This window comes from Ricinus communis, chromosome 5 (assembly GCF_019578655.1).
Source record: "Ricinus communis isolate WT05 ecotype wild-type chromosome 5, ASM1957865v1, whole genome shotgun sequence".
In the NCBI taxonomy this organism is placed as follows: Eukaryota; Viridiplantae; Streptophyta; class Magnoliopsida; order Malpighiales; family Euphorbiaceae; genus Ricinus; species Ricinus communis.
Window position 1 is genome coordinate 6,803,460 of NC_063260.1, and position 122,462 is coordinate 6,925,921.

The window sequence follows — 122,462 nt, forward strand, 5'->3', positions numbered from 1 at the left end:
CTTTTGATAGTAGTCTTATCATGATTAGAAGGTCCAGTCCAGTCCAGTTGCAATGGAAAGAAGACACTCAAAAGAAAAAAAAACAAAAAAAGATAAACCCGGGGCAGTAAAGGATAAATTGAGAAAACATGCAATTGCAGAAATGATTAATGAAACCTGAGCTGAAATGAGTGGCCATGACAAGTAATAAAGGTGTCAAGATGCGGGCAATTAATTAACAGTAAGAAAAATTTATCTTTTGGGCACAATTGGTTTGCGGACACGGTCACTCTCTGTACTGTAAATAGTAAATGGTAAATTTTTTATCATTGATTTGCGCGCCCCTTCTCCTCACACTTTTCTTTTCGGGACCACACGTTTCGACCTGTGAAAAAAGTCCATAACCGAGCTGGTCTTGAGTGGTAGATTAAGGTTGATTATATCATTAAAAAGTTGGCAATAGTTATAATCTGTCTGGTATCAATAATAAAATCCCATAATCCTAAAGCAAATTCTTAATTAGTAAGTAATTTATTATAATTAAATTTTTATTTTTTTCTTATTATTTGATTGATATTTAAAATTTTATATAAATCAATGAAATTTCTTTTTGTAAAATTATATGTCGATTATATTTTTTATGAATAAGTAAATTTATTTTCAATTTATATAATCTCAATAATAAAAAATTAAAATTAAGTTTCATTTTATTCGTGCTTAATATTTTGTGTATAAGATATATAATTCTAATAAATTATAACTTATTTCATTGGAAATAAAAATAATTTAGAAAACGCCTTATAGTTATACATGAAGAAGTTATTTAATATGAACCCAAGTCTTAGTTTTCTAGATAATGATAAATGGAAGTCTTATTAGAGTAGAATGATAATAAAGCTAAGTCTTACTTGGACAGAATAATGATAAGTCCTGACATATAAGTAAAATTGGTTGGTTTATTTTTATTTTGCAAATAAGGATTCTAAAGTCAGAAAACAGTAATGGAAAAGCTTGAATAAAATGTAAAAAGGGGGACTGCAGTGTAAATTGGTAAAGGAGGGCCCTGTATATAAAAAGAATGGGTAATTGATATTATATTTACCCCTTTAAAAGGAAAATTAAAATTAAGAGAGAGACAATACAGTATTACCACTGTGGAGGGTGCGACAGAAACCCAGAAGTATATAGAGAGAGAGGGAGGGAGGGAGAGAGAGAGATGGGTACAGGATACAGAATTAAAGTCCATATAATAAATAAAAAAACTGTAAGAAAAGAAAACAATTGTATAGTAGAGAGAAGAGATAGATAGGAACTAAAAAGAGAGAGACAGAGAGAGAGAGAGAGAGGGAACACTTTATTGCCTTTTTCATGATGCACGCATCCATGGCAGAACAGAGAAGGGTACAGAGTACTGCAGCTGCTGCAACGACACAAGGGTAGAAGAAAAGAGAGCCAAGAACATCAAAAATCAACAGCAACAACAAGAAGAAAAAGAAAAGAGAGAAAAAAAGACTAATTCTTGAAAAGAAAAGAGAGATGGAGCTGCAATGGAGTTGGAGAGAGGAGATGTAGATAACATGGAACTCAAAAAGAAGAGGAAGAATAAGGTGAAGAGCAATTTAAATAGGTGTTTTTTTGAAATGGGTTTCTTTTTCTTCTTTTTTCTTTAAGAAGAAGAAGAAGAAGAAGAAGAGGACGAGGACGAGGAGCGAGATTTATGGCATGCAAGGAGCGATGGTGGGTTTAAAATTAATCTCTCAGATAAAAGAACAAGAAAGTTCCTTTAAGTTCTTTTCTTTTTCTAAATCTAAGCAAAAAAATAACCCACTTGAGCTAACCTAACCCATTCCTTCACTTCACTTCACTTCACTTCACTTGCACAAATCTTGGCCTTTTTGTTCTCCTCTCCTTTTGATCTCTAAACAAGAAAAAAAGAAAGAAAGAGTACTTAGCTTCTTGGCATACATGAGTGGGATGCCCTTTCATTTGCAGGGGAAGGGGGGCTTAGATATTGTTGATATTGCTACTTTTGCTTCCATTTGTGCTCAGCAAGAAACTTGGAAACAGAAGCAACAGCTACAACAACAAGAAGTTAATAGCTTTGCAAGCACAGAACCCACTTCAGTTCTTCATATGAGAAGAAGTCCTAGTCCACCTACATCAGCTTCAACTCTCTCCTCATCCTTCAACAACGGCGGTGGGGGCGGTAACTCCACCGACAACACCACCACTACGGCCACAGAAAAAGTGGTGAATCCCTTAAATAATGAAAGAAAGGATGAATGGGCTACAGAGTTGCAACCAATCCCAAGTGGGCTAGAGATTTCCGCAGGTGAAAGATGTGGGGTTGGCTTGGAGGATTGGGAGAATATGTTCTCTGAGCCAAACCAAGAACAGTCTTTGTTGAGGTGGATCGCTGGGGATGTGGATGAATCTTTTGGGTTAAGGCAGCTGTTGCAGGGCGGAAACAATCCGGGTGAGTTTGATGGCAATGGTACTGCTGGGTTAGGGATTGTAGATCATGCACCTGGGTTTGAGGCAATGACTGCAATAGCAAGTGGAGTTTCAAGCATTGCTACAAATTTGTCTAGTTTTCCTACTTCTGGGTATAGTTCAATAACCAGTGGTAGCAACAATGGGAATGGAAAGCTTGGGTCTTGTTTAGTCTCTCCACCTTCTTCTTCTTTTACTTCTGGGTCGGTTAATTTTATAAGTGTTGGATTGGGAAGCAACAGTAGCAGTAACTGTAGCATACAAAATCCAATTTTTGGTTCTTCACCTAGCAGTGTTTCTCTTCCGGGTGCTTTACCTCCTGGTATGGTTTATCATCATAATCTGCAACATCAAATTGAAGCACCTGAAGAAAAGCCACAGATTTTAAATCCACAGGTGCTGATGAATCAGCAGCAATCTCAAAATTCAAACTTTTTCTTGCCATTGCCTTTTCCTCAGCAAGAAAATCATCTCCTTCAACCCCAAACCAAGAGGCATAACTCTGGTGGGATGGACCCAATGCCTCAGATGATATCAAAGCTCCCATTTTCTGATCCTGGTTATGAGTTATTGCTAAGAAAACAACAGCATATGGGTTTTCAACAAGGGGTTCATTTTCTTCATCCACATCTTCAACAGAAGCCATTGGTGGTAAAGAAGGAAGTAGGAGGAGGACACCAACAGCAACAGCAGGCACAGCACCAGCATGCGTTGTTAGACCAGCTCTACAAGGCTGCTGAACTGGTAGGGACTGGGAATTTCTCACACGCGCAAGGGATATTGGCGCGGCTCAATCAACAGCTCTCCCCAATTGGAAAGCCTCTCCACAGGGCAGCTTTCTACTTCAAGGAGGCTCTCCAATTGCTCCTTCTCATGAATAATAACCCAGTCACTTCCCTGCCGCCTAGGAGCCCGACTCCGTTTGATGTCATCTTCAAACTGGGTGCTTACAAAGTCTTCTCTGAAGTCTCTCCATTAATCCAATTTGTTAACTTCACTTGCAATCAGGCCCTCCTTGAAGCCCTTAGTGAAGCTGATAGAATCCATATAATTGACTTTGATATTGGTTTTGGTGCGCAGTGGGCTTCTTTTATGCAGGAACTTCCGCGAAATAGAGGTGCCCCATCATTGAAAATTACAGCCTTTGCCTCTCCGTCAACTCACCACCCTGTTGAGGTTCTCCTTATGCGCGAAAACTTAACCCAGTTTGCTAATGAGATTGGCATAAGTTTTGAACTTGATGTTATTAACTTTGATTCTTTGGAACAAAGCTGTTATTCTCTTCCCATTTTTCGATCAAAAGAAAATGAGGCTATTGCAGTGCATTTTCCTGTTTGGTCTGCCTCGAATCAACCGGCTGCATTACCCTCTCTACTACGCTTTGTGAAGCAGCTTTCGCCAAAGATTGTCGTGTCCTTGGATCGAGGGGACAGAACTGACCTTCCATTCCCACAACATATCCTCCATGCTCTCCAATCTCATATACTCCTATTGGAATCACTGGATGCTGTTAATGTGGCTTCTGATGCTGTGAACAAGATTGAGAAGTTCCTACTCCAGCCAAGGATTGAGAGTACTGTGTTGGGGCGGCTCCGAGCTCCAGACAAAATGCCTACTTGGAAGACGATATTTGCTTCTGCTGGGTTCTCTCCTGTGACTTTCAGTAACTTCACTGAAACTCAAGCAGAGTGTGTGGTAAAGAGGACTCCAGTTAGGGGATTTCATGTAGAGAAGCGCCAAGCTTCGCTTGTTCTTTGTTGGCAGCGTCGAGACCTTATCTCAGCTTCAGCTTGGAGGTGCTGAGGAGTGGCAATTTGACTAGCAGGGGTGGTTGGTTCTCAGTCAACTCACAGTTTATCAAAGGTTCCAACTTAATCTAATGTGGTATTATATCAATAAAAAAACTTTGAATTGTCGTTGATGATGCCTCCTTTGGGACTTAATATTAATTGTCTAGCTTGTGAGTCGCCTCTGCTTGTTGTCTATCTAGTCCAAGTAGAACAAAACATCTAACTGCAAAGTCTATTAGGGAATTTATTTGTTTTGAAATGGTTATTGCTGGTATTGTATTTGATGTTGTTTCTGGTAAGAAGGGTGCTTTTTGTGTTGGTTAAGGAAATCTTATTTTGTTGTATACTTAACAACGAATGGAAACTAGTGGAAACCAGAGTTTCATTCTCTTTTTATGTGCACTCTGTATAAACTTTTACCATTAATGCCAGTTTGATATGTAAAGTGTTGACTCTTCTCATTTTCCTTCATTTTTGTTGGTATTTTTTGCTCTCATTTAATAGATTTTATGACAGAGTTTCGATTGGAGGTGAATGGAATTGAAGAGGTGATAACCTGAGCCAGGATAGGATTAAGGCAATACTCATCCAAGAAGGATAGTGGTTGCCTTTTAATTTTGATAAGAATATACTAGCTTAGTATTACATGTGTGCAAAACAAGCGCACATTTGGTGGAAAATAGTATGTTTCCTCAAAAGCCCTCTTTGTGTAGATCCCTCTTTTTGCTTCACTCAGTGTATGCAACTTAATTAGTCATATTAGGTGTGGGACTAAGATTCTTGCAGACTCATTATTTGTCATGGTAAGCTCCACTGCACTGATTTGTTCAATTCAACATGAATGGATGACATAAAATTTCTCTTTTGGTCGGAGGACCGAGTGATGCAAACTCAACTTGCCTAATCTGGAGTTCTTCCGGCTGATTGTTACAACATTTAGGTGCACATGTTTTAATTACAACTTGAATCTTTTGCTCCTTGAACTTCTTACTCTTGCTGTGGTGTCCATAATCTGAGTCAGAATTTGCGATTAACTACTGTTTGATAGATGAAGTGTAGAGAACTTGCATTAGTTTAGATGAAGCGTAGAGAGCTGGCAAATGGAACATCAGGTTGTTGCTTTTTGAGTTAGAGTGTGAACTCATGGGCTACATCTGGTGCAAGGATTTGACATTTAGGGCGTTAAAACTTTTTACAGTCGAATATGGCTGCACATTACAGTGTACCAACATGGAACTTGTTTCTTTTTCTTGAATTAGTTATTGGTTGCAGCTAAAACTCCATACTTGTTAACATGGCAGAGTTGAAATACAAGGGCCATCGTAGCCTGCAACTCTGGTGCCAAGGTATGATACTGATTACTTCTCTTGAAACCCCGCCCTTACAAGACAGTGGATGGAAAAATCTGATTCTATGACGGTAGTTTCAGATGTTTGAATCTCTTGAGGTGATTGCATATTTTTTTCTTGATTCTTGCTGCTTTGAGTTAGTATCATCATAAATTGGAAACTGGTTACCAGTTATGCACCTTATCTTAATCTTTTCAGTTGGTAGGAGAATGGACCCCTCTTTGTAGATATTAGACTATGAAAGATGGATGGATTTTAAGTTTGAACAAACCTGTGGAAAATAAATAAAATATTATTTCTTGGTTTACATTTTTGTTCTTCAGTTCAGTTGAAGTCAAAACTGTTTAGAATGTATTGTCATCTTAGTGCTTGAGAAAAGTAAGAGCCTGGAGAGGGAAAAGCTTGTTTGGATTGGATTATAGTAGAAAGAGAGGGAAACAAAAAGAAATAAAGAAAGAAAGAGTAGCTGACTTTGTGGAAAAACAAAAGGCAGGTGACTTAGGAAGGACAATAACTACAAAAAGACACCTAAGATTAGCATTTTCTTTGCAATTATCATAACAATCATACCAGCTATAATAACATGCTTGTGTTGAATTTTGTCATGCTATGTCTTCAATTCCTGTGTTTTATTATGCATGTACTGCACCAAACACGTAACGCGGCATTCTCAAAGTTCTCCTCTAATAATCAAATGCTGTATTTTGTATTTGTATAATAATAATAATAATAGTTTTGAGTTTAGGCAAACAAATGCCTGGTCTAATAGTACAATGAATTTGCCTTTTTTTAAGATTAGTTATTGGACATCTACTAATCAACTCACATGCTCATGTTTGTCCGATTGAAGCTCTACTTGCTCACTCTTCCTTCCATTTCTTTGTTATATGTAATAAGAGAAGCTGGTTCGTCGAAATAAATGACATTTTTTTTTTTTTACATAAATACCCAATTTATGTATAAATATTGGGTCCTACACACTTTTTAGAAAAAAGTAAATAAAATAATACAAAAAGAAAAGCTGTAAGAGGAGAACATGCGTGCCTATCAAAGAGAGGGACAAAGATTAAGATTAAGATTAATCACAGCGTTTCTCTATTTTTCATTCATTAAAAAAGTTTGGGACAATAAAATAAGAGGAGTAGAATACAAAACGTCGGTTTCGTTGAAAACGAACTCCTATAAAAATCCCTCCAAACAGCCTCGATAGCAATAAAGAAAAGGACCACTCATGGGTCTTGTAATCCAATATATATCAATGATTATTTTAATATACTAATTAAGTATCTTTTTTCCAAAAAGATTTATATAATAATTAAGAATTTAATTTAACTTATCTATCAATATCTGATACCTGGTAAATTGTTTACTAATTAAGTTTTGTAATTTCTTAAATTTTCAAATGTTAGGTTGAGATAAATTTGTTTCATCAAACAAAATATTATCATCACTTTGACCAAAATTTTCGAAATTCGAAAGAGCTTATCATAAAATAGTTTTTTTTAGTATTAATAAATTAGAATTTTAATTTTACTAAAAAGTTATAAATTTTAGTTTTAATTTTAAAATTTTTAGTATTAATAAATTTATACTTTAATTTTACTAAATAAGTTTTGATTAGCTATCGATTGTAATCGATATGAACTAATTGGAGTTTGATTTAGAAATATTATGTATCTAATAATTATTTTACAAAATAATTTAATTTATTAATTAATTTTTTATTCTATATTAACTGTTTTTTTAAAATAATTTTTTTTAATCATTTGTTGTTTTTATGTATCTAATGCAACATTGATTTCTTATTAGAATAGACGTAATAAATTTTATAACATTTACAAAAAATAAGCTAGTCTAATTTAATAAATTTTTTTCTATAATTAATTCAATTAAATATCTTTTAATCTGAATAAATGATTAAAAAGTAATAGTTAGCATGGAATAAAGAAAATAGTAATAATGAACTACTACTTAACAGTTATATACTAATAACCAAATAGACCCGTAACTGAACAATGGAGATTATTTTTTTAAAACTCTCAACTCAAAGACTTCTATCATAAACTTCACAATTAAGATAAAAAGACAACTTAATTAGTGCCAATTAATCCAATAAACAAATATATAAATAACAAATTCAGTAAAGAGGTCCTATGGACGGGTACTTAATAAATTATTTAATAATCAAACACAAAGGGGGGCTCAGTTTTCAAATTAAAAAAAGTTGCCTCAACGCGCTGTCCAATCACTTTCTTGATAAAGACGCTACATTTTTTTAGCAAATATCGGTATCCATAATAATAATAATTGAAATCTTAGCTAACCCTTAATAATACTAGTTTTTCTTTTTCTTTTTCTTTTTTCAGATTGTTAATAATATACGAATTTCAGCCATGTGTAATATGCATAATTTTAATAATTGACATTATTGTTTATATAGTGAAAATAGTTATAATTTATTAATTCATCAATATTTTCAATGTTCCAACATAATATTACCTTTAAATTAGAACTATTTTGTTTAATTTTTTTAATTAGATAAATGCGCTTATGGTTTTAATTTTAATTCTAATTAATTATTATATATATTATAAATTGAATATATACAACTCACAAATTGGTATGAAATATATAAAACTCTTAAAATAAAAATACTTAGATAATTTTTTTTGAGAATGGAAATGCTTATATCAAATTAGATAATTATTTAATAATTCACATAAATACTACTTCATTGCTAATAATTTTTAGTCAATTTTAGTTTCTCTAGCGTTTACTTGAAAACTATTGTTTAGTCAATTCTAATTATTGGTTAAAAATTAGGATAAAAGGTTCAATTTTCTTTTCTATTCGTGTGATATGATTTTATTAGATCATGTTAATTCATGCATAGGACAACTAAAGTTTTAAATTTTAAAGAAACATTTTGCTTATGGGCACTAAGGCCTTAACTCCATTCATGCTATTCATTTTTTTTCTTTTTTGCTTTATTGTTATTATTTTGATTTTAATTATTATTATGATAAAATAGTAGATATTTATTATCTACTCATAAAATACTCGCAGTATTCTATATACTGTTAACTATATTTTTTTGTTTGAAAACTATTGCTTAGTCTATTTTTAAATATTGGTTAAAAATTTAGACAAAAAAGTTCAATTTTTTTTTTCTGTTCATGTGATATGATCTTGTTAGATTATGTTAATTCTTGCATAGGACAACTAAAATTTTAGATTTTAGAGAAGTAAAATGTAAATCTTATTAATTTTCTTTAATTAGATCTTTAAAGAATGAAACTTGTAGCTTTTTAAAGCTCTTTTTACATTTTACTAATTTTACAAATGTACAATCTTTTTATGAGGAAAGACCTTATGTTTTTATAGTTTTTAAATAATAAACTTATAAATATCGAAAGAGGTTTGCGATTGTGTTGTTTTCTTATGCAAAATTCAAGGAATGATATTGTGTAAATCATATGGGAAAGTTAAGAAACTCGGTAAGCCAAAGAAGATTTGAAGAGAAAACTTAATGTAATTGTCATATGGTCTTTCTGTCAATGTATTATGATGATGAACAAGTAGTTTTATGATAATATTAATAGGTTTAGGAATTAGGATTGTTAATTTTAATATTAAGTCAATATATTTGAAGATTTAATTATTTTTTTTGTTTGGATTTATTATGAATAATTTTAATTTAATTTTTGTCATTGTATTCATTATGGTGAAAAAAAGAAGAAGATAATTTGGCCACATTCATATATCAAAAATATAAAAGATGATTTTAAAATTTGAAGGGAGAAAACTCAATTAGAATCACAGTATCATATATCTAAAATAAATTTGTTATATACTTACTATATATTTTTCATTGTATCTTTTAAAAATTATTTTATATATTTTAAAAGATAATTCTTCTATATAATGTATAATGTATAATTGATATATTTCTTTTATATATCTACAGTATATAATAGTCAATGTACAAAAAATCTACTAAATATATATCAAACACACACAATATAAACACAAATTTACTAAATTTAAAATATATACTTATAAAACACCTATATATATTTATTATGTACCCGTAATATATTCATGATATACTTTATACGATTATAATATATTTATCTATTTTCTTAATTTTTTGAATTTTATTTTTAAAATTAATTTAAAAATTTCTTCAAGCATTTAAATTCATTTACTATAATCTCATAACATTGATGCAACAATTTTATAAATTTTAATTAATTATGAAATTATTATAGATACTCGTTATATACTCATATTATACTCAAAATACAATGTATACTGTTAGATTTCCTTTATCTTCTGTTTTACATATTTTTAATATCTTTTATATAATTTTTAGTTTTTGCATGAATCATATTCTTATAACAATTAATTTTTTATTACTTAAACACTTTTTATTTACGTTTTATTATACTTAAGGAATAGTTATAGCATTTTTATTTTTAATTCAATTTTTAATAAATCATTTATATTTATATTTTATATTTTAGTTGAAACTTAATTAGAGATTTAGAGAGAATTTTAATATGTTACTTATGGGCACTAAAATCTGAACTTATCGTGCTCTCTGTATTTTTCTTTTACTTTATTATTGTTGTTTTGATTTAGTTATTATAACTATTAATGGTAATAGATACGCATTATGTACTCATAATATATTCAAGTATACTAAATACTGTTAATTGCACTTTTTGTGATTTTTGATCTTACTTTTGTGTTTGCTTGAAAACTATTGCTTAATCAATTCTAATTATTGATTAAAAACTTGCGTGAAAAGTCTAGTTTTTTCTATTCATGTGATATAATCTTGTTAGATCATGTTAATTCATGTATAAGACAACTATAATTTTAGATTTTAAAAAAGAAAAATATAAATTTTATTAGATTTTTTTTAATTAGATCTTCAAAAAATGAAACTTGTAATTTTCTTAATTCTTTTTACATTTTACTAGTTTTACAAATGTATGGTTTTTTCATGGAGAAAATCATGTGCAAATATGATTTTTAAACAAGCTGATGAACATCAGCAGAGGCTTATGATTGTGTTATTTTCTTTATATAGTCGAAATAAAATTAGTATAAAATATATACTCATATTAAACTGAGAGTATATTATATACTATTAGCCATGAGATTTTGAAAGTTGTTATCCTTCGATATGAGAATGTATGTTATATCAAAATTTATATATTTTATGTTTTCTTCAGAATATCTATTATGGTGAAGAAAAATAGATATTGTGTCCATATTTAAATAAAAAAATATAATATATGATTTTATAATCTGAATGGAGAAGCTTCAGTAAGAATGAGAGTATCATATACCTAAAATAAACTCTTTATATATTCAATATATACTATTTATTGTATTCATTTGGTTCACTTCATATAAACATTTTGTCAAACATCTAAATTACAATATTTGATTCAATAAAATTAATTTTTAAACTGCAATATCTGATTCAAAAAAATAATAATTACACTTCAATATAATTTTTCATCTAAAAGAAGAAACCATAATACAAAAACTAAAGCTAAAAAATAATAGAAAAGAAAACATAAATCATATTTTCTTGTTTACAAGAAAACATCTATAAATGCCTCAAGCAGTTCTCAACAACAATAAAAATAATAGTCCAATTTATATTTTTTTAAATAAATCCAAACTCAAGTTACTTTAGCTATTTTACTTTTCTTTTCTTTTTTTTTTCCTAAAAAAAAGATTTAACCATCAAAATTCATCTTCCATCACTATAAATCAAAACCAACTATTCGAATATAACAAACAAGAAAAAGTTTAGAAAGGCAAACAACAAGAAATAACAATTGCAATGACGCTTTGGAAACTCTCTTCTTCAATTGACATGCCTATTCGTCTTCTCTGCAATGCTATTTCTCTTTATTACATAGTTCATTTTCTTTTATGCCACTTCTCTTTATTGCCGATTGTTTATTGTAATTGTTACAAATTTTTTTTGAGATTTTGGTATGATGATTTTATTTGAATTATTTACTGTAAGTTTTTGGCTTTTGGATCTGTTATTTTTTTAGTAAGGCACGCATGTTTTTATATGAGTTGTATAGAAATATATTTTTGTAAAATTTTAAAAATAAAGGTATAAAAGATTAAACACCTCTTTTATTTAAGCATTTCTACCAATAAATTTCTCAAAGTATCTAATGAGCCCAAAACTATAAGCCCATACTTAAAATGTAAAATTATATTAACAAATGAAATACATATTTTGCTTCGGATGTGAGCCTTTGGGTGCGAGTGTGGTCCAGCCCAGCTAATGGAGACGATCATTGCTTATTTGGTATTTTAAATTTCTTTTTCCTTAAAAAGAAGAATAATAATTCTTACCTATTTCTGTTATATTAAGAAATAAATGGTTCGCATAAAATAATTATAAATTCTAAAATACTTAAAATATGTTAATAGTTGGATTTGAAACATTGGCAGTAGATAATCCTCGCATGCTTATTGCGGAAATTATTAATTCCTTTCCTCCAAAATAAAAATAAAAAATTAAGAAATAAAAACCCAAAAACATTGGTATCCTTCCAAATATGAAAAAAAAAATCTTAGTTTTCTAGTTTTTAATTTATTAACAAAATAAATCAATCTTCACGTTTGAATAAATTTAATTTATTACGTTATTTACAAATAAAGTTAACTATATAATATAATTTTATCTATTAGTTGTCACATTTATCTTAATTAGTGTTTATTATAAATAATTAATAGTAATAAATTAATTAATAAATTATAATATATTAAATATCTAGTTTAATTTATTTACAAATAGCATATGATAAAAATTTCTCAAATTAGGCTGATAAAATGAACATATGTTGAAATAGAGGATGGCCTTATATCACCAAAAATATTTTGCTTTCTGTGAAAATTATTACATTGTTAAATACAGAATAAGTTTATATTTCTCTTAACATTCAAAGAAAGTTAAAACAGTTGGGTCCACAAAATCAATGGCCAGGGATTTCTTGATTACATATTCTGCATTGGAAACTGTTTTTACAGTTGAATTGCTAAGTGGGTCCAAGCTCCCACTACCATTTGATTAAGTAGTTTGGTATTAGATTTTATTGATACGATTAACTAGTCACTGTCGGTCGACTTCATAGACTTCCAAGTGTGTAAAACGTGGTTAGGAACTAATCACAGTAAGATTAACCTAATCTAAAATGCTTCTTTTTTTTTTTAATTTTACCAAAATTTCCATGAATGCCCTTTAGAAATTTCTCTGATCAGGTGACGCTGATGGCTCCCATAAATCTGCTGTAGAGTACAGAGAGTTGATTGTGACTAGAGATCTCTTCGGCCCGTCAAGTGGGTCCAACGTGTAAATAAAAATTATTTAAAAGAAAAAGAAAGACAAGAAAAAGGGCACTGTACCCTGTTGTCAGATTGATGATGCAAAACACTTTACATGTATTTTAGGTTTAATCATTTAATTGGACTGTTGATTTCTTGGTTTTCTTTTGATTAGCTTAATCGACTTGTCTAATGAAAGATTAGATTGGATTTCTTCTTACTTGTATCCTAAGACAAGTAAACCAGAATTCTTATTTAATTGATAACTCTTAAGTATACATTTATATGGGGATATAAAGGGATAAGGGACACACCAAAGGCACAAAGAATTATTATAAAGGTTAATTGATTGAAGGGGGAAAAGCAAGGCATCTAAAATTCTTGAAACACAGGGTAAACTTATTATCCACAGATGTCCTTGTAGTATATGAATTGAGCATCCATCAATAATTTGAAGATAGATATGCACTTCAAAAGTTCAATTTGTTCCATACAATTTAGTCCTTTTGAGGTCAGTTAGGACATTATATTATTCCTTATGTGACAAGGGGAGTTGGGATGCCCCATCAATTTGATACATGAATATTATAACTCGTAGATTGGTACGTAATGTGCATAATAATTTTGTGTTAGATGGAAATAACAAGTTGACAATGGTTACTTGTAAGATTGAACAATAACTGGTCTCTAATCATCTCCCCTTAAAGAAGTTATAATATTAATACAATTAACATCCATTGCAACCTAAAAGTTTTGTTCTGCTTTAGCGTTTTTATTTTTTAGCCGTTTCTCAGTTAATGGTGATGTGATGTTTTGGCATTGGTAATATGACAGATATTACAATAGAGAGATTCAGAATATGTGTTTTCTCTTTTCCTGCCAACTTTGCATTCACAGAGCATATATTATTTATTTAAAATCAACTTTTGATTGACCAATTAATGAGTCGGAGTTTCGATTTGAATAATAATACTTGGAAAATCCTTTTAGTTTCAATTTTATACTAAATATATATTTATGTTTCTAAAATTTAATACATTATTTTAGATTAATATAAGATAACAAACATTTAGATTTCTTTTTTTATGATATATTAATATTTACTTAATATATATTTATATATATTGTATGAAAAATATTTAATATTAATAAAAAATATTGAAAATATATATTAGATTAAATTAAAAATTAAAAAAAATTAAATATAAAAAATTTAAATATCTATTAAATTAAACTAAAATATTAAATTAATTAATAAATATAAATTCAAACAAATAAATATTAAAGTCCCGGTACGAGCCCCATTTCAGAAAAGGCTTCCATGCATAACATGGAATTAAGGATTTTTTTCTTATCAAATTCCATAATATAGAAACACTATTAAAGAAAAAAACTTGAGATGTCTACCACTCGAGCAACCAAATATCAAGAATCAAAGCTTTTTTTTTTTTCCTTCTTCTTGTTCTGATTCTCTGACAAGCTCGACAGTGATGAGTGCATTAAAGTTTCCATGTTCAACAAATTATTGATAAAAGGGAATATAATTCCACTTCAGAAACTCTAAATTACAATTCTTGTCTTCTCATCCAGTGCTTATAACAAAAATGAATTATTTGCTTCTGACCCTATATTTTCTTTTAAGACATCTAATACATGAATTCTCATATGAATCTATTCCATCTGCAAAGTATGTTTCTCCATTTTCTGGCCTATTTGTATGGATAGATGCCGAGGAAGCTGCTTAAGAAAATTGAATTTCTTAACTCTCTTTTACATATAAGTTAGAGGAACAGCAAGAATTTCGAATCAAAGACACCATCTTGATAAGATAATACAGAATTAGCCAATCCCAATGGGTTCTTGTCCATGTTGTTCAGTTTTATGAACTGTCATTTCAATTATAAAATTTTAATTTGTTTATTATAATAATTCAATTTTTAATTTTTTTTATCATTTAACCAAATTGCCAATTAAAAATTGACTTACCGTAATTTTTTTATTTTAATTACTTTTTCGGTATTAACTATTTTACCATGTACGAATATTTTATTTGCAAAATAAATAAAATAAATTATTATCACAAATTATTGATGAAAGAAAATAAATTAAAATGAAATTAAATAAAAAATTTATTGATAATTTATAATATCGAATTTGAAATGACTAACTCCAGCTATTTTCTTCCAAACTGATGTAAAATGGAGAATATATGTTCAAATCCTAATGAAGGAACATGTATACATTCTTGGCACTCAGCTACAACCTAAAGGTTCTTAAATTAGACATCACATTTTCAACTCCTATGATACATCATTATCAGCTCATATCACCCACAGAGTCTAATTGAATATATGAATGGAGCTCATATACCATATGCATGATAAATCATCCCCTAATGGACAGGCCGCAATCCACATGTGATGCACTTGTTCAACATAAGATCAGTTTAGACCTAGAAGAACCTTCCCTGGATAGATAAACTTCTGGACATACAACAGAATAGCATTTAAAACCTCAAACTTTTCTTTCTCAAACTCTAAAAATAATGACAATTCAGAGAAAAATATATAATAACAGTAATAATCTTCCCACCCAATAGTAAAGTGTAATCATAAACCACTTTTCATATTTAAAGTGGAGAAAGTGCTTTACTGCTTTTGTCATCAAGAAGCCTCCTAGGAGTGAGGATTTGGTTCGGACAAAATAAATGCACTCAAATGAGTCATAGAGAGACATAGACCAGTAATTGGCTCTAGTATGATCATGTTGGGCAAGGCAATGGAAAGTGGGTCACCACTAATCATTCCCTGCTTGCCCCAACATCTACTCACTTTTCTTCAAAACAAAGCCATACAACTTATTATAATCTCTAAACCTGCCATCCCTCAACTTTTCTTTTTCAACTACATAAATCTTCATTAATTTCCATACCCCACTATACCTGTCGGATCTATAAAAGTTACTCTGCCTTTTTTTCCCCCTCCTTTTCATGGCCCCTTCAGTTGATTATATTAACCAGTATTTTTACTTCCATTTTCATGGGCCAGAGTATCAAATGATCTCTATGCAGACTTGCTGCATATTCACGACCCAATTGCATTCAAAAACCGAGATACAAATGCATGATAAAGTATGATCAGATGAGTGATACAGTAAAACTCGCAAGTTACATAACCATACTAAACAGATAAATATGAAATAGGATGATAAGTAAGCAATTTGAGTACGTGTGCAGCAAAAGTTGGGGTTGTCGTCACACAACATTTTGCTTCTGTCTTTTACAGATGCTTTGCCACAATATCTTCTCCTGTCCAATCTTCTCAAATTTTCCTCCATTGTTTTTTTTTTTCCCTGAACCTTTTCTTTTACTTTTGTCTTAGTATGCGTGGGAAAAACGCATGCATATCTTGATTTTTTCTTTTCCTTGAGAACCCAAAAGGAAGCACTAACGCGTCTCGAAAGAGAATTGAAAAGTAGCCCCCAATAAACACCCCTTATCTCCTGTCTCAGTTACATCATTTTCTCAGCCATACTGGTCCTGTTTTATCTTTTCCTTTAGACCATACAACCTTAATGGAGAGTTGGTTCCACAACACTCTTACTTGGACAACTTCAATGGCTTCCAAATCAGGGGTTTTCTTCTTTTTATCCCCAGTCCACTTCTTTTGTTTCCTCATCTTGTCTTTACAATTCTATATATGTGATCTTATTAAAGGTCAACCAAGCATTTAAAACAGAAGTCCCTATCGTTGTATCTTGTGTTTTTCCCTCCTCCAAAAGACACCAGGCTAGCACCAGTTTTGTCCCTCTAATATTACTCCTCTTGTCAACCCACCAATTGCATGCAAAACGCATAAAAAGAGAAGCTAATTCATATAATGTAATCCCTAAAGTATGACGTCATTGTACACTAAATTACGGCCACAATTATGCATCTAGATATCATTTTGTCAAGTTCAATCTTTCATATTTACTACTAATGTTGCAAGGCTAGAAAAAAGAAGTACATGAGACTCGAATTCATTAATCAAGATGCCAGCAAGCAAGTAAACTTAAATCATCAAAACTGCCAGATTCATAGAAGTTTTTCTTTTCTTGATAAGCAAACATAAAAGTTGAGGAAATCAAGTCCTAGCAGCTTATAAAGATTAATGGAGACAAGGTAAATAAATTGCATCTACTCCTAAGTTTTGTTTCAACTTCCTGGTCAAAGAATGTTACAGGGTCCTGAGTATGGTCCTAAATTCTATCAGAGAATATAGTCCATAAGTCTTACGTGTCTGAAAATGATGCAGTCCATATAAATATATATGGATGAATTTGGATGTGGAGATAAAGATAGGAGCCAAAAAGATAAATCCACTATGTATACGGGTGCCCATCCATGATTGTTAACTAATCTTCTGGTCCTGTTGCAGAAATGTAAGAGAGCTTCCATATCATTTCTCTTTCGGTTTTAGGGATAAGAACAGGCAACATTGGGTACTTTCGGTTGATGACTGGCCATTACAACTCTCTCTTTCTCACAGAGTGACACATCCTCACTGGATGGTTTTAACATGCTTCCAATAAACTTTTGCATATCCTTTTCACTAAAATAGACACTATTAGGTTATAAAGCTATTACCACAACAATAGAAAGGAACGATGAACTACCAAAAACACCAATGACACACAATGAGGTATCTCATAAATGATGGAGGACTAGGGCACCAATTGAACAAAATATAAAAAAATATTCAGATTAACACTATCAACTCCTTGGAAAAACCAAAGCAGATTAAAGATTAAAAAAGTGAAGAATTTTACTGGAATACTAGAATCAGCAGCAATCAAATAGGATACTGGGAAAGCATATGATCTCAGTAAATGCATTCAAAGTTCTGGTAATATGCAAGCAATTTACCCTTAGTTGAGAAAGAAAGCAGCACTGCAAATGGTGACAATCTCAAAGAAGCAATCATCAACAGCATTTGCAACTTATAATCTACCACCAACATCTAACTATTCCCTAATCATAGCCTTGCTAGAAAGAAATCTACTTGAGATGAAGTTTCCTTTATCATGCTAAAATATTATCAAAGCCAAAATTATTTAAATCTTAACCAATAACTTGATGTAGTATCTTAATTTTTGAGCATACACAGATAGGAGGAAAAATAAAATATTCTAGACTACTCAAATGAATCTCTCAACATCAAACATTTTTCCTATGTAGTCCAAGACAGTCCATTTCTGAGCCCAAGAAAACAGGCTTTGCAGCCCAGTTAACTGAACATTCTGCATATAATAGAAAACTTGTCTGAACCAGTTATGGGGTACATGATTACTAATGAAAAATGTGCTTAAATCTTGTAATTCTAGTTCACAACTCCCAATTTGTTACCAAACTCATCCCTGTTAAACACTGTAATTAAAGGTTTATTGTAAGGGTAGTATAGTCTTTTCTATGATTAGAGTATAAATAGTCATCTTTCCTTTATTTTTAGGTTAACCTTCTTTTGATGATGTACATTATGATTTTCTCTCAATCTTTTTATGGTATCAGAGCTTAATTGTTTTGCAATCAGAAACAGCCTCGACGTCTGCTCGTTCTTCCTCTTCTTTGCTATGTGCGTTGCTGCTGTGTGTCTTCTTGTGTGCGTTAACTTGCTGTGTGTTCTTCTTGTGTGCGTTCTTTGCGGTGCGCCACTGTGTTTTTTCTTTGTGTGCGTTCGTGTGCGCTCATCGCGTGTTTTCCATCCCTCGACATCCGCCGTTCTTCCTCTTCTTTCGCTGCTTCTATTTCTTGTCGTATGCGTTCTTTGTGCGTCGGCATTTCCACTTTGCACACCACCTGCTCGACAAAACTCCCCTGTTCAATCTGTTGTGCAGACTGCTGCTGTTCGTGGCGTATTGGTTTCGGACGAAATTCTTGTAAAGACGAGAATATTGTTAAAGATAGTTGCAACAAACAATGACGTTGGCATGCCACCTGCTCGACAAAATTCTTTAAGGTTGGATTTGTTGATAGGGGCTGCGGCTTAAATTTATTTGCTTGGTGGAAAATTATGCATTGTGGTTTCATATTGATAAATGGTTATGGCACATAAGCAATCTGTGAAAGTAGATTTATTGCCCCTTCTTTGGAGTAATTGATTGTTGTTGATTTCTGTTGAATTTTCCTTTCTTTTGTCTGTTCCATATGGCTGAAGCTAGAGATGATTCGCTTCAAGCAGTTAGTGTTCAGTTGGATGGTAAGAATTATGCATATTGGAGCTACGTGATAAAAAATTTCTTGAAAGGGAAACAAAAGTGGGGATATATTTCGGGTGCTTATATTAAGCCTCAAGATGATGTGGCATTATTGGATAAATGGGAAGTTGATAATTCAAAAATTATTACTTGGATCAATAATTCTGTTAAGCATTCGATAGGCACCCAATTAGCAAAATATGAGACGGCTAAGGAGGTTTGGGATCACCTAGCTAGACTGTATACACAGTCTAATTTTGTAAAGCAATACCAGTTGGAGTCTGACATTCGTGCTCTTCAGCAGAAAAGTATAAGTATTCAGGAATTCTACGATGCTATGACAGATTTGTGGGATCAGTTGGCTCTCACAGAACCTGCTGAATTACGAGCCTTTGGGCCCTATATTGTACGAAGAGAGGAGAAGAGATTGGTACAGTTTTTAATGGCCCTTCGTGATGAGTTTGAGGGACTTCGTGGGTCTATTCTGCATCGTCATCCACTGCCTTCTGTTGATTCTGTTGTTAGTGAACTTTTGGCTGAAGAAATTCGTTTGAAGTCCTCGATTGTAAAAGAGGTTTCTCCAGCTTCTACTCCATTTGTTTTTGCCATGCCTCCTCGATCAAACTCTAAATCTCAGTTCAGGCCATATGGATCTGTTGCTCGTGATGAATGCGGGTTTTGCAAGCAAAAAAGTCATTGGAAATCTCAGTGTCCGAAATTGGGCAGAGGAAAACAACAACAGTTTCATCAACAATAGCAGCAACAGTCTCATCAGTGGTCGTATCGATCACCGCCTCTCCACAATGGACCTCTTCTTCTACCTCGTCCTCACAATGCATTGTCAACCTCCTCCTTAGACCCATCATTGATTGAGCGGCCAGTTCCTTGCTTCGACCTCATGCCATGTCTGCTTCCTCTCAAGTAGGTCTGTCATCTAGTCCTTCAGGTATATCCTCTTCCTCCTGGATTTTAGATTCTGGTGCTTCAAACCATATGTCACCTAATTTATCATCATTTACTTCTCTAACCCCTGAAATTTCAGTTCCTGTTATGAGTGCTAGTGGTACACCTATGCCATTGCAAGGTGTTGGTTCGGTTATTACGCCTTCTCTATCTTTATCTAATGTCTATCACATTCCTAATCTTGCTTTGAATCTTGCTTCTGTTGGTCAGATTTGTGATACTGGATGCTCAGTATCATTTTCTTCTTCTGCTTGTTTTGTTCAGGATCCACAGTCTCAGAAAGTGATTGGGATCGGCCATAGAGAAGGAGGACTTTATGTATTGGATCAACTCAAAACCCCTCACACTGCGGCTGTTGTTCCTGGTGTGAATTTGTCATCCTTTCGTTTGAATCCCTTTTCATCTGTGTTTTATTTGTGGCACTCTCGCCTTGGTCATGTCTCTGTGTCTCGTTTAAAATTCTTAGTTTCTACAGAAGCTTTAGGAAATTTGAAAACTCATGATATTTCTGATTGTAGTGGTTGTAAACTAGCCAAGTTTAATGCATTGCCTTTTCCTAAAAGCACTACTATATATGTCTCTCCTTTTGATCTTATTCATTCTGATGTATGGGGACCCTCTCCTGTTTCTACAAAAGGGGGTTCTCACTATTATGTATCTTTTATTGATGATTGCACTCGTTATTGTTGGGTTTATCTTATGAAACGTCGTTCAGACTTTTTTGGCATTTATAATGAGTTCCGATCTCTTGTAAAAACCCAACATTCAGCTGTTATCAAATGTTTTAGATGTGATTTGGGGAGAGAGTATACTTCTCATGCTTTTAAGGATCTACTTACTTTAGATGGTACAATTTACTAAATTTCTTGCACTGATACTCCTGAACAAAATGGAGTTGCTGAGAGAAAATATAGGCACATTCTAGAGACTGCACGATCACTCTTATTGTCCGCTAGTGTTCCTAGTGAATTTTGGGGGGAAGGAGTTCTTACTTCTATTCATTTAATTAACAGAATTCCTATTTCTTATAATTCTGGCTTGTCTCTCTATGAAAGATTGTATGGTCGTCCGCCATATTATACTTCTCTTCGTGTTTTTGGTTCTACATGTTTTGTTCTTCTTCCTCATGTTGAACGCAGTAAGCTATCATCTCGATCTACTATATGTGTCTTTCTTGGTTATGGTGCAGGTCAAAAAGGGTATCGTTGTTTTGATCCAGTTAGTCATAAATTATATGTTTCTCGTCATGTTATTTTTCTTGAACATATTCCTTATTTTACAATTCCTGACCGTCCTCACCATATATCTATGTCTGATCTTATCCATATTGACCCTTTTGCTACTGATGTTGATGAGCTATCCTCTGCTGACATTCCTAACACCTCTATTGGCTCCTCTACTACACACTCCGCCCAATCATCTTCTGAGACTGCGGATACTATCGTACCTCGCTATCCTGTATGCAATCGTAAGTCAACTAAACAACCTGATTTTGATTATTCTTGTTATTCGAGTTCATTTGTTTTCTTTCTCGCTTCTATTCATCGTCTTTCTGAACCTTCATCTTTCAAAGAAGCCATTCTTGATCCTCTTTGGCGTGCCATGGTACGAGGAGTTAACTGCTCTTCACCAAACCCATACTTGGGATTTAGTTTTCCTTCCTGCAGGAACGTGCTATTGGTTCTCGTTGGGTCTACAAGATTAAAACTAAGTCTGATGGTTCTATTGAAAGGTATAAACCTCGTTTAGTGGCTAAAGGTTATTCTCAAGAATATGGTATGGATTATGAAGAGACTTTTTCTCCCGTTGCTAAAATGACTACAGTTCGAACTCTTATTCTTTGTTGCCGTTCGCTCGTCAGTTGGGATATAACTCAAATGGATGTCAAAAATGCCTTTTTGAATGGCGATCTTCATGAAGAAGTTTATATGGTCCCTCCTCCTGGTCTTGATCATCATCCTGGTGAAGTCTGCAGACTTAGAAAGGCTCTTTATGGTCTCAAACAGGCTCCTCACGCTTGGTTTGAGAAGTTCTCTGCTGTAATTACTTCACTTGGTTTTCATCCTAGCCACCATGACTGCTTATCAAATGTACTTACCGGTCGAATTTTGCTCTCTCATATGTTGATGATATGATTATTACAGTGATGATGTTGTCGGGATTAGTCTGTTAAAGTCCGAATCGACTCGTTGTTTTCATGAAGGACTTGGGTTCCCTTCGTTACTTCTTGGGTATTGAAGTTGCTTCTTCTCCAAAAGGGTATCTTCTTTCTCAATCTAAGTACATTTTTGATATTTTTGAGCGTGCTCGCCTTTTTGACAATAAGACTGCTACTCCAATTGAGCTCAACGCTCGTTATTCTACTCGATGGTTCTCATCACGGGATCCGAGTCTATCTACCGTTGTTGGAAGTTTGATTTATCTTACTATCACTCGCCCGATATTGCATATCTGCTCATATAGTCGGTCAGTTTGTTACTTCTCTACTACGATTCATTGGGAAATTCTTTGTTCGCATTTGAGATACCTCCGCGGGACTCGATTTGGACTCTTTATTTTCATCGCTTCATCTTTAGAGTTATGTGCTTACTCTGATGCTGATTGGGCTGGTGATCCCACTGACTGCAAATCAACTACTGGATTTTGTATCTTTTTAGGTGATTCCCTTATCTCTTGGAAAAGTAAGAAGCAAGATGTCATTTCTCAATCCTCAACGGAGGCTGAATATCGCGCTATGGCTTCTACTACTTGTGAAATAGTTTGGTTGCGATGGTTGCTTGCTGATATGGGTGTCTTTCTGCGGCAACCAACTCCTTTACATTGTGATAATAAGAGCGCTATTCAGATTGCACACAATTCAGTCTTTCACGAACGGACCAAGCATATCGAAATCGCCTGTCATATTACCCGTCATCATCTTCAGAATGGCACCTTGACTTTGCCTTTTGTTTCTTCTTCCTTACAGCTTGCGGACTTATTTACAAAATGTCTAACTGCTTCACGTTTTCATTTTTTATCTGACAAACTCTCGATGCTTGTTGCTATCGCATCGTGAGTTTGAGGGGAAATGTTAAACACTGTAATTAAAGGTTTATTGTAAGGGTAGTATAGTCTTTTCCATGATTAGAGTATAAATAGTCATCTTTCCTTTATTTTTAGGGTAGGCTTCTTTTGATGATGTACATTATGATTTTCTCTCAATCTTTTCAATCCCAACCCCTCCCAGTTTATTTTCGATTGCTCAACCATCTAGCTCTGTCTATTGTGGAAATACTTGACTAATTATGGCCTCCTGATACTCATCAAATAATAGATGTGTTATTGCAGTTGAGTGGTGGGAATTATCAATAAGGAGAACAAGGGCTTATTAAGCAAGAATAATCCGCATTAAATCTAAACACAATATTTCCACATTAAGTCTAACAACGTCTTATTATAATTACAGGAAAGCCATATCTTTTCCATCATTTTGTTAGTAAGAATCCTGCAGCATGTCCTTTTATTTTTTGACAGCTTCAGAAGCTAAAAACCATAAAGCAGTTTCGACATCAAATGCTTCTTTGTCAGAGACTTTAAAATCCTAGTATGCTAACTATTAATTACTAAAACCTAAACCTTTTAGCAGTTTATATTCATCTCACACAGCTAATAACACTTAAAAGAGGTTTTGAAATATTATACATGACTAATTTTCAAGATGTGATTGGTTGGACATAACAAATGTGACATGTTATAAGGATCCAAACTGGGCCTTCACCCTGAGAAAGGGAAAAAAAAGAGAGCCGTTTAGATTTATGTATCCATGATTCCTGCTCAAGGTTCTGGTGATGAGGCCCATAATAATGCCAGAAAGAATTTCTTCACGAAAGGAAATGCTAATACAGAAAGTGGAATTCTGAATTTCTAATTTCTGGTTTTATGTTAGTAATTTCAAATTCATCAGAAACTGGCGTACTCAGTTCCTAAGCCACAATTTTCATTTTCGTATTCTATTCATGTATAGATAGAAAAATAGAAAAACCATGACATGCTAAACAATGTTGATATAGACAATACATATTATCAAGACAAATAGAGTAATGAAGTTAGAATTCTATCAATATTGTTGAAATGTAATAGTATCACACAATACTATTGACTTTACAATTGTTGTTCTCACACCTACCTATATATAGTTGTTGCAGTGATGATCTACAACAAAAGTAGTTCACAGTTAGCAAAAGTAGTTCACAGTTCATACTATACAAAACCATCATTGACTTAGACAGCTAGATCACTAAACAATAAAATCACATAGGCACACAACTTAGAAGCTCTAGCTTGCCTTAACCACTGTAGAAATTGTCAAATAGCTCTTAGTAAGAAATTGGGCGTCAAGTCTCTGTGCCTTTTCATACTACCTTAAACTGAAAAGCACTAAGAAGGCTCTTAATTAACCATTAATTAACCTTTTAGCTTATTATTATCTTTTCCAACTTCCACCAAGGCCTGGCACTAAAAAGTTCATAGAGCAATATTAAGTGACTCTGACTGATAGTGGTAACAGCAGCAACCAGCAACGATAGTTTGTAATAACAAAAAGTCAAATTAAGCTTAACTCAAACGAATTGTTTTACAGATAGAGAGCTAAAGACTCCATTTCAATGAAATAATTAAACTTTCTTGCATTTGAAGCTGATTCAGTTTCTATTTCCCCAAAAGAATAAAAATTATCTTCTCAAAATCTTTTTAAGTGAAAGAAAGGATCATATAGATATGCAATAACGCATGCACACAGAAAATGCAGTGCAACAACTCAAATCAACTCAAATCCACCAATGTCTATCTTCAAAACTAGTCTTCCGAATTGAACTTCTTTGCTCTACTCTGATTCATTTATGACCAAAATCTATTCTAATTTTGGCAATCAAATTACCATCGTACACGATAATTATAACTCCAAACTCCATTGGCCATGCATAGCACAGATTTTATGATTTGTTTCCAGTTAATTACGTATTAACATGAACTTAACCAAAAATCCTTGCAGAAATCAGGTGTTTATTACCAATTCTTAAAACTGCAAGAAAATGATTCAGAATAATTCAAAACATACGATCGCAATTGTCTAGTGCCTATCTACTGAGACAAATAATAAAAATACGCGTAACAAAGTTATTAACTGAAACAAAATGAGATATTATAATGAAAAGAGAGGCAAAAGAGGAACCCGATAACTTTGAATGTCGCGTAAATGGAAGAATTGCAGAGGATATAGAAGAAGCAACAATGCAGTTTGTTTCTCTGATCCTGGAATGTTACCTGCCAGTAATCTACAAATGTTAGGAATGAAAGTAGTATGCATTAAAACTATAAGGATAAAAGTGTTAAAAGTGATAAAATATAGGGACTTAGTTATAATTCTTCTTATTTTTTTGGTCCGGCCACCTATCTAAATGATTTACATCTGTTTTTTTTCTCCACCTAACGACGTCGTTTAACTTTTTTCTTTTTTCTTTTTCTTTTTTAAATCTCGTGGTCTAGTCAGCACTCAGCAGCACAAAGAAGGGACCCCATGTGAGTTTGTGGAGCTTGGATGGAGGGTCACAGAAAGCGGGAGCAACAAGAACCGCCATTAATATATGCTTTAGTAAGTTGACTGGTACTCTAAAACCTTTCCCTCTTTATAATACTCAGATCTAATTAAAATTTAAAACCCTTCAATTGAGATTTGTGGATGGGGATATTTAGAAGTGGGTTCTCGTTCATTGTAGGTACAGTGTGTGGAATTTATGTTGCTCAAAACTACAACGTTCCCAACATTAGGAAGCTGACCAATACTGGTCTCGTAATCGCTAAACACATTGAAGAAACTTATAGGAAGCCAAAGAAACGAGATGAAGATGATTGATTTTGGGATTTAATGCTCTTTTTTATTCAAGATTGTTCTTTCATTGCTGTTTTTTAGGGTTTTGTGGGCTCTTTTATAGGATCAAATTTAGGGGATATAATTGTAATTTTTGTCTTTGGGCTTCAAATTGTTAATTGATAGTTGGAATTGAAGATAGTTAATAAAATATTTGCCTTTTTTTGTTTCATTGTTTATGTTTCTGCTGTTGGGTTTTGTTTCTTTTTTATTTACTGTCTTCTAATGAAATCCCTATTTAAAACTAAAAGAAAATAAACTGTGGTAGGAAGATGCAAAGTTTGAATGGAAAATGCATGCTGGCCAATCTGACTTTTTATTCTTTTCTTTTAATCATTAGAGTTTTTAGACGTTTTAGCACTCTTTTTCTCATAGTGACAGGTTGCAGCATCAAATGCAATGTTAACATAAGACGGGTAGCAATGATTTTTTTTCTTAAAAAGAATTGGCTTTATGTTTATCAAAAGATTCATTCAATAGAAAAAGTTTGCCAAGAAACTTAAAAGTTCACTGCAATTTGATGGCATGCGAGGCAATTTTAATAACTTCGTTTGAAACCAGAAGTTTTAGCTGTCTTACTGAGAAACAGCAAAATCAAAAAGTGAAGCATGCATTATCTCTGGTACAGGTAATATTTTATTTTCTTGTTATGCTTATTCTTCTTTGTGGGTTATTGATGATGGGCCACAAACTCTTATATGCAGTAACAATTTAGTTTCACTAATTTGGATATCTCTCTTGAATCTGTTGTCATACTTGCTGGTGGTAATTGAATTCTATGCTTAGTGTTAATGATGCTTAGTTTTTTTTCCATCTTTGTTCTTGTCTCTTGTGCATTATGTTCCTAATTGTACTTTCAGTAGATAAGTTGGCCAAGATTATGAATTTTAGAGTGGTTATAGTTTATTCTCTTACCCCAAAACAGATGATTAGTGGAGGACATGAGCAATACGGGTCATATATGGTTTTTCATGTTGGAGACTCTCCGATCAGTGGTGGTTTCTTTTGGGAGATCTACCAATACTTAGGCCGGTGTCTAGTCTTAGATGTAACACATCAGTTAGGCTAGCTGCATTGCATTATAAACTGACATTTTTATATTTACATACATCTCGTGGTATACTGAAAAAAAATCTGTATAATATGGGAAGTATAATGAATGTTTTGCATGTTTGTTGTATTTTTTGGGGAGATTTTATGTGTATAAAATTCTTAGGGGTATTCCCATTCTCTCTGCAATAAAACTATTGTGTTTTGCTGATGAATGATAGAGGAATATTATTTGTTTGGTTAAAAAAGGTTAGTAGCTCCGTGGATTCAAAATTCATTACCTCAACGTAGGGTAACCCCTATATATAGCATGTATTATCTATGGTCCATGGTGACCCTCATAGATGTGTGCATAATTGGTATGAAATTGCAAGCTTCTCATGACCCTAAATATATTACGTAAATGGGGGCTATCCTGAGTGCCAGGGGTAACAATGCTGCCAAACTGCCCATTTTAACAATCTACTTCATGGATTAGTTTCTATCTGAAACACCAATAAAGGAAATGCCTGATTTGGAGAAGTGTGAAAGGGCCCTTTGCTTTACTTGAGTTTCCTTTAAAGGCCACAGAAGGCATTAGTATCTTTCTTGCTTACAGCTTCCATTTCCCTTTTGCTTTTGTGCTGTAAGCATGTAGCGTACTCTATTCTTAGGTTGCATAGACTGATCTGTTGTTTTTGGCTTCACCAATAGGTTTCATCTGAGATCTTGTAAAAGATTCTTGATGGACATGCACACGATCCTATTTCTCAGTTGCATTGTGTGACATTCTGCTTTGCATGATAATCCTTTTAAGCAACAATAGCTTCTTCAGTGAGTTTGCTGGTTCTAATTTAACGTTATGGTTCACTAAATTCTCTCAAAGATTATATCTGTACTTGGCTTGGCTCGAGTCATATTTTGCATCTTTTATATAGATTTATTTATTGTTATAATCCAGACAAATATTTATTATCTTGCTTGTTATTATTATCCAACGATCCGATGTTTGGGGTGCTGAACTTACTATAGGTTGAGTGTATCAGCCCCATCACCTAGAATCTTAATTCATGCTTTGGAATGTTTTGCTGGACATTTGAATTTTTCAACTTTTAAGGATTGCCATGTCTCAAAATGTAGTTCCTACTTCTGATATACATAACTGTATTTTATATCGACGTTGATCACAAGTATTTACATTAAACATCATATACAAAAGAAAACAAGTTTTAGCACAATCATGAGCTGATCTTACTATAAACTCCAAGTTTGTACTTCTTAATCAATGGTTAGGTGCAAATCAGGTGAAATAGAAGCAATTGGATCACTTTCTGTTGGAGATGGAGCAAAGGGTAAATCACTTTTCAGCTTGTGGAATGCACGCCACTTGTCAATGGAAGCCATTTCATCAGGACCTAAAATGGGGATTGCTCTTTGGTTCAGAAGTTTCAGAATCGTTTCTGTTTCACCTAGAAGGAAAACTGCATGCCGGACACTTTCTTCCCGTACTTCAACTGAGCTGGTCAAACACTTGAGGGATATGATACGTTCTAAGTTGGTGAGACAAGCACCCATTATATCTGAGATCATGATAGTTACTGCTTCATATAACCTATCATTGTTCTTGCTGTTACTTCTTTCATAATACTGCAGAACAGTATGGCTTATTCTATACATGGAATTAGCAGCCAATACCTCTATAGGCCACTTTGAAGGGGTTTCCTTTTGGCATTCATTCATGTATCTCGTCTTAAATTCCAGATACATATTCTTTGCAGCATCAGCAAGTCCTTCAAGTATTTCCTTCGCGCTTGCTGCTTGGCAGGACAGTTTATTGAGATCCACATCTTGCCACTTGTGATATAGATCAACTCCTTGCCATACAATTAATGCTGTCTTCCTGATGTTAGTCATGTCTCTTTCTGCATCCAGGTTTTCCTCTATGTGTTTGACATAGATGAGGCCTTCATGCACACTACGTATGAACTGCTTACGTAAGCAATTGCTGATGTTTGGAATTGCAATTGCAATGGCTGTTAGAGTCACTACTGGAAGAGACCAACAATTTGGAGGCTCTTCACAATCTAAAGAGCTAACTAGGTCACTGTCAAATTCTCTCACTCCCTGAAGTCCTCTGGATGATTTTTCCAACAATTGTATGAAATGTTTGGGTTGTTTCTTTTTGCCCTTCTTTATCCAGTAATCTGTAGCGTCGCAATTATCCTTCATCATCAGCTCAACTAGTTCAGTCTCACCCTCAAGATGCAGAACAAAACGACTAAGATCTGGTTTTGTGCTGGGCTGTGAATCTGAACCTGAGTCAATTGTTTTGGATTTGAGCATTAACTTTTTGCAACATCTGAAGAATAAAATAATTCGGCTCACGAGGTATACAGAAATGAATCGAATAACTTTGCTTGCCAATACAACTCCTATTTGCATTCCAATGCACAAGTCTAGGACTTTTTCTTTTGTATCATGGCAAAGTTTCCTGCAGTGCCGGTTGTGGATTCGAATGGTAAATGGGCACTCTTTCATCTCTACTAGGAACTGGATCCAGTACCTCTCTACTTTAAATTCCCTCTCACTGTGTTTCTTCCCTATTGTTGGGCACCTGAAATTTATAGCAGAGAACCATCTAATTGCAGGGGCAATAGTACCGACTCCTATAGCCATTGTCTGTGTTATGAGAACTAAGAGGGCAGACCATTTATAGTCAGATTCTCCAGTGCAAAACTTGAATGACCAAGGCATCAAGTAAGATCTTAACATGGCCTCAGCTAAAGTCATGGCACTGAGGAAGCAGAGTGCACCTGCAGCAGTGCATGTAACTGAACGCCCCATCACAAACTGGGGGCTGCAGGTGTGAGCCATCATCCAGTATTTCATTAGATCTTGTCTAAGTTTGTTTTCCACTGGACTGGAAGTTTCAATTGAGGATTCTTCCACAGCCATGTCAAACTTTTTCTTGTACTTGAACTCTAAATATTTCTTAGTTGTCGGCACCGTTAAAGCTGAAAAGCTCAAGATTACAAGCAAAACTAGCATGAAGAACATGGTTAATGCATGCTCTTTCCAGTACAGATAAATCACACCAGTGCCTAATTGGATGCAAATATTAACTATAACAGTGATAACAAGTATTCCAAGAGCCATGATATTCATGCAGATTTCTCTGTTTTCCATAGCTCCAAGAGAAGGCATAGAATTACCCATCAATGTGCAAATCAGAACTCCACTGCTAAGTTTTGTAAGCTGATCGACACGCCGAGGCATAGGGGTGTTTAGATCAACAGACAGTTTGATCGCCACAGCTATGATGGTCAGTGAAGTGGCATTGATGCAGGCGAACTTACTAGGGAACCAGAATTTTAGATAGCGGCAGCCATGGATGACATCTGCAGCCATCGCAATGGCACAAGCGAGAGATGCTACTGCTATGTAGACGCCAATCCATGGAAGTGGCTCACTGAACTTTGCTTCATTCAGGTTCCCATCAACAGTGCACCCAAGCTTAACCATCTATATTGTCCCGAATTTATTTCACTACAATAGGGTTGGCTTTTGGCAGCTGGTACTGAATGATCAGCTGATCAACCGGCTTGCAGGTTGAAACGATCTTTATTTGACAAGATCTTGCTGGTATCCCTGTTGTCTGATTGGATTGGAGCTGCGAAGGGTATGATTGGCTCTTCATTCTTCAGCGAAGGTGAAAGTCAAATAGAACATTTCTGACTTGTGATGGTAATAACAGTGCTGGGGTCGTCGCAATAATAAGCATGTGGTGTTGATGACTTGATATTAGAAAATCCAGCAGAGTTGAGGATAATACTTACCACCAATTTCTGAGGGGCCTATAAATTGGACTTCTCTTTCAATTCTTAGCTTGCTTAAAAGTCAGTCCATTCAGTCCACGCCCATTTTGATTGTCACTTAGTATGATATAATTCTAATGGAGCAGTTATAATTGCCCGTAAGAGTCTTCTTCAAGACTTTTATCCGCATCACCTTTGTTCATTTTACTTGCTGAGTGCAATTAACCTAAAAGTGTCTTTTTCTTTTTAGTTAAAAAAAAAGGAATATTCCAAATCCATCAAAAAGAAAATTATAGTAATGAATTTAATTTTTAGGAGAAGGGAGAAAAATTACTAAGTAAATGCGGTCGAGTCTTCAAAAAGAAAAAAAAAATATTTGCTTAAAAAAATTTAATAAAAATTAATCATATATTCTTTTTTCTATATGGAATCTAGACCAATTGGACTTATGAAAAGACTATTTTTAAAATAAGATAAGTTTAGAAATATTAATTGTCAATTCCAACTCCATTCGTTACAAGTGAGAAATTTCTTTTTCTTTTATATGTTGAATTATACATTCCAACCATATGCATGCTCTTTTATATTCATTTTTTTCTTTTTCAAGTTTTTCTTTTTCCGACTGAAGGTCAGCGAGGCAGCTCTTGCATTTATGACATATGGGAGGATACTACACTTCAAACAATTGCCTCTCTAGCTGTTTGAAACCTTTTGAGGCACGTTCAAGCGCTTGTTGTATTCAAAAGCCTTATTTTATTTTCTCGTTTGGACGACCTCCACCCAAACATAAAAGGCCCTCGTGCATTGCCAATATTTCAGTATGATTAAAGGATGTGGCAGTTAAAATTTGCTTAGTAGAATGTCAAGATATAACAGTACCATTATATGTAAATAAGTAACCCGTTTGTGATCGAGCTTTATGTGGATCATATAAATATCTAGTATCTGCATATCCAATTAATTCTGACTTCGAGTCTTGTAGATAAAATAAGTCCATATCTGATGTACCACATAAATAATGGAAAACTTGTTTCACACCTTTTCAATATCTTCGAATTGGTGAGCAACTATATCTTGCTAGCAAATTCACAAAAAATGCTATATCAGGTCTTGTATAATTAGTAAGATGCATTAATGCTCCAATAGCACTAAGATATGATACTTCTAGACCAAATATTTCTTCACTATTCTTTCAATGATGAAAAGGATCCTTTTTCGCATCCAAGTATCTAACAATCATAGGAGTACTCATTGGATGAGATTTATACATATTAAAAAATTTTAATATCTTTTCAATATAAGTTAACTGTTGAATAAAAATCTCTCCAAATAAATGTTTGATTTGCAGGCCGAAAAAATTTTATTTATCCCAAATATTTCATCTCAAATTCATTTTTTTAAATAAGTTATTATTTCTGTCAACTCTTCAAGAGTCCCAATAATGTCTAAATCATTAATATAAACTATAATTATAGCAAAACCAAAATTTATTTTCTTAATGAAAAACATATGGAAAATTGAATTGTTAGTAAACAGAACTTCTTTTTTCAAATATCTTGATTATTCCTTCTTTCAAAAAATATTCACTTAGGCGGTTATACCACATTCGTCTAGATTTTTTTAATTTATATAAGGATTTTTGTAGCTTGATTGAATATATTTCTCGAGGTTTTGAGCTACATGCTTCATGCATTTTTAGTCCTTCAGTAACTTTCATATAAATGTCATTATCAAGTTATCCATATAAATAAGTTGTAACAACATCCATAAGATATATATGAAATCCTTCTAAACTTGTTAGACTAATTAAAAATATAAATGTAATTGCATCCACAACTGAGGAATAAGTTTCTCCATAATTAATGTTAGGTCTTGCAAGAACCTTTGTGCTACAAGTCGTGTTTTGTATTTCACAATCTCATCTTTCTCATTGCGTTTACGCACAAGAATCCATTTATAGCCTACTAGTTTAATATCAACAGGTGTCAAAATAATGGGCCCAAAGACTTTTCTAATAAGTTTAATTATGCTTGGATTGCATCTTTCTATTTAGGCAAATTATTTTTTTTCAATATTCAATGACGAACTTAGGTTCAATGTCTTCACTTTCTTTTGCAATGTCAATTGCTACTGTATATGCAGATACATTATCGACAACAGTTTCACTTTGGTTCCATCTCTTACTTGAAGTGACATAGTTGATTGACATCTTATTGTTTTCATTATCTTCATGCACTTGAACCTCTGTTGGGATTACTTATTCATCTATATCTTTTATTATAGACTCTTCAGGAACATTAATTTTGGGATGTCACTTGGTTTATTTTTTTTTCTTTTCTTTCTTGCATTTTTATCCTTGGAATGAAGTGGCCTAGCATACTTTTGACTTGTCATGGACTCATTTACTATAATATTAACATGTTGTCCTATTGACATCAATTCTAGCTAGAATATTTTCATCTCATATATGAGATTTAATAACTCTTTTTCAATCACAAAATACATCTTGCAAATGGTTTGCTATACTTTGCAAATGAATGATCCTTTGAACTTCTAGTTCATATTGTTTTGAATTAGGATCGTGATGATTTAATGATGGTCATTTCAAATAATTTATTTCCTTAATTACTTGTTCTTTCCCCCTAACTTAGGAAACAAAGCTTTATTAAAATGACAATAATTAAATCTCGCAGTAAAGACATCCCCCGTTAATTACTCAAGATATTTAATTATAGATGGAGGTTCATATCCAATATATATTCTCAATTTCCTCTGAGGTCCCATTTTTGTGCAATGTGGAGGATCAATTGGGACATAAACAACATATCCAAAAGTTCTTAAATAGGAAATATTTGGTTCCTCACCAGAAACTAACTGTAATGGTGAAAATTTATGATAACTAGTTGGCCTGATACGCATAATAGTTGTCGCATGTAAAGTTGCATGTCCCCAAGCAATTATTGGGAGATTTATTTTCATAATCAGTGGTCTAGATATTAATTGGAGACGTTTAATAAAATATTATGCTAGACCATTTTGAGTATGAACATAAGCTACTTGATGTTCAACAGTTATTCTAATTGACATGCAATAATCATTAAAGGCCTTAGATGTAAATTCACCAACATTATCAAGACGAATTGTCTTAATAACATATTCTGGAAACTGTGCTCTTAATCGAATTATTTGAGCAAGTAATTTGGCAAATACTAGATTTTGAGTTGATAATAAACATACATGTGGTCATTTTGTTGATGCATCTATTAATACCATAAAATATTTAAATGCTCAACATGGTGGATGAATTGGTCCACAAATATCACCTTGTATACATTCTAAAAATCTAGGTAATTCATTTTGAATTTTGCTTGGTGAAGGCCTAATAATCAGCTTTCCTTGAGAGCAAGCCGAACATGAGAATTCATTAGATTAACGAATCATTTGGTTTTTCAATTGAAGGCCATAAGAGCTTTCAATAATTTTTTGCATCATTGTTGATCCAGAATGACCTAATCGATTATGCAAATAAAAAAAATATTTTGGTCAGCAAACTTATAATTTACTACCATATTTGTTTAAATAGTATACATATATGTATAATATAAGCCAGAAGAGAAAGGTACTTTCTCTAATATACATTTCTTTCCCATTGGCAGAGTTGTATTATAGAGATATTTAATATTTTTCACGTTTGTAGTTTCAATATGATATCCATTTCAGTAAATATCTTTAAAGCTCAATAAATTTCTGCCAGATTTTGGGGCGAATTATGCATTTTTAATAAAGAATTATGTACCTCCAAGTAGTAATATATTTATTTTTCTTGAACTTTCAATTATTCTTTTACTACCGGATATTTTTTTAACATAAATTTTTCCCATTATTAAGTGAGAAACATATTTATTATCTCTTAATATGGTGTGCGTGGTTGCACTGTCTACAAAATATAAATCCGCATCATTTGTTCTTAATCATACTAATGACATAATATTTTACCTTTCTATATAAAAAAAATAATACATCAATTAGTATCAATCTTTTGAGGACTAATATATTTAGTTCTTTAGGAATATAAAATATTAATTCCTTAATAAATTGGGATACTAGATTTCAAGATATTTAATTCTTCAGAAATTTATGATCAAAATTCTTCAAGAATTTATACCTTTAGTTATTTATTTGATTAGTTCTTCAAGAACTAAAACTAATAGTAGTTCTTTAGAAATTAAAATTTATAATACAAGTTCTTCGTGAACTAAAATTTATAATATAAATTCTTCAGGAACTAAAATTTATAATATAAGTTCTTCAAAAACTATATATAACATTGGCTCTTCAGGAACTAAGATTTATAATACAACTTCTCCAGGAACTAAAATTTATAATAGAAGTTCTTTAGAAACTAAAAATTTATAATATAAGTTCTTCGAAAACTATATATAACATTAGTTATTCAGGAATTATAACTAATATCAAATAATATATTTATAATAATAAATAAAATAAGAAAGAAATAGATAAAACTTTTATCCTATAAATTATGCAGATAAAATTATAATTGCAATATAAACTAGTATTTAGTTAAAACAAAGGAATTTAATAGAAATTTAAAAATCATAAAAAAATACTATATACTCATTCGGACTACCAAAATAGGTCATTGTAAATTCAATAATGAATTCAATAAAGATAGAATATAGCCTCATGTAATTTATTTTTTTTAAATATGAAAAGAAAAAAAAAAACTCTACCTTAAATCATGTTCTAAGCAATTGTGTTGATACGTGTTATGAAATTAATAACAATAAGAAAAATAAAGAGTATTATAAACTAAAAAATAAGAATAAAGAAAATAAAAAAAGAAGGGAGAATAATTTTTCTATAAGTATATATATGTATATGTATGTATTTATGTATATCATTCCATTAATTGTAACACATATTTATAGGTTTAAAAGGTTATAAAGATAAAATTCTATTTATATAAAAAAATTATTTTTTAAATATAATTATAAACATCTAATATAATCCAGATACTGTATATTTTCATAACAAAAAATTATTTATCATATTTAGAGAAGGAAAGTGTACATCTAGACACCTGAGCAATCTGCATTAAATGTCTACGTACCAAAAACATATTTCTAATTGACAGATAAGACAAAAAAATGACATATTGCTTTACTATGAAGGATTATTATATCATGGATCGAGGAACATGAAAGTTCATATACTCAAGATCAATACACATGTATATTGTTAAATTATAAGATTAGATGTGCATTTTGATAAATTATGAAATTAGAGATTGGTTGGTTAGACATTAATTAATATTTTATATTAATAAATAGTTAATAGATAAACAAAATAAAAATAAATTAATATCACAAATTTAAATCTATCGCAAAATAAATGAATTAATATATTATAATTTTTTAATCATGTCTCTTCTCTTAATCTTATATTATATTATTATTATAAATTTATTATTATATTTTTATTTCAATTTTTATAATTCTTATATTTTATATTTTTTATTAAAACACTGAATTTATTTTTTATGAATTTTAATAAAAAATACTATATATATATATATATATAGTAAAATAATAGAAATTTTAATGAACATGATTAAGAGTAAACATAAGAAAAAACTAATTTTATATTTTCAAAAGAATAAAAATAATTTTAATCCTTTTTCCTTCAACCATCAACATTATGATTTTAATTTATAAAATGACTTGTAAGTTTATATGTTATAAATTGTAAATTCATCACACGTATATTTAAAATTTATAGATTATAGACTAGAAAATCATAAATTAAAAAATAAATTCATATATTAAGAATCAATTCCTCTTTAAGAATTAATGAACATGCACTTTATATTTAATGAACCTTACACTAATAATAGATAAATATATAATTTATAAATAATAAAGCTAAAATTTATATATTAATAGACCTAACACTAATAACATATGAATATATATTTTATAAGTAATGAATTCAGATTTTATGTTTAATGAACCTGAAGTTTATATTCAACGAATCTGACATTAATAATAAATAAATATACAATAAGTGCATAACATAAATTAGTATTCATAAGTTAAAAAATAATATATGTTATTATCTACAAGTTATAAGTTCATAAAACGTACACTTGAAGTTTATTTAATAAATACACACATTAACATCCATAAAAGAGTCATTTAGTCTCCATTAACTATTTGTTCCCTATGATTAAACTTATTAAATACTTTCTTAATTCAAATAAATTCTAAAATTCAATTAGTATGGAATAGAGAAAATAACTATTAATAAAATTATAAATAAGATAATCAATAATCAATAAAATATAAAATTATTTTTATAATTTAATACTTAATAAAATTATTAATTTATCAAATATCAAATATTAAAATCATATTTTAGATTTTATAAATTAATTTAGTTTGTAATATGATCATTTTGTCATCCAAAAGACATAAAAAAAGAAAAATAATTTTTTTTAAATACAATTAAAAAAAACTAAATGTACGTATAAGAAAACCTAAATTCACAATACTATATCAACCTGGATTCATATAGAATTTAGCTATCATGGACTCGAACCCATGATTCATTATGTATTAAGTGCCACGAGTGACTTTTTTTCTTTGAATATTAGAAGTTGTCTTACAGACACTACTTTTCTGTTTAACATGTCTCATCTCTTTATTTTCTTATTATATTATAAATATTAAATTATTATTATACTTTTTATTTTAATTTTATATTTACAATGTATTTTATATTTCTTTTATTACAACACTAAATTTATCTTTTAGTAATATGCTGATATTCTTATAATAAAATGTGATATATTTAAATGAAATTTGTCTATATATAAAATTTTATTATCGATTCTATTTTTCTATGAAAATATAAGATTTAATCATATTTTAGCATATATTTATATCAAAATAATATTATATTTTACTTTCTTAAGATTTAAATTTAAATTATTTTTTATCATTATATAGTAATATTTTAATTTTTAAGACTTAATAATAATAAAATATTAAAATTAATATTTTTATATTCATAATTATAAATTACAAAACACAATTATAGACACAAATTCATCTGTAAATACTATTAACATCAATCATGAATCTGTAAATACTATTAATATCAATCATAAAATAACATGGTCGTAGATTAATAGTAGGTTTCATAAATTATAAAGATAAGTTTAATAAACATATATTTGAGGTTCATAAATAGTCAATAAATTCATAAAAAATACAAATTCATAAGGCAAAAATAAAAAATTCATAATAAATTATAAATTTATCACACATACACTTGAAACTCATAAATTATAGTTTAAAAATTTATAATTTAAAAAACAGAAATTCATATATTAACCGATGAATTTACATTTCACAAATAATAAACCTACACATTACATATAATGAGTCTATAATTAATACTTAATAATCTTGTTGCTTATAATTATATGTTAATAGTAAATTTTTTCAATCAACTTACACCAATACTATTAATGAACTTATAATTTATATTTAATAGATTCATAAATCCACATCTTATCAAATATAAATATACGTGATAATAAAAATTCAATATCATATAAAAGATAAATATGTTGTCTTATAAAAATATAGTAATATCTTTAAAATTATTTTAAAAAATTACTTAAAATGTTAAAATTCATAAATAAAAATTACATTAAACAATTATATATAAGAAAATTTCTTTATTTTATATTAATATTTATAATACTAAAATTATTATTAAAATAATTAAATAAATATAAAAACTCAACCATCAATGTAATTTTTTCTTAGAGAAATTAATATAATCTTAGTTGAAAAATTAATCAAATAAAAAACTCAACCATTGATATAATTGTTATTAGAAGATCAATATATTTTTATTTACCTCTTGAATACTAAAAAAGAAAATATTTATATTTATATTTGTGATTTGATGGTGGACTGTGAAGCCAATATGATTCTGCGTTTAGGATATAATATGCCAGAAACGACGTGTCGCTTTAACATCTGATACAATATCTTAAAAAGCATCCTGTTCTTAATTTTCTGTTGCAGGCATAGCTTGGTCTAAACAACTTGTTTAGAATTGATCGATACAAAAAATAATGGGGACGAGAACGAATTTCTACAAGAATCCTTCAATCTCTTACAAAAAAGACTTTAGCATCTCTTCTGTTCTTCAAAACCTAAAAGGTATCCGGTATCCATTATTCTTTGCCACTTCATCTTCCATTTTTCCATTTCTCTTTCTGTTTGTTTAGCACAATTATATACTCCATTTTGCAGCTTATAATATCGCAACCGGAAATGCCCCTGTTACCGACGAAGAAGAGCAACAGAACCGTGAGATAGAGCATGATAGGCCCAAAAAGGTGGGCCAGAAACGCCGGTCTACGGGAGGTTCGCCACGGCGCACAGACATAGAGGAGCATGGTGGACCGATGTCGCACCAGGATTATGTAGACAAGAGAAGGCAGAGTTTATAACTCTATCTTAATTTCATTCTTTTTAATTTTTTAATTTTAAATTTTGACATGCATATATTCTCTCTCTTTGTGGCCTGTACAGGAAGGAAGTGAGCTCTTCTCAACCTTATGAAACATTGACTGCTAATGTTTTGGTAAATGAATGATCTTTTCACTTTTAAATTTTTTGTGAAACTTTTGATCTAATTATTATGGTTATTTTTGTAGCTGCAGGGAAGTTGTAGCTCGGTTTTAAATTTGGTAGATTATGGAAGTAAGCACCTCATTAAAATCAGTTTCTTATATGATTTATATTATTGAGGAATAAATTGCTTAGATAGAGCTAATTGAGGAGTGTTAAAATGATTGCCAGGTCGAATTGACTATAATTGTCAGTCGCTCATGTTGATTTCATGTGTTTATTTGTTTTATTTTTTTACTTCTTGAAACTCAGGTGATGAAAGTGGTTCAGAATCTCAAGAGCAAGATCCCGAAAATTCTGGTTTTGTTTCTTGGTCTCTGTTTATTGACTGTTGTTATTATTCTTGTATCTTGATAGATAATGTCTCTTTAACTGACTCAGGTAGAATTTACATGTCATTGCTTAGACTGTTTATGACTTCATCTGTTTTCTTTTTAGGTCTCACAAATGAAGTCGACCAGGACCAGGTAAAGTCTAGGAGCGAGCAACGGTTTCCTCTGCCAGGGGAACCTGTTTGTGTTGTGTGCGGGAATTATGGGGAATACATATGCAATGAGGTATGGGGAACCTTGTATTTTACTTTTGAAAAAATTCCTGTTTCTCTGTTTGGTCTTCTTACTGATCTTATTCATGTCTATCATTCTTTGTAGACTGATGACGATATATGCAGCATGGAATGCAAAGCTGAACTTCTGCAAAGTCTTAGACTTGCTGAGGTGTTTTTGCATTATCATTTTTATTCTGATATTGAACGTAGTCCCAATCTCTAAATTTTCACTTCTATGTTTTTCAGCCAATCAACCAAAATCCAAACGTTCCCTTCATTGGCGTCAAATGTGCCTTACCAATGCCTGACCTCAGGGACACTTGGGACTATAATCGCAACTGCTGGTCCAGAAAGAGATCTAATCTTTGTACTTATGAATGGTATCTTTCTTTGTCAATCCGATGGTTATTGATTCTTTTTTATAGATAAGGTATTTTAAGAATTACAAATGGCATTTTGTAAGAGTTGATTCTATGACGGAGTATGTGACCCAATGCCTTTTTTATTACGTCTTTTATATCATGGTATCTTGGACATGAACCACAGCTGCCACAGAGCAAAACCAAATGGGTTTTGCTATCATCCTGAAAGAGAGAGAAGAGGAAGAGAGGGTGGTGGGGTGGTGGGATACTATGTGTAATTATTTATGTGTCTACTTACTTGTTTGGATGATGAATGTGCCACTATAGTTGGAAATGTCAGAGGCCTGGGCACCTAGCTGAAGATTGTTTGGTGACAGTATGTAGCCAGGTTTGTTAATATAATCTACTTTAAACACTATTAAGAAATGCACACTATAGAGCTGTGATTTTCCTATGCTTGAATATGTCCAAGGTTAGCATATTAACGTTATCTCCATATGCAGGTGGCAGAAGGGCACAAGAAGAATTCCATACCCAAAGATCTTCTTGGGCTTTACAGAAGGTATGTAGGATACGTTAGTTAGCATCCGTCAATATATACAAAATGAGGGATGTCTTCACAAGGCATTTGCTGGTCATTTTCTGGCTACACTTATATTTCCATTTGATTATGTATCCATCGCTGCCAGATTGCTCTTGATTTCTGTTTCCAAGTAAACCATGTAGCTACTTTGAAGATGACTTTCTGAATAAATGACTACAAGGAAAAGTTAAATTGCATTGGCCTCAAGAATTTGAGCCTTTAAGGATAATTTTTAACTGGGCATCAATTTTATTTTTTTCTGTCTTTGCAGATGCCATCAGATGGGTAAAAACTTGGCAGCAGCAAATTGCAATTCATGCTGCAGTTCTTCAAGTTTGGCAACATGCCTTCATTGTAGTGCTGTTCTTTGTGACTAGTAAGCTCAATTTGTATCTTGGCAGCTGTTGGATATATTTAATCTTTAGACTCTTATGTAGTGCTTAATCATTTTTAATTTTGTGGCCCATTGTTTCCACTCATTTATCTCTCCATAGTTTCTTGACATTATTTGCATAATTTGTATATGAAGTAATTTATGCCCATACCTTTATTATTTTTTCTTTTGCGTGTTTGGTTAGTGTTCCGTAGCTAATGTACCAATTCTTACTTTGTTCAACAGTACCTCTATATCTCTCGCATGGATGTTCATGTAATGAATGAAATATGTATACCTTTACCACTCTTTGGGAAGGTGAAGGTTTTCTTGAGGCCAATTTAGTTGTGTGCCTTGGTGGTTACAGTCTCTGATGGGAAGTAAGATGAAGGTGGTTTATGGAAGGAAACATGTTAGAAATTATGATGGCATTAGCTGTAGTAATAACAGAAGCCAACAGTAATATGAATGTTATTCCATATGATGAGTGGTTGATCCTTTGCGTTTTGCCGAACAAAATTAATATTCCTTGGTTGTTTTTCTTGAACTTCACTTATAATAACTTCAATTTCAGTGCAGGTCATTTGGATGAGCATATAAGGAAGCATCAATCTCATCAGCAATATTACTCTCATAAACTTAAACGCTTGGTAAATTTATTTTAATTCCTATTAATTCTAGATGTTAGGTTAATCTGCTGCTGTATTCACACATTGCATGTATTGTAGTTTGGTTGCCACTAGGTTATTTTGCAGTTTCACAGTTACGCGTAGACCAGTTGAAAAGCCTGGATGCGCACCCGTCTTACCTAAAAATTACATGGGCTCAGATGCATGGTGTCCCTCACTAGCTAGGCCATACCCAATAAAGCCCCAATTTTTATTTGGACAGGCCTGGCCCAATTTTGAGAACTCACAAAATTATAGTAATTTTTCTGGGCCGAGCTTGGTGAAAGAATTAGATCCAGGGATGTCATGCAGATAATTTTGTTCTCTTTGTCATTAGAAAAGGAAAAAAATGCAAAAACTCATACATATTGCTTAATAATGTGATATTATAATTGATGCAGGTAAAATGCTGTAAAGCAACATGCAAGGTGACCAACATCAAGGATCTTATGGCTTGTCATTACTGTTTTGATAAAGCATTTGACAAGTTCTATGATATGTATACTGCAACTTGGTATGTGATGCATACTTTATAAATGCAATCTTTGGATATTTCATTTCTAATGACAAATCCAAGCAAAATCTGAAGGAATGATTCCCTTTTTATAATTTGTTTGTGCCCATTTGTGTTATTCTTAAACCTTTTGTGGTGTTAGCTGTTTTTAAGGTTTTCTTATAGGGCTTATCTAGGAGACAACTAATGTTGCTTCTAAATAAGTAATATATTGAAATTTAAATTTGTGTTTGCTGATTGCAGGAAAGGAGCTGGCTTGTCAATTATCCGGGGTTCTATTTCTTGCGAGGATCATTTTGAATGGTGAGCCTAGTGGCATTAACTGCTATATATTCTTGTTCCTGTTATGTGCTGCTTACCAGCAACTTTCTTTGTGGCTGCAGGCATAGAATTAATTGCATGAATGCAGATGTAGAGGATACCTCATTTATCATCAATAGAAAAGATGCGCAGAGCAAATTTGTTCAGCTCTGTGACTTTATTTTCTGATGCATTCTTCAAGGAAAATTATTAAGTTGAAGTAGTACCTGCGGTTGGCCTTTGCATGACTGGATGCATGCCTCCTACTACACTTACAGCAAGAACAACAAATAGAATTGCAGTCTTATAATTTTGAATTAAAACATAGGATCGTCTGGCTGTGTTGAAGTGGAGCTCACTTGTATTCTTGTATATAGGTGTCTGTATGCAAATGGGTTTGGTAGGAAAAGAATCCAAAATTCCTAAAGGCGTTTCTTCATCATTTTCTTTCCTAACAGGTTTTCTTCATTGTTCACTGGCTCGGTTTATGCCAGCATTGGCTTCATATGTTATGTAAATGTTGAAGTCATTGTCTTCGTTAGTGGAAAAACGTGTTTGGTGTTGAAATCATTGTTCTTGATGTGTTTATATAGATATTAGGGTTGTTAAAAGGTTTCTATTACAGGTGGTCTTAAAAATTTCCTAAAATTAAGAGGAAATTAGGGAGATTTTCACAATCCTACACAAATAAGGATTAGGTGGCTGTTTGGGAAGATTCAAAGCGACATTAAATTCCAATGACCTGAGCCCTATACATACCATTTTATTTGAATTAATTCAGCTCTAAATTCGTTTTTATCCTTCATTTATTCTTTTCTTTGTGTGTCTTTTGGGCAGATTTGACACATTTAAAGCATAAAGAGGTAACCTTCTTTCTTGATCAACCTTCCTTGTGATTTTTGCTTCCTAAATCTGTTCCTTACATGTCTTATACATCAAATTGAAGTTTTAATTCGTTCTTGAGCTTTAAAATCTTGTTTCCAATGCTGTTTGGTTAGAAATTTCCATTCGGGTTGAAACTTGATTGCTTGGTTCTTGAACTTAATTTCTTGTTTTTTTTCACCTTATTTTCGTTCCTTTTACATGCCCATTGCTTCTTTTTGAGTTTTTGATTGTTCTTGATTCATTAGACACTTGTTTTTGTTACTGTTCCTTCTTTTCCTATTTCAAGCTGAACTGCATCTTTCTTGTTTCTTACATCTAGATTGTTTTTTTATATGTCATTTGCATCCGTTTGAAGTTTTCGCTTGTTTGTAGTCCTAATTTTATTGAAAGCGTGACTATTTGTTTAATTTTCTTGACTTTTGCGTTTTGCCTCAACTAAGCTTTTTAGATCATAATTCTTGGTGCATTGCAAGCATAGTGAAATAACTTGATGTGTGGTTATTGATTCACATAAGAATCATTGAAAACAAGCTGAGTGGTGTGAGTTTTTAACTTTGTGTGATCATTCTTGATTGTGCGAAACACGAGTGACCATCCCCATTAATTGAGAGTAAACACGTGAGAGAGTGTTGGTGAGGTCCTTAATTTCCTTCGATTTTTTTTATTGCATACTAACTCTTATTGCAGCATGTCAAGTAGTTCTAGTGGAGGTAATAATGTGTCAACTACCGGCATTACCCGCAACACAAATGCATAAAAATGAGAGGGTGTAACAAAGCATAAGAAATATGAATGAGCAAATGGAGAGGTTTCAACTTGACATGGCAGCCCAACGAAGGGAAATGACAACCAATCAACAAGCCATTATGGACCAAATTAATGCATTTGCCCGAAGTCTGGGAAATAGGCTTAATGAAGGGGGGAATGTGCAAAGGTAATCATGGGCAGCCAATTGGGGCGAATGAGGATGACTTTGATGAGGGTTTTGAGGAATATGATAATGCAACCTATGGTGGGGTTGGTAGAGGCATGGGTAGAGGAGCTAGGAGATACCAAAATCTTGGTAGAGGTAGAGGACACTTTGGTGGTTATGGGAACTATAATGATGTTGATAGGAACTTGGGTAGTATCAAACTTAGGATTCCTACCTTCTTGGGGAAAACTGATCCGGAGGCATATTTGGAGTAGGAAAAGCGGGTTGACCTTATCTTTGATTGCCATAACTTTTCAGAGGAGAAAAAGGTGAAATTGGTGGTTACCCAATTTAGTAACTATGCTATAGTTTGGTGGGATCAGTTGGTGGTTAATAGGAGGAGGAATATGGAAGAGCCTATTAGTAGTTGGATTGCACTCAAAACTATCATGAGAATGCGTTTTGTACCTAGACATTACCATAGGGAGTTACATTAAAGACTCTAATCTTTGAGGCAAGGTACAAAGAGTGTTGATGATTATTATAAGGAGATGGAAATGCTCATGACTAGGGCTGATTTGGATGAGGATAGAGAAGCTACCATGACACGATTCATTGGTGGGCTTAATAAGGAGATTGTTGATAGGGTAGAGTTGCAACATTATGTGGAGCTTGAGGAGTTAGTTCACCTTGCAATTAAGGTGGAAAAACAACTAAAACCTAGAGGGACAACAAGGTTTGAATATAAGGGCACTTCGAGTGGGAGGCCACATTGGTCTAATTCTTGGAAAGGAGGTAAGAAAGGTGATGATAAGGTTATTCCCAATGACAACAAAGGGAAAAACATTTCAGGCAACAAAGACACATCTAAACCCGAAATTAACAAAGAAAAGAATAGAGACATCAAATGTTTCAAATGCTTGGGGCGTGGCCATATTGCTTCACAATGTCCAAACAAGCGGGCAATGGTGGCTAGAGACCATGGGGAGATTGAAACAGCAAGTGAAGAGAGTGATAATGATGATGAGATACCACAATTGGAAGACGGCAACGATGATTGCATTGAGGGTCCTATGGGAGGTGAGCTCTTGGTGGCTAGGCGCATACTAAGTGTTCAAATGAAGGAAGATGATACCTTGGAGCAGCAAAGAGACAACATTTTCCATACAAGATGCCATGTATAAGGTAAGACTTGTCTTGTTATTATTGATGGTGGTAATTATACAAATGTTGCTAGCACTTTAATGGTACAAATGTTGTTTTGTTATTATTGATGGTGATTTTGGTTCCAAAGAAGGATGGCATATGGAGAATGTGTGTGGACTGCCGTGCAATCAATAAAATAACGGTAAAGTACCGTCATCCCATTCCTAGGTTAGATGATATGCTTGATGAGTTGCATGGTGCATGTTTGTTTACTAAGATTGATATGCACGCATGCACCGTGCAACTCATCAAGCATATCATCTAACCTAGGAATGGGATGACGATACTTTACCGTTATTTTATTAATTCTCCATATGCCATCCTTCGGAACCAAAATCACTGGAACCGCACAAGGACTTAAGCTCTCACGCACATACCCCTTTGACATCAGTTCTTCCACTTGCCTTTAAAGCTCCTTTGTCTCCTCTGGATTACTTCTATAGGCTAGTCTATTTGGTATGGAAGCCCCGGGTATGAAGTCTATTTGATGTTCTATCCCTTTTTGAGGAGGTAATCCACTTGGCATTTCCTCGGGAAAGACATCAGCAAATTTCTGCAAAAGATTAGCAAACACACTCGGCAAGGAAAGATCAAGTTCAGTAGTGTTTAAATATACATCTTTATAAGTAACAACAAATAACATCCGACTTGAATGAAATGCATGCCTAACTTCATTTTCCCTAGCCAAAAAACTACCATTTGCCTTTGTTTTCTTTTTAGGCTGAACCTTACCCTTTGGGTTTTCATGCTCCTTTTTGTTATTTTCAGCCTCACGCCTCTCTCTTTCCAACTTACATTGGTCATCATACACTTTCTTAGGAGAAAGATGTGTCAAAGTAACTTTTCTCCCATCCTTCACAAATGAGTACCTATTTAGAAGGCTATCATGAAAAGCCCTTGTATCAAATTTCCATGGCCTACCTAACAAGATATGGCCAGAATGCATTGGCACTACATCACATAGCGTCTCATCTGAATATCTACCAATTGTGAAAGATACAACAACTTGCTTATTCAGTTTGATCTCACCACAATTATTTAACCATAACAATTTATAAGGTCTAGGATGTGGAATTAGATTTAAACCCAATTTTTCAACCATTAAAGTGCTAGCAACATTTGTACAACTACCACCATCAATAATAACAAGACAAGTCTTACCTTGTATATGGCATTGTGTGGAAAATGTTGTCTTTTTACTGCTTCAAGGTATCATCTTCCTTCATTTGAACACTTAGTGTGCGCCTAGCCACCAAGAGCTCACCTCCTATAGGACTCTCAATGCAATCATCGCTGCCGTCTTCCAATTGTGGTATCCCATCATCATTATCACTCTCTTCACTTGCTGTTTCAATCTCCCCATGGTCTCTAGCCACCATTGCCCGCTTGTTTGGACATTGTGAAGCAATATGGCCATGCCCCAAGCATTTGAAACACTTGATGTCTCTATTCTTTTCTTTGTTAATTTCAGGTTTAGATGTGTCTTTGTTGCCTGAAATGCTTTTCCCTTTGTTGTAATTGGGATTAACCTTATCATCACCTTTCTTACCTCCTTTCCAAGAATTAGACCAATGTGGCCTCCCACTCGAAGTGCCCTTATATTCAAACCTTGATGTCCCTCTAGGTTTTAGTTGCTTTTCCACCTTAATTGCAAGGTGAACTAACTCCTCAAGCTCCACATAATGTTGCAACTCTACCCTATCAACAATCTCCTTATTAAGCCCACTAATGAATCGTGCCATGGTAGCTTTTCTATCCTCATCCAAATCAGCCCTAGTCATGAGCATTTCCATCTCCTTATAATAATCATCAACACTCTTTGTACCTTGCCTCAAAGATTAGAGTCTTTAATGTAACTCCCTATGGTAATGTTTAGGTACAAAAAGCATTCTCATGATAGTTTTGAGTGCGATCCAACTACTAATAGGCTCTTCCATGTTCCTCCTCCTACTAACCACCAACTGATCCCACCAAACTATAGTATAGTCACTAAATTGGGTAACCACTAATTTCACCTTTTTCTCCTCTGAAAAGTTATGGCAATCAAAGATAAGGTCAACTCGCTTTTTCCACTCCAAATATGCCTCCGGATCAGTTTTCCCCAAGAAGGTAGGAATCCTAAGTTTGATACTACCCAAGTTCCTATCAACATTATTATAGTTCCCATAACCACCAAAGTGTCATCTACCTCTACCAAGATTTTGGTATCTCCTAGCTCCTCTACCCATGCCTCTACCAACCCCACCATAGGCTGCATTATCATATTCCTCAAAACCCTCATCAAAGTCATCCTCATTCACCCCAATTGGCTGCCCATGATTACTTTGCACATTCCCCCCTTCATTAAGCCTATTTCCTAGACCTCGGGCAAATGCATTAATTTGGTCCATAATGGCTTGTTGATTGGTTGCCATTTCCCTTCGTTGGGCTGCTATGTCAAGTTGAAACCTCTCCATTTGCTCATTCATATTTCTTATGCTTCGTTGCACCCTCTCATTTTCATGCATTTGTGCCGCGGGTATGCCGGTAGTTGACACATTATTACCTCCACTAGAACCACTTGACATGCTGCAATAAGAGTTAGTATGCAATAAAAGAAAATCGAAGGAAATTAAGGACCTCACCAACACTCTCTCACGTGTTTACTCTCAATTAATGGGGATGGTCACTCGTGTTTCGCACAATCAAGAATGATCACACAAGGCTGAGAACTCACACCACTCAGCTTGTTTTCAAGGATTCTTATGTGAATCAATAACCACACATCAAGTTATTTCACTATGCTTGCAATGCACCAAGAATTATGATCTAAAAAGCTTAGTTGAGGCAAAACGCAAAAGTCAAGAAAATTAAACAAATAGTCACGCTTTCAATAAAATTAGGACTACAAACAAGCGAAAATTTCAAACGGATGCAAATGACATATAAAGAAACAATCTAGATGTAAGAAACAAGAAAGATGCAGTTCAGCTTGAAATAGGAAAAGAAGGAACAGTAACAAAAACAAGTGTTTAATGAATCAAGAACAATCAAAAACTCAAAAAGAAGCAATGGGCATGTAAAAGGAACGAAAATAAGGTGAAAAAAACAAGAAATTAAGTTCAAGAACCAAGTTTCAACTCGAATGGAAATTTCTAACCAAACAGCATTGGAAACAAGATTTTAAAGCTCAAGAACGAATTAAAACTTCAATTTGATGTATAAGACATGTAAGGAACAGATTTAGGAAGCAAAAATCACAAGGAAGGTTGATCAAGAAAGAAGGTTACCTCTTTATGCTTTAAATGTGTCAAATCTGCCCAAAAGACACATAAAGAAAAGAATAAATGAAGGACAAAAACGAATTTAGAGCTGAATTAATTCAAATAAGATGGTATGTATAGGGCTCAGGTCATTGGAATTTAATGTTCTTTTGAATCTTCCCAAACAGCCACCTAATCCTTATTTGTGTAGGATTGTGAAAATCTCCCTAATTTCCTCTTAATTTTAGGAAACTTTTAAGACCAGCTGTAATATGAACCTTTTAACAATCCTAATATCTATATAAACACACCAAGAACAATGATTTCAACACCAAACACGTTTTTCCACTAACGAAGACAATCAAACCAATGAGACCTATTTTTTTTTTTTTTGAATCAGAATCAAAACTACAAGAATCAAGAACTAAACAATATAGATTTCAAGAATACCAAGAATACTTCAAGAACAATATCAAGAACTCAAGGAGAACAAACAATAACTTAAAGAAAATGGATAAATAACCTGATTTAAGAGCCAAAGCTCTGATACCAAATGTTAAGAACCTCAAAGGATTAGAACCACGAACCCTAATGATTATGAACCCGTGAATTACTATCTTAGAAACCCAAGAACAAATTGAGTTTCAAAACCCAAGAACCGCTTAAATCAGATTGCAAGGTATAGTTGATCAAGATCAGAACCTAAAGAAAACTAAGTTCTTTAAACATTAACACGCCACAAGGATAGATCAATTCATTGATAAGTGGTTTATGTATTCAATAAGAATTCAAGCAAATATGCAAAGGAAACAACTACTATAATTTAATCAAAATTCGAATCCCTAAAACACACCTTAAGGGGCATTTTTATAGCCACCTAACATAAGAAACTCTAGTAAAACTATTAAACCTAGCCGCCACATAAGAAAAATAGGAAATAACATTGTTCTGAACTTAAATAAGAGATTTCAGCCCAAATATTAGCCCACATTAGTCTTCATGTACTTGGACTTGCAAAATATTAAATAAAGCTCTAATTCAATTGTGCTTTCTTGGGCTATCCTAGCATGTAATTGAAACTAGCCCGTCTTGCATATAGCCAATTAAGGCTTCTTATAGCTTCTTGGACCTTGTAATTGGACCTTGTAGTATGCTCAATGGATCCTTAGCTTTATCTTTGGTTTTCTTGTTATCCTCTCCATCAAGTCCATCTTTAAGCTTGGCCATGTCCATATCAAATGGGTTTGGTAGGAAAAGAATCCAAAATTCCCAAAGGCGTTTCTTCATCATTTTCTTTCCTAACAGGTTTTCTTCATTGTTCACTGGCTCGGTTTATGCCAGCATTGGCTTCAAATGTTATGTAAATGCTGAAAGTTGGTTTATCCTTCCAATGGTAGAGTTGCTGATACTGCCTTGGAAGATGCAGTTTAGGGATGCAGTGCATGTCTATGTTGACGGCCTTGGACTTTATTATAGAGAAGTTTAAAAAAAAAAAAAAGAAGAATTGATTGTAATTCTTAGGACAGTGTAAAGTGATTGCGTTGCTTATTATTCGCAAGCCTGATGGTTTTTTTTCGTTACTGAGTTTTTCAATCTCCAAACGAATTAGAACTACCTTTTCGCAGTCCAATCATGTTGATTATATATTTTCTTTTTTTCTTTTTCTTTGAAGATATTTTAATTTAAATGAGATCCGTTTGAAATTCTATAAATCTTGACGAATTTAGGTTCAAACATATTGCTGCATTTCATGGGATAATCCAATACGCGTAAAATTGACGAGGATTTTTAACGTTAAATAAATTTTTGCTGATTTACACGAAAAAAATGGGCAAAATAGCAAGAAGTTAAATAAGCATTCACATGATTGTTTTCTTGTTTTTTCCTAATAGAACTTTAAAAAAAAAAAATCATTTGATTAAGTAAATTAAAAATATAAATCTAAATACTCGCTAACTTTTCTAAATAAAATATATAATTGCAAATTAGAATAGAACCCAAGTATCCCACTCCCACACAAACCGACCTAAATCAACGAATGTTCAATAATATTTAATGAAATGACATCGTATCGTCCTTCTTCGAACGAATTCCTAATTCTTTTCGGTTCAAAAAAAAAATATACATATAAAATAAAGAAATACAGCAATTTGTATAATCTCACAGACCCAATTCTCTCGCTTTCATCTCCTGGTACGTGCCGCTTTTCTCTTTGTATCTGTGGAATTTTTTTGAATTCTGTTCGTTGAATATGGGCGATCCATCACGATCGTAATTGCAAAAGTTTGAGCTTGTGGATTGTTTTATTGCTAATCAAGTCAACATCTTTTATACTTTCTCATTTCTCTCCATAGTTCTTGTTCTTAGGAATCTCGTTTGATTGTGGGTATCTCTCTTGTTTTTTCTACTCTTTGGAATTGCTTGATGTTTGTTACGAAGTTTTTATGACTTTTGAATTGATTTATATAACACTTCGAATCTCTTTATAACTATAATTTCTTGGCATGAATGAGAAAGCAATACTGAAAAACTAATTGTCTATTATATTGTTGTTTATGGAATCTCAATTTGATCTGTGAGTAACTCTTATTAGAGTTCAGAAATCCAGTTTCCTCTAGCTTTTTATTTTTCTAGAGCCCTATTATTGAAGATAAGCGTTAATTTGCAGGTGAATTGTAAAATAATGGGAGGTCATGGAGGTCTTAACATTCTTCCTCAAAAGAGGTGGAATGTATACAACTATGAGAACAGAGAGAAAGTCCGGAAAGATGAAGAAGCGGCTGCAAAAGAGGAGCAACTAAAGCGTGAGCAGGCTAGAAAGCGTGATACTGAGTTTCGCCTTGAGCAACTTAGGGCTGCCCGTGGCTTGGCTCCTTTAACAAAACCTGAAGAGCCAGCAGCAGCAGAGAATGATTGCTCAGAACCAAAGTCAAACCACATTAATCTATTCGAAGGAATTCGAATTTTTGACCCAATTAAGGGACGGGAGAATGAAGGGGGTTCTGAGAGAGACTCAAAGAAGAAGAAGAAGATGAAGGAGGAGGTGAGGGTTGTGACCGCTGAGGATGAGAAGTATAGGTTGGGTTATGGGGTTGCTGGAAAAGGGGTTAAGTTGCCTTGGTACCTTGAGAGGAGGAACGATGATGTGAATGATGAGGAGGATAAAGATGATGGGTCAACTAGAGGAAAGAAAGAGGGGAAGAAGGGTGGCAAGAAGACATTACAAGAGCTAAGAGAAGAAAGATTGAAGAGGGAGAAGCAGGAGAAAGAGAGAGAAAGGGCATTGTTGGAGAAGAGGGAGAGAGATAGAAGTTTGAAGAGCGGAGGTTTTTCCAGGAGGCGAGATTACTAATAGGTATTTTGCCTTTAATGTTGTATGTTAATATTTGCTACCACTCATTTCAAATGGTGACTTGTTCTTAAATTGATTGTAATTTTTTTATTCCTGGTTACAAATGAATGAAGCCTATGAGGATGAGTTAGATTCCCTTTCTCTAATGCTTAGATGAATTCAGTTTGAGGGTGACAGCATTTAACTACAATTTGAACGTTATTAAACAAGCATAATCACTCTAGTTTGTGCTGTGTTACATTATCCTATTGCTTAGCCTTTATTGCTTTAATTTCATGCTGTATATATTATAAAAATGCCCATAGGTTATTCTGTCAACTTGGTAAGGCTATACAGACACTTCGATTGTACAGGCCTCTTGATTTGGTTTTGTAAACTGTAATTTATTTGAGTGTCTTGAACAAGTGAAAATTAGGTTTTAAACTATTCTTATTTGCCTTATCTGTAAAGTTGGCATATGCCTTGGACTATTAGTGTTAAAATTGCGTTAGAGTTGATTCTGGTAGAAACCTTGCCCATCACATCCTAGCCTTGTCCTAGAAAAAGGTTAAGATACCTGAATATATGGCCTTTCTTTGAGGGGTTATCTATACTTCATACACTATATCATCTTCACCCACATGATCTTACAATTTAAGTGCCTAGTTTAGTGTCATGTAAATGCCAACTCCTTTGATCATCACTGCCTAGTTTTAGAGTTTTAGAACTTTTGGACTTGTTGATCTTAGACATCTAAATTCAGTAAACTGATGGTTGTATTGTGGCCTTTTCAAATGGCAGGTAGGCTGTAGATGGACTAGATAAATACAAGATGCTTTAAGATATTATTCTGATCTGTAAAAATTTGCCACAATTTGTATGGAAGCTTATCTCTGGGTGATCAATGCTGCGAATTAGGAACCAGGTGATTTCTTTTCAGCTGGCTGCAGCTGATATTACTCATGTAAACCCACTATTTCAGAAACCTGGGATATGAATCTCAGCAAATCCAGAGTCTCGCAACTGTATCAGCTTTATTCCGAAGAATTCATGCTTCTTTTTTATTGAAACGGAATGCGAGTCTCTTATTCACGAATAAAGTGAAACCCTTTGTGACTGAATAGAATGAACAATTGTAATTGAACCACTAATTGCGTCTATTGTGTGGTTGAGTGGTTCACCATATTGTTGTGATTGCTGACAAAATGAACCTTTTATTTTTAAATAACATGTATAGAAGGCTCCAAGAGGTATATAGAATTGGAATATCTAATATCTGAATTTGACAAGGGAAGTTTCTTCAGATTGAAGCACTACGCTGATATTTGTTATCCTGAATTTTTTTTCTTTCTAATTGTTAGCTGCATATCTAAATACATGTCTAAAAATCCCCTTAAAAAAAAACGTGTCTAAAAGTCCCTTAAAAGAAAAAATACATGTCAAAGTCTACTATGGGCTGCAGTTTCATTTCAAGACATGGTCGTACAGAGGTTATATGTTGACTTTTGATGCGTAGCTTGCAAGTATTTCCAAAAACATTATATAGTTGGTGAAATGGTGACCTGGTCAATTGGCCTCCTTATTCCTGAATATTGCAGGGGTTCTTTAGTACCAGAAATATCCATTTAAGAGTTGGATAAATAGGCCTGAATTGTTTTATTCTCCTTCCGACATGTGGAGAAAACGGCAAGTTCTTTTAACAATCATATTTTATGCCTACAAGATTCTGTCTTCAGTTCTAAAGTATTAATATGTCCATGCTTGAATTTGCTGGCTGTTAGTATAGATCAACAAATTCCTTATCTAATTCTTGTTCCCATCTTGTCTTACCAGATAAAGTTTGGTTAGAACATGAAGCCCACAGTCGTTAAAAGCCAGGGTGGTAAGGTCTTAACGTGCAAACATGGTTTTACGTAACTCTAACAAGCCGAAGTTTTGGAAGTGCAACTTGCAATAATTAGTAGTTAACCAGCAAAAAGAGGGCTTGAGCTATTATTATTTAAAAGCAAAAGATGCTGACCGGCATTCAGTTGAATTTTTATTTTTTTATTTATTTATAATATAAACTTACTACTTTTATTTATTTATTCTTGTTTAAATTAAATAAGACTGGAAACATGATGCGATTTTTGGAGCTATAAAATGATCTATTAAAGTTAGTAATCTCAATTCTCATCTGAGAGCTCCGTTGGGTTGCTCCGAATTCCAATGGGGATATTATCTAATAAGTCTCTCATGTTTCTTGAGGATTTGACCCTGCCTACGGTATGTGATGCCATCTTCTGCTTTCAATTGAATTCAGATTGAAAATTATCTTTCATTTTATCATTCAGTTGGTTATAAATTAGGTCCTTTAGCAAATCATTTGATGATATTTTCCTACAATTACAGGGAGAACTTGTTGACGTTTTGAAATCTTTTCCCCTTTTGTTTCAACATAATTTGTTGCAATTGCAATTACCATTTTGCAGTGGTTCCTAATTCGTCTTGCCTGGCTTTGCTCCGTTTCTAGTTTCAGGTTATAGTGATGACTGGAAATACAGGATGTGCTCGATGCCAGCAACGAGTTTCCCGACTTATTTCTAAGATGACTGGTTCGGAATCGGAATCAAATCTTTTCATATTTTAATTTCACCCCATCTGAAAATGTAGTTTTAGAACACAACCAAATTGGATTCTGAAAAAAATAATAATAATAATTTCATATCTGAAAAGAATTTCCAATGACTGAATAGTTAGTCAATGATAGAAAGGCAATTCTAAAGTTGTTTTATTGCTTAAATTGGAAGCTGAGAAGGATTTGATTTGAAGTAAAAAAGTTTTGATGAAGCAATGGCTTATAACTTGTAAATAGCTTTAATTCAGTTTCAGTTATGTAAAAATTTGCAGGATTAAGAGAATACGCAGTGGATGTGCAGAAGAAACAAATAACTGTAAAGGGAGATTTTAGAAATAAACGCAAGAATGAAATTAGTGCAGAAATGAGAAAAGAGCATTCTTTTGTTATCAACTAAAATTGCTCTTGGGGTCATATCTAGCTTCTTGCTTCAGAAAGCACAAGGCTACCTGAAGAAAGTATTCAGGTCTCTCCCTGGTCGGTGCTCATGGGGGACAATGAGCTCCTGGAAACACGCCTAACCCAAAATTATGAGATTTTATATATCTTTTTCTTTGGCTTATTAAACGTTTTTCTACTACTTATCCGACCACTTCTTTGCATTAAGCTATTAAAAATTGACTCAAACCAAATAAAAACAAGTAATGAAAATCTTGAAAATCATAATCAAGTACCGTTCCGATGATAATAATCTCACATAAGAAAGTTGCTCTAAGCTCACTACTTTCTAGTATAACACTAAGGATAGTTGTAACTGATCACTAACTAGCTAATTAATAATTAACATAATTAATTAAGCAGGTGGAATCATTATCCTAAGAACACCATCCTTCATCTCATGCACAATCTTCCCACGGATTCTGCTGCTGCTGCCACAATTACCATCACCATGATCAGTAGCTATAGGAAACAAAGAAATGCTGCCAAGATACTCACGCCCGCTCACATCATGCTTTATTATCTTTCTAGCTTTCCCCAGGAATCTGACCTCTCCATCCATCATCCAAACCCTTGAATCTTGTTTTGCAACTCCAGGCATGTCTATCCTTAGAAACAACCCACCTTCCTTTGTTGGTTTTGCTTCAAAACCTTTCTTTGATCCGCTTTTTACATATGGGTTATCATCAATGGCTCCAACAAACCCATCTGTCAAAAAATATCAAGAAAAGGAAAAAGAAAAAACTAGAAACGTGACAAATTTAAGAACCAAGAAATGAGTCTCAGTTGGAAAGTGCAAGGATATAAATAAAACTCAACCGTTGGAGCAGGGTGTTTCTTGACGGCGGCGTTTGACAGAGACTTTTTGAAGCACCATCCTGAGAACACCATCTCTCATATCGGATTTCAAGCCAGCGAGTTGACAGCATTTGCAACTAACCCCAACACCTCCAAGAAAGGTGCGGTGGCCTTCTTCAAATGGGGATATCTGAGGTGCTTCTCCCTGGAAGAAAATCATTTTCTTGTCTGATGAATTTGAATAACGTATAGCTTCTTTAGACACACCAGGAAGATCTATCCTTACAAACAACTGATCTCTTGGCAATGTCTTGCTCTCAGAATACCCTCTTGTACCATTGATTTGGAACTGGTTATTACTTGCATAGAACCCACCTGCATACAAAGAAAGAACAAACAGCAAGAACATAACACCTTAGAAAATTAAAAGAAAAGGCAGGTATGTATCTAGATGTTCTTGAAGAAGAGAATAATGTTTTGAAGAGAACCTGAAGAATGAGGGAAGATGTTAACAATTACGTTGGCCATAGGGAGAGAAATGAAGCTATTCGAATAAGTGGCTTGGGGGTTCGTAAGCCTGTCTGGACAACGGATTTTGAGAGCAAGGCAAGGTTTTATAAGTTTCATAACTGTGATTTTGTAGTTGGGAGCAGGGTTTTAATTAATAAGCTATGATTTTATAGAACTCTTAAAATCCTTCATTTCCCAGCAGGCTAAAATGGAGCATTGGGAACTAATTTGGTTTTTAATCACAAACCTTTTTATCTCTTCTTTTTTTATGCATAAGATGATTTTATAATTTTCACATTAATACATTTTTATTTTATTTTATTTTATCTCCTAATCAAACAAGTTGTAACTTTGAATCTATAGTTAAGTTCTCTTTCCTTTCAAATAAGACAAAACAAAATACAATTTTAACCTTTGTTTACCTTACTTTACTTTCTTTTACTATCCCTCTTTCCCAAGCAGAGGTTTAACAATGAGAAAGCAATCTGACCTGGAGAGGAAAATTTGAATAAGCTGTTTATTTCTTGAACTAGCTTTATATTTACCTATTACATGTATATGTAATGTAATTAATAATTAAATGACTTTACTCTTAAACATTAAATGATTTAAAACATATTTCAATTATCCGATATTTATTTTTTGATCTCTACATATATTTGTATACTTGTCTGCATTATATTACATACCCTTGTGAAAAATAAAAATAAAAATAAAAGTGAAAGAGGTTAAAAACATTAAAAGGTGTTATAAGTTAAATTAATAATTGAAATATGTTAATTATATGCGATTTTTTTACTGGAATTAAATAATATTCATTGGTATGATCATGTTGTGCAAGAGAATATAACCCACTTCAGTTTAATATTAGTTTACGAAAGACTAGTCTGGCCCAGAATCATTAAGAAATGAATGAAGAAAATCATGAAAAGAAAACCCGTTTGCAAACATTTGGCTAAGGATGGTGAGTTGATTTGATTGGTTAAAGAAGTAAAAATTATGAATGGTCCTGTTGTTTCAGAAAGCAGGAACCGGCATTACAGTTAGGTACAGTTGCCGAAATGGTGCAACTGCCTGTCTTTCATTTTTCGGGCAGACACACTGAACAGCAGATGCAAATAAGAGGAAGGTACCAGCACTCATGCCAAAAGGTACTATCCTATTTACCTACAAACATACTGGCATCTGCTTTGTATTTCTTGCTACTCGCCTGTCACGATGAGTCTGAAATGGATAGCATACTTCAATACTAACTATGGTAATATTCTTTTAGGGTTTTCTGTTTTATCAGATAAAAATGTTCACTTTTGATAATTGTTTTACTTTTTTATCTTTTGAGTTTTGTCAAGACTATTTTTTTGAAGCACGCATAAAAAGGATATATAATCCAGTTACTGTTAGTTTTTCATTTTTCTTTTGGCTATTTACCAAACAGAAAGTACTCATTGATATGGGCATTATTTGTAAAAGGTGTAGAACTTATATTAGTTAAATAATATATTACTATTAACTATTTATAATAAAAAACTAGCCAATATAAATATTGCATACAATAATAAGGTATATCAACTTGCAATTATCTAAAGATATAGTCGTCATCTTTTAAATGAGCTAATGCAGATAATCTTGTTTGGTTAAACCACAAGTTGCTTCTCCTTTGGCTGCCGAGGGTCTTCTCTTATTGGAAGCTGTCAAGTTGGCAAAATCATTTTCAGGATCTCGCGTTTTTTGGGAGATAGACTCCATTATTCAAACTATTAAGGTAGAACTGGGTTTTGTTCCATCTTACTCCGTTATCCATGTATCTACAGACTCTAACAAATGTGGCTTCAGCAACTGCGAAGAGATCTCTCCCCAGTTGCAGACTAGCAACCTATCCTTGTAATTCTGCAGCTCTTTTAAAGGCTGATTGCAATGACATCTCTTTTAATTGATTAAAAAAAAAATATGCCGTATATTAGTGCTTCCTATGAGGTTCACCATAAAAGATCCATAAACAGACTTGGATAAAACAGCTTCATCCATCCTAAACCAAAAACAACTAAACAAAACCAAACTAAACAACATCATCACAAAACAAAAGATGGGTCAAAGAATTGCCCAACCTAATGGAACCTAGAAAATCATAACCCTCAGACACATATGTAGTATGAGCACTAATCATCATCGGTGACAACAAAAACAAGTGCAGTTGATAAAAAAACTGATTAAGCAGGCGGAACCACCATTCTCAGAACACCATCCTTCACCTCATGCTCAACCTTTCTCTTGAGGATAGTCATGGGTAACAATGAGACACTGCCCATGTACTCAGGCCCATCCAAATCATGGCCTCTTTTTCTAGCTTTGTCAAAGAATCTCACTTCCCAACCTTTAGCAACAACCTTGACGTCTTTTGCTTCAACTCCTGGCATATCCACCCTTAAAAACAGCTCACCATTAGCAGTGGTCTTTGATTCAAAAGCCTCCCTTGATCCCATTGTTATAATAGGTGCTTTTCAATGTTTTGACCCGTTGATCCATCCATCTGTCGAAAAGTAAAGGATGAATTTGTTATTAACATCATTCAGCTCTGCAATTAGTCAGGCATAGAAACACCTGAAACATGCATTACATACAGTAACAAAAAGGAAAATGTAAAACGCCAACCTGAAACTGTTGATATTTTCCCACTAAGAAGAAGATCCAGGATAGCATTCCCACTGAGACAAGCACAAAAAAAAAAAAACAGAAATTAATATAATGTTTCTTTAAATTGAATTCATGTAAAAAATTGAAGAGAAAAATCAATAAAGCATAACAGTACTTTATAATCCAAAATCAGTTCTATGTTGAAAATGTTAAATATTTACTATTGCCATTTCAAGAGTCATTAGTTGTTAAAGAGTACGTGAAGAGTCTATGGTTATGCTAAGGGTTTAAGTATATGAAAGGTCAGATTATTAAGTGTTATAAATATGGGTAATTAAGTTTGCAAGTGAAAAGTCATACAGGTGCTATTATAAATAGCTTATAATGTTAATTTTTGGTAGATGTGAGAAACTATCTCTTGTAAGAGATAGAAGTGTGTCTTGCATGCTTTGATAATGGAAAATATATATTTGTGATATATCTCTCTCTTCAAGAATCTTTTCTTTTTATTTGTTGTATTTATCTCCTCCTTCTCTCCAACAAAAGTGGTCCCAACAAAGTGGTATTAGAGCTTAAAGATCCTGTAGGCCAAAAGAGAAGAATGGTGAGAGTTGAGAGTGAAAGGAGAAAAGAAAGAAAGTAGTTGTTCTCTATTGTCAAAAGCTATTTGCATTCTTCAGGTTCTAAGTGAAGAAACCTGTTGAGAAAGTGAAGAAAGAGAAGTAATTCTCCAGGTTCAAGAGGAAGAAACTTGTTGAAAAAGAAGAGTCAGGAAAAAGACTCCAAAAGACGCAAATAGTCTGTGAGAAAATGAGATAAAAGAAAAATCTCATTAAAGATGGTAAAATTATAAGAACAGCTGTGAATATGGAGAATATTATGTCAATTACTATAACTTGTCATTTAAGATGTTACAAGGAAATTCTTGAAAAGCCAACAATAATCTATTCATGTGAAAAATTTGGACAAGATCATCAACCATTTTTTTAGCAAAAATTGAATTCGGAGATAAATTGGGAAAGCGTGTTCAGTATAGCTACAAAGCATTTATGAAAAAAGATGCAGAAAATATTAATACAATAGATTTATAATATATCCAGGATGAGTTGGATAGCCTCAAGATAGCTCATAATGCTTTGAAATTAAAACTTGAAAATGTTGTTGAAGAATTAGATGATTTGAATCATAGAAAAAGAGCCGGAGAAATTTGTGAATCAAGTTCAAATCAAAATTTTTAAGAGTTGGCGAGGTTCGAGATTTTCCTCCTAGATATGGACAAAGCAAATATTATCAAGTTTAGAATAATTTAAGTTTAAGGAAGAGTGTTGAAAATGATAAACTTAAACATTTACTATTATCATTTCCATGAGTCGTTAGTTGTTAAAGAGTATATGAAAAATTTGTATTATGTTAAAGATTTAAATATATAAAAGGTTAAATTATTAAGTACTATAAATATGACTAATTAAATTTATACGTAAAAGGTCATATAAGTGCTATTATAAATAGCTTATAATGTTAATAGTTTGTTAGAGGTGAGAAACTGGAAGAATAAAAGTGTGTCTTGTGTGCTTTCATAATGGAAAATATATATTTGTGATATATTTTCATCATTTTAAGAATTTTTCTTTTCTTTATTGAGTTTATTTTCTTCTCGTTTCCTATTAAAGTGGTACCAACATTCTAAAACATCAAAAACAAAAGACTCATTTATTAAAATCACCAAAAGGATAAATGACAATGATTAATTTACCTGGAGATAATTGAGGCCTTCCACATCCTGCAAACAAAAGCAAGCGCAAATCTTTAGAACCCATTCGAGATATAGAAAGAAAGAATGCAATAGACCACACAAAGTAAAGGAGAAAACAAACCGTTTTTTTTTTTTTTTTGAAGTTGGTGTTTGTAACTTTCTGAAGTATGATCCTGGCAACACCATCTTTCACATCTGCTTTAACGTTAGAGATTTTACAACAGCTGCAACGAAACAGATCATAGACATAGCTACGGTCACCCCCATCGTGTTGAGACTGCGGAGGTGCCTCTCCTTCAAAAGTAACACATTTCTTTTCTTGATCAATCGAGAAACGTAAATTTTGTTTGGGGACACCAGGAAAATCTATCCTCATATAGAGATCGTTATCCAAGATCTTGAGCTCAGTGAACCCTTTTGTTCCTTTCTTTTGAAACTGATTGTTTGCTGCATAAAACCCATCTGTCAAAGAAAAACGAGACAATAAATAGAATGAGATGTATTCAGATTCTTGATCAAAAGCAGATCACGAAAATATAAGTTTTTTAAGAATAATGTTATAGTTGTAGAAGAGGATATGTACCTGAAGAATGAGGAGTCAAAAGGTTTAGAACTTCACTTGCTTCACTTGCCATGTCAACAAGAAATTGCGAGAGATATTTTGGTTTAGGGTTTCGGTCGTTGATTCTTTCACAGTTTACAGTGAAAAACAGTGGAGAGAGAGACATACACTAAATTATAATTTCAATTTATATAATAAATTAAATAATTAAATATATATATATATATATATATATATATATATATATATATATATATATATATATCTGTATATTTTAATTTTATTAGCATATATGCATGAAACTATTTTTCTTACCAAACAAAAACTAGAAAGACAAGGAAAGTAATCTAATTAGATGAACTAATTGGGTATGAAGGAAGAAAGATTAAAATACTAATTATTGGTTTCAGGAAGAGCAGACAAAGTGGGCTAATGTTACTCTAAAATTATAATTTCAGAGAAGCAGGAAGGAATCAGCCATACAGTTGCCAAAACGGTGAAAGATTATTCATATTAGAGGCTTTCAGTTTAGAGGGAGACACAGACAGACTACCAGCTGCAGTAATGCCAAAACGTACGCTACCAATAACATATCTGATCTCTGCCATCCGGCCTTTGATGCCTGTCGTTTCATCTATGGCAACTTTATTAAGTTTTTTTAACGGCATTGGACAATTGCTGGGCAAGTGTGAAATGGACATATATGCTTGCATCAACGCTAGACTTATCCTTTTATTTTATTTTTTTAACTTTTCTTTAATGTGTTAGACATGTTGGATTGAAGCAAGCTAATAAACATTAATGTGCAATTAGCCTAGTAGCTTCTGCATTTATTCTGGATGTACATTATGAAGATCAATTCAACAACTTAAGCACATCTATACTATAGATATCATTTGAAATCGGTGTGTGCTACATTTAAGTACAGGAAGGAAAGGGAAACTCAAGGCAGGAGAGCTGTTCATTCCATAATCCTCATGCTGTAAACTCAAGGCAGGAGAGATTCTCAAGCTAAGACCGTATAGAGGCACCTCGCCATGTGAGGTCTTTCTGCTCTTTTGGATCTCGGTAGCCGATTTAGCCCTTTTGGATTATAGAAGAACAGATCGTGCAGACAATTAGTTCATTACCATGGATCAAGAAGAAGAGAAGGAAGAAATTTAGAAAGCCATAAGGGAGAATATTATGCTCATAGATGAAAGAAAAACTTGCTTGGTTTCATTACATATCGACTTCTCCTCTTATAGAGGAGTGTAAATACAAAACGACAGAAAAAGATAAGGTGAGAATCTTATCTTTGACACATGTCTTCCTTAGAGGAAGAGTTGAGATTTCCCACTTACAAAAGATAAGTCTAATAATATACTGACAGCTCACCGACAGCTCACATGCATATTAAGACGACAAGTCTTAATAATGCACTTACTTTACACATGTGAAAGACAGAAAATAATGCATCGAAAGATGAATTTGACACTTCATCTTTTATTACATATTATTATTGAGGAGAAGGCTTGTCTTCACGTCCAGCGCACACACCATTAATTTAGAAAACACTGTCATAGTCATCGTCATCCATAGGTTGAAAATCTTGCGTGATGGCATCCTTCTGTTCATTGGTCAGATCCGGATCATCTAGTGGAGTTGGAAGTATGAGAAAAATAGAATGTTCAATAATGGGATGTTCAGTCTCAGTCCATAGATGTCCATTGTAAGTGCAGACTAATGGTGTAGAGACATCGGTTGTCCCTAACTCATTTCTTAGTTGCAGAGCCTGCTTTAGATCTCTTGTAATTGTTGGAGGAGCAAGATGCAAAGGCACTTCAATCGTCCTCCAATAATGACAGATATTTTGAGTTGCATAAGTGTCTTCTGAGTGTCTCCTGAAGCTTTGGGATTATTGTCTGTAAATAATTTGTTCTCATGAATAACCTTGAGAAGTTCCCTTATCCATTAGTACGGGGTTTTGAACCAAGTAAGGTATCTCCATGGATATGTTCCAGAATTTGTCTCATTATTGAAGAAGTGTAAAAGATCCATAACGGGTATTTCAAGAGTATGATAACAAACTGTAGAAAGGCACCATAAGAACCACAATTCACTTTCGATCTGTGGATGGGTAGGAGAAAGGTGATAAATCAAACATCAAGGGTGATCTGGGTAAAAGAAGTTGGGTTGAATGGGCAGTGAGAAAGTTTGTTGGAAAGTTGCCAAATAATGGAACATCATATTTCTGGCAAAATCGGTGACTTGTCTAGTTGTGAGGTTGGCGGGAAGATCTGGTGGAGAGGGAGGTTGCATAGTGGGTTTTTAGGACGAAGAGGCCATGAAGATTATAGGAAGATTGACTGTTGAGGTGAGGAGGACTATAGGCTGATTTTGTGGCTTTGAGAGTCTGGATAAGAAATCTGGGATGAGATTTCTCGTCCCTTTTATATGCTGGACTTCAAAATCATACCTGCTGAACCATGATTTTAACCTCAATAATTGAGGTTCTGGTAAGGTCTTTTGGTTGGATTCAAGGATTTTTGGGAAAGAAGAATTATCCATCCGAACCGGGGAAGTCTTTGTCCAATCAGAAAAAACTCGAACTTCTTTATCCCATATTTGACTGCCAAGATCTCCTTGTAGGTTGTGTGGTAATATTTTTCTGAAGAAGAAAACTGTCCTGATGCATAACCACACAGTTGTTCTCTGCCATTGAGATTTTCAAGGAGGATGACCCCCCACGCATAATCAGACGCATCTGTTTGAAGGATAAGATCTCCTGTAGATGGGATAGTGAGAGGTGAAGGATTGTGGGCCAACTCTTTTAGTTTTTGGACAGCTGTAGTCTGTTCTGTTCCCCAAGGAGGAGGGTCCTTTTTGAGCATCTTAGAAAGATGACATGTGTAGTTGGACAGGTGTGGTATGGCTTCTCTGATATAATTGAGAATCCCAAGGAACTGTTGAATTTGCTTTACTGAGAGATTCTCTTCTGGGAAGTACTTAAGCTCCTTTGTCAGATGCGGATCATACGTGTATTGGCCATTTTTAAAATGCATGCCAAGAAACTCTATCTCTTGCCGGCCAATAAGACTCTTTTTCTCTGACAGCATGATGCCATATTTTTGAATAATAGCGAGGAACTGTTTCAAGAGTTGATGATGTTCCTCAGCTGTTTCTGAGAATAGGAGAATGTCATCAATGTAGATCAAAGAGGAGTAAAAGATAGGCCCAAAGATTTCTATCATAGTCTTTTAAAATTGTGAATGAGTCGTTTTGAGCCCAAAGGGCATGACTATCCATTGATACTGGACATTTGGGATACAAAAGGTTGTTTTGTATCTTTCTGAGGGATGGATACCCAATTGCCAAAAGCCCGCTTTGAGGTCAAATTTGGAATAGAACTGGGCCTTTTGGATATGGACTTTAAGGTTCGAGATTCGAGGGAGAGGAAACTTGTTATCTTGTAAGAAATGGTTTAAAGGTTTGTAGTCTATAACAAGTCTCTTTTTTCCTCGGATCTTTTCAGATCTTTTCTCCACATAGAAGGCTTGACAGGCCCATTGTGAGGTTGTGGGCTCAATGAGGCCTTGTTGTAACAGGGTTAAACATTCTGATCTGGCAAGGGCTAGATCAGTAGGAGACATTCCTAGGTGTGTGGCCTTTGTTGGGTTGATATCTTCATTGAGCTTGAAAGGGAGGCTGATATAGAACTGGGGATTTTTTCACAGGGGAAGAGGATGTTGGAAATGTGAATGGAATTCTGGGCAAAAGAGAAGGAATTTCTCTGTGTATTGTAAAAATGGTGGACCTGTATCTGCTATAGTGAACAGATTAGAGGTCTCTGTATATGGACGAAATTGCCTCTTAAATTTTATACCATTGGGAAGAATCTGGAGCTTCTGAGCCTGATGATAAACATCAAACCCTATCACGAGGTCTTTGCTTGGAAGATCTGAACCGATGATATGCGTTCATACCATGCAATCAGGAAAAAATTGTATCCCGATTTTCTGCTTTGTAATCAGAGTAGTCTTGAAGGTTTGACCATTTGCTGCCCTGAAAAACTGATCATGAGGCTTCCAGTATTTAGATGGAAGGACTTCGGGATTCATCATGCTTCTTTGAGCTCCAGTGTCAAAGAAAGCTATGACTGAAATAAGTTTTGCATATTTTGAAAGCAGAACTTGTATAGGAACATAGGGGACTGGAAGAATTTTGGTAGCAAGTTGAGATAACTCAGGAAGTGGATCTAGAGAGAAGGGATACTGCATTACATCTCTCAAGATATCTTTTTCTTTTTCTTCTCTCAAAGAGAGACTGATCATTAGGATTGGGTTAATAATAATAAAAGCTAGCTAACCATTAATCATCGACTGAGAAAACACAAAGCATGATCATTCCCATTTCATGAACAAGCAACATATATATAGTAATTAATACCACAAGATAAGTAGCTAATTAGGTAAACATGATGAACTCATTGAATTATCAAGCAAGTGGAACTCCATCCATCAACTCAACATCAACCTGGCCCTGCACGATTGTCATGGGTAACAATGAGACGTTGCCCATGTACTCATGCTTATGATCCTCATCATCATCCACCTCCATCACTTTTCTAGCTTTTCCAAAGAACCTGATATCCCCTCCCAGGCCATTAACACTTGCATCTCCTTTTGCGATACCAGGCATGTCTACCCTCAGAAAAAGACCGCCATCAGCTGTGGGCTTTGCTTGATAGGCCTCCTTTGACCCTTTTGTTACATATGGGTGCTCATCTATGACTCGCCCACAAGATCCACCTATCATAATCAGGAACGTATAAGAGACATAATAAAAGATGACTTTGTTGATATGAATAACAGAAACAATAAAGCAAAAGCTATCATGGAAGAAATAATAAGATCAACAGAATAAACTATATCAACAACCCAAATGGGATTGAAAGTTGAATACCTGAAAGCTGTTTTCCAAACCCTACATATAAAATACGAGCAAAATCATTAGAAATACATAGACATAGAGAAAGCAACGGCCGAATAGTACACAACACGAAGAAATTAAAGAACTAAAATAAATTAAACAAGAACCAACCCACCATTCAAGCAAGGTTTTCCTTCAAGGTTATTAACTTGAACTTTTCGAAAGATCTTCCTGACCACACCATCTCCCACATCAGCCTTAACTTTAGAGATCTCACAGCAGTTGCAAGAAAGGCTGAAGGAAGAGGCATAACTGTTGTTAGAAAAGCAATGCAGAATTATTTAAGTATTTACGTGTCTTGTTAATTTACTTAGTCAAATAAATTAGCTATTAAAAGTCCTAGTCTAAATGAGTCAGTTAGTAGTGGTCTTATTTTCGGAGTCTTTTTCTGTTAGTAGGTTGCTTCCTTTATTTTTGTAAGTCTGTTATTTCTCTAGTTGTATTTAAGAAGCATTTGGATTCAATAAAGATAATCACTTCAGTTGCTACCTTTCTTCTGCTATTGCTATAATTTTTTGTTTTAAACACACTTATTTTTATCATCTGGTATCAGAGCCTCCACTGAGGCCTGAGTTTTTTTGTGATGGCAAGCAGCAGCATGTCGAATGGGAGTGAACATTTCCCAACCAACAATACCGATTTTTAACGGCAGCAACTATGATGTTTGGAGTACGAAGATGAAAACTCTCTTTATTTCCCAAGATCTATGTGATTTGATAGAGAAAGGCTACAGCGATGAAGGTGTAACGGCCGATGCTTTGAAGGACATGCGAAAGAAGGATGCGAAAGCTCTCTTCTTCATTCAATAAGGAGTGGATGATGTTGTTTTCTCTTCTCAAATTTCTGCTGCAACAAAAGCAAAAGAAGCATGGGATGCTCTCATGAATGGGTATCAAGGCACAACAAAGGTACTCACTGTCAAGCTACAAATACTTTGTAGAAAGTTTGAAAGCTTCAAAATGAAGGATGGGGAGAGTATAAATGATTGTTCCAACAATCTCATGGGCATAGTCAATCAAATGAGGAAATACGGAGAAAATATTGTTGATCAGAAGGTTGTTGAGAAATTGCTGCAAAGTTTGACCCATAAGTATGATTCTGCGGTGTCAGCAATAGAGGAATCCAGAGACTTTAACAGTCTTGACAATTGATGAATTACTGGGTTCCTTACAATCCCATGAAGATAGATACAAAAGCTATGAGGAGAGCTCTTTGGAGAAGGCATTTCAAACTAAACTGAGATTTTCAAATGACCATGAGGGTGGCAGTAGCAACACGAATCGTGGAGGTTATTCTTCTCACGGAAAAAGAGGAGGTAGAGGAGCTAGAGGAGGTGGACACTTAGGTGACAAAAATCAACAATCTCAAAGCGAAGGTGAAACTCAAAACCATAAGTTCAGGTGTTATTATTGTGACAAAATTGGTCATATTGAAAGGTATTGCCGTGTAAAAGAGAGAGATGAAAAGCAAGCTAATTTTGTTGAAGAAAAGGATAAAGATGAGCCTGAATTTTTATTTCTTGCTTGCTTTACCACTAATGTTTGCTCTTCAAATGTATGGTATATGGATAGTGGTTGTAGCAGTCATATGACAGCAAATTTGGAGGCATTTATCACCTTGGATAGGTCAGTTAGAACAAGTGTGAAGACAATTGATGGCACAATCCGCAAAACTGAAGGAAAGGGAGTAGTGAAGTTGAATTCTTGCGAAGGCAGCTGCATCAAAGACGTGCTTTATATTCCAGATTTGGACTCCAACTTGTTGAGTGTTGGGCAATTTTTAAGAGAAGGCTACTCATTACTCTTTGAAGATTTATCATGCTCTGTTTTTACAGATAGAAGTAAGGATAAGTTGCTGCTCAAGGTCACGATGGCAAAAAATAATATGTTCCCTATCAATTCGAGTGATGAGAATCAAGCCCTTGTTGTCTCAGTAAATAATGACAATTGGATATGGCATCACATATATGGTCACTTAAATTTCTATTGCTTAAAGTTGATGTTTGATCAAAATTTAGTGGATGGATTGCCCTCCATTCAGCATGAAAATGATGTGTGTGAAAGTTGTGCACTTGGGAAACAACACAGAGAGTCCTTTCCGAAAGGGCATGCGAGGAGAGCTACAAAACCTCTTGAGTTAGTTCATGCCGATGTTTGTGGCCCAATGCAAACTCCATCTCTTGATAATAACATATATTTTCTTGTGTTTGTTGATGATTATAGCAGGATGACATGGGTGTATTTTCTTAAGCATAAATCAGATGTGCTGTCTTTTTTCAAAACATTCAAGTCTCTTGTTGAAAAGCAAAGCGAGTATGAGTTGCAGACACTGCGAACAGATCGTGATGGAGAATTTTTGTCCAATATTTTCACCAAATTTTGTGAAGATTGTGGAGTTTGGAGGCAACTAACAGTAAGCTATACACCCCAGCAAAACGGAGTCGCGAAAAGGAAGAACAAAAGCCTTGTCGAGATGGCAAAATGCATGCTAAAAGCAAAAGTCTTCCAAAGCACCTATGGGCTGAAGCAGTGCACACGGCAGCCTATATCTTGAACAGAAGTCCAACAACAGCGTTGCAAAATCTAACACCATTCGAAGCATGGAATGAATGGAAGCCTAAGGTAACCCATCTTAAAGTTTTTGGATACATTTCATATGTTCATACTCCATCACAACAACGGAGTAAACTTGATGATAACAGTGTTAAATGCATTTTTGTGGGTTATAGTCTTAATACCAAAGGCTATCATTTTTGTGATCCAATTGCTAAAAAGCTTATCATTAGTCGTGATGCTTTATTTGATGAGAAAAATGCATGGAATTGGGATGAGAAACAAGGCTGTCCAGAATTTTTTCAAATAAAGGAAATGGATACACAAGAAATTAATGCTAGTGATGGTGGTCAGAGTTTAGGTTCTTCAACATCTTCAACAAACTCATCCAGTCCGATGAATTCAACACCAACAAATTCTCCTAGTTCTGAAGGTGGCACATCATCAAGCGGATTTTCTACACCTCCAAGAAAATGGGGTTCATTGCTCAAAATTTATCAAAGAACATAAAGGAGTTTACATGCTCAAATTGAAGAACCCAATTGCTTTGAAGATGCTGTGGTTTCAAAGGAATGGCTCACTGCGATGGATGCAGAAATGCAGTCTTTAGAAAGAAATCAAACGTGGGAGTTAGTTGAATTACCTGAAGACAAGAAGGTGGTTGGGTTGAAATGGGTTTATAAACTCAAATTTAAACCTGATGGCACAATTCAAAAACACAATGCAAGATTTGTGGCTCGTGGGTACATGCAAAAAGAAGATATTGATTTTGAGGAAACATTTTCTCTAGTAGCTAGATTTGACACTATTAGAACTATTTTTGCTATTGCTGCTCATTACAAGTGGAGTGTGTATCAATTTGATGTGAAATCAGCATTTTTGAATGGTGTTTTGGATGAGGAAGTATTTGTGGAGCAGCCAAGAGGGTATGAAGTCAAAGGCGAAGAAAACAAAGTCTATCGCCTCAAAAAAGCTTTGTACGGGCTGAAGCAAGCTCCAAGAGCCTGGTATGAAAGAATTGATGGGCATTTCACAAAAAATAATTTTGAAAAAAGCGCAAGTGAACCAACTTTGTATGTAAAGGCAAACGAAGCTGGAGAGGTACTCATTGTTTGTCTTTATGTAGATGATTTGGTGTATACTAGTAATAGTGCTAACATGATTGCTGAATTTAAGAAGCTAATGATTGATGAGTTTGAAATGACTGACATGGGATTGATGAGTTACTTTTTGGGGTTAGAAGTGCATCAATGTGCTACTGGAATTTTTATTTCTCAACCAAAATATGTGAGAGATATTCTTGAAAGGCCAAAATTGCAGGACTGTTATCCTGTCAAGACTCCTATGGTTGTAAATCAAAAGTTCAGTATTCATGATGGAGAAGAAAAGGCTGATGCAAGTGTTTATCGTAGCTTAATTGGGAGCTTGCTTTATCTCACTAACACTAGGGCGGACATTTTACAAGCTACAAGTCTACTGTCAAGGTTTATGCAAAGTCCAAGTATGGTGCACTATGGGGCAGTAAAAAGAATTTTGCGATACCTAAAGGGAACAAGAACTTATGGTCTTTGGTACAGTGGTGATAATCTGAAATTGAGTGGTTTCTCGGATAGCGATTGGGCAGGTTTAATTGATGATCGAAGAAGTACTTCAGGTTACATTTTCAGTCTTGGTTCAAGTGCAATATCATGGAGTTCCAGGAAGCGAGTACATGGCTGTAACATCAGCGGCATGCCAGGCAGTGTGGTTACAGTGAATTCTGAAGGATGTGAAGCAAGAGCAAACTGTGACTACAATCTTCTGTGACAATCAATCCACCATTGCCATGACTAAGAATCTTGTTTTTCATAGTCGAACAAGGCACATTGAGACGTATCATCACTTCATCAGAGAATTGGTAGCAAAAGGATGTATTGAGATTGCATATTGCAATACAGATGAACAGCAAGCTGATATGTTCACAAAGCCTCTCTCTTTAGCCAAATTTGAAAAATTCAGGCATTTGATTGGTGTTATGGACTTCTGCATTAAGGGGGGCTGTTAGAAAAGTAATGCAGAATTATTTAAGTATTTACGTGTCTTGTTAATTTACTTAGTCAAATAAATTAACTATTAAAAGTCCTAGTCTAAATGAGTCAGTTAGTAGTGGTCTTATTTTCGAAATCTTTTTCTGTTAATAGGTTGCTTCCTTTATTTTTGTAAGTCTGTTATTTCTCTAGTTGTATTTAAGAAGCATTTGGATTCAATAAAGATAATCACTTCAGCTGCTACTTTTCTTCTGCTATTGCTATAATTTTTTATTTTAAACACACTTATTTTTATCAACCGCGGCCATCCTCCTCATTTGGGGACCTTTTCGGTGCTTCTCCTTCAAAAGAAACAGATTTCTTGTCTTCACCAAGTGAATAGCTGAAAAGATCCTTAGAAACGCCAGGAAGATCCATCCTCAAGTAAAGACCGTGGTATTTTAAGATCTTGAACTCAACAAAACCTTTTCTCCCACTCCATTGGAACTGATTGTTGCTTGCATAAAATCCATCTGTTTAACCGAAACAGGAACAGAAACAGAAAACAAGAACAAGAAATGCATCAAGCAAATGTATATATGAAATCATTAGAAAATAGTAATGGCTTTGAACAGTACCTGAAGAATGAGGAGTCAAAATGTTGAGAACATCTGTGTCCTCCATGGAAAAATATTGCAAAACAACAAAGAGAATTTGTAGGATACGGCAATGGCAGGGGTTGTGAGGTTTTTCTCGCAGGATATGCTTTTTAATGAGGAGAAGAAAAATAACAACGCCTGTCAAGTGATTTTTTGGTCCTCCCTCAAAAAATGACTTTGTCTTCTACACTTGAAGCCTGCTCAATTCGCAAGAATATTGCTTTTGGAACTAAATTCTGATTCTCTCTTTTTCATTAAATGAGTTGTGATTTTTGTGGCCAAAGGCCTCTTATGGAAAAAAGAAAAGAAATTATTGTCTTCATTTGTTCCGATGCATTTTAAATTCTTGGGCATTATTTGGAATAAATCATATCAATGTTTTGGTGTAATTTATTTCTTTTAAAATACTTAAAAAAAAAAAACTCCTACACATATGAACTCTTCAAATTATTTGAGGTGCAAATATTTGAGAAATAACTGCAATTTGGTTAACTAAAAGAAGTAACGTTAATCCTTGTCTGTTTATTAGACGTAATCCACTCTGCATCTTTTGAGAGAAAGCTGCAGCAGGCAGACAGTTGCCTAATTGGTGCAAGCAAATCACTGCACAAGCAGCTAGCTTTTGTTGTATTTCGCTTGCAATCAGCCAGTAGGCAAGTATTGGCACCAATTGTTTTAGGGGAAGGTTTCCATGGATTTAGGAATCTAAAACTTACAACGCAAAAGAGAAAAAAGAAAAACTTGCAGAATAAGACAAGTTATCAGGATAAAAAAATTGTTGAAGTTACATGAAAATGAAAATGGAACTTCTTTTCACCTTTCTTAGTCATGGAACTATCAATTATTTATTTATTTACATATTCTAACTCACAACTTAATCAGTACCTGAACCATATTCTGGGGTCCAAAATTAATAAAGATCAACCCTTTATATATATATATATAATCTCATTGGTTAAGGAATGCGAAAAGAAATGTTTTTGCTAGCTAGCATAATGTAAATGCTATCTGTAAATTAAATAATAATTATCACTTAGATGCCTGCTGAGTCAAGCAATGTTTCTCAGTACCAAAAGAGTTGAGAAAAAAAAAAGATTCAAATCATGAACAACTCTAAAACTAGTGCTTCCTCTCTTCAACATCAAAGATCCATGAAAAACTTAACAAACTGAAAGAAAGTGTATTAAAAGAAGAAGCATGCTAAAGAAGGGCCAGAAAAGCAAAAAACAAAAAAAAAAATCAAAGATACTAAACATAACAAAACATTCCAATTAAACATAACTAATCAAGTTCTTGCATATATATATATAGAAAGAAGTATCTTAAAATCCAAGATAAAACAGCTCCATCCGTCCTAAAATAAAAACGAACTAAACAGGATCATCATAATACTAAGAACTTAAACAAATACCCATTACTACTGCAAGAAATAAGGAGACTTCATTTGTTGGAGTGGTGACCTTGGGCACAGAAAGCAAGAAAACGCCATGCTTGATCTCGGCCTTAGCCTCAGTGACCTTGTAAAGCGTAGGATTCAAAGCAAAAGACCCACCAAATTTCCACCCCTGAAAGCCAGCCACTGGTCTTGCTTAGCATCAGCAAAAGAATGAATCATCTCATTATCAATCCACATCTTCAAGTCCTCCTTGCAGCAACCTGGCATGTCAATTTTTTAATACATCATGTTGCCTACATGGGTCACCTGATGCGGTTGCCTTGGACCAGATTTCAGAAATGGGTTACTATGCTCACCTGCAAAGTTTTAAAATAAAAAGAAAAAAGAAGGGAATAAAAGAAAAAGAAAGCACTTTGTTTATAATATTATAAGATGGAAAAGAAAGAGCATCACTTTGTGTGTTGCTGAGTGGTGGATGAGGTGGTGGCTCAGTAGAGGGAGCTAGAGAGTTGTTGGACATGGAAAATGCAGAAGCAGCGCCTGTTTGGGTATTCTTCACCACAAAGATTCGCTTCATTTTTCTTCTTTCTGTTTTGCAGAGAGAAAATGGTGTATATTTTCGCTTTTTTAGGGTTCTTTTTGAGAGAGAACATGAAGTAGAAGGCAGCTTTATATGGAGAGTGAAGTAGGCAAATTTTGTGAACGGATATCCATCTAACTCGATTCTATTTATATTAATTATGTCTCACTAATAAACTTTAAAAAAATTTCAAAAAACAATGCAGTTCTGGACAACTTTTTCATTGATTTTTAATCTTTAATTTGAAAAAGAGATAGGGTTAAATTAAGAGCTATATATTTCTATGAAAAAAAAAAAAAAAGGAACAATGCACTGTAAAATGACCATATATAGGAGTGAGTTAATAACCGAGATCGCCTCAAGTTTGAAATATATTTTATTTGAAAATATTAATAGTATTTTAATATTTTATTTATATAAATGAGAATAATAAAACAGAATAAATTTTGATAACACTGAAACTACTCTGAGAAAAGCTACAAAGTGATGAAAAAATTCATAAAATACTAAAACTAATAGTAAAAAAGCTATGAAGTGATTAAGAATTTTATTTAAGTAATTAAATGAGATTATTTTATTCTATTAAAATCAAAATTAAAAATTTAGCTTGTGAAAGAATATTATTATCTACCACCAATTTTGCTTATAAAAGAAGATTTGCAAACCTATATATGAATGAGAGTGTATAAAATGTTTCCTAGTGAAATATAAAATCTCCATTTTGATTAAAAATACTTTATCTTTTTACTATATAAATAATAAATTTTAAATATATATACATATATCCTATATATATTCTATCTTATTATTATAGGTAATATATCTTATCTATAACGAATTTAAAGTTTATGAATATACTAAGATGAGTTGTTCTATTTTCAAGCTTAATTTAGATTTTTAACGAATTAAAAATAAAATAAAGTTTGGATTCTTATATTTCTTAAACAAGCTTAATGAATTAAAAAAATAAACTAAATTCAAATTAAGGTTCAACCATTTAAATTATTTCAAGTCCTTATATTATATTATTTATAGGTATATATATAATTAATAAGAATTAATAAATTAATACAAACTAAATATAAAATAAAATAGAAAAAATAAATAATTAATATATAAACATAATAAATATAAATAGAATGAATTTAGAATTCATAATTCTATTAATATTAGTAATATAATAAAATTAATTATTAATATTATATATTTTTGAATTTAGTACAAATTAGTACAAATTGAATATTTAATAAGAAAACAAAATAGAAATAATATGAAAGATTCATATACAAATTAATCACGTGCCAGGAACCAGATTTGAACTGGTGACACAGAGACCAAAGGTCTTGAGCAACCGATCCGACAAATCAACTCAAAAGATAAAAAAATATCGTTAATTTCTTCATGCTCGTCTCAAGTTCGAAGTACTATTTGTACAAATAAGAATCCTTTTCGTTGTTAGCATTATGGTATTAAATGATAATAAAAATTCAATAAGATTGATCTTTTGGGTCCACTTCAATATATATATATATATATATGTGTATGGAAATAGGTAAGGTACCTTCTTGTTCATATATTAGATAGCCAATTTGGTCGTGTGTTAATTTGTTTTTGTTAATTATAGAGTGACCTACGCATTCTTCTCATCCAATATCACACTTATGAATCAATTAATCTCATTATTCAAAGTGCCTTGCAATTTCTTTTTAAACGAAGAGACACAAAACAAAATGCGTAGAAATGAGAGTATTTTATATATGACGCGGTTGTGAGCATTGTATCAATCAAAGATTCAAGACTCAATCACATTTGACTTCATGAATTTATGGACCAATGATCCTCAGAAACCTCTACACTACACTTTGCATTTCAATTCAATTTTATGTAACTAAACCCAAAAGCTACCTTTTATGCAAGATTCTGAGTATTAGTTTCAGATTATGAAACTTGTATAAATTTGTTTTACTAAGAAAAAATTGATACTAAATCCAAAAAGAAACACTTATGAATCAATTAATCTCATTATTCAAAGTGCCTTGCAATTTCTTTTTAAACGAAGAGACACAAAACAAAATGCGTAGAAATGAGAGTATTTTATATATGACGCGGTTGTGAGCATTGTATCAATCAAAGATTCAAGACTCAATCACATTTGACTTCATGAATTTATGGACCAATGATCCTCAGAAACCTCTACACTACACTTTGCATTTCAATTCAATTTTATGTAACTAAACCCAAAAGCTACCTTTTATGCAAGATTCTGAGTATTAGTTTCAGATTATGAAACTTGTATAAATTTGTTTTACTAAGAAAAAATTGATACTAAATCCAAAAAGAAAATGATATTCAACAGTTAAATGATATATGAAAATGTCAATGTGGATTGAATATTAATGCCACTTCTGGTATGTATTTTATATTTTGACATTAAATAATTGATATGTATTTTATCATTTAAAACTAATGAATATTCGTTAATCATCTATCAGTTTGATGTATAGATGAGGATGAATACCAAAGATATAATAAAAATTAAAAAAATAATAATAAAAGAAAAATTAGTGAATTTGTACGAGCATAGAGCGAAGCGGGATACAATTGGTTTTGAACAAATCATTTTGTAAAAATGGGGAATCGAATTCAATGAAGATGCTTTCGGAAATAGATTGGAGTTGATAAAAGACACGAGAGTAACAAGGTCAATTTGGCTTGTGATCGGTTCAAATTATGTATAAATATTTAAGGGTATTTTAAAACTTTAATGATATATTTCTATATATAAAATGGTGAAAATATGTGTTTTTGCCTCACTTAAACTTAATTGTCTATTTTCAAGAATATTAGCAAAAAAAGGAAAATATGGAGCTAAAAGAAGCTTAATGGACATATTCATGCCAAGGCCCAAGATTAAGATGCATAGACTGCTAATTATAAGGCCCAATGGATATTTTAGTCATTTTGTATAATTATTAGGATTTATATTAAGAGTTATTTATGGAATAGTATTTGGTGAAGATTAAGATACTTTAAATTTTATCTCTTAGATAGACTTATATTAGTATACTCGTCTCTAGAGAGATTTATTTAGAGGAGGACTCTCCTCTATATAAATCTCTGCAAGGAAAAAGAAAAAAAGAGGGGAGTTTTCTCTTATCTGCTCTCTACACCTGCCACCATTATTCTCTACATAATTCTCTACAGTTTTTCATAAACACTTTAGTTTTAGTTTTCATTGTTCTTTGAGGATCTAAGGAGCTTTTCAAGAAGTAGAGACTGCGGACCAGTCTTCTTCCTACTTGAAGAAATTTTGGATCTTGAGGGAGCTTTTTATTTTATTATTTTATGTCTTTCTATTTAATACCATGATCATTGGGTTAAATATGTTAGGCTAGTTTTCATAAGTGTTTAGTTTAGTCTTTCTACTTTTGTATGAACCTTGTTATTTATTTATTTAATGAATAATTTCTTTACCTTCATATCTTTATTAGTTTTAGTTATTATTGTTAGTTAACCATCATATTAATTTAGCAATAGTAATTGCTATGAAAATCTTTAGGTTTAAAAGTATTAGAAACATCATCTTTACTTTAATCTATGTTGATATAAGAAACCTAAGTTACATCATTAGCTTGAGTGATTTAGGGAAAAAAGCACATCACCATCTCATTCATTAGATTTAGGCTTAAAATAAAACAAGGAGATTACTAAGTAAATGGCTAGATTAAATACTATGTTTTAGCATATAGTTTTAGATCATAAGCATTTGCATTTGCATTGTATATTTATTTATTGTTTAGTTACTTTACTTTATGACTATTATCCTCTCAAACATACGATTTAGAGTGTTTATATTTACTTTTATTGTTTTGTGTTGATAATTAGTCTTCATAATAAGTGGCCTCATAGTTCTTTGAGAGATCGACCTCGTGGTGAACTTACCCTTATTATAGAAACGATTCGTGCACTTGCGAGTATTAAAAAAGACATATCAGCTTGGCAATGAATTGGGTTAATCCTGATGTTTGAAACAAGAATTAGTTAACTAAATGCTATCTCTAATACTTCCTCCCTCCATTTCTGGTTATCTTTCAAATAAAATTTATGATTTTTAGTTAATAACGTTAATTTTCATCGATATAATAAAAGACTTATCTTTCTAAAACAGAAAAATATAAATTATTAGGACATATTATTTACTGTTAAGTAAATATTACACAAAAAAAAACTAAAAGCTCAGCATTTTATGTTGGCTTATTTTAAAAAAAAAATAGACCAACAATTTTAATCTAAAGACTAAATAATTTTAAATTATAATTTAAAACACGTATAACATACTTTTCAAATAATAAAAGAAAATCAACATATGTTTTCCAAACTGATATGATTTAATGTTATTTTTTCCTTTTCTATTATCAAGAAATGAATTACTTCATATTTCATGAGTGTGCTTAATTATTTATTTCCTTAAACATAATTTTAGAAATATACAATTCTTTTTCTTTTTATGTTGTAAAAATAAATATATAAAAATAAATAAATAAATAAAATACAGAAATGACATTCGTCAACTAGTATAAATAGAATAATTTTTTTAATAAATAATTATATTAAATTCATGAATCAATACAGATAATAGCTGATAGTTGATATCTATCGATGCTAATTAAATTATTTAATAAAATTTTATTAACAGTTACTGTTAGTATATTAAATTTATTATTAAAAATATAATTATCGTTAAATATGTTTTATTTTATTTTATTATATTTAATAATATAATTAATAAACATAATATATAATAATCAAAAAAATTATAATTAATATACTTGTTATTAAAAATATCTATAATCATCATTTTAAAAATAAAATTTTATATTTATATCGTATTAATTTTAATTTTAAATGTTATAATCTTAAATATTATAATTATTAAAATTTTAAAAATAAATTTAAAATAAAAATTATCTATTTTAAAATATTAAAATTTAATTATATAAAATCAATTTAAAATAAATTATTAATAATAAATATATAATAAAAATAATAATTTAAATAAATAAATAAATTAACTGTCAATTGATAAATAATACAACCACCAATTAATTATAACTAAATTAGCCATTAGATTTCTATTTTTTAAAATTTTACTAAACACTTTAATAATATAAATGAAGCGCATTAAATCTTTAAATAAAAAATTCTCATACACTTAATTAATCTATAATATTAAATCCTCAAAGAGCTATATATACTATACTAAACACTTTAATAATATAAGTGAAACTATTAACTACGTCAAATATTTTTAAACCAAAGTTTCAAGTGTATTAATCTATAATAGTAAATCCTCAAAGAGCTATATATACTTTACATTCTCCTTTTATATCAAGAAAAACATGTGTGCACTTATTAATTACACGTTTCATCATTAAGAAGAAGGAAACCAAAAAGAAAAAGGATTACAACATACTGAAAATCAAAGCACAAAATTAATTTATTTAGACAACTTCTGCGCTCCAACAAAAAAAAAACCACAGAAAGCTCACTCAATTTGAACCTCATGAACATTCTTCCTCTCATCTTCTTTAGCCCTGGGCACAGCAACTTTTAAAACACCATTCTTCATTTCAGCCTTAATCTCATCAACCTTGTATTGAATTGGACTCAATTGAAGCCTACTAGAGTACCTCCTTCCACTCCCCTCATCTTCTTCATTTTCTTTGGGCCCTTCTCCTTTAATAACCAAAGTGTCATGCTCCACACACACTTTTACATCCTCTTTGCTTAGCCCTGGCATGTCCAATCTCAAATACAAAGCATCATCATCTTCTTTCACATCCCACCCTCTTCTTGCATACCCTCCAGCTCCTACTGATGGGATATCCATTAACTGGTCCATCAAGTTCATGACTTGGCTTAGAGTTCTTGTTGGTGAAAACGGATCTATCCCATCTGTTTAAATCAACAAATAACCCCAGAATTAGGAATTTGATATTTTCAGTTTTGTCTATGAAATTATGTGCGTATATATATATAATAACAGGTACCTAGTGGAAAGAAACCAGGAGGGGGGTCGCGGCGGCGAGAGAGGCTGCGATTATCGGAGCTGCGGCGATCAACGTTGACAGTGCCGAGATCATCATTGCCGAAGTTGGTGACTTGGGTATCGGTGTTGAATGAGCGAGAAACAGAGGATACTGTAGAAGCAGAGCGAATAGGGTTGATGGGCTTGGAGAAGAGAGATGTAGTGGCCCTTCTTAGAGCTATTGATGAAGCCATTTCAATTCTTTTCTTTTTTCTCTTTTGCCTGAATTTTTGAGCTTACGGTTCTTTGATCTGTTGTAAAGCGTAAGGAGTTGGAGTTCTGGGGGAAGGTTAATATAAAGGACAGGTAGATTCATAAGGAGGTTTGGAGAAGGGAAAAGAAAGTTCGAGAGCTGTTGTGAGTTGTAGTTCTAGAATTTCTGTATTTTCTTTTCTTTGGAGATAAAATGTTTCTTCGAAAGGAGAAACGACAAAGAAAAAAAGTAACTTCTCATGCTTTTTCTATAAGGAGATAATAATTCTGAACAAGAATTAATTTTCTTTGGTACTCCCTTTGCATCAGACTAATAGTACCTGATTATTTTGCAGTAGCATCCTTGTATGATTTTTTTTTTTTTTCCGCACAAATAACATTCAGAGATTACACATGTAACCATCTCAATTTCTGTCCAGAAAGCACCCCTTCCCCTAAAGAAAGAATAAGGATCAGGACAAAATATGTGATTAGGCTGTTACATCAGGCTTCGCACAATCAGACTTTGGAAGCTAATCAAACAAGGATTTGCACGAGAAAGATCATGGCTGGTCTTAAAACATCCAGCTTACTTCCTGTAACATTCCATCAAGAGGGCGAAAAGAAAGGCATGCATCTCAAAACTAATTTCCAGCATAGTGGAGTCATTTAGATTATTAAGTCTTTGGTATCAATAATACCAGAATCTCTCAAAATGAAGCACAAAAAAAAAAAATTAATATCAGGGGAAAAAAAGAAAAGAGGTCATCTCAAGTTACAAAAAGAATGCATGTCAATCAAAGCACAAGTCGTTTGAAATGCTCTCCATCAACATCAACTACAAACACATCACCTGACCTAAACAAGTTGGCTAATTCCATAAAAGCTAACTAAGAAGATGCACCATGCTATGGTCATTAGTTTCTTTGCCTTTCATCATCATTCTTTGATTGGTGATGGAAAGGAAATAAAGAGGGAAATTATGGCCGTGTATGAGACAGTTGCTTGCTACTTCTTCATGAGATACCCCAAAATTATGCCAAGCAAGCCAACAAATATGACAAAAATAAATGAGACACCCGCACGGTTTTTGTTCCCTTCGCGCTTTAGGAGTTCCTGCATGTAGTAATGTAATAGATAAGCAATTGCCATTACTCCAATATCATAACAATGGAACACGTATGTACATCAATAGAAGTATTTTGTCACAGCAAAAGAATCTGGTTTTGGCATTTCCCTTTACATAAATCTTCTAACATAAGCCTCAGGCACCAAGCAAGAAACATTTCCGAACTAAACAGACATTTCAACACTCAGCTAAGAAAGCCAAGTAATATACATGTCTTTTACTCTGATCGCTAAAGGAACATTATTTAGGAATCAGCTAGCTTCCAGTAAAGATATGTGCCCAGCAAATACCATGTAATCCTTGTTAAACTTTCTTCCATAATCTCTGTATTGCATAGCAAGAGAAAACATAAACATGCATCGTGCATTGTGATTATCTAATATAGGCTAATATCACAAACCAGGTACAATTCATGTTCTGAAAGGCCTTTGAGAACATAAATGTCCATAAATACCTATTTTACATATCAAATCCTAGTGACTTGCATTCTGAGATTCAGCATCCTCTGCGCTCTTTTGAAAATATGAACGACTACTTTACCCAAGTGTTATTGGCCGGTTGCTTAAACCTTATAATATCTAAGGTTTATTTATTGTTCACTCTGCTCTTTCCTAACAGTCTGAATTCCCACAAAGTATTTGATTGATTCAGTTATGACAGCTATTACGCCAATGACCTCAGTTCTGATAGTGAATCACTTCCCAATGGGCTGCACTAGGAGTCATCACTTTTTCTTTAAATTATAATTGTTGTCGTATGTCACCTGATTTTCCCAATTGCTAAAATGTCTCCAACATGATTGACAATTAATTCAAAAGAAATAATGGAAATGAAAAAAATAGCTTATATAACCAGAGCCAAAAAGACAGCCATATAGGACAGAACAAACTACCCACATTAGAAAGAAGTCAAAACTTTTATGTAATTGCATTTTTAAATCCAGAAAATCTGATCCCAAAATAATATTATCAAAATTTAGAAGGCACACCAGTTCCTGATGAAGCTTGTTATTTTGTTGAATTGCATTATTTTTTTCCTCGTTCAGCTTTGAAATAAGAGATTTTGCCTGCAAGCAAACCAAGCATTATAAATTATAGGCATGCGACACATAAAATTCACAGAAAAATTGACCAACTTTACTGCAGCAGCTAATACTCTTCAATAAATGGTAAGTCAACCACAAAGTGTGTTATTGTGGAAAAAACATTTCAAGAATAAAAAATAAAAAAAGAGGACTGCATGTATGTAGGTTTTCAAATTTAACTCCAACATTCCAAGAGATTCTTATTCACATAAGAAATAGAGAAAGTATTTACCCCACCTATGTTACATTGCATGAGTGCAAATAGAACAAATAACAAATTGCCCGAAGTAAGGCCACCCCAAGTGTATCAGAGAAAGTAGAGAGAAGCTAATTCTAGACAAATTAATAGTTCCACCACTAAAATGTTGAGACTTTTTTTCTCATAGGAGAAAGAAAATGCGTGTCTGACTACATTGCCCTTTATCAATTCCTTTTTGTCTTCTTTTCGGCACCAAGTAAATGCACCACAAAATTACAAACACAATTACAGAATCAAATAGTATAGAGGCATGTCCTCACTGCCACCCTGCTCTTAAGGACAACAATGATGCTATCATATTCTAAGGCCATTGCCATGGTTTCATCTTGTCCTTGCAATACCATTATGCCAATCCAATAAGGAAATGCAGACTGTCTCTGCCAAACTTCATTCTAATGCTAAAAACACTTTATAGAACTTCCCATATTCTAATCTCAAATTTCACAACCTCAGCCTATGAGGCTCTTAAACCTTATGATTTGTCACATTAAATTCCATCCCACATCCTCAATCAAGCATAATAATAAACTTTGAAAAACAGCAATCAGCCTCAAGTTAAGTTATAGCCCTCTGTGAACCGAGCCACACAACAGATGCTATACCACACTTTTCATATGTTTAATGATAATTCAAATGAAGCCTACCAATTGATAGCCTACAAGTCAAACAAGTACTTGATTTTATAAACTCAGGAGATGCCTAAGAGAAAAATCATCTACCAAGGCTCAATTAAATATTTCAGAAAATCAGGCAGGCCATGTAAGCTGCCTGGCCAATCGTGGGCCGCAAATGGACAGCCTAACACTCACCTAGCACTTAATCTGCTCAACAGAACAGTACATGGCTATTTCTTGTCATTAAGAAGAGAGAAAAGGGTATGATTTAGGTGGACGGGCATATAAAAAAACCATGCGAAAACATAAAAATCCAAATACAACGTACTAGGAAAACTATCCTGCTACCATATGATTATTGACAAAGCAAAAATGTATATAAAGTTTACCTCTGAAGATTTGTCTTGAGTTTCAAACCGCTCGCCAAATGCTTTGGCAGCCTGTATGCACCAATAAAAAGGCATGTCAACACTCAGCAGTAACTTTAGGCTAAAGTAGTTAAACATTTAAGCAAAAACAATAAGAATAACTTCAAGTACTCACATTTGAAAACTCAGAACCAGTTACATTCCCATTGTCCGACACAGAACCTCTTGGGGAAGACTCTTCCTCAGACCCTTCTGGAACAGGAGAAGGGGGTTGAGGTGGAGAAACATAAAGCACTCTCAATTTGCATTCTTCAACAACATGCCCAGCCTCCTTATTGAACTAAACAACCCAAAACCCATAAGTATATAACTTCTGAAACTCACGTGTGGCAAGAGAGAGAGAGAGAGAGAGAGAGAGAGAGAGAGAGAGAGAGAGAAAGAGATAGAGAGAGTATGTATAGAAATGGTATTGTAGTTACCATTTCTGCATTGATATCCTTTGCACTTGCACCATCATGTGTTTTGACACTCTGAAGCAAGAACTTATCCTTGCATTGCAAATCAGGAGGAGCCTCCTTTTGTGCTTGCATTGTAACTGAATGAATGAATTCCAAAGTCTTACAGATCCATAATAACTCTACTAATTAACACATAATAAAAACATAACTACTAGATAGAATCAACAAAATCCACACCTATAACATCACAGGTGGAGCGAGGCAACACGATCCCAGCATTTGGTCGAACACAATACTTCTTTGGATTTGTTGTCTTGACCTAAAACAACAACAATGATTAATAATTATTATCATTGCCCAGTAATGCAAACAAAAGCCAAATCTGCATTTTCAATTATGTATTGTTTCATGGTTGTCATATTTTTTAAAGTATCATTCATTTAGGTTCTTTACTCACAAAAAATATGAAAATTATAAGATTCAGAATCATTATTCCTCAATGTTTCATGCACTTTCTCTACAACCAAACAGAGAATGATATCAATATTAGAGAAAATGGAAAAAGAACATACCTTGAAAGCAACATAACTATCAGTTTTATTTGATAATTGAAGAGAACAAGAGATCTGCTTCTTCAATTCGACTAGTCAAAAAGGAAAAGAAAAGAAAGAGAAACAGTTAACAAAACAAAGCAAAACAAAATCCCAAGAAGAAAAAAGAAAAAGAAAAGAACAAGATCGAAATAAAACAAGAACAAACTTACATGGAAATTTGAGCTCTAAAGGGTCGATGCTAAGAAGCTCTCCTGTGCTCATCTCGAAACCAAATTAAAGCGGTTTTCTTAAAAGGAAAAATTACAAATTTCTTAACCAAAAAAAAAAAAAAGAAAAAGAAAGTTCTTTTGTCGAAAGAGGGAATTTGGAGAAGATCCGGAAATATATGAGAGTGTGTGGAATCTGTTTTTATTTTGTTTTAGAAGTGTTTTTTTGAAAACACGATAAGCGGAGACATCGAGAGAGAGAGAGAGGTTGGGAAATGGAAAATTGATGATGTGATTGATTATTATTTATTGTTACTGTGTTGTTTTTGTTCTGCGTCGCGTATTGTCAATTATTTTTGTCTTGGCGAGTTTTTTTTTTTTCCTTTTTTCCCCTGGTTCTGGTTGTTTGATGGTAAACGTGCGTTAAATGCGAATAGACGACGACCATCTTCTGCTGTCGCGTATTGTCAATTTAAAAGGAGAAAGAAGGTTTTTCTTTTTCTATGATTAAAGACTATTAGCGTTTTTCATATTATTTGATCATTCAACAATTCTTATTGGAACTAATGATTTAATCCTTTTGTGAATTTAAGTTTGCCGTAGTTCTAAAAAGTACCGGCCATCTTTTAAATTAAAAATATTATATCAAATATTCCTATAACATTAAATAAATATTTAGTACATTTTTTATATTATTAAAATATTTTATATTTTTATTTTTAAAATAATTTTAAATTATTATCGATAATTTTAAAAATTAAATTATATAGTAATTTAAACATTTAGATTTACATATAATTTTACAATTTGTTAATTTAATTAGCTCGTAATTGTTACTATATAATTAATTTTTAATAAAATTTAAAATAATTAGGCATACACCATTTATCTTAAACTCTATTTATATAGATATATTAATTATTTATGTTATCATATTTTTTATATTTTAAATGTACAAAAATTATATATATTTCAATTACCATATTTCCTTTTTAATGTATCTTAAATTCTAAAAATATTTATTATCTAAATGTAAGGGCATCGTATATCTTGGGCTTCTTAGTGGTAAATTAATTTTAGTTTTATAAAGGGGAGATGTCATTTGATTGGTGTAAAAAAAGTGGTAAAAGTGTACTTTTGAGTTGCTTTTAATAATTCTACTAATTTAATAGCACAAATTAGTAGTTTTGAGTCCGAGTTTGACCTAAAAAAGGAGCACTAATTCAATGTATAGGCCCCAATGCTATGATTGTTATTTGTTAGCTTGGCCCCATTCACATATGCATAGAATTAAAGACAGTCATAAAAATAAAATAAAAAACAATGAATTTGTACAGAAATACTATTGTACATCCACTCCCACTTCTCAATAAAATATATATGGTTCAAAAAAAAATCAATAAAATATATAAATTTTTTAAATCTCGATGAGAATTTAATTAATTTCCATATTAACAAGAGACTGGATTTTACTCGGATATGACATTTTAATATTTTTTATTAGAAACTATAATTTTTTAATTCATTGAAAAAAAATACAATTAAACCTCATACATTTTCCTTTTCTTTAATATCATTTTAATAATTATATTGAGTTTTAGATTCCAAATTTTAGCTCAATATCATCTTTGAAATGGAGAAACTTTATCCATGGGATGATTTGTTTTTTGTTTTTGTTTTTAGGAAAAATAAAAATGAACCAAATGCCCATACCTTTTTAATTAATTTATAATATAATATAATCTGACCTAATTCATGGAGGAGTGATATGCAATTTTGTTTGACCTAAACTAATTAATGCCACACCTAAATCTCTAACCTTACATTCTATTAGTGCCCAAATCATAGCAATATCTCAATATGTCATAGAAATGCATAATTTAGATTTATTTATTTAATTATGTGAATGATAGATAATTTTTCAAGAAAAGAAAGGCATAAAAGGGATTTGAGGAGGTGAAAGAACCTTGATTAATTCATATCATTTAAAAAAGAAAAAACCCTTTTACTGGTCTAGGAATTGAAGCTAATGGAGACATTACAGCTGGAAATGAAACTTTAACCACCTGTCTTCTGTACCAAATTGCTCCAAATGAGCTTGCCTCTTTGCTAAGTAAGAAATTACTGAATTCTTAATTTCACCATTTATTATAAAATAATTCAACTAATTAAAAAAAGGAAAGAAAGTCTTCACTTCAGCAGATCACATGTCCCCTTCCCCATTCTTTATTTATTTATTTAAAGAAAACATAGGCTAACTATTAGTTTAAGTTTAAGCTAGGCGACATTAACATGCAAATAAATAATGTAATGTGACCAAGAAAATTGAGTCTTTTTTTTTTCCCCCTTTTCGTTCCCCTCACTAAATTCAACTTTTGGTGGGACCATACAGTTGAAAAAATAATTAATTTTTATTTACACTCATAAATAAATATTTATATATTTTTTTTATTATTTAAAATTAATAAATATATATTAATCGATTTATTATTTAAAATTTATGATGGTACACTTCATTGTCAAACTAGCACCATATAATTGATATCTGCCGAAAGCCAATTTTTTGTCCAATGTATAACCCAAAATCATGGGAGAGTATCACATCACAAGCACCTTATTCATGCACTATACTATCATGAGCACACAACACCCTCTTCTAATTATATGGTCTCAGATTGTTTATCTTGATTAACTGATATATATATATTTGATTCTTTTTTTATTTATTGAGGTAGTCTACATTTACATTCTTTATTTTACTAAATATCAAGGATTGAAATTTCGAATTTCTCCTTTATTAATATTAATTAATTTATGGCGAGGATTATTTCTTTATTTCTTATGCTCATGCGCATTATATCACATGTAAACAAACAAAACAAAAAAAAAGCTCAGCACATTTTCTAAGGAAGAGTAATATTTATGTGTAATTTGGCTCGCAATTAAAGATTTTGATCAATTAAATGCATGACAAGTTTAATTGTTCAGGAGGGTGAATTTATAAGTTATGTATGTTAATAATATTTTATGTGATTTATGAAGCTAATGATGAATTTATGAACAACAAATACATTTGCATCTCCCTGTCTATACTTTTGTTGTTTGTTTCCTAGCTTTTCGGGTTGTTCCTTCTTTTAGAAATAGAAAAGAACTGTTTGGCTCTAATCCATTATGGTGATACAAGGATTACCCATATTCAATAATTGGGCTGATCCAAAGTGACCCACAATGCAGATAGAGCCAATGCAAACTGCAAAGCTCAGAACCAGCTTCTTTTTTATTGCCCGTGATTCATGATGCGGTTGCCTTCTTGAAAAGACTATAAGCATTTTGTCCTGAGATTCGGCTGGATAGTACTGGAGTCAAAGGAGAAAAAGAAGAAAGACAAAGAACATACCTAAACTAAAACCTGCAACTGATTGTAGCATAGGAATGAACCGGGTGAGCTAATTAAGTTTACTTGCTGATGGAGTCAAGTTCTCAGTGCTTCTACATGCTGTGCAAGTTCTCTCAGTACCTGACAGGGGAAAAGAAGGATAAAGCTGATTACCGGAAGTTGATTTTATGTTATTAAACAGCTTCATAGACTACCTTTTTTCAGACTAACCATCATGGTCTCTTAAAGATCTGTTTCCAATGGTTGCATATTCTGATAGACAGAGATCATTCAGAATCAGAAGTATGCCACAGGATTTACCAACTTGCAAGAAACAAATGATTCGAACTGTAACTACTCACAAGGTTAGTGTGTATAAGAGCAGCTTCCAGAGCCGGGATTTTCTGAGCGGCTGACCCTGAAGCTTAGCTCGACAATCTAAATCTTCTTTACTTCCATATACTCCTTTACTTTCGTCACTCTGCAATTTTCATCAGGTATAAACTTCATTGAAGTTGAATGCTCAACAAAGCAAGCACCTGAAAATAACCACTCTATGCTGCTAGGCTAAGTACATGCCAAAAGTAAGAATGAACTTGATTAAGCATGCAACATCCGTAGAAAATTTAGCTAGTAATAGAGACCTTTCAATCAATTCTAAATGTAGGTTGTCACATCAATCCAGAGGTCCACAAGGTACTGGTTCAAAAATTCTATTACAATTGCATGTGCAAAATAACCCATGCATATATAACAAACTAGCAAGCTTGAGGCATTAGAAATTATTTTCTCATATCTTAAAATCATTAAGCTACAAAAGCTTGTGGGTAATCATATGATCAGCACCGGCACCTCCTCTGAAGCAATAGCATTGTTTTCTCCATCAAAGTAAACATTTTCAGTTGCAGAAACAGCCTGTAAGAAATAAATGAAATATTAATCTCAACCCTTCTCAGTATTCAGATCCGTGGAGCAGTTAACAAGAACTTGCAAATAAGAAAATAGCCTCCGAAAAACAGTGAAAGGGGTTTTTGACAGTTAACCTGAAGCATTTCTACAATTTCTAGATTATTCCAGGGTCCTTTATCCCTGAAAAGGCAACCGCCATAATCAGAACATGTACAGCTTCCTCCCAGAAAACTTGGCAGATTACTGCAGAATGAAACAGAAAACCTGGTGATTCTACGTAGGTAAGAGCTCAATGCATTAATGCACATAGATGAGCACAACTATGCCACCTTGCATCTATAACTTCAAGCAGATTACTCTGGTAATTGGATCCCAGCACCTGAAAAAGAATAAAAATGTTCTTCTTGAAACAACACTTGACTAATGCACTTTGAAAAGGAAATAAACAATTCAAAAGACTACAATGTTTATAGTTGATGGACACATATCAGTCACAACAGATAAATTCTTACTTGAATCTTTGCTAATGTACGCGCATCAAGAAAAGCCTTCAGTGCTTTCCACAACATCCTGAATCCAGAACCAGCATTGACTATAAAGAGCTGATTTAGAGTCTGCGAATTTTAATAACCAAATGTCACTTGTTGATATGTTAATCCTAAGCTAAACTTTGTCACGAAAATTAAAGAAATATTGCCTAAAAATCTTAATTCAAATCCGGCTAATTCTTGTATAAAAATTCATTCATCTGTGAACCAAATTTTATCATGTCAAACAGTTTGGTGCATTAATTAATCCAAACATTTGGTGTTTGATTGTACATTTTCTGCATCAAGACCAGCATCAATTTAAACCTTGAAATAAAAATGACATTCGGATACCTCAGGATAGTAGTTGCTATCAATCTTCTGAATTTCCATAAAGAGACATCTAGCAGGCTTTGAGAAATTGGACATTCCCTAAGCAAAGTCAAGATGCAAACTAGTTCAGGACCTACCACAGAAAGACTTAGCATTACCATATAAGCAACAAAGGAACTTTACCATTTTCCCCTATATATATACAATATAAGATATGAAGCTTACCACCCCTTTCACATCCAAGATACTTGTTGTTTTTGCAATATGCCTCTTAGCTGCAATTGAACACGCAGGGAATCTCAAGTTCAATGTCTTCTCTTGTTCGGATACATGATACTTAACAAAATTTTCAACTGTAGTCACTTGAAATAGTGAATTAAGGTCTATCATCCCAATCCTTTCAATGTATAGTGGTCTGCCATATCTATCAACCCCATGATATCCATGAGGATAGCATTTTTTTACCTCCGTATACTCCTTGAACTTAAATTCCTGCAATAAATGTTACAGCAAATCTAACAGTTTACATCAAACACATACAGCCGAATTTGACAGAAAGAGGATAACAGAATCTGCATATCCTTGACAAAGTTACACGGCAAGAAATTTTTTGAAATTTACCTTTGGAATTGCATCAACTTTGTAATCTTCGCGCCACTTAAGATAATTTACAAACATTTCTTTTGCTTTTGAAAGATTAAAGTCCCTCATTCGCAGAAATCTAACATCACAGAAAGATAAGCACAATCTTTTGATAAGTCGAGGAATAATTCCATCAGTTTGTTATTTTTTCTTTGGCTATTCTAGCTGGCAATAATAGCATCACCAAACTGACCTTGAAAGAGTGTGATAATCACTGTGCTTCCCTAGTAAGTGACCTTCAAGAAGCAGCAATTTGCGAAAGGATTCAACGAGTTGTGCATCTTTAGGTTCATGAGTTCCTTCAAGAACTATCTTCAAGCTTTCTCTCCTACCAGATTTCTTCAGTGAATCTCGAATCTTGAAAGGATTAGTTAACATTGATTTGATGCCTGAGATAGATGGTGATGAAGAAAGAAGAAGAAGAAGGCTTGTTTTCTTGTGCAGAAGGAAGTAGACAATGGTATTCAATAGGTGGATAAATGTACTTGGTCTTCTGTTGCCAACTTAGATTTCTTTGAGATTAAAGATTCTTCCCTTTCTCCACAATCTCCTGAAATAACTCTCTCTCAACAAGTTTCCTTTGACTTAAATATATGTTCCTAACTGAATTGAAAGAAAATTACCAAGACAATCAGAAGACAAGATGACCTGACACAGGTCTTTTTAAGTTACTCACACAGCCAACTATTTAGCTTAATTAGGTAACACAAAAGTGGTCTAAATCATTAAAAAAAGAAGGAAGAAAATATATAACCTGATATAATATTTTTGTTGAATTGTAAAAAGGAAGGAAACCTGGGTTGATTCCGCATTTGGCATGAAAGTTCTTCTATAAAAAAATGTGTAAAGGTAGCAGCCAAAGGTAGAAGAAAACTGTGGAAAGGGATATATAGCATTAGCAAGAAAAATTTAATAGTTGCAGAAGAAGATAAGCATCGAATGTAATACTTTGTCGTCCATGTTTGGATTCCAAGAATTTCCTTTTGGAAAGGAAACTCCTACGGTAAGCAAAGACACGTGATTCACGATTCAATTGAAAAATAAAATATGTATATAGATGGCGCCAATTCTATTCTGCAGTTCTGTTATTATGGTTTTTAAAAAGTGAAAGTGACTTTTCTTTTCTTTTTTTTCCTATTTCAGCTTTTCCTTCTTGTGATAGATAGCAAGTTTTCTTTTTTCCTTTTTAGGGAAGACCTAAAGCTTTATTGCTGGATTATTTTAGAAATTATTTTCTAAATCATTTTAATTGAAATCTCAAATTATTGTTCTTATTTTTTTAACAAATGACTCATGCTGGTTCTTGCTAAATAGTAATTAGCAAATCTATTATAAGTTTATTTCATGAATTAATTGGGCTGGAACGTGACAATAAGAAGAGCCAGAAGGTTCATTGGAAAGTGGCCTAGGCCTAAGCCCAGAAGCGAAACTGGATGGCCTTTCTAGTATTCATAAAGGCACCGTTGTTTGGAGTAGCAACATAGTTTGGCACCTGTGTGCTACTCATGTTCTTCTCTTCAATATAAATGGACAGCCCGCGGGAGAGAACCTTCATGGTGCTTTTCATATTGTTTTTAATTAATGCAAGCTCAACAATGATAGCTATCCTCGTACCTACAATATATCATTTGTCATAATGCGCCAAGTTGATGGAAGTTTTTCTTCAAGAAGAAGAGAAATGTCTGAAGTCTTTTGACCGTAATTATGTAACAGACTCTGTAGGCTATCAAAGTTTAGCATTTGGGTGCACTATATAAGGAATATTACACCAGCTCAATGATCTAACAATAACTCTACATAATTCATTTCTATTTATATCAATTTTTGTCTTTTTACACGACATATAATAATTTTATAAAACGGATTTTAATACTTTGTGGTTATTTTTTGATTAATAAAAGATAATATTGTATGTTACATAATTAAGTAAGAGTTGATATAAATTAAAGTAGAATGTTTGGATGGTTCGAGCTCAGTTATCTAAACATATGGAGTGTAACCAAATATTGTATGAGATTTAATTGATATTAGCATATCTTGGTTGGTTGCCATTCCTCATTCTTATCATATTTGTTGAGATCTTGGTAGACAAACTTCGTGAAATAGTGAATTTAACAGCTATGCAAATCCAGGAAAAATCTCCATTTGGTTAGGTAGGCGGCGAATGAACATTGGATTTTGTGTCGTTGGATAATTGATTTATATATATATATGACTTGGTCTAAGTTAGGAGATTAAGGTGATCATACCTTAACATTGGCTTTAAAAATGGCACACGTTTACTGACAAGAAGAAGGCTTTACGAAGTGCAATTGAAGCAATTAATTGAATCAACAACTAAAAGTCCATATATCATAGATGGATTTTCTTTTATTAAAAGGAAACTTCATTAATCAGAGTTGATAATACAAGAAAACTTAATGGAAGTGAGTAGATAACCGAGCAAAGGGGAGAATATAGAGTTAGGATTTAAGGAGTCTATAATAAATTATGTATCTATATATTTTATTCTATATAAAAATACATATATATAAACTCAAATATCTAATATATAAATTCAATGTTTTATATAGATATATAACATATTTATATAATATAAAAATAGCAATCTGAATTTTATTTTTTAATTTACTTCGAATTTAGTATAGAAAAAATTTATAATGAATGATGAATCTAGATAGATAAGCGTTGATATTAGTTGACAGGGTACATAAGCCATGTTATACTGTCGAATAATAAGCCCTGCAAAGCACATAGAATTTAGCATATAGAAGCCATGAGAAAAGAGGGCACCATTTTGTTTGTTTTTGCAAAGACAAATACTTCTTGTTTTATTGCAAAAAGTGGTCAAAAGATCTTTCAAGTGTCCACTAACCCTACAATTAAATCTTCTCCATATATAAAAAAAAAAAAGAAGAGAAAACGGGTTTATCAAATTAGCCAACGCTGAAGTTTCAATCAATTCCTGCAAAGAAATTAAATAAAAATAGATATGTGGCCCAACAGAATAATTCAACAAGTCAAGTTTGGTGATTCAAATTCCTCCTTTTAAGCACCGTCCGTCCACTCAAATATTGACCGTAGAAAGGACAGGGAACAAAGATGGAAATTTTTGGATACTATACCTACACAGAAGAAAAATTAGTCATTGTTTCAAATGGGGATGACTCACCCATAATACAACAAAATAATTAACTGCCTTTTCTCCTTTCTACCGGAAGAATGGATCCATTATTCTTTTCTTTTTTAATAATAAAAACTCTGTTGAATTAATAAAGCTCAAATGCCATAGAAAAGCAAATAAAAGATTTTAAAAATAATCAGAAAATGATAAAAGAGTTTTATTTTAACAGATTTTTTATTTATTTTATTTATATGAAGTGAAACTTGATCAATCGACACCATTTGAGGAGTTTTATACTAATTTAAAATAAAATTCTATTAATTTTTAAAAGTCAAATATGAAAATCAAAAGTAAAATAAAATCCAGGAAATTGATATATATTTTCTGCAAAAAGCAGAAAACAATATACTTTTATATACAAATGGTATATGTTAACAAAAAAAAAATTAAAAATATTATGAATCATTAATGTTAAGTTATAAATTGAATTTATATCATACTGAATTTATTAAGAATATAATTTATTTTACATATAAGTCAATTTTATTAAAAAGTTAAAAAAGATCATAAAGAGAACTTTTCTTATAAACGTACAATAAAAAGTATACATTAGGTATATGTTGGTATATATTAATCATAATTTCTATTTTGTTTAATTAATAAATTTTAATTTTAAACTATTTTTTCAGTAGCAATGGATATAATACTAATTTTAATTGATTGATTTAGTTAAGCCCACATTAGAAATAATAACACTCATTATTATTTAAAAAATGTACCATTATGAAAATTGTTTTATTATCTATATTTCTATAAAATTATTAAATATTTTGTTACAACATAATATAATTAAAAAAAGAGATAGAAACAAATGGTATTCATTCCATAGAGAGTATGAAATACTTTAAATATATATTTGATATTTGAAATATTATATATATATATATAAATATAAAAAAGTTAAATAGGTAAATTTTAGAAATTAATATACATTATATTTATTTTAGTATTTCTTTCATATATTTATAGTATACTTCAAATATTTATATTTTTCAAAAATAGGCTAACAATAACAACAAATATATACACTCAACAAAATATGATATACAATAATTATATATTTGGTATCTGTAACTGTTTTAATTTATATAAATTATAAATTTATAAAAATAAAAAGGTAAACTCTTAGGAAATATTATACATTACACTTGCTCTATTATATGCCATGATAAAATGTATATGTTAATTATATGTTAGATTTATATTAGCTATATGTGAGATAACTTTTAATCAAAAATTTAATTTATTTAAAAAAATTTGTTCTAAGAATTTTTTTTAATATGGATATAATACCAGTATTCATATTATATAATGGAATATATTTAATTTATTTTAATATATGTTCCTTATACGACATACTTATTAGTTTTGTATTTTTTAAAAAATACAAGTAAAAATTACAACAAATGGTATACATTTTATAGATTTTGGTATATTTTTCCTATATATTTGGTATACATATAGTATATAAAATATATCTGAAATTATTTTTCAGTTTCTATTTTGTATCTTTAATATCTATACACTTATAAATCTAGCTATTATTCAAAAAGTTTCACTAATTTCTTAAAACAAGTATATTATCAAACATCATCAATGCAAAATATAATTTCATTTAATTAAATTTATTAGCCAGCTCAAATGGTCATTTTATTGCTTGTCCATACATGGGTTGTACCATTACAAGAAAAAAATCGAATTAAACTGAATAACTAGCTAACAAATCTTGAATTAATACTCGATGCTATCTTTTTTCTTTGCTAGTTATATTATAACCTACTTACTCTTCCTTTGATCGTGCTATAAATTTATTCTCCTCATTCTCCTTCTTACTATATACTTTTGAAAATAGAATGAAAATGAAATAATTATATTTGCACAATTACACATTAAAATTTCTAGTATATCAAAATAACAAAGTCACAAATAAAATTATTCTCTTCTTAAAATTATATAAAAGACAGTATCTATACACATATTTTAGTATCTTTTATGTATATATATATATATATAGTATATGTATATTGTTTCATATATAATATCAAACTCAGTTGCAATATAAAATATGTAACCCATTAAAGCCATCACCAAAAGTAAAAAAGAAATATTATTTAAGAAATTTATCAAAAAATTTAGGTTCATGTTCAAATATCAGTTGCAATCATCTATTTCTCTAAATTTTCAGCTCTAAAAAGGTAAATCACTACACATTTTATCAAATTACTAAACCCAACATTCTAAAAACACAATCAATAACAAATTTAAAGGATTCAATATATCTTTTCTACTATTAAAAAAATTAAAGACTTACAAATTCCCTTCAAGTTAGTATATATTTCCATGCTTCTTTTTCAAACTCTTGGTTACTGATTTCTTAACCATTTTCTTACAGACAATATTACATGAAATCTCCTTCTTATCAATATAAATAGGATCCACAAAATTCCTTAAAATTTGAGAAGAAGATTTATTACATTTAGGAGAAGTAGAAGAATGAGTTAAAATCATCCATTAAATAAAATTAGTTATAAAAATAATATATATATATATATATATATATATATATATATATATATATATATATATCTCCGCTACTCAAAAGAAACTTTAAAAAAAACTACCATGCAAGACAATGAGAATACTTAAAAAAAAAGAATGAAGTGAAAATTTAATCATTAAAATGGAAAAGAAAGTTAGAAGAAGGAAAAAGAAAGAAGAGAGAAAAGTGTGAAAAAAATCGTAAAAATGATATAACTAAAGTCTAAGTAAAAATGAAAGAAAAAAAAAGTACAATAAAAATGATTTTTTTTTAAAAGTGATATTTTATGTAATTTTCAAACAAAAGAGATAACAGTATAACAAGAGAGCCCATCTAAGATAAATAAACCCGGGCCTAAAGCCCAAACAAAGAAAACCAGGAAGCTGCAACCTCAACCTCTTTAAGCACCATATCTCTAAAGCAACTCCTTAACTCGAGCCTACAAAGCAAAAGCATAAGGTGTGATGTCTAAGCACAACCATTAGGAGAGAGCAGATGTTGAGTAGAGATCTGACATATTGCAGGTAATCTACCTAATATGAATCTTCTCGCCAATATGAAATTAAGTCCAAATTATAAATAAACTAACTCAAAAGAACATATGCTCAAACTCCATAAGAAAACCAACAGCTTCCCCTTTCTTACACCCACATCCATTATAAGTCGATTTCCCAAAGGACTCTGGTGAGTCTGAAAAACGGATAGCGCCGCACTACTGGAGTAGAAATAGATTGGAAAATGGAAATCCCGCAACAAAAAATCACATAAATACTAGCACAAAACCCAACTAGGGGAATTAAAGCAAGAAAATAAACTAGAAGCAAGTAAAAGACAGTAGCAAAAGCAAAAATAAGCAAAAAGAACAATTGAGGAGGCTATTAATAGAGAAATCCATCAACATTTGTAAAAGAAACCATAAAAAAAAGTAGTAGAAAAACAGAGAGAGAAAGAGATAGAGAAAGAAAAGAAAAGAAGTAATATAAGTCACATTTGGAATCATATTTCTAAGAACAAATAATATATATATATAAAAAAGGAATGAAATAACCAATTTTATAGTGAATGAATGTATGGTGGATGGGACCCTTAAGTTATCACTGTGAATGTTGGAACTCCAAGTTTCAAGCGATGAAGAGATAGTGGAATCGAAAACCGGGTAGGAATCTAGTGTTGGATCTGGCGTAGAGAAACTTTATGTCGATTAAAAACAGCCTTCAAAAATGATCTTTTTTCTGTGATTTGTTTCATAATATAGTTTTTTCTTCAGTGACTTAGATTTTCAAATGATGACTACGACTGACAATACTTTTCTTTCTGTTTTCTTTTAATTTTCTCTCTATTTTTTCTTTCTCAGTGTTTCTTCTGTCTTGATTTCACTTACGACCGATTTTTAATTCTTGATTCCTCCCCTGAAACCCTAAATACCTCTTTCTATTTATAGTGGTAGGATTCCAAAGGAAACCTTAAAGAAAGTGATAGATTTTAGAAAATATCAATAAATATCATTTTATTTTATTTAAATTTAAATAATTATCGATAAAATAATGATTATCATTAATGAAATCTTCTAAAATCTGTATCTGGACGTAAAATCATCTAAAAGAATAACTTCGGAGTGTCAAAATCTCAATCGATTCTATAAAGAGCCAAAGTAGATCAGCTCAATGTAGAGTTGATTGACTTTTTAGAGAAAGTTTGAAATTTTTTTATTTTAGTCCTTGATTTTATAAAAACTATCATTTTGATCCTCAAATTTAATTTTTTTGATAATTAGATCTAAATTAATTTCAAAAAGATAATTCTAGCTGCATTAACCTAAATCCTAGCCTCGAATTCGTCTTTTCCTCATTTACCGAGACCTAAAAAGATAGTAATTTTCATCATAGAGTTTTCCGCTTTTTTCTCGATATCTAGATTTGCTGACAATAGGTACACTTTTAGTATATTTTTTCTGACAAGATATAATAATAAAATAAAAGATATAAAATAAACATTGAAGTCACAATAATATAAAATTTTTAAAAAATATCCTTCGCGTATCTTATAGGACTCTTTTTTCTCATAAAATTTTGAAAAAAAAAACTGTAAAATAATTTATTTTGAAAAATGTAAATAGTTTTTTTTTAAATCGTAAAATAAAAAAGAAATTCAAAATATAATGCACCTTGAAAATTCTTCTTCTTTTTATTTGTTACTGCGATTAATAGATGAAATAAATACTAAAATTATTATTATTGTATTAGAAATAAATTTTGGGAGGTGTGTAGTAATTATCTAAAGATTAACGTAAAATTGAAAAAGAATAAAAGTTGTTTGAACATATGCTAAAAATTTAACATAAATTGAAAAGAGAAATCGAGTTATGTAAAAAGGAAGAATAAAAGACATTTGAAAAATTGAAATGTAATTGTAAAAAATAATGTATTTAAGTATTGCATCTAAATTTGTGTCTTAAATGCAACCATGTTGAAGAGTATTATAGTACTAGAAATGAGTCAACTAAATTGTGGTATTTCTCCAAGAATGACATGCCCCATTACATTTCTTTTTAATTATACTTCATGGTTGCACTTGTTTGAACAACATCCTTGTTTAAATTGTTTCATAAAGTTAACACTGGATAACTCAATTTAGTCTAACCTACTGCCTTTTAAATAAATAATAAAAACAAAATAATTCATAGGAATCTTAATTGATTGCTTTTCTGTTATAATTGTCTGGTTTTTATTATAATAATTCACTCCCAAATTATTAGGGCACCAACATGAAACATCCTTTTGGCTAAAAAAGAAATAAAGAAAAATCAAATTTCAGAGACATTTGGCCATTGACCTCTGGTAGGGACTGGGGAGGTTTTAACATAGAAAATCCTGTTCACCAAACAACGGTAGCGTTTTAGTTTTGCTTGTTTTAATTATGAATCTGGTATGTAAACAGTAAGCTTTCCTTATTATTTATTAATTTAAAATTAAATAATATTATAAAAATATTATAATTTAATAAGAATTTGAGTATTAAAATTTCTATTTTAATTTAATATATAATTTCATTATAAAATATAACAATTAGAATAAAACATATTAATATTTTATTATATTATATAAAAATTATATAATAGTTAAATAAATTATGTTTAAATGTATCTTTTTTTTTAGTAACACAGATATTATCATATATATTATTAATTCTACACTTTGTATTTAATATCACTGATTTTATATATAATCTTTAAAATATTTTTAGAAATAATAATAAAATCAATAATATCAATTAAAATAGTTTATAATTATATATATACTTTAATAATTAAATATTTTTTTTAAATAATAAAAGTTATAAATAAATAATTCTAAAACGAGATACTTATGAACAAATATTTGAATTATATATATATTTTATCATAAAATTAAAATTAAAGTTTTTAGATCTTTTTAATTTATTTTTATCTTTTAGAATTATTAACTCATATTTTTTAAAATTTATAACTAAAGTATATAATTATGGATTATATTTTTTATTTATTATTTTTAATTTATTTAGGAGTTATATATTTTTTTATTAATAAAAATAATTAAAAATGCAAGAAAAGAGAGAAGCCAGAGAAGTATCTAGAAACTCGCGCACGGAGACAGAGAGCCAGCTGGTGTCCAGTCCAACATTTCTCTTTGGCAACTGCGAAGACGATACTTGCGTCTTCATATCCGTACAAAATTATAATACAAAATAAAATAAAGAGTATCACCTTTGGCGGCGATTTTGTATTATTTTTAGCCACGAATATATATATAAACGACGGGGCCCTCTATAAAAATGATGACTGGGCGTGTCGAACAGGTGTCACTGAATAATCAGCCTATCTCAATAACATAAAAACAATTAATAATGATTCACCTCTATCTATTGGATACTTGCCTGCTTCTTCTTCTTTCTTTTTTTATAAATGATTTCCTTTCTGACCAGTATTATTATTTCACTTCTGTTATTTTAAATAAATCACTGCCTCCAAAGAATTAATGCCTCAAGTCTGGGCCATAAAAGGAAGAGATTCAAAATTGAAAGTTGAAGGATGGTAGGAATACTACAAAATAGGTGATCGAAAATGAAAAGGAAGAGGAAAAGAGACAAAAACAAAAATGGTCCAGAGCACAGGAGAAAGAAAGGGTGAGCAGCAGAGTAGGTGGAAGGAAGGAAGGAACCAAAAATGGGAAAGGTTAGGTTGGCAGCAGAAGAAGCCAACCATCAGCCTTCACAAATTGAGTCCGTGTTCTGTTATGTATTGGCGGACAGCTGGTTTGCAATTGAAAATGCCTCTGCTTAGTTTTGGATGCTGTGTTCGCTATACAACAGAGAGTCACTGAAACTGTGTTCATATGTTATACACCTGCAATCCAACTGAGTCACTATTACGGAATTTGAAGTTTTGAAATTTGTTTGGAGCTCACAGGTTATTTAATTTAGAGTGTGAGCTCAATTTCACAAAATACTTGGAAAACTTTGAGTTCATCTCTGGTTTAATACTTTATGGTTTTAAAATTCAATTTGAATTTGCTCCACCAACTACAAATAAAATTTAAAAGTTGAAATTCAACTCATACACTCTGCAAATAACTCCAACTCCGCCTCAGCCAGGCAAAAGTGTTTTAACAATACACAAACGCCGTCTGTGGGAATCGAAGCCGCCGCCACCACATGGTTAAAAGCCATGCGCTCTACCGGCTGAGGGAAGACGGCCTGTGCTAACCTTCATTATTAATATTATGAAATTGGCTCCATAACTATAGCCAATTTCACTGTACATTATTTCTTTAAAACATAATTTTTTTTTTCTGAAAAGAAAAAATTAGAAACCAATAAGATGTTGCTTGAACACTAAGATTAGAATAGCTTACTTTAATGTCATCAAATTACGAATAATATGCATATTGTTTTTAAAAGAGTCCAACCATTTTCGCTTGATTTATCACTTTTTAAACTATTTTCTTTTCAATTCGATTTTAATTAATAAAAAACTGTTCACAGGCAATAAAATAAAATTGCTTTTCCTTTGAATTTTGAAAAAAATTAAATAAATAAAATGACAGGTTATACGGATATGAGGTAAAAGATAATCCACCATCGATGCACGAGATCTTTAACTAGAGAACATTAAAAGCATCTTGGTTAGAGGACGGTGAGATTATGAAATATCATTGCCCTAGCCCTATTGACAATAAAGGACCAAAAACAGAAAAAAAATCTCACTGAATTGGGTCTCAAAAGTACCTTATTTCAGAGACATTTATTATAGCTCCCCTCTTACCCCATTTTAATCTTTGGTGTACCAATGATCCAGCCATGGATTCGGAAGAATCAAAAAAATATTCAACAAATTAAACCCAGAAAGGGAGAAAAAGAAAAAGAAAAGAAAAACCTTCAACAAACAAAAGTACTTTCTCTTCAATTTATTTCATTTCCCCTTGTAAAATGAAAATTTGAATATTAACTACATTAGAAATTGAATGACCACTAATAAAATAACAATCATCAATTTGAATAGGACTACTTTAAAAGTATATAAGAAAGAAAAAACAAATTCAGAAATATGAAAGTATAGAAGCAAAATAAAAAAGAATGAAAAAATGACTTGCATATGTTAATTGCACTTCAATTTTTGCCTTGTCGATTTCCACATTATGTGCCAAAGTATAAAATTATTCCAAATTTACAATATTTGTGAAAAAATAAAAGTCAAAAGCAAAAAGTGAAGTGCACCACCATTCACTGAGATGCCCCCCTTAAACCCAACAACTTATTACCACAACATAAACCTAGGTTTACTTACATATATATATAATATATCATAGGATCAGACTCACGTGCGGTCAACCCCGAGAAAAAACTTCAACCTTGAGCGCACGTTAGCCTTGGTTCAAGCTTTCCCACAAAGATGCACATTTCCTCCTTGCAAACCCAACCCTTCTCTGCTCCAAATCATAAACCACCTCGAACCCATGTTGCTGGTAATTCCCCAAGGTAGCCCCTGGCCCACCAGTCAACTCAGCCTCCTCTCCGCCGTTCATCAGCATCAAACACCCAACTCTCCTCTTTCTCCTGACACCATCTCCACCGTCCAAGAAGTCGTAAAAGTAATTCTTCTTAGGCAGCACGACGCTAGATTCATTCCCTACAAAATGCAAGACCAAACTGGGTATATTCACTACAGTGTCATAATAGTAGCACGGACCAAGCCCTGTCTTGTCTTCAACTTCTTTTGCTCGTTCATAAACTCGCCCAACTCGGTTATCAAACTCAGCCACCACCGAGTTATACAAACTCGCTGGTAACATTGTAAAAGTTGTCCCTGAATCCACCACCACCCCGCCACTTCCTTCTCTATCAACTCTTTTCAGAAATTCCGGCGCCGGAATTTTCTTTTTGCCAATAGAAATACCCTCTAATCCAACACAATAGAAATAAGGGTGTTTTGGGTTATCAAGCATAGAAGTGTAAACAAACTGAACATCATCTTTATTAACCCTTTTCTCTTTATCATCAGAATGTCCAAGAATGAGTGGACTGGGAAGGCGGAGTCGGTCTGAGTTAAACGAGTGAGACACTAAACAGTAAGAAAATCTATTCCCGAGTTGAGGAGCAAATGAAGCAAGCTGAGCAGGTAAAGAAAGCACGCCACGGCCAAATCCAGCAACCCCAACTGGCTCAGCCAGAGCTGTGTGGGCACAGCCGAAGGTGAAGTTGTGGAGTGATAAAGATGGTGTTGCTAATGGTAGTTTTATAGAGTCATGATAAAGACGAGCCACGAGGCTGCCATCACCGTATGCATAATAGAATGATGGACAAGAAAATGAGTGGCAATCCGAAGTTTCTATGGACTCCAAAGGGCAGTCGGCAATAGCACATAAGTCTGAAGTTGGAAGGTTTGAGTGAGCAGCCGAACATGCAGATGATTTACAGTGGACGCTTCTTGCAGTGGAGGAAAGTCTTGGAGGCGGCGTTGAAGCAGTGGTGTTTTCAGCTTTGCCTTCACAAAGAATGCATTCAAACGGCTTGCAAGGGAACCACACAAGGTCGCTGCCGGTGTCAAGGTAGAGTGACACGTGTTGCGGAGGGTTGGAGTTGAGAGTGAAAGACAGAGTGTAATCACTGCCTGGAGAGAGAGGAAGAGAGACCTGATGGCGGTTTCGGAGGTGGCGTTTCTGGTGCTGATGCTGGAAACGGGAGGCGGAGCGGCTGGAGGTGGATTTTAGTAGGTGGTGTGTTGAGGTGAACTGGGTATTGGAAAGGGAGTGGGTTAGGGGGAGGTAAAGAATCTCTGATATTGAAACAGAGATACAAGAGAAACAGAGTATAAAACAGAGGAAAGCATAACAAGAAGTAGCCATGAACACTATGTCGTGTCTTTGAACTCTTATTAAGAGAGCATGAACAGGGTGATTCTATCTAGAAATGGATGAGATGAGAGGAAGTTTATAAGGTGGATCGAGAGAGGGTAGGAGAAGAGGAAGTTTCTGGTGGATTGGGTGTGTGTAGCTTTGGTTGCTGACATGAAAGGAGGTCTATCTGAGGAGAGTGATGCCAAGACCAATCTTATTATTATTATCTATATATATATCATATATATTCATTGAAGTCTAGATAATTATTGGGGATTAGAACATAAAAATTATGAAACCAATAAATAAAAATAATGAAAACGTGGAGAAATCTATAAAGGTTGCTGCTAATTTTCTGGGGTTGCAGGGTAAGAGTAGATTAGATTAAGAGAAGTGACTTCTCTCCCACTTGAAGCAAAGGACTTATGCCATACCTTTCTCTAAGTTGAGGGAATCAGCATTTACAAATTTACCAACATTACATAATTAATTAATTATTAATGTGCTCAAATTCGTATATTTTGGAGGTTATATTTTGAAATTATGATTTAATAATTATGAATTAAATAACTCCAAAAATTCATAATTGAATATTTAAATCTATTTAAATTTTATTCAATACAAGTTCAAAAAAAAAATCATCCAAATATAAGCGACTGTAGAAAGAAACGGTGCATTGATGTGAGGTGGTAAGATAACAAAGTGTTGGGCAATGAGCAAATTTAAGAAAAGGTGAAGTCAAGCTGGCTCCTCGACCCAACACTGGAACGACATTGAAGTGTTTGTACCAGGTATACTTATGATGTTTTTCTCTTTTTAAGTTCACAAAATGTTTTGGCTTAGTTTGACTTGTGATTGCTGGAAACAACTATAGTTACCCTAGCATTTAAGTGAGATAAACTCAAGCAAATATTTCAGTCATTATGCTTAAATAAGTTCACCTCTGTAACACTGTTAAGCTATTTATACCAGAAGTAACAGATTTCTGAAACAAATACTTTCTCATAAGTTGTCTTAAAATATGAACTTCCATGAATAACATCGAAAACAAACCCATTAGCCTATTCCCTGTTAGTAAAAAATTAGCTTCTTGCTATAATGGTTGTGATTCTTTATTTGCATAACTTTTAAAGAAATCACATTGTTTTTAAAACTGATGTTCTTATATAGTTTCTTATACAGCATTCATTAAATGTTTACGTAATATCTTGAACGTGACAGATTTAATTGTGATAATAATCATTTTTGTACAAGCTATTAGCTGGAAATTCACTGGCCAAGTCCTGGTCCTATACTGCCAAAAAAAAAAAAAAACCAAAGACTCAAATTCAGGTCAAAATTTGAGGTTAGACAATCCAGAAATTGTATTGCTCATGACTCATGGCATACCTACATTCACAATGCAGTTCAACTGGAAAAACCTACCGGGGAGCTACAATGCTTACCTGCATAAGAACTACCCTGATAAAACATAATCCCACTGAGAAGTATCTTTCCTGTTATTTTTCATGTCATGACAGAGACAAGAACGAAGTAGAATCTTTGTTTGCACCTCTTCAGGATTAAAAATGGGCCCCTAGAGATAAATTTCGAGAGTTTTTGTTAAAAAATCTAGGCAACATTAGTACGTGCACCTTGTTCTAGCAGAAAGGTTCACTGAATCCACCCACCTAATGTTGTCCCCCACTGGGTCTCATATGTCTATGTACAAGCAAGCAGCTGAAAACGAGCAAGTCGAAAAAGATATTTAGGTTTGGTTCATTTGAGTTTACAATTTTAGAAACCAAAATGCATGGAAGTAGATAAAGAAGGGAAAACTCCAAAAATGTCAATCTTCAATATACTTTCATGCATGTCTGAATTCCCACAGTACATGTGATTATGTAATTCACCTTCCAAAATAAAGAAAACAAGAAGTCACGATAGTCGACCCACCCTTGACATGTACTTGTCTTAATTAAACCTAAGTAGCGATAATTGAATTGGATTTTTATACAAATAATAAGACTTTATCTCAAGTAAGAAAAAAGAATATGGAGATCACTGAGTTAATACAATTATAGCACAGTTTCGCCTCTATAATCAGACAAAGTAAGGGGCATATAGCGTATAACTCAAAATTCACGGGAAATAGAAATGCGCGCTGCTGCGCCCTTTCCAACAATAAATTGCCATAACCCTCTCGATTTTTTAGACTCGCGTGAGATTTTGCTTCAGAAATGTTATCATATGAAGTCAAATTAACAAAAATTGTATTGACGCTAGGTCTGAATTAAAAGTAATACCATTTAACGTCGCAGAAAGTGTTAGCTTTCAGTTTTTTACAATGCAAAGGATATGAACTCATCCATACAAGCTGTCACTATTTTAGAGCAAACAAATAGCTGTCAAACTGCTTAAAGCAGCATTTTCTCAACAAATTTTCGTTCCAAATCTTGAGTTCAATAAGATAAGCTTTCATGCCTCAAGGGCCCCCTGAAATAGACATCTATAGGAGTAGCTAAATGATTGTCTACAGATATCTCATCACCCACCGTGATGATATTCACTTCATAGATGATCTATCATAGTTATAAAGGCACGCGTGAGGGTTATGGTGAACACTGAACACCCTTCTAAATACCGACACATATATAACTTAGGATAATGTTAGAAAATGCGTACATGGACAGAACCCATTAATACTACGAACTCTAGGAAGAGTTTTCCGAGGCATATAAGTTTGGCAGAAATAGTGGCATGAGAAAGGATGAACTGGCAAAGAACTGTACTCCGTGCCAAAATGGCAGTTCTCAATGGACCCAAATATCAGACTGAAGTGAAACCCTAAAGGATTAGGCTGTTCCCACATCCCATCTCTTTAATTTTTTTGATTCGGGTTCAGATTCTCGTGAGCCCGCGGTAGCTAACTAAAGAAACGAAGGCTCAGAACTGCCGACCCAACCTATTGGTCAATTCAGACAAGAAGTTACCCTTTCTCCCCATACCTAACTGCCTCATCAAGATATTCCCTAAAAATATCAACAATTAGATAAGACCAGCAAAGGGAAAAAGAGGACTATGCTTAATGGCATCTGTTATTACTAGTTAGTATGGCAACTGCTAATCAAGTGATCAAATTTTCGATCGTAAGCAAGTCTGCCCCTAGCAGCAATGAGATAAGTCCCGCATGTGACCCTCAAAACTAAATGCACCACTTTAGTTCTGGCAAGAGCCTCTCTCAAATACTGATTAATCACTCTCATTATATTCGTCCCCGTTTCTACATGGAGCTTTAAGAAAAAAACAATGAGAACTCAAGGCTGACCAGATATTGTCAATGGTCACTTATTGGGAAAGCTTGCTCGCATAAGCAATTCATATGCGAACTCTGCTTACTAATATTAGACTTAAATTAATTTAGAAGTCTAAATTTTGCAAGTGACAATTTCAAGAAAGATTTTAGTACAAAAGCAATGGAGAAGTATGAACAAGCACATATCTAACTCTATTTTCTACAAAGATTTATTAATAGTAGGAAATACTTAGATTTAAATTTTATACCTAAAGAAACACTAACCTATAGCAAGCTCAAGCTTATATTTGAAAAGTTAAAATCTCAAGAACAGATCTACATATCCTTGATAAATAGGCACCTAAAAATCATTGTTGGATTTGTTTTTCAATTGTAAGACATTTTTTTCCAAAGATGAAGCAAGCATCACACGCTTCCTTGCATTTGATGATAAGCCTTCACGGGCAGGTCGTCAAGCATAGATATTCGATCAAACAAATACGTATACAATACTTTCTTTTCATAAGATCAGTGACTATATTTTCTTATAAATACATATTATACAGCTGTACTTGAGAACCCACAACCATATATAAAGCCATGCTTGAAAAGGACGTCTTAAACATCAACCATACCTTGGGAATTTCATGCAAATCATGGCTGCCATACTTTAAGGAAGAAAAGAAAGGTCCATTAAGAGCCAGCTACACAATGTTAGCAAACAGTGCCAATTATATATATGCAATACTCTATATTTCCATCTACCGATTATTATCTGCCTCTTCCCTCTTTAATTTATGGTAATCATGTTTATGCTCATCCTTTTTCTGTGTACAATTGTTAATGCTCATCTTTCCAAATAGTTCTCTCTTGTTGGCCAACAGACCTATAAACATAGCTAGCTTTAACTGAATTTTGTATAGCAAAGTGCTTTACCTAATGGATGGTACACCTATCTTATAATACTAAGTTTTGTCACATTCTGTCTGGCAGAATAAACAATAGGATATGTGGTATGGCTAGCTAATGATGGTGCATATTAAATCCATTCCTCAACTCGATGGCCATGATTCAAGGATTAAAAACAGGGACTTCGGTTGAATGTTCAATACCTACTAGAGCCAATAATTATGTGGACCAAGTTTCTAAAGTCAAATCTACTGAATACTTTGAAAGTTGACAAGTCATTATCACAATCCAGTACGCATCACAAAAATCAATTCTTTCAAAAACTGGATTTTTTTCCTGCGAATTTGAAAGTTTATTTCCACTAAAATACATCCCACGCCCCAATGCTATTGCTATTTGTTCTTCTCAATCATAAATCTGAAACTAAGGCATGCAGCCTTCTGGATTCTAGCTGCGTAAAAAACTCCATCCGAATAAGACTTTTATGATTAATTAAGTGAAACTAGTTTACTATTAGTAAATCCATGGTACAAGATAAGATGAAACCTAATAACTAAGAATATATCTTGAAAGTGTCCTGAACCAGATTACAAATACAATAATAGCTCCAAGAAACCACAATAAATAGGTCCCCAATGAGTGCATGCACGTGTGAGCATTCAAGTCTCACTTCTTCACTCACCTTTTCATTGGCTACCCCTGCTCTAGATAGAATGTAGCACCACCCAACAGAGGACCACTTAGCCTTTATAAAATACTAACACCAAAAGGCTTCAATACTAGAGATGATAGCATAACAATATCAAACTATGAAACGGAGCACTTTAAAGGATTTGCATCAGTTCTTCAATTTAATTGCACCATATTTGAGCAGTTTGTGCTATATTGGTTCTGATTTCTGAAGGCTCACCATATTGGCATTTATGACTATGTCATTAGAGATGCTGTAAGTTATTTTCACAAAAAAGATATATTTTCCTCCGTTTATGTACTTCTATTCCGAAATAAGCCCAATGACATCACAACCCAACAGTACAATCACACAAGAAAAAGAGGCAAATTAATAGTAAGAATCTGTCATCACTCAGAACTTGATCTCCATTTGACCACACTGATTATCCCCTCTAATGGAAGGCGCGTTTTGAAAGATTACGGTTCCGGAAATTCATACTATTCTGCAAATAACTCCAACGTAGCAAGTCCAGCTGAAAGCATATCTAGGCCCTCTGCTTCTCCTAAATTAGCTGTCCCTGAACCACATTACGTCTTGCACTTACAGAATCAATTATTTTGTTCCAGAGATCATATTACCTTCAGCTAAGAGTGCTTCTTTCCAACTATTTTGGAAATAAGCTTCAGGTAAATGAGTCTATCTATGTACCTAAAGTGGCAGTGTAAAAAGAGAGTTTAGATGTTAATGAAGATACCACATGTATAGAAGTTGGAGGGAAGCTGATAATATTAGCCTTTTTTATTTACTATGTAATAGGATGGGTGACCACAATAGCTCGTCGGTTAATGTTGCTGATCACCAAATAAATGTAGAGAAGCAGGGGACATAGACCTTCATATCAGCAACAAAGTAATTATCCAAAACTCTGGCAATTTGAGAATAAAATCAGTTCAGATATACAATCAGATGTAACTAAATATAACTAGAGCAAATACTTATGAGTCGCTACAGCTTCCCCTTTGTAGCAGACAACGACACAAGACTAAATTCTCATATGTGATCTCAATGCCAATAAACTAGTTGCACACATAATTAGGATAATAAATAGGGGAAAAGAAACCAAGGATCTATATAAATAATTTTAACCGTTAACAGCAGGCAACCTCATTTATCACACTATGATGTCATAGTTACACCCTGATATCTCCAGCATAATTGAACAAAGTAAAAGAACAAAGATATAAACCCATTGGCCTTTGGCAACCAGATTGCAGCCTTTTCTTCGTCATGGACATGAGGAAAATTAGAAATTCAAATCACCAATGATCAAGCGAATGATAGACTTCCCCAAAATCCTAGAACATCAATGGGGACTCTGCTGGCCCCCATCACCAAGAAATTGGATACAATGATGGCCCACCAACCAAGGACAACAAGGCATGCGCAGAAAATTTGCAAGTGCCCCCGAATATGCTATAATTATGGATAAACCCGGAAGGAAGAAAGTCGAGTTTTCAAAAAGATCAGAGGAGTTTCAACATTTTAACTATTAAAAGACTGGTTATGCCTTTCTTAAAGCATTCATCACGTGGGCCAAACGTAGATACTAAGAGCATCAACTATCATTACCTGAAGCAGGAGTACCAATGAAGAGTGTAGGTTACAGCAGTGTCATATTAGAATTGGATGCGCACCCTGCATACATCATTCATGTGCAGTAGAGAGAATCATTTACCAGCAGGGGAAAGAGGACAGAGAATTAGACAAACAGGGAAAGAGGACGGAGTATTAGACAAACATGTGCATGTTAAAAAATGTGTAAAAATTAATTTGGGAAAGCAAAGCTGTTAAACTTTGCATAATAAACAACCAGTAGCATGAAACAGCATTGTAAATTACATTCAGTTAGAAAAATCCAGCAAATAGGATGCAATCACACCTAAGCAATAACTGGTTATGCAGGCTTTATCTTCTCTAGCAACTTTTCAGCTTCAATAAATCCAAGTGGTCCTAAAGACATGTATTTTACACGTTTCCATCTGTTGAAGCACTTTACAAATTACAATCTACTCACAGGAATTTTTCATATATGAAAGTCAAAACACATGGAACTTGCCAATCACCAGACAGCTTACCTGGGTATGAAGGGTAATGCCAAACAGTGAAGGTGTAGATGGTCAACACTATTTAAAGGAGGCTGATGAAAACCAAATCTGTTAAATATACAAGAGACAGTTTCCCAGTCAAACTTGCTCCTAAAATCATATTTGCATAAAAATATTACTGAAGAAACGAGTAAAAGTTTTGTAGCTAAAATACTCCTGGTCTATTTGTGTCTGAATTATGCTGCAGACAGTTTATGTCTAAATCTCACGCTACTCTCTTCCCCAACCCCAAATGAGATCATATTGGGCAAAAGAAGGAAACTTTCAAAGGTATATTGCATTTATATGGGTAATTTCATTCACAGGAATTAATACCTGTACTGTTTCGATTGAGGAGCATCCCGGTGTAACAGTGTTTGTCCCACAGTTAACATATGTCTTACTAGATAAAAGCAGCAGGATAAACCATTAGCCTTATGAAATATATATATATATATGTATATATATATATATATGTATATATATATATATATATATATATATATATAAGTTTCACAATTGATATGTTTAAGATTTGTTTACCCAAAGTGTAATCTTCTTCTCTCCCCTGGAGGTCCCTGACAGTCGGAATGTGCTTGACTGGAATCACCAAGTAATGCCTTTCAATTATTGGTCAACGTATAAACAATTTTAGTAAATCATAGAAAATATGACAATTTATGCATATGCAATGTATGATCTTCACTAACTGAGAAACTATAGCAATGTGAACTACTAGCAAAGTAGCAATAGAGCTAAAGAAACAAATTACTACCTGCAATTGCATATGGGTTTTGTTTGGAACAAATCATATGAAATTTCAATATAATTTCATTTTTTTCTAAATGCTTTTCTTTTTTCTTCTTCTTCTTTCAATATGAAAGAATGCTATTCTAGCAATCACGAGGTTTCCAAAATAAGATTTCTTTAAATACAATTTAATTCTTGCGCTTTAATACTTTGCAAACAAGGCGTATACTACTAGTTTGTTAATCTCATTTCTATCAAGCACCTAACTTTGCAAACGTATAGATTGTCGGGTTCAGTAAGATTCTGATTTTAATTATTCCTGCGGGTTGTGGTCGTTTGATCCTAAACACTATCTAAAACATGATTATCAAGACAAATCGGCAAATGATACAAAGAAATTAAAGTAGTGATGAGATAAATAAACCTGAAAGCAGCAGGCTTGATGTCTTGAAATGCGACAACCTTGTCATCCTGTAGAATGTGAACAACCGAGTTAGGGAGATACTGCATTAGATACAATGCGCTTGTTTGCTGAAGGACAAAAGGAAGGGAAAGATCCAATCAACTGGTTCATTGCTCCAAGCAACCAAGCAGAAATTAGAGCGAGAATAAATGATCCAAAGAAGTGTGTGTGTGTGTGTGTGTGTGTGTGTGAGAGAGAGAGAGAGAGAGAGAGAGAGAGAGAGAGAGAGAGAGAGAGAAACGGACAGAGTAAAGAAGTGTGGTGGAATTGCAGGCAATCTGACAGAAGATACAAGATGATGTCGTCGCTCCCGCCATCTGCCCTAATTTCTAAGATCAATACCCCAAAATCACTATTGGCTGTTAAGTTTCAAATTTTTATTTAGACGCTTAATTTTAATTATTTAATCATTTTAATCCCTTATCTTTCGTAACGATCTAGTAAATAAATTGGCCTAGTACATACATAGCCTTTTACACTTGTCTAAAATAGTCAGATGCCCCCTTCTATTTTCAGTTTGACCTATTAAACACCTAAACTTGTTAATTGACTAACACATAAACACTTAACAGCTTATAGAGCATATTGCATTACATCAAGCTATTATACGCGAATGAGGTCCTTTTATGTGGTCTAACGTGGTAAAAAAATCTTTCATTTTATTTATAATAAATAAATATCATATCCTTTTTATTTTATCATCTTTTTCTTTTTATTCTTTTTTTTTAGGATTCTTATTTCTTCTTCTTCACTTTTTTTTTCTTTCTTTGTAACTTATATATGGGCAATTTCTATTTTGGTTTGTTCCCCCACTTAGTCTCCTTTTGTATTCTTGTTGTGATGTTCCTCCCTATATAAGGAGAAGTTATTTTGAATAATAAAGGACATGAAGTTTTCCTTTCATCTATGTTTATCATACTCTTTCTTATGGATTTCTAAACCTCTTCCTTCTCTTCTTCTCGATCCATTGGCAATGAACTAATAGTTGCTACGATCTGTTTCTGGTATAATCCAAAAGGGCTAACTCGGCTATCGAAATCCAAAATAGCATAAAGACCCCCATGGCGAGGTGCCTCTTTGTGGTCTTAGCTTGAGGATACTCACATGCCTTGAGTTTACAGCGTGAGGACTATACCATGAACAGCTCTCGGCTCCTTTTTGGTATCAGAGCTATGGTGACAGAGAAGAGAAACCCAACCACAATGACTTCAGAAATCACAACCCACACTTCAACCCTGCAACTCTCTCCTTCATGTAAGAAAACCGTATCCAACAAGATAGACCATCTTGTAGAAATTTCTCATATACCTGAGAATGTTCAAATAGAATACACCCTTGTACCTATTATGAATCCATACAATATCTTTAAAAAATAAAACTTTGTCAGAAAAACCTTTAACCAGATTATCCATAAACAACCCCTTTCTATAAAAGAATATGTCTAATCTTCTTCCCTTTCTCAATGTTCTATCACTGCTACTACACAGGAGCAGTACGTTACTCTCGAAATCCCAACCTCCTTCATAGAACAATGGAGAAAACAGGGCTATACACACCTCCATCTTGGAGCAGTTAGACTAGTCATATCCTATCATGGAAGGATGGGTCTACCGGTCACAGCCCGTATGTCGCTACTGGACACAAGATACCTCAAGTATGAGCATGCAGTGATCGGAACGATCGTCACAACACTCAACATAGGAAGTGTTGTCTTGACCTTCTTCCCTAACTTCAATCTATCCCTCAATGATCCTTATCTTTCCACTACACTAAAGGTTCAAGTCCAGATAACAGGAGCGAATCAAGTCGATAACGCTCTCTCTGTAACCCTACACCATCAGATAGTCTATAGACTACAGGATCATGCATTAAATCTGCAGATCCCAGGCTTTCAAGCCTCCTCTGATGCGTTGTACATTATGGCCGACTCTGGCCAGATCCCTACTATTGTCCAGGCTCCCAGGCAACTGGAAAAAGAAGATCTTCAAAAGCTGATCCCAATAGAATGGGTCACTAACTATGAGAAGCTTCAGGCATCCCAAACTAAGTCTGTTCAAGCTACAGACCCTCTTTTTATCCAACAAAGAGACGGGACTGTTAAAACGATCTTCACAAAGACTGGAGAAACTTCTTCAGCTCCATCCATTTTTCAAGCATCCATGATACAACCAATATCAAGGCCAAGGAAAAAGATCCTTATTCATTCATTCCAGTCCTCTGGACACCAGATCTACGCCGCTCAGGTCAAAGGATATTTTGTCTGGGATGTTGCCCCAGAGATGTGCCGTCCGGGATGCACTTGTGATGATGACTTAGACTATACTGAACCTTGCTTTCGGCATCCAAAGAAGAATCCTCGAAATAGGTCACCAGACACTCCATGTTCAGAAATAAGATCGAAGCCGGATGACTGGGATCCAGATGGTTCCCAGAAGCAACAAAAGAGCAAAACATCACTCTCAATGTTTGATGAGGCTATCGAACTCCTTGCAAAAGAAGGAAAAACAATCCTTGATATCTCTTTTGATGAATTGAAGGTACTGTTGGCCCAACTCGGTCTCGAATTTGGGAAAGCCCCTTCTGCAACCTGCAGAAAGGAGATCCAACCAGATTTACTAGTGGTACAAACATTAATTCAAGGGTGCTACATGTTCCAGCCAGAGGATTTCCCTCCTTTAGGGAAAACGGAGAACAAGATATCAGAAATTCTTCCTTCAAGGATTTCTCCCTCTGGATCTATAGAGCCTCTGACACCTCTAGAAGAGGTGCTAAACTGGCAAACCTCCAACTCGATCGTCCATAATACTTATCTAAAAAAGATAGATGGGAAACTGGACCAAGCTTTACACTCGGCTCAAAAACTGGATCATAAGTTGGATACTTTCTCACAAGAAGTACTCCAGCTCCATTCATCGCTCACTACAAAGTATCAGGCTCTGGATAGAGAGCTTCGGATACCTCAGCCCATTACTCCCGCCTTCATGCAAAAGGAAAAGGAGATCACACGGCTGAAGAAATAAATAGATTAAATTGAGCATGATCTTCGGAGAGACCAGTCTACCATAATTCCATCCTTTACTTCAGCAGCCTCCACATCATCTGCTATTGCTCATTCGTACTATTCTTCATTCCCTTTTCTTTCACAGCCAGAACAACCACAAGAAACCCTTTATCAGCCATTTGGCACTTTCTCTCATCTTTACCCAAAACACTCAAAAAACCTAGAAAAGAAAACCTCTCATCCTCTAGCCTGTAAAGAAAAAAATACCAGAGCAATCTCTCATCAGTTCGTATGATTTAGAATCCTCTTCAAATACTTCAGAGATGGCGGACATCATTGAGATTCTCATGAACACTTCTGCTACTGATCCCAGTCCAGAAATAGTGGAACTTGAGGATGAGGACGCACAGTCATTCTTTGCTCCCACTTGAGCTCCAAACCCAAGGTCAAAACCAGCTAGCACGGGACCTTGGTTCACTTTTGATGACCTACCCCCATCGAGATGGAAGGACAAGCTTTCCGAATTCTTGGCATGGATTGATCTTCAGATGACCCTTGAAGGGGCCACACTCAAAAAGGTCCTTGCCGAATTTGTCACAAGATTTACCGGAAGCTTAAGAGATTGGTTTCAGTCTCAGCCTGAGTACACTAGGCTTCAATTTGTCGCACTGCCAACTCCATCAGCAGCAGTAACAATCCTCCATAACCAGTTCCTTGGAAGCTATGACCTTGTCATAAGACAACAGAAACAAGAGTTCTTTGATCGAAAATGTTGTTCATTAAAAATGAAGGATCTGGAAAAGCACTATTCGACTATGTCCAAACTCTACTATGTCATTGGAGGACATGATGGTGACGATACATTAAAGTATACCTTCATCACCTCTCTGCCGGATGAAATACAACCTGAGGTCAACAATATGATTGCTGCAACAAAGAGACCAGTCACCTCTATTACACTTGGCGAAATCTGGAAATTCACACTCTCTTTCATTAAGAGACTGTGTGATCAACAAGAGTTATTCAAAAGGTTATCTCAAAGGGACTTGATAGTCCAAAAGGCTTGCAACAAGAACTACCTCAAGATTAAATGCAAAGCCGCCAACTACGTCTGTTCAAATCATAAGAAGAAGTCTGGATATCATTTCCAGAAATACACGGGCAGCAACAAGGAGTTCAGGAAAAAGAACCCAAAGAGATTCAAATACTTCCGTAAGAAATGGAATCAAGAGTACAAGTCTGACAAATGTTTCATCTGCAAAAGAAAGGGACACTATGCAAAAAATTGTCCTAGGAATCCAGAAAAGTCAGCAAAGATGATTCAACAAGTCAGCATGTCTTTATCTCTTCCAGACTCTTTTGAAGCAGAAATAGAATCTCTACTTTCAGAGCAAGAGGATCTTACCCTAGAAAGCTTATTTGGGTTGGAAATTGAGTTTTCAGACTCCTCACAAGAATCTTCTTCAGACTCAGACGATAGTGAGATACCAATCTTGACGATTGGTCTGCACGAAGAAAGTCAGGAGAATATTCTGAAAGATGTAATACAATATCCTCTCTCTCCAACCCTACTGTCTTCTTTCTTTGCTTTTTCTCCACCTCCTGAAACTTTTCAATTTACTACAAAACCCCCTCCAGTTCCATATATTCCCATACAGATCCTACCTTCAAAATACTCCAAGCCTGTACCAGTAATAGCTTTCTTTGACACTGGAGCACAAAGAATCATGATGAACCCAATGGTTCTCCCATCAGAGTATTGGAAGCCCCATGATCAGTTCTTTAGGGCAGCCAATGGTCAAACATTCAAAACCACTCTGATCACAAGACAGAAGATCGGAATACAGTTCTTTCCTGATTGCGTGGTATGGACGAACATCATTGGTTCGGATCTTCCAAATAAGGATATCCTGATAGGGTTTGATGTTTATCATCAAGCTCAAAAGCTCCAAATTCTCTCAACTGGCATAAAGTTCAAGAGACAGTTTCGGTCATACACTAAAACTTCAAATCTGTTTTCTGTGACAGATACAATTCCTCCATTCCTACCATACACAGAAAAATTCCTTTAGTTCTGTCCAGAATCTCATTCACATTTTCAACACCCTCTTCCTCTGTGGAAAAATTCACAATTCTATATCAGCCTCCCCTTCAAACTTAATGAAGACATTAACCCTACTAAAGCCATACACATGGGAATGTCACCCACAGACCTAGCCCTTGCCCGTTCAGAATGCTTGACACTGTTACAGCAAGGCCTAATTGAACCCACTACTTCACAATAGGCTTGCCAAGCCTTTTATGTGGAAAAAAGGTCTGAAAAGATTCGGGAAAAAAAGAGGCTTGTCATAGACTACAAGTCCTTAAACCATTTCCTTCAAGACAATAAATTTCCTCTTCCTCGGATCTCAAATCTCAAAGTCCATATCCAAAAGGCCCAATACTATTCCAAATTTGACCTAAAGGCGGGCTTTTGGCAACTCGGTATCCAGCCCACAGAGAGATACAAGACTGCATTTTGTATCCCTAATGCCCAATACCAGTGGACTGTTATTCCATTTGGGCTCAAGACGACCCCATCTCAATTCCAGAAAACCATGATTAAGATTTTTGGGCCTATCCTTTACTCTTCTTTGATCTACATCGACGACATCCTACTATTCTCAGAAACAGCAGAGGACCACCACTAACTGTTACAGCAGTTCCTTGCCATCATTTAAAAATATGGCATTATGCTGTCAGAAAAGAAGAACACTATTGGCCAACGAGAAATTGAATTTCTCGGTATGCATTTCAAGAATGGCCAGTACACATATGGCCCCCACTTGACAAAGGAACTTGATAATTTCCCAGAAGAGAATTTATTAGTGAAACAAATTCAACAGTTCCTTGAAATCCTAAACTATGTTCCAGATGCCATTTCACACCTGTCTAATTACACGTGCCACCTCTCAAAGATGCTCAAGAAGAACCCTCCTCCATGAGGAGCGGAACAAACAACAGCTGTCAAAAAACTAAAAGAGCTGGCTCATAATCCGCCACCTCTCACAATCCCGTCAATGGGAGAACTTATTCTCCAAACAGATGCATCTAACTATACATGGGGAGCCATCCTCCTAGAAAAGCTCCACGACAAGGAACAATTATGTGGATATGCATCGGGTCAGTTTTTCTCTTCAGAAAAAAATTATCACACGACCTACAAGGAAATTTTGGCGGTCAAGTACGGGATAAAAAGTTTGAATTCTTCTTGATTGGACAGCACTTCCTGGTTCGGATGGACAACTCCTCCTTCCTAAAGATTCTTGAATCTAACCAGAAGACCTTGCCTGAGCCCCAACTATTGCGATTAAAGTCATGGTTCAGCATGTATGATTTTAAGGTTGAGCATATAAAAGGGATAAGAAACCTAATCCCGGATTTCTTATCCAGACTTTCCAAACCTCAGAATCAGCCTATAGTTCTTCTCACCTCTACCATAAATCTTCCTATAATTTTTATGGCTTCTTCATCTTCCAGAAACAACCTGCAACCTCCTTCACCACCAGATCTCCCCAACAACCTCACAACCAAACAAGTCACTGACTTTGCCCGGAACATGATGTTCCATTATTTGGCAACTTTTCAACAAACCTTCTCACTCCCAATACAATCCAACTTCTTCTTTCCAGACTACCCTTGGTGTCTGATTTATCACTTATCTCCTGAACATCCAAAGCATGAAAGTGAGTTATGGTTCCTTTGGTACCTATCTATAGTCTGTCATCATGCTATAGAAGTGCCCATTATGAATCTTTTGCACTTCTTCAACAATGAAGCAAACTCGGGGTCATATCCATGGAGATTCCTTACCTGGTTCAAAACTCTATATCAATGGACAGGGGATCTCCTTAAACATATCCATGAGCACCGGTTATTCTCAGACAACATTTCCAAAGCTTCGGAATACCATGCTATTTTCATATTACACAGGCCCTATCTCCGACTGACAGAAAACACATATGCGACCCAGAATATCTGTTACCATTGGAGAACACTTAATAGTCCTCTGCATCTTGCTTCGCCAGCAATCACAGAAGACCTAAAACAGGCCCTGCAATACAGAAATGAATCAAGGATGGCTAATGTCTCAACACTATTAGTATGCACATTCAATGGACATCAATCAACTGGACAATCCATTGAACATTTCTGTTTCTCTAATCTTCTGACCCCACTGGATGATCCTACCTTAACTGGGGCACAACAAGAAGCTCTCATGTAAGATTCCCAGCTAATGGATGATGATCAATATGATCATATTTTCTAAGCATGTGAAACTGTCGGCCACTCCTATTACTTTAAGTGAATTATTGCTTTGAGAGTGGAGTTGTCATTATTGCTTTAGTAAGAAGAGTGTATTATTAGGCATATGAGTGGAGTAATGGAGTGAATTATTGTATGTTGTCCTATTAGGTATGTGAGTGGAGTATTAGGTATGATGAGTCGTCCTTATTATCTTGAAAGTGGAGGATGAGTGGGATTCTCACTTAGTCTCCTTTTGTATTCTTGTTGTGATGCTCCTCCCTATATAAGGAGAAGTTATTTTGAATAATAAAGGACAGGAAGTTTTCCTTTCATCTATGTTTATCATACTCTCTCTTATGGCTTTCTAAACCTCTTCCTTCTCTTCTTCTCGATCCATTGGCAATAAACTAATAGTTGCTACGATTTATTTCTGGTATAATTCAAAAGGGCTAACTCGGCTATCGAAATCCAAAAGAGCAGAAAGACCCCCCATGGCGAGGTGCCTCTTTGTGGTCTTAGCTTGAAGATACTCACATGCTTTGAGTTTACAGCGTGAGGACTATACCATGAACAACTCTCGACTCTTTTTTAGAATTGTGGATTTTTCCACAGAGGAAGAGGGTGTTGAAAATGTGAATGAGATAAAGATAAAGATAAAGTCCTGAAAGATAAAAGAAAAATACATATTGAATTCTTGGAGCTTGATATCGACCCATTTAGGGACACAATAATTGACCTTCTCACAAGTTAGTGCTTCGGTTTTGTGAGGCTTCTCGAGGCAATTCCTGACAAGATTTGCATAGATGTTTGAATAGGTTATGGGTGTGGGTGATTTCCAAATAGTATGGTTGTAGTTTTTTCTACAAATAATAAAAAATGAGTATGAGTTGTGTTACTCTTGGCCAAATGAGTGCAGCTATGTCACTGTGGATATGGGTGTCTATCGGTCTAGAGTTGTTGAGTGTTTAGCTTTGTGAGAAGCTTTGCTTTGGTGTTGATGAATTAGATTTCTGGTATAGTGATTAAATCGGACTCCCAGCTAAGATTTCAAGCTTTCAATAGTAAAATTAGAGATGATTTTTGTTTATGTTGGTTAATGATTATAGATTGATTGCCTTTGTTCTTACTAAGCCATTGGGTTCTTTATCAAGTCCTAATATGTGGGATTCTAATCCTCTATTTCTTGGCTTTAATAGTTGATTCTTAACGAAATTTCTATATTTATTTAAATAAAAAATCTAATAATTTCTTTTTCAAATTTTTGCTCAAATGTCAATTTTCTTAATTAGTCACCACGCGCAGGTCTAAGGTATTTATATGTTAGGAAATTGGCGAGTTTATGTGTCTAATATGTCAAACTTAAAGTATAAGAAGTTGTTTGACTATTTTAGTCAAGTACAAGGAGCTACTTATGTATTAGGCCAAATAAATTATATTTTTATGACTTCTTAAATACTATTAAATTTTATTTTTTTAAAATGTCACGCATCTGAATTTTATTTTTCTGTAACATACTTACGTCTAATATACATGGACATATTGAATAAAGTTAATATATTAAAAAATATCTAAATATCACATAAAATAAAATAAAAATGAGATATCTATTAAGTTATATTAATATTAACATTATAAAGGCTAAATAATCAAAGTTAAAATGCTCAAAAATACATTTAGTCTAAATTTTTATTTAATATTTAAAATCACCCCTAACTTAATTATACTTGCAATTTTTTGCATTAAATGATAACATTTGTTTATAACTTTGCTTGTAATAGTAACTACTTATTTAGTCCGAGTCTAGCTGAAAATCATTTTATTTATAAATATTTTTAATAAAATTTATTTGTAGGTATATTTTATAATAAATAAAATATATTGATAAACTCTTAAAACTTTAGTTAAAGTGTTATAAATTTTTAAATTTAGAATAGTTCAATTATACTATTAAATTTGAAAAAAAGAAATAATTACATCCTTAATATTAATTATGTCTATCTTACCATCTTTGCTTCTTTTTTTTTTAATTAATGATAATAGTGTTGATCTTTTTTAGTTAAAATGAACAAAAATTATCATTTTAGGGTTGTTAACCCACTAAAAATAGAGTTAATATTTCTTAACATGCAAAAAATATAAGTTGAAAAGAGTAAAGATAAGTTCTTCTAACACTTAATACTGATTGAGTCATATGTCATTACACAGTATAAAATAAACAAAATTAGGTCAAATGATGTAATTCTTTATTTTCGACTTAAGTGTAATTGACCTACTTTATAGTTTAAGGGTTTAATTATGTTTTAGCTAAAAGTTTAAGGACCTATCAATAGGGGTGAGCATGCTGCCGTTTTGATTCAAAATCGAATTAAACTAGTTATACTGAATAAACTAAATAAAAAATGAAATGAATTGAACTCAATTTAAAACCAAATTAAATTAATTGAGTTGAATGTTAATATAAATTGAACATAATCGATTAGGCGGCTAGATCACACCATACCAAGAAATCGAATACTTAAAAGTACTTTAGAAATTTAGGTTTTATTATAAAAATTATAAAATATTATACTAAGTAATTAAAAAAGATAAAGATTTCAATTTATTTGGCTAAATTTAATTTTTGATATTAAACCGGCTTGAATTGAAATAATTTCAATTTTTAAGACCTTAATCAATTAATTTAATTGATAAAAAAAAAGAAAAAAAAACTGAATTAAACCAAATAGTCGGTTTCGCTTGTTTTATTTTCGAGTTTTTCACAATTTTACTCAACCCTACTTTATCAACAACTTTTTAAAAAGAATTCATTTTGAAATGATATATAAATTAAAAATTAATTTTAAGAGAGAGTAAAAAAATAAATAATAAATATTTGAATCCCTAGTATTTTGTCATAAAAAAACTTGTAAGAACATAATTCATTTATAAATTTTATTAAGTTAATTTATGAATATAAAACGATAAAACTCAAGTAATTTTTATTTTTACCAATGTGCTAAATTTACATTTACTTTGTGTTGGATTTAAATTCATTTCTTTTGAACAAGAATTTATAATAATAATTTTTCTTGT

At 33.1% G+C, this 122,462-nt stretch overlaps 15 protein-coding genes and 1 long non-coding RNA gene across 32 annotated transcripts; 6 read left to right on the forward strand and 10 right to left on the reverse strand.

Moving 5' to 3' along the window:
• Positions 1 to 1,083: 1,083 nt before the first annotated feature.
• Positions 1,084 to 4,733, forward strand: LOC8265567 (scarecrow-like protein 27). The gene has a single exon (XM_015725220.3). The coding sequence runs from the start codon at positions 1,945 to 1,947 to the stop codon at positions 4,273 to 4,275; it is 2,331 nt and encodes a 776-aa protein (XP_015580706.1). The 5' UTR covers positions 1,084 to 1,944; the 3' UTR covers positions 4,276 to 4,733.
• A 14,433-nt stretch (positions 4,734 to 19,166) lies between these two features.
• LOC125369994 lies at positions 19,167 to 19,973 on the forward strand. Its single transcript, XM_048373540.1, has one exon. It carries the CDS (start codon positions 19,167 to 19,169, stop codon positions 19,971 to 19,973), a length of 807 nt encoding a protein of 268 aa, XP_048229497.1.
• Positions 19,974 to 25,814: 5,841 nt separating this feature from the next.
• Positions 25,815 to 26,256, forward strand: LOC8265566. Its single transcript, XM_015725219.3, has one exon. It carries the CDS (start codon positions 25,896 to 25,898, stop codon positions 26,067 to 26,069), a length of 174 nt encoding a protein of 57 aa, XP_015580705.1. The 5' UTR covers positions 25,815 to 25,895; the 3' UTR covers positions 26,070 to 26,256.
• Positions 26,257 to 28,240: 1,984 nt separating this feature from the next.
• Positions 28,241 to 31,017, reverse strand: LOC8265565. The gene has a single exon (XM_002528892.4). It carries the CDS (start codon positions 30,633 to 30,635, stop codon positions 28,392 to 28,394), a length of 2,244 nt encoding a protein of 747 aa, XP_002528938.2. The 5' UTR covers positions 30,636 to 31,017; the 3' UTR covers positions 28,241 to 28,391.
• Positions 31,018 to 39,015: 7,998 nt separating this feature from the next.
• Positions 39,016 to 43,574, forward strand: LOC8265564. The gene is made up of 15 exons (XM_048373908.1): positions 39,016 to 39,186; positions 39,280 to 39,466; positions 39,562 to 39,613; positions 39,687 to 39,732; positions 39,913 to 39,960; positions 40,099 to 40,217; positions 40,311 to 40,376; positions 40,454 to 40,587; positions 40,897 to 40,957; positions 41,073 to 41,131; positions 41,424 to 41,528; positions 42,100 to 42,175; positions 42,595 to 42,707; positions 42,951 to 43,010; positions 43,091 to 43,574. Exons 1-15 carry the CDS (start codon positions 39,099 to 39,101, stop codon positions 43,194 to 43,196), a joined length of 1,320 nt encoding a protein of 439 aa, XP_048229865.1. The 5' UTR covers positions 39,016 to 39,098; the 3' UTR covers positions 43,197 to 43,574.
• Positions 43,575 to 45,853: 2,279 nt separating this feature from the next.
• LOC8265563 (leukocyte receptor cluster member 1) lies at positions 45,854 to 54,747 on the forward strand. 6 transcript variants are annotated; one of them, XR_007215798.1, is made up of 4 exons: positions 45,854 to 45,990; positions 51,922 to 52,608; positions 54,183 to 54,270; positions 54,418 to 54,747. XR_007215798.1 is itself a non-coding variant. In XM_048373909.1 (3 exons), the coding sequence occupies exons 1-2, from the start codon at positions 45,934 to 45,936 to the stop codon at positions 52,603 to 52,605; spliced, it is 741 nt and encodes a 246-aa protein (XP_048229866.1). In that variant the 5' UTR covers positions 45,854 to 45,933; the 3' UTR covers positions 52,606 to 52,608; positions 54,418 to 54,747. The 6 variants fall into 6 exon arrangements, 5 of the variants coding, with proteins under 5 accessions (XP_048229866.1, XP_048229867.1, XP_002528936.1 ...); XM_048373909.1 differs by lacking the exon at positions 54,183 to 54,270; XM_048373910.1 differs by lacking the exons at positions 54,183 to 54,270; positions 54,418 to 54,747 and adding an exon at positions 53,386 to 53,900.
• LOC107262036 lies at positions 54,727 to 55,781 on the forward strand. The gene is given in 4 exon segments (XM_015725208.3): positions 54,727 to 54,849; positions 55,097 to 55,178; positions 55,474 to 55,577; positions 55,580 to 55,781. Coding segments are annotated over 4 exon segments (318 nt in total). The 5' UTR covers positions 54,727 to 54,792; the 3' UTR covers positions 55,655 to 55,781.
• Positions 55,782 to 55,833: 52 nt separating this feature from the next.
• LOC112536384 (putative 57 kDa heat shock protein) lies at positions 55,834 to 62,036 on the reverse strand. Its single transcript, XM_048373541.1, has 8 exons — positions 61,915 to 62,036; positions 61,332 to 61,793; positions 61,255 to 61,261; positions 59,566 to 59,649; positions 59,173 to 59,416; positions 56,926 to 57,094; positions 56,459 to 56,812; positions 55,834 to 56,347 (listed from the first exon to the last, which is right to left on the reverse strand). The coding sequence occupies exons 1-8, from the start codon at positions 61,964 to 61,966 to the stop codon at positions 55,995 to 55,997; spliced, it is 1,725 nt and encodes a 574-aa protein (XP_048229498.1). The 5' UTR covers positions 61,967 to 62,036; the 3' UTR covers positions 55,834 to 55,994.
• Positions 58,615 to 60,323, reverse strand: LOC125370088. The gene has a single exon (XM_048373912.1). It carries the CDS (start codon positions 59,425 to 59,427, stop codon positions 59,155 to 59,157), a length of 273 nt encoding a protein of 90 aa, XP_048229869.1. The 5' UTR covers positions 59,428 to 60,323; the 3' UTR covers positions 58,615 to 59,154.
• A 4,728-nt stretch (positions 62,037 to 66,764) lies between the features above and the next one.
• LOC112536383 (putative 57 kDa heat shock protein) lies at positions 66,765 to 72,106 on the reverse strand. The gene is made up of 3 exons (XM_048373542.1): positions 72,061 to 72,106; positions 71,739 to 71,955; positions 66,765 to 67,116 (listed from the first exon to the last, which is right to left on the reverse strand). The coding sequence occupies exons 1-3, from the start codon at positions 72,104 to 72,106 to the stop codon at positions 66,960 to 66,962; spliced, it is 420 nt and encodes a 139-aa protein (XP_048229499.1). The 3' UTR covers positions 66,765 to 66,959.
• A 1,246-nt stretch (positions 72,107 to 73,352) lies between these two features.
• On the reverse strand, positions 73,353 to 74,157 carry LOC125370137. The gene is made up of 2 exons (XR_007216024.1): positions 73,931 to 74,157; positions 73,353 to 73,833 (listed from the first exon to the last, which is right to left on the reverse strand). It is a non-coding gene; the product is annotated as an uncharacterized LOC125370137 (long non-coding RNA).
• A 5,264-nt stretch (positions 74,158 to 79,421) lies between these two features.
• Positions 79,422 to 80,564, reverse strand: LOC8265557 (small heat shock protein, chloroplastic). The gene is made up of 2 exons (XM_002528884.4): positions 80,108 to 80,564; positions 79,422 to 80,012 (listed from the first exon to the last, which is right to left on the reverse strand). The coding sequence occupies exons 1-2, from the start codon at positions 80,337 to 80,339 to the stop codon at positions 79,603 to 79,605; spliced, it is 642 nt and encodes a 213-aa protein (XP_002528930.2). The 5' UTR covers positions 80,340 to 80,564; the 3' UTR covers positions 79,422 to 79,602.
• Positions 80,565 to 80,975: 411 nt separating this feature from the next.
• Positions 80,976 to 85,484, reverse strand: LOC8265556 (vesicle-associated protein 1-2). The gene is made up of 8 exons (XM_002528883.4): positions 85,013 to 85,484; positions 84,822 to 84,892; positions 84,487 to 84,568; positions 84,271 to 84,386; positions 83,967 to 84,131; positions 83,813 to 83,863; positions 82,455 to 82,532; positions 80,976 to 81,453 (listed from the first exon to the last, which is right to left on the reverse strand). Exons 1-8 carry the CDS (start codon positions 85,062 to 85,064, stop codon positions 81,346 to 81,348), a joined length of 723 nt encoding a protein of 240 aa, XP_002528929.2. The 5' UTR covers positions 85,065 to 85,484; the 3' UTR covers positions 80,976 to 81,345.
• A 2,558-nt stretch (positions 85,485 to 88,042) lies between these two features.
• On the reverse strand, positions 88,043 to 91,778 carry LOC8265569 (phosphatidylinositol/phosphatidylcholine transfer protein SFH11). Of its 7 annotated transcripts, none has more exons than XR_007215724.1 (13): positions 91,551 to 91,777; positions 90,990 to 91,399; positions 90,776 to 90,875; positions 90,380 to 90,646; positions 90,176 to 90,253; positions 89,807 to 89,908; positions 89,624 to 89,673; positions 89,429 to 89,537; positions 89,238 to 89,300; positions 88,748 to 88,866; positions 88,617 to 88,658; positions 88,407 to 88,526; positions 88,043 to 88,328 (listed from the first exon to the last, which is right to left on the reverse strand). XR_007215724.1 is itself a non-coding variant. In XM_048373641.1 (12 exons), the coding sequence occupies exons 2-11, from the start codon at positions 91,172 to 91,174 to the stop codon at positions 88,619 to 88,621; spliced, it is 1,113 nt and encodes a 370-aa protein (XP_048229598.1). In that variant the 5' UTR covers positions 91,175 to 91,399; positions 91,551 to 91,778; the 3' UTR covers positions 88,043 to 88,551; positions 88,601 to 88,618. The 7 variants fall into 7 exon arrangements, 5 of the variants coding, with proteins under 5 accessions (XP_048229598.1, XP_048229599.1, XP_048229600.1 ...); XR_007215723.1 differs by having other exon boundaries at positions 88,601 to 88,658; XM_048373641.1 differs by having other exon boundaries at positions 88,043 to 88,551; positions 88,601 to 88,658; positions 91,551 to 91,778.
• A 10,352-nt stretch (positions 91,779 to 102,130) lies between these two features.
• LOC8265554 (probable aspartyl protease At4g16563) lies at positions 102,131 to 104,117 on the reverse strand. The gene has a single exon (XM_002528881.4). The coding sequence runs from the start codon at positions 103,896 to 103,898 to the stop codon at positions 102,417 to 102,419; it is 1,482 nt and encodes a 493-aa protein (XP_002528927.1). The 5' UTR covers positions 103,899 to 104,117; the 3' UTR covers positions 102,131 to 102,416.
• Positions 104,118 to 106,157: 2,040 nt separating this feature from the next.
• Positions 106,158 to 112,506, reverse strand: LOC107262038 (bifunctional adenosine 5'-phosphosulfate phosphorylase/adenylylsulfatase HINT4). Of its 6 annotated transcripts, none has more exons than XR_001535949.3 (8): positions 112,348 to 112,506; positions 112,064 to 112,110; positions 111,433 to 111,509; positions 111,226 to 111,292; positions 110,881 to 110,958; positions 110,685 to 110,784; positions 110,375 to 110,440; positions 106,158 to 109,670 (listed from the first exon to the last, which is right to left on the reverse strand). XR_001535949.3 is itself a non-coding variant. In XM_015725215.3 (7 exons), the coding sequence occupies exons 1-6, from the start codon at positions 112,417 to 112,419 to the stop codon at positions 110,422 to 110,424; spliced, it is 360 nt and encodes a 119-aa protein (XP_015580701.1). In that variant the 5' UTR covers positions 112,420 to 112,506; the 3' UTR covers positions 106,158 to 109,670; positions 110,375 to 110,421. The 6 variants fall into 6 exon arrangements, 4 of the variants coding, with proteins under 4 accessions (XP_015580701.1, XP_015580704.1, XP_015580702.1 ...); XR_001535948.3 differs by lacking the exon at positions 106,158 to 109,670 and adding an exon at positions 109,851 to 110,218; XM_015725215.3 differs by lacking the exon at positions 110,685 to 110,784.
• Between the last annotated feature and the right edge of the window lie 9,956 nt (positions 112,507 to 122,462).

Excerpts from the sequence above, each read along its gene's own strand:
- LOC8265567 (XM_015725220.3), top strand. The coding sequence starts at position 1,945 with ATGAGTGGGATGCCCTTTCATTTGCAGGGGAAGGGGGGCTTAGATATT.
- LOC125369994 (XM_048373540.1), top strand. The coding sequence starts at position 19,167 with ATGGCTGAAGCTAGAGATGATTCGCTTCAAGCAGTTAGTGTTCAGTTG.
- LOC8265566 (XM_015725219.3), top strand. The coding sequence starts at position 25,896 with ATGGGGATATTTAGAAGTGGGTTCTCGTTCATTGTAGGTACAGTGTGT.
- LOC8265565 (XM_002528892.4), bottom strand. The coding sequence starts at position 30,635 with ATGGTTAAGCTTGGGTGCACTGTTGATGGGAACCTGAATGAAGCAAAG.
- LOC8265564 (XM_048373908.1), top strand. The coding sequence starts at position 39,099 with ATGGGGACGAGAACGAATTTCTACAAGAATCCTTCAATCTCTTACAAA. Across the intron at positions 40,588-40,896 it reads AATCTTTGTACTTATGAATG|TTGGAAATGTCAGAGGCCTG; the intron begins GTATCTTTCTTT and ends GTGCCACTATAG. Across the intron at positions 42,176-42,594 it reads CTCATAAACTTAAACGCTTG|GTAAAATGCTGTAAAGCAAC; the intron begins GTAAATTTATTT and ends TAATTGATGCAG.
- LOC8265563 (XM_048373909.1), top strand. The coding sequence starts at position 45,934 with ATGATACCTTGGAGCAGCAAAGAGACAACATTTTCCATACAAGATGCC. Across the intron at positions 45,991-51,921 it reads TACAAGATGCCATGTATAAG|GTGAATTGTAAAATAATGGG; the intron begins GTAAGACTTGTC and ends GTTAATTTGCAG.
- LOC125370088 (XM_048373912.1), bottom strand. The coding sequence starts at position 59,427 with ATGGGATCAAGGGAGGCTTTTGAATCAAAGACCACTGCTAATGGTGAG.
- LOC112536384 (XM_048373541.1), bottom strand. The coding sequence starts at position 61,966 with ATGGCAAGTGAAGCAAGTGAAGTTCTAAACCTTTTGACTCCTCATTCT. Across the intron at positions 57,095-59,172 it reads AGGATGGTGTTCTGAGAATG|AACCCTGCTCCCAACTACAA; the intron begins GTGGTTCCGCCT and ends CTTATTAATTAA. Across the intron at positions 56,813-56,925 it reads CATCTTCCCTCATTCTTCAG|GTGGGTTCTATGCAAGTAAT; the intron begins GTTCTCTTCAAA and ends CTTTGTATGCAG.
- LOC112536383 (XM_048373542.1), bottom strand. The coding sequence starts at position 72,106 with ATGGAGGACACAGATGTTCTCAACATTTTGACTCCTCATTCTTCAG. Across the intron at positions 71,956-72,060 it reads TTTGACTCCTCATTCTTCAG|ATGGATTTTATGCAAGCAAC; the intron begins GTACTGTTCAAA and ends TCGGTTAAACAG. Across the intron at positions 67,117-71,738 it reads GAGGAGGATGGCCGCGGTTG|TTATGCCTCTTCCTTCAGCC; the intron begins ATAAAAATAAGT and ends TTCTAACAACAG.
- LOC8265557 (XM_002528884.4), bottom strand. The coding sequence starts at position 80,339 with ATGGCTTCATCAATAGCTCTAAGAAGGGCCACTACATCTCTCTTCTCC. Across the intron at positions 80,013-80,107 it reads TCCTGGTTTCTTTCCACTAG|ATGGGATAGATCCGTTTTCA; the intron begins GTACCTGTTATT and ends TGATTTAAACAG.
- LOC8265556 (XM_002528883.4), bottom strand. The coding sequence starts at position 85,064 with ATGAGCACAGGAGAGCTTCTTAGCATCGACCCTTTAGAGCTCAAATTT. Across the intron at positions 84,893-85,012 it reads TTTAGAGCTCAAATTTCCAT|TCGAATTGAAGAAGCAGATC; the intron begins GTAAGTTTGTTC and ends CTTTTTGACTAG. Across the intron at positions 84,569-84,821 it reads ATAGTTATGTTGCTTTCAAG|GTCAAGACAACAAATCCAAA; the intron begins GTATGTTCTTTT and ends TTGTTGTTTTAG.
- LOC8265569 (XM_048373641.1), bottom strand. The coding sequence starts at position 91,174 with ATGTTAACTAATCCTTTCAAGATTCGAGATTCACTGAAGAAATCTGGT. Across the intron at positions 89,909-90,175 it reads ATAGCAACTACTATCCTGAG|ACTCTAAATCAGCTCTTTAT; the intron begins GTATCCGAATGT and ends TAAAATTCGCAG. Across the intron at positions 89,538-89,623 it reads CTTGAAGTTATAGATGCAAG|TAATCTGCCAAGTTTTCTGG; the intron begins GTGGCATAGTTG and ends TTCATTCTGCAG.
- LOC8265554 (XM_002528881.4), bottom strand. The coding sequence starts at position 103,898 with ATGGCTACTTCTTGTTATGCTTTCCTCTGTTTTATACTCTGTTTCTCT.
- LOC107262038 (XM_015725216.3), bottom strand. The coding sequence starts at position 112,419 with ATGGCGGGAGCGACGACATCATCTTGTATCTTCTGTCAGATTGCCTGC. Across the intron at positions 111,510-112,063 it reads ATCAAGCCTGCTGCTTTCAG|GCATTACTTGGTGATTCCAG; the intron begins GTTTATTTATCT and ends AATAATTGAAAG. Across the intron at positions 111,293-111,432 it reads AGAAGAAGATTACACTTTGG|TAAGACATATGTTAACTGTG; the intron begins GTAAACAAATCT and ends GCTTTTATCTAG.